The sequence below is a fragment of the Trachypithecus francoisi genome, unplaced genomic scaffold (genome assembly GCF_009764315.1).
Source record: "Trachypithecus francoisi isolate TF-2019V2 unplaced genomic scaffold, Tfra_2.0 Lachesis_group20, whole genome shotgun sequence".
Classification (NCBI taxonomy): Eukaryota; Metazoa; Chordata; class Mammalia; order Primates; family Cercopithecidae; genus Trachypithecus; species Trachypithecus francoisi.
The window spans coordinates 23,897,818-24,041,027 of record NW_022681466.1 but is presented as its reverse complement, the minus strand read 5'-3'; the positions used below and the strand labels follow the sequence as shown (position 1 = coordinate 24,041,027).

The 143,210-nt window shown below is 44.6% G+C and overlaps 2 protein-coding genes, 1 long non-coding RNA gene and 1 other non-coding gene across 8 annotated transcripts; 3 read left to right on the top strand and 1 right to left on the bottom strand.

Annotated features, from left to right (window-relative positions):
- The first annotated feature begins 6,312 nt into the window (after nucleotides 1–6,312).
- PHB (prohibitin) lies at nucleotides 6,313–17,674 on the top strand. Of its 2 annotated transcripts, none has more exons than XM_033183399.1 (7): nucleotides 6,313–6,391; nucleotides 7,928–8,042; nucleotides 9,701–9,862; nucleotides 12,278–12,420; nucleotides 12,592–12,708; nucleotides 14,894–14,989; nucleotides 16,509–17,674. In XM_033183399.1, exons 2-7 carry the CDS (start codon nucleotides 7,955–7,957, stop codon nucleotides 16,719–16,721), a joined length of 819 nt encoding a protein of 272 aa, XP_033039290.1. In that variant the 5' UTR covers nucleotides 6,313–6,391; nucleotides 7,928–7,954; the 3' UTR covers nucleotides 16,722–17,674. The 2 variants fall into 2 exon arrangements, with proteins under 2 accessions (XP_033039290.1, XP_033039291.1); XM_033183400.1 differs by having other exon boundaries at nucleotides 6,368–6,486.
- Nucleotides 17,675–24,571: 6,897 nt separating this feature from the next.
- On the bottom strand, nucleotides 24,572–32,169 carry LOC117067190. Its single transcript, XR_004430650.1, has 3 exons — nucleotides 31,298–32,169; nucleotides 29,503–29,611; nucleotides 24,572–24,895 (listed from the first exon to the last, which is right to left on the bottom strand). It is a non-coding gene; the product is annotated as an uncharacterized LOC117067190 (long non-coding RNA).
- A 31,560-nt stretch (nucleotides 32,170–63,729) lies between these two features.
- Nucleotides 63,730–134,480, top strand: ZNF652 (zinc finger protein 652). 4 transcript variants are annotated; one of them, XM_033183394.1, is made up of 6 exons: nucleotides 63,730–63,931; nucleotides 107,583–108,741; nucleotides 113,072–113,219; nucleotides 113,874–113,989; nucleotides 114,458–114,602; nucleotides 127,914–134,480. In XM_033183394.1, exons 2-6 carry the CDS (start codon nucleotides 107,842–107,844, stop codon nucleotides 128,423–128,425), a joined length of 1,821 nt encoding a protein of 606 aa, XP_033039285.1. In that variant the 5' UTR covers nucleotides 63,730–63,931; nucleotides 107,583–107,841; the 3' UTR covers nucleotides 128,426–134,480. The 4 variants fall into 4 exon arrangements, with proteins under 4 accessions (XP_033039285.1, XP_033039288.1, XP_033039286.1 ...); XM_033183395.1 differs by lacking the exon at nucleotides 63,730–63,931 and adding an exon at nucleotides 66,671–67,135 and having other exon boundaries at nucleotides 127,914–130,849; XM_033183396.1 differs by lacking the exon at nucleotides 63,730–63,931 and adding an exon at nucleotides 106,401–106,419 and having other exon boundaries at nucleotides 127,914–130,849.
- On the top strand, nucleotides 98,650–98,712 carry LOC117068068. The gene has a single exon (XR_004430937.1). It is a non-coding gene; the product is annotated as a U7 small nuclear RNA (small nuclear RNA).
- Nucleotides 134,481–143,210: the final 8,730 nt, after the last annotated feature.

The following is a 143,210-nucleotide window of genomic DNA, read 5'->3' as shown; positions in this document are numbered from 1 at the left end:
GTCTCTACTAAAAATACAAAAAAAACTAGCCGGGCGAGGTGGCGGGTGCCTGTAGTCCCAGCTACTCGGGAGGCTGAGGCAGGAGAATGGCGTGAACCTGGGAGGCGGAGCTTGCAGTGAGCTGAGATCCGGCCACTGCACTCCAGCCTGGGTGACAGAGCGAGACTCCGTCTCAAAAAAAAAAAATAAATAAAAAATAAAGGAGAAATAAAGTCTTTCCCAGACAAGCAAAAGCTGGGAGAATTAATTACCTCTAGACAGGTCCTACAATAAATTCTTAATGGAGTCCCACATCTGGAAGCAAAAAGACAATATCTACCATCATCAAAATACACGCAACTATAAAACTTGCTAGTAGAGTAGGTACCTGAATGAGAAAGAGAAAGGATTCATACATTACCACTGCAGAAAACCACCAACCTGCAATGATAAACAATAAGAGAGAAAGAAAAGAACAACAGATATACGAAACAACCAGAAAGCAACTAACAAAAATGACAGGAATAAATCCTCACCTATCAATAATAACCTTGAATGTAAACAGACTAAATTCCCCACTTAAAAGACATAATATGACTAAATGGATTTTGTTTTTTGTTTGTTTGTTTGTTTGTTTGTTTTTGAGATGGAGTCTTGCTCTGTCACCCACGCTGGAGCGCAGTGGCCTGATCTCGGCTCACTGCAAGCTCCGCCTCCTGGGTTCACACCATTCTCCTGCCTCAGCCTCCAGAGTAACTGGGATTACAGGTGCATGCCACCCCACCTAGCTAATTTTGTATTTTTAGTAGAGACGAGGTTTCTCCATGTTGAACAGGCTGGCCTTGAACTCCTGACCTCAGGTGATCTGCCTGCCTTGGTCTCCCAAAGTGCTGGAATTACAGGTGTGAGCCACCATGTCTGGCCTGGATTTTTTTTTTTTTAATGATGCAACTATATGCTGCCTACAAAAATACTCACTTCAGCTGTAAAGACATATTTAGAGTGAAAGTAAAGGGATGAGAAAAGATATTCCATGCAAATGGAAAACAAAAGCAAGCAGAAATAGCTATAACTATATCACATAAAACAGGCTTTAAGTCAGAAACACTGAAAAAAAGAAGACAAAGAAGGTCATTATATAACCATTAAAGGATCAACTCAGGAAAAGGATATAACAATTCTAAATATATATGCAACCAACATTGGAGCATCCAGATATATAAAGCAAATATGATTTGATCCAAAAGAAGAGATAGGCCAGGCACAGTGGCACATGCCTGTAATCCCAGCACTTTGGGAGGCCGAGGTGGGAGGATCACTTGAGCCCAGGAGTTCAAGACCAGCCTGGGTGACATGGCAAGACCCCATCTCTGCAAAAGTACAAAAAATTAGCCAGGCGTGATGGCATGTGCCTATAGTTTCAGCTACTGGGGAGGCTGAGGTGGGAGGATTGCTTGAGTCTGAGAAGTCAAGGCTGCAGTGAGCTGAGATCGTGCCACTGCACTCCAGCCTGGGTGACAGAGTGAGACCCTGTCTCCTAAATAAATAAAGAGATAGACTCCAACATAGTAATAGTTGGGGACTTCAACACCTCACTCTCAGCAATGGGTAGATCATCTAGACAGAAACCAACAAAGAAAGATTGGACTTAAACTATACTCCAGACCAAATGGACCTAACATTTACCCAACATTTCATCTAACAGCTGCAGAATATATAATCTTCTTATCAGCACATGGGACATTCTCTAGGATAGACCATATGTTAGGACACAAAACAAGTCTTAGAAATTTTTTAAAAATCAAAATCATGTCAAGTATCTTCTCAATAAAAGGAGAAACTTTGGAAACTGTAAAAACACATGGAAATTAAACAACATACTTTTTTTTTTTTTTTTGAGACAGAGTTTCCTTCTTGTTGCTCAGGCTGGAGTGCAATGGCGTGATCTCAGCTCACCGCAACCTCTGCCTCCCGGGTTCAAGCCATTCTCCTGCCTCACCCTTCCGAGTAGCTGAAATTACAAGCATGCGCCACCATGCCTGGTTAATTTTGTGTTTTTAGTAAAGACGGGGTTTCTCCCTGTTGGTTAGGCTGGCCTCGAACTCCCAACCTCAGGTGATCCGCCAGCCTTGGCCTCCCAAAGTGCTGGGATTACAGGCATGAACCACCATGCCTGGCCCATTTTTCATTTTATTTATTTATTTATTTATTTATTTTTTTTTATTTATTATTATTATTTTTTTTTTAATTTTATTTTTTGACAGAGTCTCGCTCTGTTGCCCAAGCTGGAATAGTGGTACAATCTCAGCTCACTGCAATCTCCACCTCCTGGATTCAAGTGATTCTCCTGCCTCAGCCTCCCAAGTAGCTGGGATCGATCACACATGTGCACCACCACAACTGGCTAATTTTTGTATTTTTAATAGAGTAGGGTTTCACCACATTGGCCAGGCTGTTCTTGAACTCCTGGCCTCAAGTGATACACCCATGTCAGCCTCCCAAACTGCTGGGATTATAGGCATGAGCCATCGCGCCTGGCCAACAATATACTCTTAAATGACCACTGGGTCAATGAACAAAATTAAGAAGCATATCAAAAAATTTCTTGAAACAAATGAAAATGGAAACACAGTCCGGGCGCTGTGGCTCATGCCTGTAATCTCAGCACTTTGGGAGGCTGAAGTAGGCGGATCACCTGAGATCAGGAGTTTGAGACCAGCCTGACCAACATGGAGAAATCCTGTCTCTACTAAAAATACAAAATTAGCCAGGCGTGGTGGCGCATGCCTGTAATCCCAGCTACTCGGGAGGCTGAGGCAGGAGAATTGCTCGAACCCGGGAGGCAGAGGTTGCGGTGAGCCAAGATCATGCCATTGTACTCCAGCCTGGGCAACAAGAGCGAAACTCCATCTCAAAAAAAAAAAAAAGAAAATGGAAACACAACATACCAAAATATATAGGATACAACAGAAGCAGTGCTAAGAGAGAAGTTAATAGCAATAAGCACCTACATCAAAAAACTAGAACGTTTTCAAATAAACAAGCTGACAGTGCTCCCCAAGGAACTAGAAAAGCAAGAACAAACCAAACCCAAAATTAGGAGAAGGAAAATAATAATAATGATTACAGCACGGCAAAACAAAACAGAGTGAAAAAAATTTAATCAATGAAATTAGACATTGTTTGTTTCAATGGATAAACAACAAACTGCTAGCTAGACTCACCAAGAAGAAAAGAGAGGAGACCCAAATAAATAAAATCAGAAATAAAAAATGAAACATTACAACTGTTTTGAGAGATATACAACAATTCATCAGAGACTACTATGAACAACTATACACAAATAAATTGGAAAACCTAGAGAAAATGGATAACTGGACACATACCAATATTGAACCAGGAAGAAACAGAAAACTTGAAGAGACCCATAACGAGAAATGAAATTGAATTAGTGATAAAAAGTCTCCCAAAACAGAAAAGCCCAGGACCAGATGGCTTCACTGCTGAATTCTACCAAACTTATAAAGAAGAAATAATCAAACTATTCCAAAACAACTGAAGAGGAAGAAATTCTTCCTAACTCATTCTGTAAAGCCAGAATTACCCTGACACCCAAATCAGACAAAAACACAACAAAAAAAGAAAACAGCAGGCCAATATCCTGGATGAACATCAATGCAAAAATCCTCAACTAAATACTAGTAAACAAAATCCAACAGCACATCGAAAGGATAATACACCATGATCAAGTGAGATTTATTCCAGAAATGCAAAGACGGTTCAACATACATAAATCAATAACCGTGGATGCATCACATCAGCAGAATGAAGGACAAAAACCATATGATCATCTCAATAGATACAGAAAAAGCATTTGATAAAATTCAACATCCTTCATGATAAATATTCTCAACAAATTAGGCATAGAAGAAACATAGCTCAACATAATAAACTCCATAAATGACAAACCTACAGCAATCATCATATTGAATGGGGTAATAGAGGAATGCCTTTCCTCTAAGAACTGGAAGAAGGCAAAGATGCCCACTTGCATTACTTTTTTATTTATTTATTTATTTGTTTATTTTTGAGATGGAGTTGTGCTCTGGTTGCCCAGGCTGGAATGCAGTGGCGCAGTCTCGGCCCATCGCAACATCGGCCTCCCAGATTTAAGTGTTTCTCCTATCTCAGTCTCCCAAGTAGATGGGATTACAGGCATGTGCCACCATATCGGGCTAATTTTTTTTGTATTTTTAGTAGAAACGGGGTTTCTCCATGTTGCTCAGGCTGGTCTTGAACTCCTGACCTCAGGAGATCCGCCCACCTTGGCCTCCCAAAGTGCTGGGATTTCAGGCGTGAGCCACTGTGCCCCCCACACTGTCATCACTCTTAATCCACATAGTACTGAAGTCTTAGCCAGAGCAATCAGGCAAGAGAAAGAAATAAAAGGCATCCAAATTGGAAAAAAGGAAGTCAGACCAGTGTGAAGGCAGTGAGTTATCTCAATCTCACAGTAAGTTTCAGATTGAACTCCTTGTTCTACTCTTTCCCCACTTCTCACTACTGCACTTGAGTAGTCTTAAAAAAAAAAAAAGAAAAAAAAGGCAAATTGTCCCCTTTTGAAGATGACATGATACTTCACATATAGAAAAATCTAAAGATTTCACCAAAAATCTCTTAGAACTGATAAATTCAGTAAAGTTGCGGAATATGAAATCAATATACAAAAACGGAGGAAAAAGACCTCTACAATAAAAACTACAAAACACTGATGAAAGAAACTGGAGAGGACATAAACAAATGCAAAGACATCTCGTGTTCATAGATTGGTGGATTGAATAATTAATATTGTTAAAATGACCATACTTTTTTTTTTTTTTTTGAGACAAAGTCTCGGTCTGTCACCCAGGCTGCAGTGCAGTGGCACAGTCACAGCTCACTGCAGCCTTGACCTCCCAGGCTCAAGCAATCCTACCACCTTGGCTCCCGAATAGGTGGAACTACAAGTACATGCCACCACATCCAGCTACTTTTATTTTTATTTTTTTGTAGAGATAGGGTCTCACTTTGTTGCCCAGGCTAGTCTCAAACTCCTAGGCTAAAGCAATCCTCTGGCTTTGGCCTCCCGAAGTGCTGGGATTACAGGCGTGACCACCACGCCCAGCCCTCACGTTCTTATTCCTATGTGGGGGCTAAAAGAGTTGATCTTATGGAGGTAAAAACTAGAATGAGAGCTGAGCGCGGTGGCTCATGCCTGTAATCCCACCACTTTGGGAGGCCGAGGCGGGTGGATCACCTAGGTTGGGAGTTCGAGACCAGCCTGACCAATATGGAGAAACCTCGTCTGTACTAAAAATACAAGAATTAGCCGGGCGTGGTGGCGCATGCCTGTAATCCCAGCTACTCGGGAGGGTGAGGCAGGAGAATTGCTTGAACCCAGGAGGCGGAGGTTGCCTGAGCCGAGGTCGCGCCACTGCACTCCAGCCTGGGCAACAAGAGCGAAACTCCATCTCAAAAACAAACAAAAAAGCAAAACAAAACAAAAACAAGAAAATAAACACGCACACGGAGGTGGGGCGGCGGAGCAGCGGCCGGGAGGAGGAGCGGAGAGGTAAGAAACAAATGATAAAACAAATGAAGCACATTGTTAACAATAGGTGAATCTGAGCCAAAGTTAAACGTGCGTTCTTTCGCACTATTCTTGCAACTTTTCCAAATAAAACGTTTCTTTAAAATCATGTTCAGGGGACCTGGATTCCAAGCCGAGCCCCTTTTCTCACTCGGTGCATGACCCTGAATGAATTCCTTCCTCTCGGTTGGTCTCAGTGTTTCAGCACAGATGGTTCTCTTTGTGTCTGGTAATCAATGTCTCACAACTCTGAGGACGTTTGCAGACAGGGCTTTGGAAGGAAGACGGCCCTTCGTTTCTCCCAAAGGGTCTCGGCCCGCCGGTGATTTCACCACGACTTCCCCCAGAGTTCCACCTGTCCTTTTTCATCAGTGATAAACTTGCCCCTACTCATTTTTTGCCACCAACTGGACGCCCACCTCCTCTTTCCCGGAGCCCTAAGGCTCACCTTCCCTCAGTCTTAGCCGCTGTACAGGATAGGCACGTGCATTTAGCCCCAGGAAACTACAGCTCCCAAAAGGCATTGCGGCAACATAGTCGCGGTGATCACCAAAGAGAAAACGCTTTTCTTCGCGGGCCCGCCGCTGCATAGCCTTTTGGGAGTTGTAGTTCATCTGCTAAGAGCCGTGGAACCAGGGTGAGGTTCTAAGCCACCCTTCCCAGAACTCACAGCTCTCTTCCCCACCAATAGGAAGCGTGGATCTTGGAAAGAGGGCGGGGCAGAGGAGCGCATGCGCAGTATGCGTGGTTGGGGAATTCATGTGGAGGTCAGAGTGGAAGCAGGTGAGAATGGAGGGGGCGGCAAAGGCCAGTCTGTGGGCGTCTCTGCAATCCTCCTGTGCCCCATGATGTGCACTTTGGGCGAGGAGAGTGCGTGCGTGAGTCCGGCTTTGTGAGGGAGGGGAGAAGGGGCTGAGCCCGGGACGAGCCAGGGGGTACTCAGAGTAAGGGAGGTGTCCATGGGGGCAGGGTGAGGAATAATCCAGAAGCCATTAGAAATGGAAAGAGCCAGGTGTCCCAGCCTCGGAGAAGGAAGATTTAAATGCACTGGACGAGATAAAGGTAGTCTCAGGAGTTGAGGTCTGGGAAGTAGGGAGGGAGGATTTGAGGCTGGAGCGGGCAACGACGGTGGGGCGGAGGGTTAGAAAGTTAGATGCTAGAGTGATTTCTAGTTAGGTCAACTGTGCTTATGCCCACCCCGCCTCAGCCCCACCCTCCCAGTTATTCCAGAACTCTTTATCCCTGTGCGACTAGTTAGAGCCTTTCTCCCAAATGGGTTCTTAAGTTATCTTGGCCACAGGATGTCATCCAGCTCCTGCTTCCGTAAGAAGCAGGTCGTTCCTAATACACAATGTTGAGAAGCAGTATGGTGAGGAGGAAAGCTGTGTCTGCTAGCATTAGACTTTTGGGTTCTAATTCTGATTCTACCACTTAATTGCAATCTCGGCTTCTCATGTAACCTCTCTGTGTGCCTCTGTTTCCTTTGGAGTAATATGCTTCATAGGGTAATTGTGAGAAGTAAATAAATTGCTTTTATTAGGCTACCTGATATAAGTGTTAGCTGTAATGGTTACTTTTTTTGTTGACATCAACATGTAGCACATTTTTCGAGTTATTTTTTCAAACCATAATTGCAGCAATCCAACCACACAGCCTCTTTTTGGGGGCCTACTTGTCCAGGAAATGAGAGGGTGGTTTAGTATGGTGCTAAGTTCTCTATGGATTTCAAGCCCATGCATTGTTTTCATTATTGAACCAAGTGTCCCAGACACCTTACTTTAAATGGTTGAGAAAAAAAAGAGAAATCAGCCAGGCGTGGTGGCTCATGCCTGTAATCCCAACACTTGGGAGGCCGAGGCAAGGGGGACACTTGAGCTCAGGAGTTCAAGACCACCTGGGGCAACGTAGCGAGACCCCATCTCTGCAAAAAAAATGAACAAAATTAGCTGGGCGTGGTGGCTAGCTAATTTAACACTTCTGTGGACCCTGCTACTTGGGAGGCTGAGGTGAGAAGATTGAGCCTGGGAGGTCGAGGCTTCAGTGAGCTGAGATTGTGCCACTGCACTCCAGCCTGAGTGACAGAGCAAGACCCTGTCTGAAGAAAAAAGAAAGAAAAGAAACTGGAAAATAAAGCAGAAGAATTGATAGTACACTTTACAAGCTACAAAGCATTATTAGGTATCCTTCAATGGATGATTTAGCACTTTCAGGAATGGGGAAATAAATAGCCCGGTTGAAAAGTGACTGTTGTGTGTCAGAGAGGGCCTTCTCTGAGGATTTGGCATCAAATTTGATTGTATTTTGTTTTTATCCCCTTAGGTGTGAGAGGGTCCAGCAGAAGAAAACATGGCTGCCAAAGTGTTTGAGTCCATTGGCAAGTTTGGCCTGGCCTTAGCTGTTGCAGGAGGCGTGGTGAACTCTGCCTTATATAATGGTGAGGCATGGAGGGACAGTGGGTCACTGCACTTTCCTGGGAGATTTCTGTTGGTCTGCATAGCCCATGTGACACTCTTGATGGTAGCTGCTGTCAGTGAATATGTTTGTGGCCAAGAGGGCTCATCTCTTGCCATTTCATACCCTAGGACTGCATTGTTATCAGAGCCCCTGAACTTTCAGTCATAGGTTCTCTCAGAGCCTTTATTCAAAAAGAGCCTCCCAGCCCACTTCCTAGTTGGGTGTGTCCAGTGGCTCCTGTCAAGGTGAAGTGAAGCTGCACCACCCAAATGCTGCCGCACAGGGTCTGGATTGCCCTGGCTATCTGAAATGGGGATCTCATTTGTTCTCCTCTTCTTGCATGTGGAATAACAGCAAAGGCTGCAGATCTGTTTGGGCGACCTTGTCCCGAACAGGAGCTTTTGCTCTGCTGAATTTGGATAGTTTCAGAAGAAATATCTTTGAGATGCATTGCCCAGCTTTTAACAGTGTAGGAGGGGCTGGGCGCGGTGGCTCAAGCCTGTAATCCCAGCACTTTGGGAGGCCGAGACGGGCGGATCACGAGGTTAGGAGATCGAGACCATCCTGGCTAACACGGTGAAACCCCGTCTCTACTAAAAAAAATACAAAAAACTAGCCGGGCGAGGTGGCGGGCACCTGTAGTCCCAGCTACTCGGGAGGCTGAGGCAGGAGAATGGCGTAAATATGGGAGGCAGAGCTTGCAGTGAGCTGAGATCCGGCGATTGCACTCCAGCCTGGGTGACAGAGCGAGACTCCGTCTCAAAAAAAAAAAAAAAAAAAAAAAAAAAAACTGTAGGAGGGGGGTTAAGCTGGGTTTTCTTTCACTTTACTGTGGAAGCTTCCTCATTGGTCAAGCAATGGATTTGACCTGACTGTATCTGTAGGACCCCCTTTAACTCTGACATTCTAACACTTTCACATGCTGCAAAGCAGCAGTAGATTGACCCATCTGATGTGTGGCTGGCTGACAAGAGGAGCTTTACTTTCAGAGTGAAGATTTGGACCAATGATAAAGTTCAGAGAGGCAGCTGATTAGAAAAGCCTGCTTGGCTTATATGACACATCTTAGCAGTTCTGTGATCCTTTTGGCCACACCTGCCACTAGACAGTAATTGCCGTCATAAATTTCTCTCTGTGCCAAGACAGCTCTATAACCCCTTAAAACTTTAGAGAAACAGAGCTATTAGGAAGAAAGAGTGGGACCTTCTAAATGTAGGATTCCCGTAATGAGGGTGCTGCTTCTGGGAGCACTAGGTTAAATTGGAGCCCCTTGGATAGGTGGTAACTGGGAAGACCTCAGTGAGTTTTAGAAGTTTTGGTAGGTGATTCCTGGAAATATGTTGGTGGGAGTTCAGGGATAGAATGGTCATTGAGAAAATCAACAGCCAGTTCCCTCAAGGAGAAAGGATGCTAAGGAACAGATCCTATTACCAGTCCTTGGGGACATGTGGAACAGGAAGTGATTGCTTAGTTTTGTAGCTATTTAGAAGTCTCTAGAGACCAGGAGTTGGGGAAGGCAGAGAGAAGAGGGGAGACTTACTAAGTGAACAGAAGGCACCAGGGCTCTTTCAAAGACATGATCCTTTTGTTTAAAGGATGGGAAGATTTTTATGACATGTCATTATCCTTTCTTCCTAGTGGATGCTGGGCACAGAGCTGTCATCTTTGACCGGTTCCGTGGAGTACAGGACATTGTGGTAGGGGAAGGGACTCACTTTCTCATCCCATGGGTACAGAAACCAATTATCTTTGACTGCCGTTCTCGACCACGTAATGTGCCGGTCATCACTGGTAGCAAAGGTGAGTCTTGCCTGTGGTTCAGGTAAAGTAGGGAGTGTGGAAGAGGTGCTCTGCTCTTTTGTGTCGCTGGAGCATCTGTGGGATACCAGGATCCAAAAGAGTTTGGACTGTACATCACAGGAATGACTAGACTACTTGCCCTGGAGAGTTCGATATGGAATCTTAGAAATATCCACTTATGGCCGGGTGCAGTGGCTCATGCCTGTAATCCCAGCACTTTGGGAGGCCGAGGCAGGTGGAGCACCTGAGGTCAGGAGTTTGAGACCAGCCTGGCCAATGTGTTGAAATGCTGTCTCGCCTAAAAATACAAAAATTAGCTGGTGGTGGGGGGTGCCTGTAATCCCAGCTGCTCAGGAGGCTGAGGCAGGAGAATCGCTTGAACCTGGGGAACGAAGGTTGCAGTGAACTGAGATCATGCCACCTTACTGCAGCCTGGGCAACAGAGTGAGATTCTGTCTCAAAAAAAAAAGCCTGCTTCTAAACTTCCCACCTCTTTGGGATTTCTTTTTTTTTTTTTTTTTTTTTTGAGACGGAGTCTCGCTCTGTCACCCAGGCTGGAGTGCAGTGGCCGGATCTCAGCTCACTGCAAGCTCCGCCTCCCGGGTTCACGCCATTCTCCTGCCTCAGCCTCCCGAGTAGCTGGGACTACAGGCGCCGCCACCTCGCCCGGCTAGTTTTTTGTATTTTTAGTAGAGACGGGGTTTCACCGTGTTAGCCAGGATGGTCTCGAAATCCTGACCTTGTGATCCGCCCGTCTCGGCCTCCCAAAGTGCTGGGATTACAGGCTTGAGCCACCGCACCCGGCCTGGGATTTCTTTCTGTACTGTTTTGCAGTTGTTTTCAGGATACATTACGTACCTATTTCTAAAACTATTGATAGGAGCTTCCAGAGATCAGGGAGTTGTCGGTATTAATACATTGCCCACCTCTCTTGGTGCGCAGTTCAGGGCTCTGTCTCATGGGCGCTTGGTCCATATTGTTGACGTCTGTAAGCAAGCCATGACAGTGCTTTGGCTCCTTGCAGGCCTGAATTGTCCAGGGGAAGGTATAATTCTCTCCCTGGATCCTTTAATTGGCCCAAGTAATGAGAAGCAGAACATAGATGGGTCTATTAACCCCTTATATGTGTTACACATTTGACAGAGTGCTTTTATGACTGTTTTTTCCTTCAGTTTTCCCCGACATTTCCTCAAGGCCCAGAAAGCAAATGAACTAGTCTAACATGGTTTCCACCAGACCCAAACTAACCTCTCCAGGGCTGACTCCTGACTTGGCCACAATCACCAGAGCTTGGAAAGGCCTCACCCTACAATTCTTAGCATTGGCTTGTCTATTGTCTTAAAATGTTCAGTGTTGCAGACGTTACATGGCACCTGGTAGACATATAATCTGAATTACGTGTATCTGAGGGCATTCAGGGGATACCAAAAAGCTGCTATCACTGAATGTTCTAAGAAATTATAAACTCTTTGTGATGCTCTGTTGGGTTCTCTGCCAAAGAAACCAGGCATACCTATTCCTTGCCCTCTAGGATCTTATAATCAGCAGATTTGCTTATAAATTGTAGCCAATTTGGAGCCAGGCACAGTGGTGCATGTCAGCTACTCAAGAGGCTGAGGCAGGAGAAATGCTTAAGCCCAGGAACTTGAGTCTAGCCTGGGCCACATAGCAAGACCTTGTCTCTAAAAAGAAAAAATAAAAATTACCAGGCGTAATGGCTCACACCTGTAATTCTAGCATTGTGGGAGGCTGAGGCAGGTGGATCACTTGAGCCCAGGAGTTTGAGACCAACCTGGGAAACATGGCGAAACTCCAGCTCTACAAAAAGTACAAAGATTACTGGGTGTGGTGGTATGTGCCTGTGTAGTCCCAACTACTTGGAAGGTATAGGTGGGAGGATCAGTTGATCCCAGGAGGTCAAGGCTGCTACAGTGAGCCTTGATCTTGCCACTGCACTTCAACCTAGGCAACATGTGACCCTGTCTCAAAATACATAAATAAAAATTGTAGCAAATTGGAGTAGGAGAGGTCATATAAAAGACCATTTGTGGCTAGGCGCGGTAGCTCACATCTGTAATCCCAGCACTTTGAGAGGCTGAGGCAGGTGGATCACCGGTGGTCAGGAGTTTGAGACCAGCCTAACGTGGTGACACCCCATCTCTACTAAAAATACAAAATTAGTTGGGCATGGTGGTGTTTGCCTGTAGTCGCAGCTACTGGGGAGGCTGAGGCAGGAGAATCGCTTGAACCTGAGGTGGAGGTTCCTGTGAGCCAAGATCGTCCCATTGTACTCCGGCCTGGGCAGCAAGAGCAAAACTCCGTCTCAAAAAAAAGGAAAAAGGGAAAAAAAAAAAAGCACTTGTTTTCCTACAGTGGTTTTTATTTTTAACTCTAGTGTTTGTCCCCTACCCTAAGATTTACAGAATGTCAACATCACACTACGCATCCTTTTCCGGCCCGTCGCTAGCCAGCTTCCTCGCATCTTCACCAGCATCGGAGAGGACTATGATGAGCGTGTGCTGCCGTCCATCACGACCGAGATCCTCAAGTCGGTGGTGGTGAGTGAACAGGGGCCCTTAGCCTCAAGCCCAGAGCACCTCCCCAGAAGGGTGCCAGGTGGCAGGAAGCACTTGGCAGTGGGTTGGTTGGGATGTGGCTGCAGTTTCCTGGTTCCTTTTCTGCTTCCTCATAAACCTGACCTGCCCTTCTGCTCCTCCCTTTGAAACCAGGCTCGCTTTGATGCTGGAGAACTAATCACCCAGAGAGAGCTGGTCTCCAGGCAGGTGAGCGACGATCTTACAGAGCGAGCAGCCACCTTTGGGCTCATCCTGGATGACGTGTCCTTGGTAAGATCCTTCGGGAGACTGAGGGGAAGGGGCTGCAGTTCTCGTTAGGTGCCTGGCTCCATTTCTGGGCAGACGCTATTAGGTCCCTGCTTCTGCTTTGCTAGATGTGAGACTTGAAAACACAAACATGTTGAGGCGAGGGAGTCTCCGTGAGTTTTTCAGTTGAGGGTTCTTTTACCTTCCCCCTGCCACACACATTTTTCTTATGACCTCTGGTTGTATCCAGATAATCCCTAACCACTAAATGTTTTACGTTCTCCAAACTGTGTTACCCAGAAAGTGATGCCTTGTTAACCCTGTTTGACACAGGCAGAAACTGTCTGGTAGAGACCAGAGAACAGCTCGGGTAGTCTTTATCCCTAGCACAGACCTCCCAGCCTGACCCCTGGGAGTTTTTTAACACTTACGGTCCGAAGCTCAGTGATGTACGTTCTGGGAACCCTAGTGAAAGGTGATAGAGTGTAAACGAATGATTCGATTCCCCCAGGCCTGGTATAGGGGGCAAGGGACATCTCTGAGGCGTAAGCTATCCTCTTGAGACACTATAGCTTGTGTGTTTATATGACATTGGATGTCATAACTCAGACAGAAAGCAATACAGGCAGGATAGCGTTTCAGGTTGAGGAGGGTGAGGGGAAGGGTCGTGTTTCTAGATTCTCTGGGAAAAATCATTTGGAGTGATTTGTTCGGGCAGTGAGGTAAAGTGCTTCCTGTTCAGTTCTCCCGTGCATCGCTAGGGAAAGGCACCGCTTCCCCCAGCATCTGTGCAGCTGTTTAAACAGCCACTGGACAACACCCAGTGCTAACCCCGGGGCACTGCTCCACCTTGCTCTGCCTGCTGGAACCCCCGGGGGCTCGGGGCTCCCTCTGCTGGCAAGAGGCCAGGCTGCAGCCGTTCTGCAGGCCCTCCCCTGGTAATTACCGTGAACCTGAACACCTTGGCTGTGAGAAAACGCTGTGTAAAAACCTAAGGGAAAAGTTGGCATTTTACTAGACTTTAACCACATACTCCATTCTGGGGAGATGTGGGCTGACCACAGGAAACCCTGTCTAAGAGGTGTGAGAAGAAAATTAGGTTTCATGGGGAATTCGCTGCCCTCAGCTGGCCCTTTTAGAAATAAATTTGATTCCATAATTATACATTTCATTTTTCATTTCTCACGATCAGATTTTCTTACCCAAACTTTGACTAAGAGACTAGAAATGGATCAGGCGAAGTACAACAGCTGCAGTTAGAGTTAGGAGCTTAAACATTCTGGGAGAGAATGAGACCAGGATTTACTTGTCAGGAGCAGTTCAGGGCTGCTTTTTTAAAAGCAGAGGCTGGGAGAGCGGAGGAAGTGAAACAACTAGAATCTGATGGCAAAACCAATGCTCTCTTGATTCTTTTTCCTTAAAAAGTAGGATGAATAAGTAAATTGCTCTAGGCTGGGCATTAGGAATTCTGAGGTCCCTTCCCATTGTTTGTGCTATCGTTAGGGATGGTCACGTCAGACCTGACATGATTAGGGAAGGTCTATGGATCATCAGACTTCTAAACCCTCAGGCCGACCAATGACTTTACCTGCTTTCTCTTCCTTTTAAACCCTTTAACAGAACCATTCACATTGGGAATAGCATGATTTGCGTTCTACCACCCCTCGTCCTCTTCCTGTTCAGTAATGGAGCTGCTGTGGGAAGAAGTGGACTGGTTAATCCATAAGCAGAGAGCATCAGGCTCTTGGATCCCTGGGAACCAGCAGCCTCCCTCACTCTCAGGGGCCCCGTTTTGCATCTGGCCTTCCTTGGGCTTTGAACAAGGCATCAAAGGCCCTTGGAAGAGCACTAGTCAGTGGCGAGGGTCTTAGAACCCACAGTTCTCCTCTGGGGAGGTGGTTGATTGAATAGATACCTTCTGGTGCCTGTGGGCCCCATCAAAAGCCCCAGGTGCCATTTGCTACATGAAGTCGCTCACTGCACTGAGAGTGACAGAGTAATGTACAGGAGCAGTTTGGGCAGCCAGAGATTCTGGGTATAAACTCCGTTTGGATACAGATACAGAGGTGGAAGAGTGTTCTGGCCTCACAGATGCCTCCAGCTGCTAGAGCCATTGCTGGCCTCTTCCTTCCAGCGGCCGTGGAGGCGTCCCAGCAGTGCTGTCTAAGCAATCACACTGCCTCATCTTGTGCTCACTCTCTCCCCTTAGACACATCTGACCTTCGGGAAGGAGTTCACAGAAGCAGTGGAAGCCAAACAGGTGGCTCAGCAGGAAGCAGAGAGGGCCAGATTTGTGGTGGAAAAGGTGAGCATTCAACCAGATGGCAGGAGCCTCTCTCTCCCCTTTCTCCTGCACTCAGCTTCCCCATTTGCTGGGTGGCCTGGAAATTCATCATCTGTCATCCCTTCTTCCGGGATAATCGGAAGGGGCTTGAAGGAATTGTACTTCTGCAATTGGTTCCAGAGTCTTCGGGGGCTAGTCAAGGCTATGTGGAGTTATGTTCCTAAATCACTGAAGGGTAATTTTTCTTCCACTTCTCTGAGATCAAAAACACTCTCTTACAAATAAAAATGTTTCTCCTGGAGTATTTTCAGCTTCACCGAGAAGTCATTTTTAACCATAGTTACATAGTGAAAGCTGACAGCAAAAAAGATCAAACGTTGCACCAGATGTGCTTTCGTCACTAGATTTTTTTCTAGTGCTAAATCCATCCAGATGTGTCAAAAGAATGTGATGGGACACGGTGTATTTGCGTAGCAGCCTGGTCTTTCTGGTATTTGCAAAGACATGTTTATTCTTGTCCCCCTCTTCCCACCACCAGTATCCCTAATTGATGGGGAGATGGGGACAGCAAGAAATAAAATGGGAAAAGAGGAATAGATTGAATTTTGGAGAATGAAAACACTGTGTGGGCAGGGACTTGCGTTGCTTTGTATCTTCCATAACTTCAGAGATTATAACAAGTCTAGTATAGTGTCTGGCGATAGTAGGTATACAGTAAATGTTTGTTAAGCAAATAGACGCAGGGCCCAGCCATTTCAAAATTGTATGTAATTTCAGGGAGGCTTAATACTGTCCTCTTCCTCACACTCCTGAAGGTCACACATTCCAGAGAACTGTCTTCCTCTTAATATTGGTAGGGCAGGCCTAGGAGGTCTCACTGTGGGTGCCTGGATTCTGGTCAGGAACCAGCCTAGCCCACAGGCAGCTCTAGGAACAGTCAGAAGTGCGTGCTGCTCTTCCTTAACCATCCTGAGGTTTTTTGTGTGTGACAGCGTCTCCCTCTGGCCCAGGCTGGAATGCAATGGCATGATCATAGCTCACTGCAGCCTTGACCTCCTGGCTCAAGTGATCCTCCTGCCTCCGCCTCCCAAAGTGCTGGGATTACAGACATGAGCCACCACACCTGGCCCTGTCCTGGCTTTGATGAAGTCCTTTAGACTTGGGGCTGGAAGGAAAGATGAGCCTTGAGGGTTGATTCCATTTTTCTTTTGCTTCTGTTTTCCTTGGCCTTGGATCCTCCTGGCTCAGAGTAGAGTTGTTAAGCTAGATTGCAATTAATATTAACGAGGACTTTGAAATAAGACAAATATTCATGCAGCCAACAGAAATGTATCTCTCCCGTGACAAGTGAGCATGAAAGGGAAGGGGAGGACTGGTGGGCTGTGTGCTCTGCTTCCCCCCGCCATCAGGAGGAGGTAAACTCCCCAAGTTCCTCCAGGAGCCTGGGAAGGTGGCTTTCTGGTGGAGGGCCTTTGGTTGTAGCCTGACATGCGGTGCCCTGAGGTTTGATCTTAGTCTGTCTCTACCTCCATTCTTTTAGGCTGAGCAGCAAAAAAAGGCAGCCATCATCTCTGCTGAGGGTGATTCCAAGGCGGCTGAGCTGATTGCCAACTCACTGGCCACTGCAGGGGACGGCCTGATCGAGCTGCGCAAGCTGGAAGCCGCGGAGGACATCGCATACCAGCTCTCACGTTCTCGGAACATCACCTATCTGCCGGCGGGGCAGTCTGTGCTCCTCCAGCTGCCCCAGTGAGGGCCCACCCTGCCTGCACCTCCGCAGGCTGACTGGGCCACAGCCCAGATGATTCTTAACACCGCCTTCCTTCTGCCCCCACCCCAGAAATCACTGTGAAATTTCATGATTGGCTTAAAGTGAAGGAAATAAAGGTAAAATCACTTCAGATCTCTAATTAGTCTATCAAATGAAACTTTCATTCTTCTCACATCCATCTACTTTTTTATCCACCTCCCTACCAAAAATTGCCAAGTGCCTATGCAAACCAGCTTTAGGTCCCAATTCGGGGCCTGCTGGAGCTCCAGCCTGGGCACCAGCATTTGGCAGCACACAGGCGGGGCAGTGTGTGATGGACTGGGGAGCACAGGTGTCTGCCTGGGTCCATGTGTGGCCTCGATCCTGTTGCTGATGGAAGATTTGCGGATGAGGGCACATGTGGCTGAACTGAGAAGGCAGGCCTCCGTCTTCCCAGCGGTTCCTGTGCAGATGCCGCCGAAGAGGTGCCGGGGAGGGGGAGAGAGGAAGTGGTCTGTCTGTTACCATAAGGCTGATTCTCTTTAACTGTGCGACCAGCGGAAACAGGTGTGTGTGAACTGGGCACAGATTGAAGAATCTGCCCCTGTTGAGGTGGGTGGGCCTGATTATTGCCCCCCAGGGTCCTAAAACTTGGATGGACTTGGATAGTGAGAGAGGAGGCCTGGACCGAGATGTGAGTCCTGTCGAAGACTTCCTCTCTACCCCCCACCTTGGTCCCTCTCAAATACCCAATGGAATTCCAGCTTGAAGGATTGCATCCTGCTGGGGCTGAACATGCCTGCCAAAGATGTGTCCGACCTACGTTCCTGGCTCCCTCGTTCAGAGACTGCCCTTCTCCGGGGTTCTATGCCTGTGCTGGGAAGGAAGCAACCATGGGAAGGAAACAAATGTGTATAAACTGCTGTCAATAAATGACACCCAGACCTTCCGGCTCAGCCATGAGTTGGTTTTTTTGTTTGTGGGAGCTGTGGGATCAGAACAGTGTTCTAGCAGTTTTTGTGTGCACATGTTTGCATTGCCAGCTGGGACAGCGTCTCCAGTAAGGCAGAAAATGCTTTGTTTTCAGAAAACACTTTGTGCTGTGTTCCAGATCCATCCCCAACCTGAAGGGAATCTCTGTGGTAGCAGGTGAGGTTTGTCATGGGATGGGCTAGTAGGCGGTGAAGGTGGGTGGAGGGCAGTTAACTTGTTCTGTGTGTTTTGGTGCCGCTGCTCACTGGGAGTTACAGGCCTGCCCACCAAGTGCCAGCAACACCTTCCCCCAATGCTAGGGAAGTGGTTGACGTAAAATAATGTGTCCAGTAGTCCTCAGTTAGATGGCTTGGGGTGCTCTGCGGTAGGTTTTTTTTTTTTTTTTTTCTTGTTTTCTTTTTTTCTTTCTTTTTTTTGTTTTTTTTTGAGGCAAGGTCCCACTTTGTTGCCCAGGCTAGAGTGCAGTGGCATGAACATGTCTCACTGCAGCCTTGACCTCCTGGGCTCAAGCAATCCTCCTGCCCTAGCTCCCTGAGTATCTGAGACTACATGTGTGCACCACCATGCCCAGTTAATTTTGTATGTTTTATGGAGACCAGGTCTCACCATGTTACCCAGGCTGGTTTTGAACTCCTGGGCTCAAGTGATCCTGCCTTGGCCTCCCAAAGTGCTAGGATTACAGGCCTGAGCCACCGTGCCCAGCCAGTGGGTTTGTACTGCTTACTGTGCTTTGCTTTGATGATAGGGATATTGGAAATGCCTTGGCATTTGAGGGGAGCTGAGTGTGCATTTTGGATGGTGGGGAGGGAAAGCCAGCCTCAGGTTGAGAAATGAACTGTGTCAATCACCCACCCCAGATCCTTCTAGGAACAAAGTGGAAACAGCATGCAGTGAGTGGACTGACTGTGCTTTAAATCTGCTCTTCATTTAATCCCCGGACTCACCACCTGGCCACAGAGAGGGGTCTTTAAGAAGACTCCACAGGCTGCTCTCTGACCTGGAGTCCATGTTTCCTCCCCCAGAGTGATCGGTCCACCACCTGTCAGCTGGGGAAGAGGGAGACCTGATGCACAGATTTGGGGTGGAGCCAGGGATTGAGTTCTCCCAATCCCTGCATCCTGCACCCCTCCCAGGGCCTCCCAGCAGCCATCCTGGGAGCAGACAATAGTGTGTGATGGGCTCCTGACCCTCTGCTGAACCTCAAACCTTTCTCCCGTGAGCCTCCCCCCATCCAGCCCATCTCCCTGCCACCTCCCCAGCATCATTTATCTCAGGCCTCAGGATATCTCTTCCCACTTTGGCTTTTGCCATAAGAATAGTGAGGCTTTCGAATGATGAGGTGCCTGAACTCAAAGCGTGTTAAAGATTGGAGCAGAAAGAGCCTAATTCCTAAATAAGTTCCAGACCGGCTTCCACTCTGCGCCCTTCCTCCTCTTCCTGCTGTTTATTGCTTTGGACACCCTTTTGGGGGTGGGAGGGTGGGAGGCTCCTCTGTCTTTCCCAGGCTCTTTTTAAAAGAGCAGTTGTGTTTCCTGCATTTGGCGGGAGATTGGGTTTCAACCTCCAGGTGTCTGTAGGGGAGCCCTGAGCTGCAAAGCTGCCCTGCATTGCTTTGAGGTTGCTGGTGCTTTCAGGTCAGCCCTTTCAGTGGCAGGCAGGCCAGGTTTCCTGCTGGCTTTGCCATTAGCCTCCCTGCCAGGGATGGCAAAGGCACATCTCAGTGGCAGCCCAGGGGCCTCATTTTGCCTTGACTTCCGCCAAGTAATTCTTTTCACAAATGTTCAAGGGCTGTTAACCAGCTTCTTAGCCCCTGATGGCCTCTGGGTTTCTCTAGAAGCTGCCACAATGGGCCTTTATCAGCTCGGGATTCTCTGGGCCTTAGATCAAAAACCATGTCCTGTCCTGGCCAGAGAAAGGAGAGCAGGAAGTGTCTTCCTCCCTCTCCCCTTTGGTGGGGCTGAATAGTTCCCTTGTTCGGGCTGTGAAGGGCAAAGAAGGCAGTGCACCCTGGGCAGGGAGAGGAGAGAAAAACCCTCAAAGGGTTGCCGTTTTCCTGACTTCTGCTAGTTTTACACAACTTCCGCCAGTGTGGACTGATAGGGAGGAGGAGCACTGTGTTTATCTTGATGGGTTTGTTTGAAATACAGGGAAAGACAGTGGAAGATTAGTCAAATCCCACCTTAGCAAATAATCTAGTTACATTCCAGCAGTCAGCCCGGGGATGTGCAGTTAGGACCTCCCCTTGACCTCTGCCATCCACCAATAATTGTGCCAAAGCAGCCCACCCAGATTGAAAATTACCTGGGTGAGAAGCCCGCAGGAAGCTGCAACTGATTGGTCTGCTTTTCGTGGATCTTCCATTCACTCTGTACAGTGCTCCAAAGTTCATTTTTCTTTTCTTTTCTCTTTTTCTTTTTTCTTTTTTTTGTTTTTTTGACAAAGTCTTGCTCTGTCACCCAGGCTGGAATGCAGTAGCGCAATCTCGGCTCACTGCAGCCTCTGCCTCTCTGGTTGAAGCGATTCTCCTGCCTCAGTCTTCTGAGTATTACAGGCATGCACTACTACACCCAGCTAATTTTTGAATTTTTAGTAGAGGTGGGGTTTTACCATGTTGGCCAGACTGGTCTTGAACTCCTGACCTCAAGTAATCTACCCACCTCAGCCTCCCAAAGTGCTGGGATTATAGGCGTGAGCCAACACGCCTGGCCCAAAGTTCATTTTTCTAAAGCAGATCTCGTCCCCTCCACAATGAAGAACCTTCAATCTAGTGCAATGTCTTGTCCTGACATTCAAGGTTCTCCATGTACTGGCTACCCCTTTCTAGCCTAACAATATGTTACCGCTTATGTTACAAACCTACCTAGTGGTTCTCACAGGGTGAGGAGTGCCGTTTCAAAATAGGAGTGGGCTGGACGCAGTGGCTCACGCCTGTAATCCCAGCACTTTGGGAGGCTGAGGCAGGTGGATCACCTGAGGTTAGGAGTTCAAGACCATCGTGGGCAACATGACGAAACCCGTCTCCACTAAAAATACAAAATATTAGCTGGGCGTGGTGGCGGGTGCCTATAATCCCAGCTACTTGGGAGGCTGAGGCAAGAGAATCGCTTGAACCCAGGAGGCGGAGGTTGTAGTGAGCTGAGATCGTACCACTGCACTCCAGACTGGCCACAGAGTAAGACTCCGTCTCAAAAAAAAAAGAAAAAGAAAACATGGAGTTGTTCCTTTGGCCACATACATGCAAGTCTACAAGAAAGGTGATATTGTAGACATCAAGGGAATGGGTGCTGTTCAAAAAGGAATTCCCCACAAACCTTTCCATGGCAAAACTCAAAGTCTACAGTGTTACCCAGCAAGCTGTTGGCATTGTTGGAAACAAGCACAAGATTCTTGTCAAGAGAATTAATGTCCTTATTGAGCACATTAAGCACTCTGAGAGCTGCAATCGCTTCCTGAAGCATATGAAAGTAAATGATCAGAAAAAAGACGCCAAAGAGAAAAGTATCTGGGTTCAGCTGAAGCGCCAGCCTGCTCTGCCCAGAGAAGAACGCTTTGTGAAAACCAAGGGAAAGGCGTCTGAACTGCTGGACCTGTTCCCTATGAATTCATGGCATAATAGGCGCAAAATAAATAAATAAAAGACTTCTGGACCATTTAAAAAAAAAAAACAGAGCTGGAGGTTGAGACTCTGAGTTCTCCTCTCATGCCATGGGTCAAGTGATCTCCAGCTGCTCCAAATCAGGGTTTTCAGGGTCTAACTGGTCAACCCAACCACCAAGCCACCTCCCTCCCCAAGACCAATTCCTCAGAATGATATATATCTTGCTTCCTATGGGCGTCCACGTGCAGACTCTCCCCTCCCTGCCGCCTACTCACAGCCCACTCTCTCCTGCTTCTGTCTGGAACACCATGCTTCTCTCTTCCCTCCTCTAATTCCTGCCCCTGTCCCTGGGAAGCTCAGCTTAAAATCCCCCTGCTCCAGGAATTCACCTCTGGCTGACCTCTTCCAAACCTTCCTTGTATATAAGATCTCCCTTAATAAAAGAGGCATTGGCTCTGGAGTTCTGGTAACACCAGGGTAGAGAATTTAACAAAATAGAGCGATAAGGCCTGCCTGGCCAGTAGGGACTGAGGTGCCTCGGTAAGGCCCAGATGCACATAGTCGACAGAGAGAATGGGTAGAAATGTACTGGGGAAACCAGTTTATAGCTAGGGGCAGGGGAAGGAGGGGCGGCTCTCTAGCACCCTCTAATCAAGCCACTTCAGAAGAGAAAATAAAGGTGAAAGGGTAAGGCTACTTTGAGGGAACTTAAAGTTGTTGCCATCCTTGGAGACTGGGACAACCCACTTGGATTAGCCAGAAAAGCTATAATCAAAGGCTTGGACCATCTAAGTTTGGCTGAAAGAGGTGCAAACACTTTGGTCAGGTATTGGCAAACTATAACCTGTGGGCCAAATACAGCCTTTCACTTGTTTCTGTATAGCTCATGAACTAAGAATGATGTTTACACTTTTTTTCCTTTCTGACGTTTAACTTGAATTTTTACACTTTTAAGTGCTTAGAAAAAAGTCAAAAGAAGAAGAATATTTTGTGACACATGAAGGCCAGGCATGGTCACTCGCGCCTGTAATTCCAACACTTTGGGAGGCTGAGATGGGAGGATTGCTTCAGGCCAAGAGTCTGAGACAAGCCTGGGCAACATAGTGAGACCCCCATCTCTTAAAAAAAAAAAATCAAAAGATAAAAAATCAGGCATAGGGGTGCGTGCCTGTAGTCCTAGCTACTCAGGAGGCTGAGGCAGGAGAATCACTTGAATCTAGGAGTTTAAGGTTTTACTGAGCTATGATCAAGACACTGCACTCCAGTCTGGATGACAGAGGAGACCCTGTCTCTAAAAAAATAATAGGGGCTAGTACAGTGGCTCACGCCTGTAATCCTAACACTTTGGGAGGCAGAGGCAGGTGAATCACCTGAGTCCAGGAGTTCAAGACCAGCCTGGACATAGCGAAGTCTCATCTCATTTTAAAAAATAAATATAAATATTGTATAACATATGACAATGTGAAATTCTTACTTCAGTCCATAAGTAAAATTTTTTTGGAACATCGCTATGCTTCTCAGCACTACAACAGCAGAGCTGAATAGTTGCAACAGAAACCATATGGCTTGTATAGCCTAAAATATTTGCTACCTGTCCCTTTATGGAAGAAGTTTGCTGACCCGTGGCTGGGCATGGTGGCTCATGTGTGTAATCCCAGCACTTTGGGAGGCCGAAGCAGATGGATCACCTGAGGTTAGGAGTTCGAGACCAGCCTAGCCAACATAGTGAGACTCCATCTCTACTAAAAATACAAAAACAAAAAAACAAAAAAAAATTAGCTGGACATGGTGGCAGGTGCCTGTAATCCCAGCTACTTGGGAGGCTGACGCGGGAAGCAGAAGTTTTAGTGAGCCAAGATCACGCCACTGCTCTCCAGCCTGGGCTACAGAGTGAGACTCTGTCTCAAAAAAAAAAAAGAAGAAGTTTGCTGACCCCTAACGTAGGGGATTTGATAGCCTTGGAGAAGAGAGGGAAGAACCCTGGAATTTGTAAGTCTCAGGCACCAGGAGGGGCTGAGGGATTTAAGTCAGATACCAATGTAATTGTCACCAGTTTTTGATTGTGTCCAAAGCTATGGTGATCTGAGAAGCAAAGTCACACTGGGGCCCTGGCACACAGATTTATAACACCTGCTGTTCTCTGTGGCTTACACGTGTTTCTGAAATGGCAGTAGATGAGAACGAGGGTAGCAAACAGGTAGGAATTAGGAAGGAAGGTCTCCTGGCGGTCTGAAGTTGAAAACCACTTCTTTTCCACTCCTCTGCTCTCCAGGGAGTGTTTGCTGCTGGACTGTCTTTCCAAAGCAAGAAGAGGCCACCGCTGAGGGGAGCCCAGTGCAGAGATGAATCCCAGACACTGGGGCCTCTGGAAGCTTTAGCCTCTGGGTGGAGGAGTGTCTTGACCAAGCCCATGTTGGTCCTGGACAACTAGAGACCCCAAAAGAACCTACAGGTACTCTTTATTGTGAACTGTGCCAGAACTAGTCTTTAAGAGGCATTCAAGAATGAGCTTTCTGTCTCTTGCAAGCAATCGCTTCTTTGCTTTGTTGCCTCTGCCAAGCTCTTATGTGCAGTGCCACTTCCCTCTTCCATGTCCTACCTTTCCGCTGCTCAAGGTTCTCTTCAACACTTACTTTCTTTAGGATTCCTCTCCTGTCTAGCTCCACCCCCATTGAAACCAAAACAGCACAGAATTGAAGAGGAGGCTTTCAGATCATCAGGAGCACCCCTGCCTTTGGACAAGAAGGGTGAGGAGGTTTGCACGACGTCCCATGGGGTATAAGTAGCAAAGCCAGGGTTGGAATGTAGGTCCCCAAACTCTCCATTGAGTGCTGTTCCTATCCCATCTCTCAGCTTCAAATGCTCCAATATTTGGGGCACCCTGGCATATAAATCCTTCCTTTGCATCCACAGATGGGAGGCAGCATGTGTCCTGTCCATTCCCTTCATACACACAGTTTCATCCCCATCTAGACTGGAAAAGTGGGGAGACGGAGACAATGTCTTCTCTTTTGAAAGTCCCTTCGTGGGCTGGGCGCAGTGGCTCATGCCTGTAATCCCAGCACTTTGGGAGGTTGAGGCGGGCAAATCACCTGAGGTCAGGTGTTTGAGACCAGCCTAACATGTTGAAACTCCATTTCTACTAAAAATACAAAAAATTAGCCAGGTGTGATGGTGCATGCCTGTAATACCAGCTAGTCGAGAGGCTAAGGCAGGAGAATCGCTTGAGCCAGGGAGGTGGAGGCTACAGTGAGCCCAGAGCGTACCATTGTACTCCAGTTTGGGCAACAAGACTGAAACTCTGTCTCAAAAAAAAAAAAAAAAAAATCCCTTCATCTTCATGCCAGCAAACTACAGCAATGCTTGCTGACACTGTGAAACTGTGCTGGGCTGAACTTCCCAGGGTTCTCACTCCAGAAGGCAGTTTAGTGGAATTAGTGCAGGTTCCAGAACTAGAAAGATGTGCGTTTGGGCCAGGCGCGATGTCTCATGCCTGCAATCTCAACATCTTGGGAGGCCAAAGCAGTAGGATCATTTGAAGTCAAGAGTTTGAGACCAGCCTGGGCAGCACAGCAAGACCTCATCTCTACAAAAAAAATTAAAAAATAAAAAATTAGCCAGGTGTGGTCATGCATACCTGTAGTCCCAGCTACTTGAAAGATTGAGGTGGGAGGATTGCTTGAGCACAGGATTTCGAGTCTACAGTGAGCTATGATTGCAACAGTGCACTCCAGTCTGGGCAATAGTATTAAATCCTGTCAAAAAAAAAAAAAAAAAAGCCGGGCTTGGTGGCTTATTCCTGTAATATCAGCAGTTTGGGAAGGTGAGGCAGGTGTATCACCTGAGCCCACGAGTTCAGGACCAGCCTGGGCAACATAGTGAGACCCTGTCTCTACAAAATAATTTTAAAAATAGCCAGGCATGGTGGCACACACCTGGGTCCCAGCTACTCAGGAGGTTGAGGTGGCAGGATTGCTTGAGCCTGGGAGGTCAAGGCTGCAGTGAGCTGTGATTGCACCACTGCATTCCAGCCTGGGTGACAGAGAGACAGCCTGTGTCAAAAAAAAAAAAAGGCCGGGCGTGGTGGCTCAAGTCTGTAATCCCAGCACTTTGGGAGGCCGAAATGGGCGGATCATGAGGTCAGGAGATCGAGACCATCGTGGCTAACACGGTGAAACCCCGTCTCTACTAAAAAAATACAAAAAACTAGCTGGGCGAGGTGGCGGACACCTGTAGTCCCAGCTACTCAGGAGGCTGAGGCAGGAGAATGGCGTAAACCCGGGAGGCGGAGCTTGCAGTGAGCTGAGATCCGGCCACTGCACTCCAGCCTGGGCGACAGATCGAGACTCTGTCTCAAAAAAAAAAAAAAAAGTCTGGGTTTGTATTCTGACTCTGCCACTGAATGGCTTGGGAAACCTTGGGTAAATTACTTAAATACTTTAAACAGCCTTATTTTTTTCCTCAAGAAACTAAAGATATGAATATTCACATGGTAGTGTTATTGAAGAGTATATGAGGTGATTGATGTGAAGATGCTTTCAGCCAGAGCCATGATGCATTTATCAGTTTTACACGAGGACCTTAGGCACTGCTGTTGTTAGAAGGAAGGGTTCCGCCAGGCGTGGTGGCTCACACCTGTAATCCAAGCACTTCGGGAGGCCGAGGCAGGTGTATCACCTGAGGTCAGGAGTTCAAGACCGGCCTGACCAATATGGTGAAACCCGGTCTCTACCAAAAATACAAAAGTTAGCCAGGCGTGGTGGCATGCACCTATAGTCCCAGCTACTTGGGAGGCTGAGACAGGGAAATTGCTTGAACCTGGGAGGCGGAGGTTGCAGTGAGCCGTGATCTCACTACTGCACTCCAGCCTGGTCAACAGAGCGAGACTCCGTCTAAAAAAAAAAACAAGATGAAGAAGAAGAAGAAGAAAGAAGAAAGAAGAAGAAGAAAGGGTTCCATGGCCAGGCGCTATGGTTCATGCATGTAATCCCAGCACTTTGGGAGGCCGAGGCAGGTAAATCACTTGAGGTCAGGAGTTCAAGACCAGCCTGGCCAACATGGCGAAACCCTGTCCCTAAAAAAATAAATGCATAAAATAAAAAAAATTTTTTTTTGAGACGGAGTCTCGCTCTGTTGCCCAGGCTGGAGTGCAGTGGCCGGATCTCAGCTCACTGCAAGCTCCACCTCCTGGGTTCACGCCATTCTCCTGCCCCAGCCTCCCGAGTAGCTGGGACTACAGGCTCCCACCACCTCGCCCCGCTAGTTTTTTGTATTTTTTTTAGTAGAGGCGGGGTTTCACCGTGTTAGCCAGGATGGTCTCGATCTCCTGACCTCGTGATCCGCCCGTCTCGGCCTCCCAAAGTGCTGGGATTACAGGCTTGAGCCACCGCGCCTGGCCCAATAAATTTTAAAAGAAGGAAGGGTTCCATGGCTGTGGAAGTTTGAAATCCACTCTCCTAGACGCGTTCCTCAAAGATTCTTTTCATCTCTTAAGTCTCAGACTGAGCCAGGCAAGGCTGTGGCCCCTCTTCTCCACCAGATGGCAGCAACCTGCCTGCTACTAGCCGTGCCAGGCTGTGTCAACCAGCACAAGATGTTCAGAAAAATATCCCAGGGAAAGACTAGGAAAATGTTAGCGCCAGTACTGAAGACAAGTAAACAGGTCGAAGTGACCCTCTGCAGATGACTTCCTGATACAGAACCCCCTGGGCATCTGTGGCTGTAAATAGACCAACTGTCCTGCTCCAGCCACCAGCCAAACTGGTGCTACCCATCTCTCTGCCAGGTGGGAGACCTGGCAGACCACCCAGTTTTGCTTTAACTCCTTCTTAAACCAAGAAGGCTCTCAGTGTGCTGGATACACAGCCTTCAGTAGCCTAAGGTGAGTTTGGGCAGCTTACCCAGTTGTTAATGAATTAATATGGCACAGAGTGGGGCCTGGCGCAGTGGCTCAGGCCTGTAATCACTTTGGGAGGCCGAGGTGGGCGGATCACTTGAGGTCTGGAGTTCGAGACCAGCCTGGCCAAAATGGTGAAACCTTGTCTCTTCTAGAGATACAAAAATTAGCCAGGCGTGGTGGTGGGCGCCTGTAATCCCAACTATGCAGGAGGCTGAAGCAGAAGAATCACTTGATTCGCCTAGGAGGCGGAGGTTGCAGTGAGCTGAGATTGTGCCACCGAACTCCAACCTGGGTGACGGAGCGAAACGACATCTCAAAAAAAAAAAGACACAGAGGGGACATCAGATTCTCTTTCAGAGACCCCAGGAGTTGCCTTCCAATTTCCCAAAACACTCATGAGGAAGGGCAACATTAAATCTGATAGGCTAAGTACTTGGGGAGGCTTGACCTTCTATCTTGTGGGTGCTTTTATCAAAGAACAGACCTGAAAAAGGACAAGTGCTGTGTACACAGTTGCTCCATTCACTCATCCAACAGGTATTATTGAGTACCTACTGTGTGCAGTCCTAGGCTACATGCTTCAGGGGATTCAAAGGTGAATTTGATTCAGGTCTTTCTTAAAGAGGTTAATATAATTTAGTCCAAATGACAGGTGATTGGGTCATGGTTATTGAAGTGTTGTATATGGAGTTTTTGTTTCTTCTTTTTCTTCCTCCAGATTTCTGTTCCTTATTGTTTGGCTCAGGCCAAAAATTAAATGATGAGCCCATGAAATGGGGAAGAAAGAGGGAAAGGAAGTGGTTGGAAGGAAGCCAGAGAAGGCTCAAACGTTTGCCACAGGACTCCAAGAAGTTGGCGGAGGACAAGCGAGCCCGGAAGGCTGAGCCCAGGAGCGTTCTTGGCTTTGCCCAGGAAATAACTCAAGGGTGAGCTGGTGGTGTTAGGCAGCAACTTTTATTGAAGTGACAGTGTCCAGCAGCAGCAAAGGTACCACTGTTTGCAGAACAGGACTTTCCCATAGGCAGTGTGTCCAGAGTAGCAGCTCAGAGTCAGGGCTACAGTCATAGTCATACCCACTCTTAATTATATGCAAGTTAAGGGGCAGATTCTGTAGACATTGTTAGAAAAGGGGTAGTTTTCCAGGTTATCGGGTCATTGCCATGGGAAGGGGCGGTAACTTCCAGGTGTTGCCACGGCATCAGTAAATTGACATGGCATGCTAGTGGGCATGTCTTATGGGGAGGTGTTTTCACCCTGTCCCTTTTTTAGCTAGTCCTCAATTAGGCCCGGTGTCTGAGCTCCACCTCTGGAGTCAAGTCCTACCACCTGAGCTGAGTCCTGCCTCCTACCTCAAAGTGAGGTGTAGAATCAGGGACACTGTTATTGGTGTGTACAGATCTTAAAGCAAAGCATTTCTTCCATCATCTCCCATTGATTTTCCTGGAGAATTAGTGATCCTAGCTCTGACCTGTGTGATCTTACAAATACAGACTGCCCGATTCTTTAACTTGTCTTAAAAATAATACTTATTGGTTTAATACATATTGTTTTAAAAGATACAGACCCGGCCGGGTGCTGTGGCTCACACCTGTAATCCCAGCACTTTGGGAGGCCAAGGCAGGTGGATCACCTGAGGTCAGGAGTTCGAGACCAGCCTGACCAACATGGTAAAACCCCGTCTCTACTAAAAGTACAAAAAATTAGCCAGGTGTGGTGATAGGCGCCTGTAATCCCAGCTATTCGAGAGGCTGGGGCAGGAGAATCGCTTGAACCTAGGAGGCAGAGGTTGCAGTGAGCTGAAATTGCGCTCCAGCCTGGGTGACAAGAGTGAGACTCTGTCTCAAAAAAAGAAAAAAAAAAAAGATACAGACCATGGCTGGGCGTGGTGGCTCACACCTTGTAATCCCAGCACTTTGGGAAGCCGAGGCAGGTGGATCACGAGATCAAGAGATGGAGACCATCCTGGCCAACATGGTGAAACCCTGTCTCTATTAAAAATATAAAAATTAGCCGGGCACGGTGGCACGCACCTGCAGTCCCAGCTACTTGGGAGGCTGAGGCAGGAGAATCACTTGAACCTGGGAGATGGAGGTTGCAGTGAGCCAGGATCGTGCCACTGCACTCCAGCCTGGTGACAGAGTGAGACTCCATCTCAAAAAAAAAAAAAAAAAAAAAAAGCCAGGTGCGGTGGTTCACACCTGTAATCCCAGCACTTTGGGAGGCCATCTTAAATAGATAGATAGATAGATAGATAGATAGATAGATAGATAAATAAATAAATAAAAGATACAGACCTTGAGGTCTCCCCTCTCGACTTTGGAGACCCCGTCCCTCTGTCTCTGTACAGGGGAGCTTCTTCCTTCTTTCTTCTCCCTTCTTTCTTGCCTATTAAACTCTCCAATCCTTAAAAATAAATAAATAAATAAATAAAAGAAAAGAAAAAGAGAAAAAGATACAGACCTTGCCAGGTGCAGTGACTCATGCTTATAAATCCCAGCACTTTGGGAGGCTGAGATGGGCAGATCACCTGAGGTCAGGAGATTGAGACCAGCCTGGCCAAGATGGTAAAACTCCATCTCTACTAAAAATACAAAAATTAGCTGGGTGTGGAGGCGGGCCCTTGTAATCCCAGTTATTCTGAAGGCTGAGGCACGAGAATTGCTTGAACCCAGGAGGCAGAAGTTGTGGTGAGCTGAGATCACACCACTGTACTCCAGCCTGGGTGACAGAGTGAAACACCATCTCAAAAAACAAACAAAAAAAAGATACAGACCTAGGCTGGGCACAATGGCTTACATCTGTAATCCCAGCACTTTGGGAGGCCAAGGCAGGCAGATCATCTGAGGTCAGGGGTTTGAGACCAGCCTGGCCAACATGGTGAAACCCCATCTCTACTGAAAATACAAAAATCAGGGCTGGGCGTGGTCACTCACGCCTGTAATTCCAGCACTTTGGGAGGCCGAGGTGGGCAGATCACAAGGTCGAGAGATCAAGACCATCCTGGCTAACACGGTGAAAACCCGTCTCTACTAAAAATACAAAAAATTAGCTGGGCATGGTGGCAGGCACCTGTAGTCCCAGCTACTCAGGAGGCTGAGGCAAGAGAATCGCTTGAACCCAGGAGACAGAGGTTGCAGTGAGCCTAAATTACACCACTGCACTCTAGCCTGGGCAGTAGAGTAAGACTCTGTCTCAGAAAAAAAAAAAAAAAAAAGATACAGACCAGTCTGGGCAACATAGTGAGGCCTTCATCTCTACACAAAAATTAAAAATTAGCTGGTCATGGTGGCACACGCCTGTAGTACCAGCTGCTTGGGAGGCTGAGGTGGGAGGATCGCTTGAACCCAGCAGGTTGAGGCTGCAGTAGACCAGGATCATGCCACTGCACTCTAGCCTGGGGGACAGAGCAAGACCCTGTCGCAAAAAAAAATACGAAGTGTAAAGAATAAAACAGAATGAACCATAATTTCATTGTCCACAGGTAATATTTTCTAAATATATATACCTCACTATGCACTGTGAGAAAGATAAATAATGAAAAGAGAAAGCCCTCCCACCCCTTTTCTCTCAAAATATTTCTAAAATAACCAGTTAGGTTGTTTAAATTTCCTTCCAGAAAAAAAAAAAAAAAAGTCATGCATTCAGCAGCACATATATCTCTAAGCCTGTATATACTTATCCTCTGCTATTGTAATTATTTGCACAAAAGATCACACTGTACGTACTGTTCTGCACCTTGTTTTCATTTATGGAAGTATCTTGGACATCTTGCCCTGTAGCACAGACTAATCCACCTCATTCTTTTAAATGGCTACATTGTTTTCCCTCCTGTGGCTCTGTGATATTGTGTTGTCACCAGTCAGCTTTTGCTGTTTCTAACAAAACTGCAATGCATGCTGCCTGGTTCTTAAAAGGCCCAGCTATTTCTGCACACGATTTTCCCACAGGCCCTACAGTTGTGCCCAGGGTCCTAGGAAATAACGTTTGGGGTGAGGCGGAAGGCAACGCTTGGGCCCCTGGAGCTGCCCAGTGGCTTCATATTACGAACATGTGGCTTTGACCTCTTTGGGGAAGTTGTCACTCCCCTACCTCCTGTTTGTGACAATCTGGCATGGCTGTTAGCAGGCTGGCCCTCAGGACCATGGGCTGCCCTGGGATGGAGTCCTTGCATCTCCCAGCTGGGTGAGGGCTTGCTGGGTCAGCAGATGGGCTCCCTGGGGCTCTTGGCTCAGGCTGGGGTTGCTCTGCTTGGTTGGTATTCACGGCTGCACGGTGCTGCTCTGAGAGTCATAAATAAACAGGAAGCCAGTCCACTTCCTCCTTGCTGGGGTTGGTCCCCAGTCCTTATCAGCCAGTTAGCCCAGAGGGGAAGGAGCAGCCCAGGATTCAGAAGGCTACTTCCTGGTAGAGGTGCTGGGGAATTCTGGCCTCTCTGCCAGGATAGGCTCCCCATCTCCGTGCACCTATCTACCCAGCACAATAGCCTTACTGACAATCACAGTTAGGCTCGAATTCTCCCCTTTGGGAAGATTTTTCTGATAAACCCTGCACTCTTACTTCTTTTGTTCTGAGGTCAAGTTCTTTTGAACTTGTAGGAAGCAGCCCTCTAGGTGTGTGTGTGTGTTTTCTCTCTGAAGGCAGCACTGACACATTTTCTTCTGCTTCTTCCCAGTCCCCGCCCAGCATGACTCTATTCATGGGGGATGCTCCACAGAGGTTTGAAGACTGAATGACCAATTATAAAAGCGGTGCCAGACAGGGCTGCAGCCTCATCTCACCATGGGGCTGGAAAGCATTGCTTCTTGGGACCATGGGGCAGCTGAACAGGAGGGAGTGGTGAGGACAGTTACCAGAGTGTGAAGCTGAGGTGTGGCTGGGTGAGGCTGGCGATGAGAGCTGCAGATATTCTGTCTAGTCAACAAGTCCTGAAAGCCACTAGACCACATGGAAAATCAGTTCCCTAATTAAAGAGTCACTATATACATTATACTGGGGGTGCCCATTTTAAAGGAATTAGAATTTTTAAAAATACAGTCAAATATAAACACAATGCGGAACATATTTAATCTTTTGCAGTGAGACTCAAAGCCTCAAAGCACACATCGGGATACCACTGTGCCTCAGGCAATCATTATGACTATCAATTACTTTACAGAACATTAGACTTAGGCCTGCCAGCCTGGAGCGAGTGAGTCACTGTCAGTTGCTTTTTTTTTTTTTTTTTTTTTTTTTGAGATGGAGTCTTGCTCTATTGCCAGGCTGGAAAACAGTAGCATGATCTTGGCTCACTGCAACCTCTGCCTTCCAAGCTCAAGCGATTCTCCTGCCTCAGCCTCCCAAGTAGCTGGGATTACAGGTATGCGCCACCATGCCCAGCTAATTTTTGTATTTTTAGTAGAGATGGGGTTTCACCATGCTGGCCAGCCTGGTCTCGAACTCCTGACCTCAAGTGAGCCACCCACCTCGGCCTCCCAAAGTTCTGGGATTACAGGCATGAGCCACTGCACCCGGCTTGTCAGTTGCTTTTTAAAAAAATCTCTGCTATCACCCTGTTCAGTGGCCACCGTTTTCTGTTTTTAAGAAAGCTGGTGCAGAAACCAAACTAAAAAACACCACAACCAAACCCTAAATGCCCAATTATCCCCACTTTGCAGCTGTACAGACTTCAAATAAAAGTCTCTGTATTAAGCACCTGGAGTGCAGAGAAGCGTGAGATACATGAGGGTTGGAGACCCGCAGGGGAGGATGGAGTGGAGAGTGATGGGTGGGCCTGGCTGGGGGCTTCGGTAGGAGGACATTGCAGCAGAGACCTTCAGGAATGTGCAAGAGGGGCCAGGGAGTGAGGGCAGAGCCCTCTGAGCTGCATCTCAAGTCTGATGCCGACTGAAAGAGAAGCTCTGGAGGCCCCTAATCCCTCAGAAAGGCATCCATGTTTATAATGTGGATCACGAAAGTGGATTGAGGGATGATCCTGGTGGCTGTTCCAGGGACGTGTGAAATTCAAGGGTTTTTTTGTTGTTTTGTTTTGAGACAAGGTCTTCTCTGTCACCCAGACTGAAATGCAGTGGCTCAAGCATGCCAGCTTTTTTTTTTTTTTTTTTTTTTTTTGTAGAGATGGGTGTCTCACTATGTTGCCCAGGCTGTTCTCCAACTCCTGGGCTCAAGCGATCCTACTACCTCAGCCTCCCAAGTGCTGGAATTACAGGTTGAGCCACTGCACCTGGCCTCAAAGTGCTTCTTCATCTTCACCTAGCGGCAGTATCCTGGGAGTAGGAGTGCGCATAGGGGTGGTGGTAGGGGTGGAGAGGAGGGTGGGAAGTTCAGCTCCTTCCATGCCCTGCACAGTTTCCAAAGTTTCAATCCAGGGCCAGTTTAGGGTTATACTCCAGAAATAGAGGAGGGGGAGCTCCATAGCTCCACAAAGATGGATAGAGTCAGCACAAACACTGGGCCTAGAGTGACGGATGCAGACTGTAGCCTCTGAGGCTGGCAAAACACTCCTGGCCCTTCCAGCACACTGGCACCCCTGCCCAGCCCAGTCCCAATCAGACGAGAAGAGATAAGTGGAAACCTCAGGTTAAAAATACCCAGTCTTGTAAAGAGATATAAGAACAGGAAGGGGCCGGGCGCGGTGGCTCAAGCCTGTAATCCCAGCACTTTGGGAGGCCGAGACGGGCGGATCACGAGGTCAGGAGATCGAGACCATCCTGGCTAACATGGTGAAACCCCGTCTCTACTAAAAATACAAAAAACTAGCCGGGCGAGGTGGCGGGCGCCTGTAGTCCCAGCTACTCGGGAGGCTGAGGCAGGAGAATGGCGTGAACCCGGGAGGCGGAGCTTGCAGTGAGCCGAGATTGCGCCACTGCACTCCAGTCTGGGCGACAGAGCGAGACTCTGCCTCAAAAAAAAAAAAAAAAAAAAAAAAAAAAAAAAAAAAAGAACAGGAAGGAAGTGTGGGGAGGCAAGGCGGAATAGAGAAAAGGCCCCAGAGAAGGAGAAGATGTTCTGAGTGGCCAGAAGCTGATCAGGTGAAGCAGGTGTGGACACCCTCCAGGTGCCTGCCTGGTTGGTAGGCATAGCATGGGGTCGAGATGGGCTTTGCCTTCCTGGGCATAGTTCAGGCAGATCCTCCCAGAGAAATGGTTTTGACTCACTAATACCAGGATTCGGATCCCTTCAAACAGTCTCAGACCAGGAGATGAGTGGATGAGCAGAGGGCCTCCTCCGAGGATGGCGGGCCATTCGTGACAGGAGGGGAGCCTGTCATATCTGTCACTGTCTCTGAGGGGGAAGGGGCCAGCTAAGCCAACAGACCCTCAGCATTGCACAGGGTGGAAAGAGCGTTTAGCTGGCCTTCGGAACAGTAGCCACTCTTTCTTGTCAGAGGAAGTGGGGACAGTGAGAAGGCTGAGTGAGGCGGCACAGCGTTGTCTGTATGCCACAGAGGCTAATACTAGGGCTCTGGATCTAGGATGGCTATGTTCGACTCCTGAGACTGTCACCTACTGGCGGTATGACCTGGGACTAACATGTAATCTTGCTGTGTTTCAGTTTCCTCATCTGTAAAATGGGACTAACAATAGGTGACCTCATGGCACTGTAGTGAGGGTAAGTGAGCTAATACACCCCCAGCTGCTAGAACAGTATCTGGGCCCTAGTAATTGCTTTTTAAGCATTAGCTATTGGGGTTGGGGTAGAGGGCAGTGCAGCAGTGGATAGAAAAGACATACCTAACACCTCATACCAGTGGAACAGTCCTTCACAGAGAGGCTGACTCCACAGCAGGCCAGGAGAAGGCTGGGGACAGGAGGCTGTAGAGCTCAATAGAATACAGGCCCAAGTGCTCAGGAACCAATATCTTATGGAGGATACAAACAACTAAGCAACCACATTTGAGCATAACACAAGAGAGTTTCATACAAGTGCCAGGGTGCCGAGACACAAAGCAACTTTGTCTGCCTTTAGTGTTTGGAAGAGGCCAGGCAAGCTGGTCTTGGAGGTTAAGCAGGCTGAGAAGAAGGGACATGAAAAGATAGTTTAAGAAACAGGGAACACAGTGTACAAGGCGGCAGCTCCTGGGTGGTTGGCTGGGGCTTGGAAGTGAGTGGTGTGGCTAGGGGTGACCAGTTCAGAGTGGCCAGCAGGGACTGGTCTTGCAACGCTCTGCCAAAAGTTTGCACTTTACCCTGTGGCAGGAGGCAAACGGAGAGACTAGGAAGTGGGGAAATCAATCAGATTTGTGTACTTGAAAGATTTCCTGGCCAGGCATGATGGCTTATGCCTGTAATTCCAGCACTTTGGGAGGCCAAGGTGGGTGGATTGCTTGAGGTCAGGAGTTTGAGACCAGCCTGACCAGGATGGCAAAACCCCCGTCTCTACTAAAAATACAAAAATTAGATGGATGTGGTGGCGGGTGCCTGCAATCCCAGCTACTTGGGAGGCTGAGGCAGGAGAATCACTTGAACCCAGGAGGCGGAGGTTGCAGTGAGCTGAGAGCATGCCACTGCACTCCAGCCTTGGTGACAGAGTGAGACTCCATCTCAAAAAAAAAAAAAGAGAGAGAGAGAGGGAAAGATTTATGTAGCAGAAGCGTGGAGGGTAAATAAGAGGGGAAGAGAGCAGTGGCAGGGAGGTCCACTGGTTAAATGGTCCCAGTAGTGGTCAGGACAAGAGACAATGAGGGAGGGGTCTTAGAGAACAGAGGGGAGGACTCTTAGAAAACGGACTTATCTGGAAGTATGACAAAGAGCAAGGGGTGGAGATCGGCAACTGGACATTTAGTGATGTCCTTAATGGAGATCGGGAATACAGAGAGGGGAGTGGGGGTCTCACTCCCATCACTCAGACTGGAATTCTGTGGCACAATCTTGGCTCACTTCAGCCTCAACTTCTTGAGCTCAGGTGATCCTCTCACCTCAGCCTTCTGAGAAGCTGGGACTACAGGCACAGACCACCACACCCACCTAATTTTTGTATGTTTAATAGAGACAGGGTTTTGCCATGTTGCCCAGGCGGGTCTCAAACTCCTGGGCTCAAGCGATCCACCCACCTCAGTCTCCCAAAGTGCTGGGATTACAGGCACAAGCCACCGTTTCTGGCCTACAAAGGAGGTTTTAGAAAGGTAAGCTTGAGGTGGCTGAGACACCAGGAGGGCACAGAAGAGGACAGAAATGGTGGCTGCCACCGTGAGAAGGAGGTCCAGCAGGAGATGCCCTTCACACTGCGTAGGGCAAGCTTTACCATGATGCAAATATATGGATGGACACTGAGTCGTGGGCAGAGTGTAGCATATGGGGTCTCCCGCAGGAGGTGTGGGAAGTGTATTGCAGTGGCTGAGAGGACTCTCTCGCTCCAGTTCATGGCCAGAAAATCGCAAAGGATCACAGCTTACATTGCCTGGTTAAATTACATAATGGAGTATATGATCTAACATGAACTAAATTAACCTTTACAGAATGAACAAGGGGTTTTAAAAGATTCCAGCAAAAACCCTGCAGATTAAAGATCATCCTAATTTAGCAAGCACAGGCACACAAGAAAATGGAAAAGCTGGCCCTGCTCCTCATAGGAACTCTGCCAGCCGTGTTATGAGGCTAAAAACAGTGACTGTCTAATCAGGGCTAACAGGAAGATGGCCAAAAGATTTTTTAATTTTTTAAATTTTTATGGGTATATAATAGTTGTACATATGTATGGGGTATGTGTGATATTGTAACACAAGCATACAATATGTAATGATCAAATCTGGGTAACTGGGATAGCCAGCACCTCAAACATTGATCATTTCTTTGTGTTGGGAACATTCCAAATATTCTCTTCTAGCTATTTTGAAATATACAATAAATGATTGTTAACTATAGTTGCCCTATTGTGTTATCCAACACTAGAACTTATTTCTTCTTTTTTGTAATTTGTAATTATCAAGGTGACTATTTGAAATGTGGACTTTCACATCTACCATTGTTAAAAAACAAACTTCACCCCAAATATATATTGTATCTTGAGGTCCTAATGAGAGTAGGTTGTGTGTACAATGTGTACATAATTTAACATATATTAAGGGTGCATGCTCAAATGTTATGACTATGAGATGTAACACCTCAGTTTGGGGGTTTTCATCTCACACAGAACTTGATTTGGGCAAAAATTCTTAAGTCATGGGTTTTGGGTCCTGAGGAATGAACTGGTTTCCTGCTTATCAGTTCCCCACATCTGAAATCCTATGTATTGCACTTACCTCTAAGAACAAAGGATGCTTGTATTCCAGAGCGTGGCTGCAATGGCTCATTTGTCCTTCATTACCTTGGTCCTCTCTTCCTTCTGGAGATGAGGGAAAGATTAGCTGAGCTCCCTAGAGAAAAGCCTTATGTAAACACAAAGTGTTGCTGAAGTTATTGTTATGATTTTCAACAACACTAAGAGGCAGCAATGGAGTATGGTGCTCCAAGGAGTTCTAATCAGGATCCAGGAGTGCAGCGGTTCTAACCTCTTAACAGCATGTGAATCCAGGGGTCCTTCTGGCATATGAGTCCTATGGGGCCTGGAGGTTGCTGGGGCTTAGAAAAAATGACCCATGTGCAACACTTGCAGGGAATTAAAATAAAATAAAATAAAAAATAGAAAAGATGAAGCCCCCAAACGGTGAGATTATCATTCTCTAAGAAGGGAAGAGCCCACCTCCTACTAGACAGAGTCTGAGATGGAACTGGACCAGTTACTGGTCAAGGAAAGGGTTCTTAGTGTCAGCCCAGGAGCCAAAGCCAGAGAGCTGATGTCTTCATGGAGACTTGGGTACCTGCATTCTACCTACAGAGGAGGCCGGGGTGGGGGTAAGGGGCCTTCCTGGTCTTTGTACTCTATTTCTCTCTCAAGGCAATAATACACACTCATAAAATGTTATATTAAATAAACATTTTGGAGCTAGGGAGATAGGGTCTCGCTCTGTCACCCAGGCTGGAGTGCAGTGGTATGATCTTGGCTCACTACAACCTTTGCCTCCCCAGCTCAGTTGATCCTCCCACCTCAGCCTCCTGAGTAGCTGGGACAACAGGCATGTGCAACCATGCCCAGCTAATTTTATTTTTTGTAGAGATAGAATCCCACTATGTTGCCCAAGCTGGTCTGAAACTCCTGGGCTCAAGCAATCCTCCTGCCTCCGCCTCCCAAAATGCTGAGATTACAGGTGTGAGCCATCACACCTGGCCTAAAATAATTATTTTTATTTTTTGAAGCACAATTGTGGGACGATTTAATAGAGTGGAGATGATGATTCCCCACAATGTAAGTCCAGAACTTATGTATTGATCCCATGCCCTGTGTGCAAGGTGCTGTACTATCCACCATGGAGATACAGAGATGAACGAAACATCAGGATGCTGATGATTAAGATACGCACACGCCCACAGCACAATGTGAGTACTGGGGCTTGAAATGGTCTGAGGAAAAGGAAGCCAGGTTCCAAGGTGGATGAGGGTCAGGCATAATCATGGAGGAGATGACCTTTGGCCTGGGCGCTGAAGGCTAGGAGGGTCTTGCCGGGTAGAGGTAGAGGTGGAAGGAATGACATTCCCAAAGAAGGAGCAAAATCCCCAAATGGAAAAGCATGGGATGTGCATGACCAATGGTGAGTACTTCCTTCCAGCTGGCATCTCAAAGGTAAAGGAGAAGAGTGAATTTGGAAAGGTGTCTTAGAACCAGATTTCAAATGGCCACGTGCTAGACCACTAGATCCAGAGTTTATCTTCACTGAGCCATGGGGATCCTTGAAAAGCTTTTGGGCAGGAGAGGCAGTGAACCCAAAAAAGTTAAAAAATGAAACCAAACCTATCCAGGGACCTATGGTGAATTAGTTTAAGGCCCAGACTGGACTTGAATCCAGATTTGGATTGACACAAGCAAGGCGCCTGGCCCTCACATTGACCAGACACAGATGGGTCTATGGGAAAGTGCTCCAGGCCAGGGGTGGGCAGACTGCTTCTCCCAGAAGCCCTGGATCACGAGTTCCCAAGTAGCTGGGTGTCTTACCCTGCTGCTGGCTTAGGTCTTGGAGCTGAATCTTCCCATGGAACCTGGGTGGTGGACGAGCCGGTGGCTGGACTGCAGTTCTTGGGAACCCAGATGGGTTGGGCTGGGAATGGCAGAGTGTAGGATCACTGCAATAAAATAAAGGGAGAGGAGTCCTTGCGATGTCCTGGGGTGTGAGGCACACAGGGTGTGGGGCCTTGCATTCCTGGATGGTTGAGACGCCGCAGCTGATTATTATCATTATTATTCCTGTTTTGGCTTCTCGGAGCTTTCATCCTGCAGGACCCTGCCTTGTTAGGCCAGCATCACCAACTAGCAAGAGGCGGGGCGGGACAAGCGTCTCCTGGCTGCAAGAGAACACAGCATGACTATGGGTTTCTCTCCCAGGGCTGAGCTCCTTCCTAACCCTGGAATAATTTCTTGAGGGGAAACTGAGGCACAGAGGCAGGGAATGATTTGACCACGTTTCTGTAGCAGAGATTTCTTCTCTGCCCCGTCACCTCCCACTCACTAGGCCATCCCTGTCCTCCCTCCATTGGGGCAGATCTCACTGGCCTGGAGGGGAGCCAAAGAAGGTGTGGATTCTAGAAGAGAGAACTGGGCTGCAGCCAGGACAGCAGAACTGGTACCCTCTGTGCCAGACGCTGCGGGCACCGTGAGGTCAGGCTCCTGGTTTCGCGTCTCTCTGGAAGGTTCTGCCATGTGGGTGGATCTTCCCCAATCCCCTGAGGGAAGGCAACACTGCAGACGTGCAAAATGCCCAGCTCCCTCCCGTCAGGGGCCAGATTCAGCATCCTGGGATAGGAAAAGCCTGGATCTCTGGATCTCATAAAGAGGGGCCAGGCCCAGGGGCAGAGGGCCAGACAATGGCTCAGAGACAGGGAAAGGTGTGTATGTGTGTGCTGTGTGCACATTTGCTAATGCCAGGCTTCCAGTGGTGGCATGTCCTTGCCTGCTGAGATGAGATGAAAGGGAAAGAGACTAGAAGGGAATGTGAGTGACACTCTGAGGAGTAGGTGCAAGTAAGTGGAATATTCTACAAAACCCTGGGTCCTGCCAGACAGTGGGTACCCCGAGGAGGATGGAGTTACAAGCTGCAGGTGGAGACCCAGTTTCCTTCCTCAGTACCTGCTGTCCATGTGGACAGTAGCAACCTTTGGGGACATCTTCTGGCTTCAAGGAGAGGTGGGACAACACAGAAGGGTAGACTGAGGAAGCTGGAGGAGAAAGGACGATAAACACTGCTTCAGTGGCCTCCCCAAGCTCTGGCATCATCCATGCCTCCCAGAGCCAGCCAGGCAGCCAAGCATTCGTGTGTCAATTTATTAAGCAGCTGCTCTGTGCAAGGAGCTCTGCTTGGAGCTGTGGGTGTAGATGAATAAGACATGTCCTCTGCCTTTAGGAGGCTCTCTCTGAAGAAAGACAGACCTTACTTTGACTTCACTTCTACTCTCCACACCATCCAACACCAGACTCCTGGGCTGAGCCCCAAGGCATCTTCTTCCTCCCTGGCCATTTTTGGCCATGACTGCACTGACCCCTGCCTCTGCCATCAGATTGCCTATCAGCTCTCTGAGATCACACGGGAACAGTGCTCACCAGAATTCTTGCTGGGTTTCTTGTTTGTTTGTTTTTTTTGTTTGTTTTTTGAGACAGGGTCTCACTCTCTCACCCAGGCTGGAGTGCAACAGCATGATCACAGCTCACTGAAGCCTCAACCTCCAGACTCAAGTGATCCTCCCCACCTCAGCCTCTGGAGGAGCTAGAAGCACAGGCACATGCCCCCACACTTGGCTAATTTTATTATGTTTTTATTTTTGTAGAGACAGGGTTTCCTTATGCTGCCCAGGCTGGTCTCAAACTCCTGGGCTTAAGGGATCCTCTGTCTCGGCCTCCCTAAGTGTTGGGATTACAGGCGTGAGCCACCACGCCTGGCCTCTTGCTGGTTTCTTGACACCCACCCAGCTGAAACATTCAGCTCTCAGCCATAAAATTGTCTCTTGAGCTTGCCACTGTGATCAGGCTACTCCAAGACTCACTGTTTGTGATCCTACTGTCTTCCAGATCAAATACACCTTTCAGCCTGTAAAGCCACCACCCGCTTGCCTACTGGTGACCTGAAGAACCTGCAGTGGCCGGGCGCGGTGGCTCAAGCCTGTAATCCCAGCACTTTGGGAGGCCGAGATGGGCGGATCACGAGGTCAGGAGATCGAGACCATCCTGGCGAACACGGTGAAGCCTTGTCTCTACTAAAAAAATACAAAAAACTAGCCAGGCGAGGTGGCGGGCGCCTGTAGTCCCAGCTACTCGGGAGGCTGAGGCAGGAGAATGGTGTAAACCCAGGAGGCGGAGCTTGTAGTGAGCTGAGATCCGGCCACTGCACTCCAGCCTGGGTGACAGAGCGAGACTCCGTCTCAAAAAAAAAAAAAAAAAAAAAAAAAAAAAAAGAACCTGCAGTGGCTCCCTCTTGCTTATTAGATACAATTTGAATTTTTTGGGCTATTTTCCAGGGCCCTCCCACATGTTTCAAGCACTTATTATTACCTAACAGTGTCCCTTCCTGTCCCCAGCACACAGTGTTTGTAATGTAACTCTACATCTGAACAAGAATGAAGACCTTTTTAAGGGAATCATTTTGATGTTTATGGTTGATTTATTCAACAAACATTTACTGAATAACTACTATGTGCCAGGCACCGTGACAGGTACTAAGACAGTTTTGATGGTGACCAGGGCAAACATGCCTGCTCTGGGAGAGCCCATGAGCTAGCAGGAAGGACAGGCACTAATGATGAAAATAGAATGTGCTGGCCGGGTGCAGTGGCTCATGCCTGTAATCCCAGCACTTTGGGAGGCCGAGGATGGAGGGTTGGTCACCTGAAGTCAGAAGTTTGAGACCAGCCTGCGCAACATGGCCAAATCCCATCTCTACTAAAAATAACAAAAATTAGCTGGGTGTGGTGGCGCATGCCTGTAGTCCCAGTTACTCAGGAGGCTGAGGCAAGAGAAATGCTTGAATCTGGGAGGTGGAGGGTGTGGCGAGGCTACATCACGCCACTGCACTCCAGCCTGGGCGACACAGTGAGACTCCATCTCAAAATAAATAAATAACAAAGTAACAAAATAGAATGTGATGAGTTGTCAGATGGGACAATTTTGGAGTCCCTGACAGTCCTGCTGAGCTGCATTTCCACTGTGGCCTCATAGATTTTTTTTTCCTGCCTGGGTTCTTCACAGAGCAGAGTGTGCCCTGCTGGGAGAGAATGGAGACTGTTCCAGGAGGATGTTCACATGGCAAGCCTAAAAGGGTGCCAACCCCGATCTGTTCTTCCCACCATTGGTGAAGTCTCCCTCTTCCCAAATTCAGTGTCCTCTGGAAGTGACACGGGAAGCAGGGCCAGAATTAAATGTCTAGAATTCCAAAAGCAAACCCTTTGGATGATGAAATTATGAAGGGCTGCAAAAAGCACTTCACAATTTCACCGTTAGGAAATATTAGCTCCTGCCCTCTCCAGAAAGCAGCTTTTTCTATCTTGTTGGGTGTGATCTATTCTCTTCTGTTCTGACTAAATTGCCCATGACAGGTAGTGCTCCCATGTTTTTGAGACTTGTCCACGAATGAAAGCTCTGACCCCTCATACAGTTGTTTGATGCTGAGTCAGTATTTAACCACTATAATTGGCAGAAAAGTCTTCCAACTGTCTCACCAAGATGAGATGCTGCAAGTTCCACCCTCTTGCTTGTCTGCTACCCTCTGAAGAATGGAGAAAACAAGGAAAAGTTACAAAGTATTCTCCACTCTGAATGCTCCATAAAAACTCCTACAAAACTAATATAAGTAAAAAGCCATTGGATTTGATGACCCTCACTATAACTGTCAACATCCCCTATGGACAATTTTTAGAGGATGCGATAGGGAAAAGAAGAAGACACAGGGTTTGGGCATGCTTGGGTGCTCTCCGAGGGCCCTCTCCTGAGTGGGTGTTCTCCCCACTTGGTGCCTTTGTCACCAACGCACATTGGGCTGAGGGTAACATTCCTGGTCATGGAACTGGAATGGATCCCAAGAAGGCTGGGGCAGAGGGAGGATGTACATACGCAGCACAGCGGTAAAGCATTCCTTTTTAGGTGTGCCTGGGAAAAGTGAAAGTGACTTGATTACTGAAGGGAGAAAGGCATTGGAGAAAGAATTTTTTTTTCTTTTTTTTTTTTTTTTTGAGATGGAGTCTTGCTCTGTCACCCAGGCTGGAGTGCAGCAGTGCAATCTCAGCTCACTGCAACCTCTGCCTCCCGGGTTCGAGCTATTCTCCTGCCTCAGCCTCCCAAGTAGCTGGGACTACAGGCTCATGCCACGATACCCAGCTAATTTTTTTGTACTTAGTAGAGATGGGGTTTCACCATGTTGGTCAGGCTGGTCTTGAACTCCTGACCTCATGTGATCTGCCCCCCTTGGCCTCCCAAAGTGCTGGGATTACAGGCGTGAGCCATGGCGGCCAGCTGAGAAATAAAATTTTCAAAGGCTGCTGCACAAAGTTTGTGGAAGTTTCCTAAATCAAAGGGCAAATCCTTTCCTCTCTCCCTTCCTTCCTTTTTTCTTTCCTCCCTCCCTCTCTTCTTTTCCTCTCACTTTCTTGCTTTCCCTCAGAGTCTAAAACAGTGAGTCCCCGCAGGAGAATGTCTTTGTACTTGCTGGAGTCCATAGCCTGGAACACCCTTCCCCTTTTATCTTCCAGACGCAATCTTACCATCCTTTCAGCTAAAGTCTAAAGTCCTTTATGCCCCCTTCCCCATCCAGATAAGCTCTGGCTGAACTCTCATTTCTCCCAATTCCCATTTAATTTCACTAAACGACGTGGCTTGATATGTTACATAATGTCTCATGTTCTCTGGCTGTGTAACGCAGTACATGAGTCTTGTCTCCCCAACCAGGTTGTAAATGTCTGGAGGGCAGAGCCCAGGTCTTCCATCTGCGAGTCCCTCAGAACACTGAGCACAGGGATGGGTGTGTAACAGGCCTTTATTGAGAACTTCACTTGCCTTTCGCTTCTCATTAAACATCAGAGAATTCATACTGGAGAAAACATTTAAGTGTAATAAGTGTGCATAAGCTTTTATTTGAGTGGAGTAATCATATTCTACAACATCAGAGAATTCCTACTGGAAAGGAACCTTGTGTCTGGCTATGTCGTGGGAGAGCCCTCGGGGAATTCGGAGGCTTAGAAGGCACGCTTTACTCAATACCATGGAACTCAGTTACTTGAATGTAGTGACTGTGAGGAAACCTTCATTCAAGATGATATCCAACATCAGTAAGCATCTTAGAGAGATGAAACTATGAACCTAAAGATTGTGAGATGTCCGGGCACAGTGGCGCATGCCTGTAATCCCAATGCTTTGGGAGGCCAAAGTGGGCGGATTACTTGAGCTCCCAGGAGTTCAAAACCAGCCTGGGCAACATAGTGGGACCCCATCTCTATAAAGAATTAAAAAAAAAAAAAAAGCTGTGCATTGTGGTGTGCGTCTGTGGTCCCAGCTAGTTGGGAGGCTGAGGTGGGAGGATCACTTGAGCCCAGGAGGTCAAGGGTCAAGGTTGCAGTGAGCCATGATCGCACCACTGCACTCCAGCCTGGGCAACACAGCAAGACCCTGTCTCAAAAAGAATGCGAGAAAGCCTCCTCTAAGATCTTTACCAACTAACACCAGAGAATCCACCTGAGAGCAAAGAACAGTGCTAGATGCTGGGGATACAATGGGGTACAAAGCAGGCACAATTCCTGTCTTCATGAAGCTTGTCTCTAGATCCATTTTCCAAAGGGATTGATACTTGGAGAGGAAACATTATAGGGAAGGAGGGAGAGGGAAGGGAAGGGAATATTACAAAACTTTGGCCAGGCATGGTGGCTCACACCTGTAATCCCAGCACTTTGGGAGGCTGAGGTGGGCAGACTACTTGAGGTCAGGAGCTCAAGACCAGCCTCACCAACATGGTGAAACGCTGTCTCTACTAAAAATACAAAACTTAGCCAGGCATGGTATTTCGGGTGGCTGAGGCACAAGAATCGCTTGAACCTGGGAGGGAGGGGTTGCAATGAGCTGAAATTGTGCCACTGCGCTCCAGCCAGGGCAACAGAGGGAGACCCTGTCTCAAAAATTTTCTTTTGAGAAAATAAAAGATTACAAAACTTTGATAAGCACCTTTTTCTTTTTTGAACCCGAAGCAGTTCCATTTCTGATTTCCTTTGTCCCTATCTCTTACTAGAGAAGAGAAGGGATGGCTGACCTCATGCATGTTACTGATGGAGAGGTGGAGATGGAGGGGTTGCATATTCCAGTCCAGGGCATCCTGGTAGGCAGGGTAAGAACTCTTGTCCCTGGGGACCTTTATTTGATGAGCTGAGGACCATGCCAGGCGCTAAGGGAGATCAAAGGTGAAAAGGGAGGTCCTATTCCCTCACGTAGCTTACAATCCAGTGAGCAAATGAATAGCTCCTTAAAGTACAGGAGCTGCTTTAAATGGAGTGGACGTAAAACACAGCGGAGGCACAGGAAAAGGAGGCCTAAGTCCCTTTGGGGGAAATAGGAAAGGCCTCACAGAGGAGGTACTGTTTGAGCCGAGATGTAAAGGATGATAAACAAATAAGGAGAGGGTGTTCCAGGTGGAAGAAACAGCACAGGCAAGGGCATCGATGTAAGAAACAGCATGGCCTATTAAGGATGCTAGAGAAGTTCCATATGCAAACCCCAGGGGAGTGAGTGGAGAGACCAGGCTGGCCAGGCGGGTAGGCAAGGGCCAGATAGCATGAGGCCCTCGAGTGCCTTGCAAAGCAGTTCAGACTTCCCTGTAAACAATGGGGAACCAAATTTATTTCCTACAGCTGCTATAATAAACTACTATAAATGTAGTGGCTTAAAACAACCCAAATCCATTGCCTTACAGTTCTGGACTTAAGTCAACCTGTCAGCAGGGTTGTGTTCCTTCTAGGGCTGCTCGCATTTCTTGACTCCTGTCCTTCTCCCACTTTCAAAGTCAGCAGTCACATCACTCTAATCTCTGCTTCCATAGTCACACACTCTGAAGCTCCTGCCTCCCTCTTCTAAGGACTCTTGTGGTTACACTGGTCCCATCAGATAATCCAGGATAATTTCTGCATCTCAAGATCTTTAATCACATCTGCAAAGTCCCTTTTGTCATGTAAAGTAACATATTCACAGGTTCCAGAGATTAGGATATGGACATCCTTGGGGGGCCTTTGTTCTGCTCACAGTGGTAATCCCAGCACTTTGGGAAGCGGGTGGATCACCTGAGGTCAGGAGTTTGAGACCACCCTGACCAACATGGTGAAAATACAAAAAATTAGCTGGGCGTGGTGGTGGGCACCTGTAATCCCAGCTACTTGGGAGGCTGAGACAGGAGAATTGCTTGAACCTGGGAGGTGGAGGTTGCAGTGAGCTGAGATCGCACCATTGCACTCCAGCCTAGGCAACAAGAGCGAAACTGTCTCAAAAAAAAAAAAAAAAAAAAAAAACTGTCTCAAGAAAAAAAACAAAGAGCCCTCAGAAATAATACACACATCTACAGCCATCTGATCTTTGACAAACCTGACAAAAACAAGAAATTGGGAAAGGATTCCCTATTTAATAAATGGTGCCGGGAAAACTGGCTAGCCATAAGTAGAAAGCTGAAACTGGATCCTTTCCTTACTCCTTATACGAAAATTAATTCAAGATGGATTAGAGACTTAAATGTTAGACCTAATACCATAAAAACCCTAGAAGAAAATCTAGGTAGTACCATTCAGGACATAGGCATGGGCAAGGACTTCGTGTCTCAAACACCAAAAGCAACGACAACAAAAGCCAAAATTGACAAATGGGATCTCATTAAACTAAAGAGCTTCTGCACAGCAAAAGAAACTACCATCAGAGTGAACAGGCAACCTACAGAATGGGAGAACATTTTTGCAATCTACTCATCTGACAAAGGGCTAATATCCAGAACCTACAAAGAACTCAGACAAATTTACAAGAAAAAAACAAACAACCCCATCAAAAAGTGGGCAAAGGATATGAACAGACACTTATCAAAAGAAGACATTTATACAGCCAACAGACACATGAAAAAATGCTTATCATCACTGGCCATCAGAAAAATGCAAATCAAAACCACAATGAGATACCATCTCACACCAGTTAGAATGGCAATCATTAAAAAGTCAGGAAACAACAGGTGCTGGAGAGGATGTGGAGAAATAGGAACACTTTTACACTGTTGGTGGGACTGTAAACTAGTTCAACCATTGTGGTAAACAGTGTGGTAATTCCTCAAGGATCTAGAACTAGAAATACCATTTGACCCAGCCATCCCATTACTGGATATATACCCAAAGGACTATAAATCATGTTGCTATAAAGACACATGCACACGTACTTTTTTTTTTTTTTTTTTTTTTGAGACGGAGTCTCGCTCTGTCACCCAGGCTGGAGTGCTGTGGCCGGATCTCAGCTCACTGCAAGCTCTGCCTCCTGGGTTCACGCCATTCTCCTGCCTCAGCCTCCCGGGTAGCTGGGACTACAGGCGCCGCCACCTCGCCCAGCTAGTTTTTTTTGTATTTTTTAGTAGAGACGGGGTTTCACCGTGTTAGCCAGGATGGTCTCGATCTCCTGACTTCGTGATCTGCCCGTCTCGGCCTCCCAAAGTGCTGGGATTACAGGCTTGAGCCACCGCGCCCGGCCGCACACGTATGTTTATTGTGGTGCTATTCACAATAGCAAAGACTTGGAATCAACCCAAATGTCCATCAGTGACAGACTGGATTAAGAAAATGTGGCACATATACACCATGGAATACTATGCAGCCATAAAAAAGGATGAGTTCGTGTCCTTTGTAGGGACATGGATGCAGCTGGAAACCATCATTCTCAGCAAACTATCGCAAGAATAGAAAACCAAACACTGCATGTTCTCACTCATAGGTGGGAATTGAACAATGAGATCAGTTGGACACAGGAAGGGGATCATCACACATCGGGGCCTATTGTGGGGATGGAGGAGTGGGGAGGGATAGCATTAGGAGATACACCTAATGTAAATGATGAGTTAATGGGTGCAGCACACCAACATGGCACATGTATACATATGTAACAAACCTGCACATTGTGCACATGTACCCTAGAACTTAAAGTATAATTAAAAAAAAAAAAGATGGAGTCTCACTTTGTCACCCATGCTAGAGTGCAGTGGTGTGATCACAGCTCACTATAGCCTCCATCTCCCAGGCTCAGGTGATCTTCCCACCTCACCCTCCTGACTAGCTGGTACTACAGGTGTGTACTACCATGCTGGCCTTTTTTTTTTTTTTTTTTGTAGGGATGGGGTCTTGCTATGTTGCCCAGGCTGTTCTCAAACTCCTGGACTCAAGCAATCTTCCTGCCTCAGCCTTCCAAAGTGGTAGGATTACAGGCATGAGCACTGTGCTCAGACCCTGCTTCCTCTCTGTTGGCATAGAGAAATGAGGTCTAGAAGCTGCCCATCTGTTCTCACTTTATGGTGGGATTCTGTCTAGGTGTTGGATAACATTAAAGAGTAGATGATATTTTGTTTTAGGCTTTCTTTTCTGAGGTCTCTAAAAGAACTGTTTAATTTGACATGGAGGCCAGTCAAAGACTTTGCAACATCTTTTTTCTTTTCTTTCCTTTTTTTTTTTTTTTTTTTTTTTGAGACAGAGTCTTGCTCTGTTGCCCCCAGGCTGGAGTGCAGTGGTGCAATCTCGGCTCACTGCAAGCTCCGCCTCCTGGGTTCATGCCATTCTCCTGCCTTAGCCTCCCAAGTAGCTGGGACTCCAGGCGCCCGCCACCACACCCAGCTAATTTTTGTATTTTTAGTAGAGAAGGGGTTTCACCGTGTTAGCCAGGATGGTTTCCATCTCCTGACCTCGTGATCTGCCCGCCTCGGCCTCCCAAAGTGCTGGGATTACAGGCGTGAGCCACTGCGCCCGGCCAGACTTTGCAACATCTTACCCGTGCACCCAGTGCTTCTCAGAGTCAGTGGGCACCTGGTGCTGGATCCCTTGCTTCCCTAATACATTATACCTCCTGTCTCTCCATTTCCTAGTACTAATGAATCTGAAGCTAGCAGAATATCTTTCTCCTTCCTGTTGATTATTTCCTCTGGAGAACTCCCAAGGAGTAGATCTGGTTCTCCTAGCAATGGACCTGCAAGAAAATGTAGTAGGGTGTTCTTTTTTATTTTTTTCTTCTTATTTTATTATTATTATTTTTTGAGACAGAGTCTCTCTGTTACCCAGGCTGGAGGACACTGCCATGATCTCGGTTCACTGCAATCTCCACCTTCTGGGTTCAAGCGATTCTCGGCCCTCAACCTTCCAAGTAGCTGGGATTACAGGCAGGCGTATGCCACCATACCTGGCTAAATTTTTTGTATATATTTTTGTATTTAGAGACAGGGTTTCACCATGTTGACCAGGCTGGTCTTGAACTCCTGACCTCAGGTGATCCACCCACCTCAGCCTCCCAGAGTGCTGGGATTATAGGCATGAGTCACCGTGCTGGGCCATAGGCTGGGCCATTCTTTCTATTTTTTTTTGGTTTGGTTTGGTTTTGAGACAGAGTCTCATTCTGTCATCCAGGCTGGAGTACAGTGGCACAGTCTTGGCTCACTGCAACCTCCACCTCCCAGGCTCAAGGGATCCTTCCACCTCAGCCTCCCAAGTAGCTTAGACTACAGGTGCATGCCACCAGGTCTGGCTAATTTTTTTTTTTTTTATTTTTTATTTTTTAGAGATGGGGTCTTGTCATGTTGCCCAGACTGGTCTTGAACTTCTGGGCTCAAGCAATCCATTTGCCTCAGCCTCCCAAAGTGCTGGGATTGCAGGCATAAGCCACTGTGCCCAGACATTAGGCTGTTCTTACATTGCTATAAAGAAATACCCGAGACTGGATAACGTATAAAGAAAAGAGTTTAATTGGTTCACAGTTCTGCAGGCTGTACAGGAAGCAAGGCAACAGCATCTTCTCCTCTTCTAGGGAGGCCTCAGGGAGCTTTTACTCATTGTAGAAGGTGAAGTGAGAGCAGGCTTGTCACATGGCAAAAGTAAGAGCAAGACAGCGAGTGATGGGGGTAGGGGTTGGGGGGGGCGGTGCCACATACTTTGAAACAACCGGATCGGGAGAACTCACTATGGTGAAGACAGCACCAAGCCATGAGGGATCTGCTCCCATGACCCCAATACCTCCCATCAGGCTCCACTTCCAATACTGGGGATTATAGCTGAACATGAGATTTGGAGAGGACGTCTAAACTATATCAGTAAGGTTTGCAGACAAAATACAGAACACCTTGTTAAATCTGAATTTCAGATAAACAGCAAATAATTTTAGTACAGGCTGAGTATCCCTTATCCAAATGGTTGGAACCAGAAGTGTTTTGGATTTCAGATTATTTTGTTAGGGATATTCAACCTATATAAGTATATCCCAAATATTACTAAATGTTGAGCGCTACTTTGTTAACCAGATTATTTGATTAACGAGAACACTCCACTCCCTAACTTCACCAAATAATACTTTACTGTATGTTCTCTGATGCAACCTATAAGGCAGATTGTTATTCAAGCCCTGAAAGTTCCAGTACCTTCTTACAGATGACTTTGTAGTAATACAGGTAAGAGAAGAAAGGCTATGATTCTAAAGGAATAGGGGAGGGGCCTAAGGTCAGAAGAGTGGAGACCGGTCCCTCCTATTTCGTAACATAGATTCTTCTGCTGCCCAGCTCTGAGATTCAGATAGGCTTAGCTCCTGCTCTAGATCTCACCTGCCCTTTCATTAATGGACAGCATCATGCCCCTGCCCCATGACCTAAGGACCACCAGGAGACCCATTCTGTTTAAGTACATTAAGGTTTTGTTTTCATTGTTGTTTAAAAAAGGTGTTGCCCAGGTGCAGGGTCTCATGCCTGTAATCCCAACACTTTGGGAAGCCAAGGTGGGAGAACTGCTTGAGCCCAGGAGTTCAAGACCAGCCTGGGGAACATAGTGAGACCGCCATTCCTACAGAAAATTTAAAAATTCACTTGAGGTCAGGAGTTCAAGACTAACCTGGCCAACATGGTGAAACCCCAACTCTACTAAAAAAAAAAAAAAAAAAAAAAAAAACGAAATTTAGCTGGTCGCCATGGTGAATGCCTGTAGTCCCAGCTACTCGGCAGGCTGAGGCAGGAGAACTGCTTGAATCTGGGAGACGGAGGTTGCAGTGAGCCGAGATCACGACACTGTACTCCAGCCTGGGTGACAGAGCAAGTCTCTGTCTCAGAAAGAAAAAAGAAAGAGACAGAAAAACAGAGAGAGAGAGAGAAAAGAAAATTTAAAAATTACCCGGACATGGTGGCACAAGCCTGTAGTCCCAGCTACTCAGGAGGCTACAGCAGGAGGATCACTTGAGCCTGGGAGGTCGAGGCTGCAGTGAACCATGATTGCGCCACTGTACTCCAGCCTGAGTGACAGAGCAAGACTCTGTCTAAAATAAAATAAAAAATAAATAAAGGTACTATACAACGCATAGTGTATATTGCTGCCTTTGATATTTGACTGGAATAATGATGATGACTTTCCCATCTACCAGATGTGAATACAAAGTCTGTCTTTGGATTGGCACATATATAATAATTTGTAGTAATCGCTACTATGTTTAACTCTGCAAGGCCAGCCACTATTGGCACTAAGGTTTGCTCAAGGCTTTTGGAGCAACCTCTATCCCATGTGATTCCCCTAATCTAAGAAAACTCATTTTTTTACTCCCCTCAAGCCTTTGCTCTAAATTTCCCTTCTTGGTCCGCCGGGGCAGATGCCTGAAGTCTTGCTCCACCTCTAGCGGAGGCGCAGCCAATGAGGGCCTCTCCATGCAGTATCCGGGGCATTTCCAGGCCATTCTTCACAGCAGCATATTGTTCAGGCTGGTGCTCTCAGGTGGGGCTTGAGTTGAGTTTCCTTCCTTCCTTCCTTCTTTTTTCTTTTCTTTTCTTTTCTTTCTTTTTTTCTTTTTTTGACAGAGACTCGCTCTGTCACCCAGGCTAGAGTGCAGTGGCGCGATCTCGGCTCACTGCAATCTCCACCTTCCAGATTCAAGCGATTCTCGATTCTCATGCCTCAGCCTCTCGAGTAGCTGGGACTACAGGCATGAACCACCACACCTGGCTAATTTTTGTATTTTTAGTAGAGACAGGGTTTCATCATGTTGACCAGGCTGATCTCGAACTCCTGGCCTCAAGTGATCCATCCGCCTTGGCTTCCCAAAGTGCTGAGATTATAGGGATGAGCTACCACTCCTAGCCGAGTTTTCAACATCAAAGTTGTGTAGGTATCTACACAACTTGTGTAGGTGGTGATTTCTGCACTCATTTCATTTAAGCATCGTTTCAGAGACTTTAGATAATGCAAAAAATTAAAACAGTTTATGATGCCCTAATGGAACTCCAGATGTTACTCCTGTGTAAATGAACTAACCCAGCCAGCCAAGGGCAGCAGGCCTAGTGGACTGGCCACATGACACCAGTTCAGTCCTCAGGTGCGCAAGGATTGTCTGTGTCTGCTTGTATCATTTACTTTTTAGGAAAAGGTGGCCCTCAGGGGCCAGAGGAATTAATGAGTTAATGCCTACAATCTCTAGGAACAACTTTCTCCAGATAAGGTCTCATTATCGTTAATTGTTATTATTATTGTTATTAACCCAACTCCTAGGAAAAGCTGCCACAGCTTTGTTAACGACCTCACATAAGGGGTTTAATTAACACTTCCTCTGAGTGCTGAGGCCTCAGGCACCATGTTACCGCCCCCACACCCAGGCTCCACCTCCTCTGAGCTCCGCCCATAAGTCTCTCCACCCCCGGATCCTGCCATTCCCTACCTGAGCTGCTATATCGTTCTCACACCTGCCAACCCCTTCCCCTCCCATTCCAGCCCCATGGCTTCCCCTCCCCCAAAATCTCACCTGCCCCACACATACTTCCATTTGAATTTCCCATCCCCTTTCCTCAGTTACCTACTCCCCCCAGACAGTTCTCACGAGCTAAGTCTTTGGGGGATCATGAAAGTTAAGAGTGGGTCCCTTGAGCCCCGCCGTTCCCCCTTGCAAGCCCCTCTTACCTGCACTGTTTCCCAGCACTTCCATCCCATCTCATCTCCATGAGAGCTGCAGGGATTGTTCCTCAGGTGGTGAGGCCAGTTGGGTTGGTTGGCTGGTTTAGGGTTACAGAGCTTGGCACTAACTACCAGGCCCGTGCAGCTGCCTTCTTTAATTAATTAATTCCAATTTTTTTAAAAAACCATCTCAATTGAACCTCAGTGCGTGCCTCTGGGGCATATGTCACATCAATTATAGACAACAATTAAGCTTGCTGCATAAAAGGATTTGTGAGTCTCTTTAAAGACTCAAACACCATTCGGGCCTCGCTGCCTTAGATCCTTAGATCACTCTACTGGAGACACAGCCTGAGGCAGAACCCCCAAAGAATGAATTGAGGGCTGCAACAGTCTGCTCTGAGATAGGAGGACAGAGAATTCTCTGGCTGCTGGTCTTTGCCCACAATACCTAACCCCAGGGTTCCCTTCTACCTTTGCTTAGGGATCCAGGAAGCGAAGCTATTGCAGGTGGGTGGTGGCCTCACTTCTCTAGGATAAGACGAATTTCTCTAAAATTCAGAAGTCCACCTCTTCATTGTCCTACCTGACTGTCCTGCATGGATAAGGATGAATCTCAGGCCCTCTAAAAATAGGATGGGTATTGAGTTGACGTGTCCTTTTTTCCAGCAGTAGAGATGGTATATACAGAATATACATTTTCATCCCAGTGGTTTGAATTAGGCAAATGGTTAAAGATGTTGCTCGAGGGCACAGATGATTTTTTTTTTTTTTTTAGATGGAGTTTCGCTTTTGTTTCCAAGGCTGGAGTGCAATAGCGTAATCTCAGCTCACTGCAACCTCTGCCTCCTGGGTTCAAGTGATTCCTCTGCCTCAGCCTCCTGAGGAGCTGGGACTACAGGTGCATGCCACCACACCCAGCTAGTTTTTTGCTTTGTTTTGTTTTGTTTTTTGTATTTTTTGTAGAGACGGGGGTTTCACCATGTTGACCAGGGCCTCGAACTTCCGAGCTCAGGTGATCCACCCATCTTGGCCTCCCAAAGTGCTGGAATTATAGGCATGAGCCACCGCGCACGGCACAGAGATGATTTCTTAATGGTCCTTCATTCCCACTTTGTGTTACACTTGGTAGCTGCTCAGGGAAAGTTTACAGATTGTTGAAGACGAGGAGGGGAAAGAGTTTGCATGCAGTTACAAATATTTTTCCAGGTGCAAAGCAAGTAGGCAGAAATGGGACTGGCCCAAAACCTTAGTCTTATTAACATTGCTCTCTACTCAACTGGAATTTAAAAAATATCAGTTGACCAGGTAAACATGCCTTTCCTTATCTATTTAACTCAGTTATTTATTGCATATGTGAGTTGACACTAAATCACTTTGTCCTTTTATGTTTGCCAGAATCGTGGCTGTCCATTTGAGTCCAAACTTTCAGAGGGCAGAGACCGCATCTGCTCAGTTTGCTTTGTATGGTATCCAGCAAAGGGCTGCAGTAGGGTGTCATAGAGAAGTGTTGGACTTGGACCTTGGAGACCCATGTTTTAGTTCTTGCTGCGTGGCCCTTAAAATCCAGACTGCATTTTTATTTGCTGTTAAAAACAAAACAAAACACAGCAAGGGGCCAGGTACAGTGGCTCACTCCTGCCTGTAATCCTAGCACTTTGGGAGGCTGAGGCAGGCAGATCCCTTGAGCCCAGGAATTTGAGACCAGCTTGGGCAACATGGCAAAACTCTGTCTCTACTAAAATACAAAAAAAAAAATTGAAGTGGGAGGATCACCTGAGCCTGGGGAGGTCGAGGCTGCAGTGAGCTGTGATCGTGTCACAGGACTCCAGTCTGGGCAACAGAATGAGATCCCATCTCATTAAAAAATAAAACAAAACAGGGGCCAGATCTCCCAGCACTTTGGGAGGCTGAGGCAGGAGGATAGCTTCAGCTCAGGAGTTGGAGACCAGCCTGGTCACATAGTGAGACCTCTATTTTAGACCTATACTAAAAATAAAAAGAATTAGCCAGACATGGTGGTATGTGGTCCCGTAGTCCCAGCTACTTGGGAGGCTGAGGTGGGATCACCTGAGCCCAAGAGGTCAAGGCTACAGTGAGCTACGATCATGCCACTGCATTCCAGCTTGAGTGACAGAGCAAGACCCTGTCTCAAAGAAAAAAAAAAGAAAGGAAACAAACCAAAACCAAACAGTGGAAAACAGTGGGAACAACATTTTCTGTCCTTCTTCCTTCTCAGGATTGAGAGAAGGATTAAATGAAGCAATGCAGAAGAAAGATGTGTAGAAATTGCCACATAAATATGTTTTTTTAACACTATAAAATGCATTTTTTGTGGGCTTTTTGTTTGTTTGTTGTTTTGAGATGGAGTCTCACTCTCTCGCCCAGGATGGAGTGCAGTGGCGCAATCTCAGCTCACTGCAACCTCCACCTCCCAGGTTCAATTGATTCTCCTGCCAAAGCCTCCTGAGTAGCTGGGACTACAGGCGCCTGCCACCATGCTGGCTAATTTTTTGTATTTTTTTTTTTTTTTTGAGACGGAGTCTTGCTCTGTCGCCCAGGCTGGAGCGCAGTGGTCAGATCTCAGCTCACTGCAAGCTCCGCCTCCCGTGTTTACGCCATTCTCCTGCCTCAGCCTCCTGAGTAGCTGGGACTACAGGCGCCCGCCACCTCGCCCGGCTAGTTTTTTGTATTTTTTAGTAGAGACGGGGTTTCACCATGTTAGCCAGGATGGTCTCGATCTCCTGACCTCGTGATCCACCCGTCTTGACCTCCCAAAGTGCTGGGATTACAGGCTTGAGCCACTACGCCCAGCCAATTTTTTGTATTTTTAGTAGAGACAGGGTTTTACCGCATGGGCCAGAATGGTCTTGATCTCCTGAACTCGTGATCTGCCTGCCTTGGCCTCCCAAAGCGCTGGATTACAGGTGTGAGCCACCACGCCTGGCCCATAAAATGCATTTTGATGTTAACACCAGAGTAGTCAAAATTCAAATTCTGACGAGACGGGCGGATCACGAGGTCAGGAGATCGAGACCATCCTGGCTAACATGGTGAAACCCTGTCTCTACTAAAAATACAAAAAACTAGCCGGGCGACGTGGCGGGCACCTGTAGTCCCAGCTACTCGGGAGGCTGAGGCAGGAGAATGGCGTGAACCCGGGAGGCGGAGCTTGCAGTGAGCTGAGATCCGGCCACTGCACTCCAGCCTGGGTGGCAGAGCGAAACTCCGTCTCAAAAAAAAAAAAAAAAAAAAAAAAAAAAAAAAATTCAAATTCTGAGATGTTTCAAATGGAGAAGCTGATGTACAGAGACCAGAGCTTCTGGCTGTAGTCCAGGATTGCTGCAATGCTCGCTTTCAGGACATGGGGGCGGTATTAGGGTAGAAGAAAACTCTAGCTAAAACCAAACTTTAGAACTATGTGACACTGGCTATCCCAATGGCCTCCTTATTATCACTACAACTGCACTTACATATCTAGCCTCTTAGTATATACTCTTTTGTTCTTCCAGGCATCCTGACATTTATTTTATTATTTTATTTTATTTTATTTTATTTATTTTTTATTGAGGCGGAGTTTCACTCTTGTTGCCCAGGCTGGAGTACAGTGGCATAATCTCAGCTCACTGCAAAGGCCTCCCAGTTTCAAGCAATTCTCCTGTCTCAGCCTCCTGAAGTAGCTAAGATTACAGGTGCCCGCCACCAGGCCTGGCTAATTTTTTTGTATTTTTAGTAGAGATGGGGTTTCTTTCTTTCTTTCTTTCTTTTTATTTATTTATTTATTTATTTGAGATGGAGTCTTGCTGTGTCGCCCAGGCTGGAGTGCAGTGGTGCAATCTTGGCTCACTGCAACATTGTCTCTCGGGTTCAAGCGATTCTCCTGCCTCAGCCACCCAAGTAGCTGGGATTACAGGTGTGTGCCACCACATCCGGCTAATTTTTGTATTTTTAGTAGAGATGGGGTTTGCCATGTTGGCCAGGCTGGTCTCGAACTCCTGACCTCAGGTGATCCACCCACCTTGGCCTCCCAAAGTGCTGAGATTACAGGCGTGAGCCACTGTGCCTGGTCCTGGCATTTATTTTACTATTTACTAAAATTCAGGTAGGGCTGGTGGGAGGTGGGGGGCCACAGAGTGAAGGTGCCCATGACCCCTATCCGTTTAAGAATGAACATATACATACACTTGTGTATGCATGCGTATATACACACAAGCCCTATGACAAAAAACCAAAACTCCAGCTTTCTGAGCCGTCTCCGGATACTGTCACTTAGAGATATGAGAAAAAGTGAGGAAAAAACAGGAATCTAGGACAACTTTATTCATTCTGTAAAAGGGGTAGTTTCTTGTAGGAAGGGCTTAGGCATGATCTTTGGATAGTAATTCTTAGGAAAGGAATGAAATTGCAATGTATTAATGAACATAATCAAGTCTTTGGGTTACAATCCTGGGTATCAGATCTGGAGGACCCTAATAGCCATCATTCATTCATTTAAGATGGAGTTTCACTGTGTCACCCAGGCTGGAGTGCAGTGGCATGATCTCAGCTCACTGCAACCTCCGCCTCCCAGGTTCAAGTGATTCTCCTGCCTCAGCTACCTCAGAGTAGCTGGGACTACAGGCGCACGCCACCACACCTGGCTAATTTTTGTATTTTTAGTAGAGACAGGGTTTCACCATGTTGGCCAGGCTGGTCTCAAACTCCTGACCTCAGGTCATTCACCCCCCTCGGCCTCCCAAAGTGCTGGGATTACAGGCATGAGCCTCCGCGCCCGAACAGTCTCCCCTTTTTATAAAGCCTAAATGGTGAAATGATTGAGTAAAGGTCAAGTATGAGAACCTAGGAGGCCATGACCAGGGCTCTGGCACTAAGTCTGGTGCTGTAGGATGTGATATTAGTTAATGGGCAAGCAAGGAGCCATGGCCACTGACCCTGTATATGTACAGGTGGTAAAAACTATTATTCACTGGAGGTATATCCCTAGGAATTTAGGAACTGAGGAAATGTAGTGAGCAGGGAGCTTGTATCACAACATCTTGTTCACTTTACCAGGAACCAGATATCTCTGCTGCTGTTTAAATTAAATGCATGAAGGTTTTAAGAATTCTCAAAATGGGCCGGGCGTGGTCGCTCAAGCCTGTAATCCCAGCACTTTGGGAGGCCGAGGGGAGTGGATCACGAGGTCAGGAGATCGAGACCCTCCTGGCTAACACAGTGAAACCCCGTTTCTACTAAAAATACAAAAAACTAGCCGGGCGCGGTGGCGGGCGCCTGTAGTCCCAGCTACTCGGAGGCTGAGGCGGGAGAATAGCGGGAACCCGGGAGGCGGAGCTTGCAGTGAGCCGAGATCGCACCACTGCACTCCAGCCTGGGCGACACAGCGAGACTCCGTCTCAAAAAAAAAAAAAAAAAAAAAAGGATTCTCAAAATGTACAGAACTTTTAAATAAGAATTTTAAATTAAAAAACAGGTTCTGGGCTGGGCGTGGTGGCTCATGTCTGTAATCCCAGCACTTGGGGAGGCCGAAGCGGGCGGATCACCTGAGGTTGGGAGTTCGAGACCAGCCTGACCTACATGGTGAAACCCCGTCTCTACTAAAAATACAAAATTAGCCGGGCATGGTGGCGCATGTCTGTAATCCCAGCTGGTTGGGAGGCTGAGGCAGGAGAATCACTTGAACCCAGGAGGCAGAGGTTGCAGTGAGCTGAGATCATGCCATTGCACTCCAGCCTGGGCAGCAAGAGCAAAACTCCGCCTCAAAACAAAACAAAAACAAAACAAAAAGGCCGGGCGCGGTGGCTCAAGCCTGTAATCCCAGCACTTTGGGAGGCCGAGACGGGCGGATCACAAGGTCAGGAGATCGAGACCATCCTGGCTAATATGGTGAAACCCCGTCTCTACTAAAAATACAAAAACTAGCCGGGCGAGGTGGCGGGCGCCTGTAGTCCCAGATACTTGGGAGGCTGAGGCAGGAGAATGGTGTGAACCCGGGAGGCGGAGCTTGCAGTGAGCTGAGATCCGGCCACCGCACTCCAGCCTGGGCGACAGAGCCAGACTCCGTCTCAAAAAAAAAAAAAAAAAAAAAAACAAAAAAACAGGTTCTGGCCAGGCTCAGTGGCTCACACCTATAATCCCAGCACTTTGGGAGGCTGAGGCCAGTGGATTGGATTGCTTGAGTTCTGGAGTTCAAAACCAGCATGGGCAACATGGCAAAACCCCATCTCTACGAAAAAATACAAAAATTAGTTACGTGCAGTGGCAAGCACCTGTGGTCCCCAGCTACTCAGGAGGCTGAGGTGGGAAGATTGCTTGAGCCCAGGAGGTCGAGGCTGTAGTGAGTTATGACGGTGCCTCTGCACTCCAGCATGGGTGACAGAGGCAGACCCTATCTCAAAAAACAAAACAAAACAAAAAAACCCAAAAAAGAAAAAACAGGGTTCTGCTGCTTTCTGCCCACTGCCTTAAAAGTTAGTGAAGAACTATCCAAGGCCAGGAAACCAGGATGACAGAAGCCTGATCTTCCAATCAGGTCAGATGTGGGAGTTAAATGTTGCCTTCAATGACTGCCAAGCTGCAGTGTCAGCAGCTGAACAAGCGAGGCACTGGAACTAGCCCTCTTGTGGTCTGTCAAGTGGTAACATTGGTTGGCAGCCCTCACCCTCTATCTGGGACAGATGTGTGAGGAGAAAGAGGTAAAGGAGGGCGGGCAGAGGAACTGAAATCTCCAGAAAAGGACCTTGCTAGCCCTGAGGCCCAAGGCCCTCCAAAGCACCAGATCACAGAGGCAAGTCCCAGGTTTCTGGGGAGAGAAAGAAAGAAGAAGAAGGAAAAAACATTGAATAAAGGAGATGGAGAAGGAGAACTGAATGTTAGAATTATTCTCCATCACATGCTAAGGGCACCTGTTTTCACTCCATGGGAATAAATGGCAGATTCTCAGAGTGGGCCTGTCAAAGCCTCTGAAAGACCAGCAGGCTGGGAGTCAGGGAAGCTGGGGCCTGCTTTGGCTCTGCTCCACTGTTTACTGAGCTGGATGACTTTGCTTGAGCCATTAAACATTCCTTGGCCTGAATTTCCTTCATTGGGAATAATACCTGTCCTGTCTGCCTTGCAGGGTTGTTGGAAGGTCTGATAAGATAATGGACATAGGTCCGGACGTGGTGGCTCATGCCTGTAACCCCAGCACTTTGGGAGGCTGATGTGGGTGGATTGCCTGAGGTCAGGAGTTCAAGACCAGCCTGGCCAACATGGTGAAACCCCGTCTGTGCTAAAAATACAAAAATTAGCTCGGCATGGTGGTGCACATCTGTAATCTCAGCTACTCAGGCGCCTGAGGCAGGAGAATCGCTTGAACCCAGGAGGCAGAGGTTTCAGTGAGCTGAGATAGCGCCACTCTAGCCTGGACAACAAGAACAAGACTTCATCAAAAAAAAAAAAAAAGAAAGAAAGAAAAAGAAAAAGAGATAATGGACATAACCTCCCTGCAAAAACCATACCTAGTTACTAGGAACCCTTCAGAGAGTTGAGGAGTCACAAACACTGGGAAAGTCACCTTATTCATTAGCCATCACTCTGCACACCCCTCTTCCAAGCTGGATAGCTCTGACTAGCAGAGGGTGGGGAATGGATCAAATGTCTAAGAAGGCAAAGCGAGACATCGATCTCACTGAGATGTCCCAGGTTCACCAGCCCCTAGGGATACCATATTCTTTCTCACATTGAATCTATCTCTCATTTTATTACTTCTGCTTATTTCCTCCTGTTCGACCTGAAGATTTTCTCTCTACCTGCTGAAATATGGTATTGTTTTTAGTGTTTATTCACTGAAAAAAACTCATTATTGAAAAACATGACCCAAAGTTGCCAAAATTATCCCTGGAGTCCAGAGACCAAATGTAATAAAAGTCAAGCATCTGTTCTGGGAAGGGGTCAAGGACAGAGTCAGCTCTTGGACCCCTTTGCTTAGAAAGTTTCAATCTTTTCCCTAACCTTGTCCCAGACTCAGGTCATCTTACTCCCTGCAGGATTTTGGGTCACGGGAGTGGGGTGCTTGTTGGAGTCTACTTTGTGTTGCTGTAACAGAATACCACAGACTGGGTAATTTAAAAAGAATAGAAATTTATTTCTTACAGTTCTGGAGGCTGGGAAATCCAATATCAAGGTACCCTCATCTGGTGTGGGTCTTCTTGACGCATCATCCCCTAGCAGAAGGCAGGAAGGCAAAAGAGTGCATGAGAAAGCAACAGAGCAAAGGGGTCCAAACTTGATTTTATAACAGGCCCACTTTTGAGATAACTAACCCACTGTTTATTTTTTAAATTAATTAATTAATTATTATTTTTTGAGACAGACCCTCACTCTGTCACCCAGGCTGGAGTGCAATGGTGCGATCTCAGCTCACTGCAACCTCCACCTTCCAGGTTCAAGCGATTCTCATGCCTCAGCCTCCTGAGTAGCTAGAATAACAGGTGCATGCCACCACGCCCAGCTAATTTTTTTTTTGTATTTTTAGTAGAGATGGGTTTCACCATGTTGGCCTGGCTGATCCACCTGCCTTGGCCTCCCAAATGCTGGGATTACAGGCATGAGCCACTGCGCCCGGCCTGGAGATAACTAACCCACTGTTTATGATATTAATCCATTCATGAGGGCAGAGCCCTCATGACCTAATAACCTCTTATTAGGCCCCAGCTTCCAACACTTTTGCATTGGGATTATTAAGTTTCCAACATGTCAACTTTGGGGGACACATTCAAATCACAGCAGTGCTATTTTAGGGAAAAGTAGCTGCATGTGTATTGAAAATGTCAGCTAGGTATGGTGGCTCACACCTGTAATCCCATTACTTTGGGAGGCTGGCGTGGGAGGATTGCTTGAGCCCAAGAGTTTGAGACCAACCTGGGGAACATAGGGAGACCTTGTCTCTACAAAAATTTAAAAATTATCCAGGTGAGGCAGCACACTTCTGTAGTCCCAGCTACTCCAGAGGCTGAGATGGGAGGCTCATGTGAGCGTGGGAGGAGGAGGCTGCAGTGAGCCGTGATCATGCTACTGCGCTCCAGTCTCGGTGACAGAGTGAGACCCTGTCTCAAATAAGAAAGAAAAAAAAAAAGAAAAAGAAAATGTTTATGTGCTATTGGGGTCAGTCTTAGTGCAAGAACATTACTTAAGTGTGCTTTTAATAATGGAAGGAGTTCCAATTAAGATAGGGTTTGGACAAGTTCAGGGAAGTTTGGTTTACGGTGGGAAAGGGAACTCTGACCTCAGAGTTGCTGTCTTGGGTCTTTTCCATCACAGACCTTCACCTTGCCAGGTACATTTCCTCTCCCTGTACCCTAAACACTTTCAATTACGGACACTCTCTCTTGGCGCTGAACTCGGATAAATGCTACCTTGTTAGCTAATAGTACCATTTAGTATATTAATGATTAATAGCTAATTAGTCATAATACTGTAATACAACGGAGGCTTCCTTTACCGCAGCAGCTGTAGGTCTCAAGCACACACATCCCCTTCCCTATTCCCGGCCACAGGACAGGCGAGGCTCTAAATCCGTTTTTCTGAGCACCCTGGCAATCTCGAAAGTGTTCCAGTTTTTAGCAGTACCATTCATATGGCGAATGATCACTACTGCTTGCATGCTGCCGAGCTGATTTCTGTCCCGTCACTCCCACTGCCCTCCAGGAACAAGGCGGTCAGCAGTCGTCAAATTTTTATTCAAAGTCTCTTTTACTTCCAAATCTCACATCGACCCACTTTTCTACTTTGGCCCCTTTCTTCACTTTACCTTCCCCCATCCTAACCCGCGCCTATTTTGTGGAATCCCACAGTAGCCACCGCTACAACCCCCCGAAACTGTTCGCTTTGGCTTCCTTTCAGCAACCACGCCCCCCGACCCACGGAGAGCGCCGCGCATGCGCACCTCTCGCCTTTACCTGCGCGCCGGGAGTGGGCGGAGTGGGAAAGGGCGGGGGTGGCGCGGGGAGCCGGCGGTTATCTGGGCGGCGGAGCGCTCACAATGTGGCAGGAGGCAGAAAAGGTGCGCCCGGGCCGGCCCGAGGGCTGCGCATGCGCGCCGCCGCTCCCAGAGGCCGGGATGCCGAGGGGGCGGGCGGAGGGAGGTGTCGGGATCCCTGTTGGGCGGGGGGGCCGGCGAGGGAAGGGGCCGCGGGCGCGCGCGCGCGCGCGCGCCCTCGCAGCCGCTCGCCTCCCTCCCTGCCCCCTCCGGCACACACATCCACACACGCACACCCCCTCCCCTACCGCCCGCCCCGTGCTGCCCGCCCCGCCGGCCCCGCTCGCCCTCGCGCGCTGGGAAGGGAGTCGCGAGACGTCGGAGCGGCGGCCACGTAGCGCTGCGGCGGCGGCGGCAGCGGCAGCGGCCGAGGCCGGGTCTTGAGGAGCGGCCCTGAGGACAGACGTTGGGCAGGGGGGAGGGGCCGGCCCAGCCGGCGGTTGTGACTCGAGCGCCGCGGCTGCAGGCCCCCGCCGCAAGGATGGACCGCCGAGGCGGCGGCCGGGGCGGCGGAGGCGGAGGCGGCCGGCCCGGGTGAGTAAGGGCCCCTTCCCCCACGCACTCGCCACCCTCGCAGCGGCGCCCCCGGCAGCTCTTCCTCTCCGCCGCCCGCCGGGCCGCCCCGGGCTTCGGGGGCCGGCGTAACCCTTCGCCGAGGCAGCTGCGTGCGCTAGGCCGGAGCAGCCTCCATCCGGCTGGGAGGCCCCGGGCGCTGAGGTCCTCGGGCACCCAGCTTGGGCTGGGGGTGCCCTGCTCCTGCCCTTTCGCCCCCTCCCTCCTGGACCCGGGCTTGGCTGCAGTTTTGCAGCTGGTCCGCTCGCTCCGAGGCCTGAGGGGAGGCTGGGGCGGCACGGGTTAGCGGGCCGAGGGGAGATTTGCACCGGTCCTCCTGCGAGCGTTCTCCTACCCTGCAGCTGGTGGTTTGCACCCACTACCTCCCCCGCCCTGCGGTTGCACCCAAACCTCCAACCCCCAGGAGTATTATGCCGCTAGCAGATAAAATGCGTCTGATGTACACCCGCCACCGGCCGCCCCACGCTCACACCAGTGGGTAATGCAGACCTTTCTCCACCCCCACCTCCTCCTCCCCTCCAATCAGACTCTGCTGAAGATTCTTAGATCGGAGACACCAAAGGTAGTGACACCCCCGTTACATCTCCACGTAACATGTTCATTGTCGAGGGATGTCTCCAGTAGAAATGATAAATGCTCCTCCCTCACCTCGAAGTCTGTCTTCAGGATTCGAGACCTTCTCTGAAAAGGTCCAGCTTTGATCACAACTAGAGCATCCCTCCCCCACAACACACAGACACACTCATACACTCACTTCCTGATTGCTGAGCAGCCCCTGTCACCGGGATCCATTGTCAGAAATGGCTTGTGCCAATCAAAGGAATGTGCTTGTGCCTTTGGAGAAGGGTGCTTTCCACATCCACGTTCTCGGGGTGTTCCTGCGTGAGTCTGCCTTTGCCCCCAGATTGTCCCCGTGTTCAAGCATCATTATCATAATGTTTCCCTTAACGTGCATCTCCCGTGGACCCTCAGGAACACCTGAGTGATGCTTTTTTCCCAGTTAATTAGATATGGTGTGTGCAAGTTTCTCCTATTCTGTTGTAATGTTTGGGATCTATGATGAAGGCATAGTGTATTAGTAGGGTAGTATTCAAGAAAGAATGGGATTTTTTTTTTTTTTTTCCAGAGGATGGCCAGGCCCGTATTATTCTGGGAATGGCAACTAGCACATGCTTTGTTGACAACATGTGTGTGCTTAGGGATTGAGGAGCTGCTGTTGCTGGGATGTGTGGTGTCTAAGCTGAATACAGGTGATGTTGCCGAGTGAGGCTGTTTTGTGGGTGGGGCTTGACATTGATTATCAGTGGTGGCAGGCAGCTTGGTTGTTTATATCAGGACGGTGCACAGTATTCAGATAGATAATATCTTTAGTATAATTTTGTTTAAACTGTTCACTAAGTTTTAGTGATCCTGGAACTGTCTTCAGTGGTTAGTAATCTTTGGGGTCATGGAAGTCTTTAGAACCGTCTTCTCTATTAAATAGACACATTTTGTGTGCCACTACAGTCAAATTGAAGCTGGTCCTGGGACTTCAGGTTAAGATCTATGTTACGCAAAAGTGAAAGGACTTGGGTTGTGTGTTTTGTTTAGTTGGTTAGTTGGTTTTCTTTTTTCTTTTAAGGATTAGAGTTACATTGTCTGGCCCTGAGCAGTGAACAACAAAGTAGCTTATGCATGTAACCTTGTGTTTTGTTCTTTGATTAGGATAAGTTAGGTACTTGTAAATTATCATTTCCTTGTCTTACTGTAAAAAGGAAATGTATGTGAGAGTCTTTCAGAAATAGTTAAAGCTAGAGTCCAAATAATTTGCTTAGACTTGACCAATTGGTGATGTATGTTCCTGGCACCAGATTCTAAATGTAGCACATTTCAACAGCAAAGTCCAAGGTCTGTTTTATAATGCCTATACTGAATCTTTATGTGTTGGCTGAAGTTGATCTGATCTCTTAAAAGAAGGCTGTATCATTCTCATAGCGGTGTACCTGCTCCATAAAGAGGATTTTTTTTTTCAACTTTGTTAACTGTGATTTCATGTCTTAATGGTGATGGTGCCATCAGAATCATTCATCTGGAAATTTTGTTTTAATGGAAGGATTTTAATTGCGGTTACGGAATTCAGCCTCCATATTTAGAATCTGGAACCTAGGATGAACTTTGCACAGCTATCAATAAGCAGGTGATAAATATCAGCTATTTTTGTTTAAATTACTCTGCACCCAGCTTTTGCCTTTTGGTCGTATTGCAATCAAGAGAGATTTATTCCAGCTTGTGATAGTGTTGGAATGGGTAGTAACTTTAAGCACAGTACCGGTTCTCTAGGAGCTTACGATTCTGACATTTTTCACTTAAAGAATCCTTTGAGACCTTCATATTTTTTGCATTTGGCGGGGGGCGGGGTTCTGAGAAGCTAAGAAGTTTATGATATTAACTGGCACTTTGGTAGGCAAGGAAGCCTTGGAATCTTGCCTATAGAACCTGTTCCATACACCTGAAGAATAGCATTTATTCTAATAATTATGCAGCGTATCCAAAAGTTTGAAAGCATGCTGAAGTTGCAAATATTGCCGCTTTTATTATCTCATAAACATGCTGCCAGTGCCTTATATTACAAGTTATATTTTTTGTTCATGTCATGCCTGAAGTTTTACTGTCTGAAATCATTTGGCTATTCTAAACCCAAACCATTTCAGAGTGCAAATAGGTTACTCTTCTTTGTATATGCTTTGTAGTATACTGACCATTAAAATCTCAGGGGAGAGTGTGCTTCCTTGATTTAGTATTGCAGAACCTCTTCTAAACCAGTCACTTACCTAGTTAAACACCCACACATCATAGAGCAGCTGATCATATAACACATACAGTTGTGAGAACAGCATTCTCTCCCTGCCAAATTCGGAACTTGGAAGCTGGAAAACAATTGCATAGCAGTGAAACACTTAAGGAGTAGTGGTGCCAGCAGTTCACTCTCATTAATGCAAACAGCTTGCTTTAGTTTCTCCAACACTCTTCTTCAGACACCCTTCCCTTAGGAGGTTTCAGATCAGCAGCTCCTACTCAAGGGAAAACAGCACCTACTTTCTGCAACTGTGGTCTCAAGATCTGATTTGTGACACCCAGAGCTGTTTCCATTTCTGTTCTAAGTATGGGAAGTAATCTCGTAGTGTGGTAAGAAAATACTTTTCAAGTCTGTAGAAGAAAAAAGTTGATTAGTAATGCTACTGATGTGATTTTGAGTGTCTGAAGCCTAACGAAGAGGTAAACTAGAATGTGAACTTTTGAAGTCACCCTTTTCTCAGGGGTTTTAGATAATTTTACTAAAAAAAATGTGAATATACTCTTGAGTTTCATTTCCCTTGTTATAAAAAGTCAGTTGATAGACAACAGAAAAAAAAAGTGCATTGTCTTGTATTTTGAACCATAGCCTTTAAAACTAGTTATTCTAAAGGACATAACTGCACCTCCTTGTTGTGAAGTCTTGGGTCTTGTGCTACCATTTTAGGTGTGATATTTTTCTCAGGTGTTGTCATCATTTCAGACAATCAGCACTTGAATTTACCTCAATAGAGGTGAACTGGTGTGGTTGGTTAGTGACGTTAGCTGAAGAAGGCTCATGGAGATGATGCTTTGGAGCCAGGCATGACTAGATTTAAAACCCCAGCTCCACCATTTACTGGTCTTATGATATTGAACAAGGCACTTTGACCTCTCTGGCCTCAGTTTCCTCATCAGCAGAATGGGATTTGTTATGAGGATTAGAGATAATGTATGCAAACTCCTAGCAGTTCGTGGCATATGATCATAATAGAGACTCAATACATGGTAGGATATGGAGCATGTTGGAGTAAAACTACAGATCATTTTGTCTTATGAGAAGATTTAGAAGTCTGGCACTGCGATCTGCATTTTTTCATTTGTGCAGATTTGGGATGAAAAAATTGCAAATATTTGACTTGGAGTATACCTAAGTCTTGCAGGTGCAATGTGCTTATGGGAACTTTGATTTGTTGCTCTATGGCTGGCTGAACTTGGTGGGGACGGTAAAATCTAGCTCCAAATTCTACAGTGCTACCCACAGGCTGTGCTTGTTTTAAGCCTATTCAGAGCTTATGTAGTGAAAGGGGTGTTTTAGGACATTAACGTATCTCAATGGGTTCTGTGTCCAGAGTTGAATCACGTGCAAAGCCTTGTATAAATTTTCATGGTTAATGCAAGCCATGAAGTGCTTTGTAGAATCAGTGGCAATATCAGTTGTTTATTTTAATCTGTTTATATAGTAGTTATGTTTGATTTTTAAAAATACTTATGAACATTTTATCTAATACAATTTCCATTGCTCTTCTGAGATTTTGATTATAAACTGCTATTGGGGCTATAGATTTGAGTGCTTTATGAATTTTTACTTTGGCAAGGGAAGCAAAGAAAAGTAAGGTCTCTTTACCTATCAGATTTTATGAACTCTGCTTTAGGCCTGTAGATTATATGTGTAGTTCCTTGTCTTTTTTTTTTTTTTTTTTTTTTTTTTGAGATGGAGTCTCACTCTGTCCCCCAGGCTAGAGTGCAGTGGTGCGAGCTCGGCTGACTGCAAGCTCTGCCTTCCCGGTTCACGCCATTCTCCTGCCTCAGCCTCCCGAGTAGCTGGGACTACAGGTGCCCGCCACCTCGCCCTCCTGATTTTTGTATTTTTAGTAGAGACGGGGTTTCACCATGTTAGCCAGGATGGCTACGATCTCCTGACCTCGTGATCCGCCCGCCTCAGCCTCCCAAAGTGCTGGAATTACAGGCGTGAGCCACCGCGCCCGGCCATCCTTCTCTTGTTTTTTTTTTTTTTTTTTAGCAAAAAGGCAGCTTTATGGTAAAGATGACATTATCTTTTTTTTTTTTTTTTGAGACGGAGTCTTGCTCTGTCGCCCAGGCTGGAGTGCAGTGACATGATCTCGGCTCACTGCAACCTCCTTCTCCCGGGTTCAAGCAATTCTCCTGCCTCAGCCTCCCAAGTAGCTGGGATTACAGGCACGCACCAGCGTGTCTGGCTAATTTTTTTGTATTTTTAGTAGAGACAAGGTTTCACCATATTGATCAGGCTGGCCTCGAACTCCTGACCTTGTGATCTGCCCACCTCAGCCTCCCAAAGTGCTGGGATCGCAGGCGTGAGTCACTGCACCTAGCCTCTTTTTTTTTTTTTTTGAGACGGAGTCTCGCTCTGTCGCCCAGGCTGGAGTACAGTGGCCGGATTTCAGCTCACTGCAAGCTCTGCCTCCTGGGTTCCCGCCATTCTCCTGCCTCAGCCTCCTGAGTAGCTGGGACTACAGGCGCCCACCACCACGCCCGGCTAGTTTTTTGTATTTTTTTTAGTAGAGACAGGGTTTCACCGTATTAGCCAGGATGGTCTCGATCTCCTGACCTCGTGATCCGCCTATCTCAGCCTCCCAAAGTGCTGGGATTACAGGCTTGAGCCACCGCGCCCGGCCTTTTCTTTTTTTTTTTAAACATAGTTCAAGTGATTGATTACCTTGAAAAGTAAATTCAATTAAGGCCGTGTATACAGTTTTATTACCTGCATACAGCTTTAAAAATAGGATTTCTTAGGTTACTATAGAATTAAATTATTCTGTAATTTTTTGCAGGATAGCATTGTGATAAGTCCGTGAGCCCATAAGAGTTACCTAGAGACTTTTCAGATAAGGTAGACACATCAGTAATACAGTAGGATTTACCTCAGGAGAATCTGCTAATCCTTATTTTCTTTTATTATTGAGCCACCTGCAGGCTTGCCCATCAGTGGAGTCAGTCACTAGTATTGAATTGCTGATAAAGAGGCATTGGCATATGGTGGTCTTGGACTCACCTTAGATTTTGCAGTATACTGAAAACAACTTAATTTGACCAGAATGTATAATAACAGCCCTAATGCTGTGTGAGCCCAGAATGACTAAACAAACAAAATTTAGGTGAATGATTTACTATCATACATTTTGCTAAGTAAACTTTTTGTGAGGAGGGGTGGTTTGTTTGTTTGTTTGTTTGTTTTTTGGAGGCAGAGTCTTGCTCTGTCCTCCAGGCTGAAGTGCAGTAGTGTGATCTCGGCTCATTGCAGCCTCTGCCTCCCAGGTTCAAGCGATTCTCATGCCTCAGCCTCCTCCAAGTAGCTGGGATTATAGGCATGTGCCACCACACCTGACTAATTTTTGTATTTTTAGTAGAGACGGGGTTTCGCCACGTTGACCAGGCTGGTCTCAAACTCCTGACCTCAGATGATCTGCCTGCCTTGGCCTCCCAAAGTACTGGGATTACAGGCGTGAGCCACTACCCCCGGGCCTGTGTTTTGTTTTTTACTGTTATTTTTTCCCGGTTCACTGAAGTCAAATGGCCTAGCAGATAGTTGGTTTCTTCTGTTAGTTCCTTGATAAACCAGTGAGTGTGTGGTGAGATGGGATTTTTGGGAGAGAACAAAAACGGGAAAGAATGGCTACACAGCCTGATTTCTTGGTCTTTACTGTGCATATGGCATCAGAGGGTTATGACTCTTAGCTGGGTTAAATAAAGATACACAGTGTTGGGTTATTCATTTTGTCTTTTAATGCTAGTGCAGAATATAGTCTTTAATACATTTATACTTTTCAGCTTTGGAATTTTGATTCTGTTTTTGGGGACTCAAGGAAACCTAACTTCTTCCAGAAAAGTAGAGAAACCATAGGTGTACAGTTTGATGAATTTTCTCTGTAATCAGTACCAAGAATAAGGAATTAAGATTAATGTCCTGGTAGCCTCTCATGCCCTTTCCCAATTACTTCTCTCCCAAAGGTTTTCACCATCCTGAGTTCTGCAATCATAGAGTAATTTTGCCTGTTTTTTTGAACTTTATATAGGTGGAATACATATAAACTTGTTTGTGCCTGGCTTCCTTAGCTTAAAATTGTGTTTATGAGATTTGTCCATATTGTTGTACGTAACAATAATTTGTCCTCATATAAGCCACAATTATAATATATATTTTATATGTATATATTATAATTTATTTGTCCGTTGTATCATTGATGGAAATTTAGGTTGTTTCTGGCTTTTGGCTCTCATGAATAATGTTACTGTAGTCTCTATATATTCTTTTATACTTAAAATTTTGATGTATGTGAATGTATACCTATTAATTTTTTTAATTTAAAATATACCCCCCACTGATCCATAGGAAGATTGTAATATCCTATTTTTTTCTTTTTTTTTTTCCAAGGCAGAGTTTCGCTCTGTTGCCCAGGATGGAGCGTAGTGGCAGGATCTCAGCTCACTGCATCCTCCACCTCCTGGGTTCAGGCAGTTCTCCTGCCTCAGCCTCCCTAGTAGCTGGGACTACAGGCCTCTGCCACTGTGCCTGGCTTATTTTTGTATTTTTTAGTAGAGACGAGATTTTGCCATGTTAGCCAGGCTGGTCTTGAACTCCTGTCCTTATGATCCGCCTGCCTCAGCCTCCCAAAGTGCTGGGATTACAGGTGTGAGCCACTGCGCCCAGCCCTGTAATATCGTATTTTAAACAAAATAATGAAGTATTTAGTGAGGGAAAATAATTTCAAACCACTTTTTAATATATTCTCAAAGACCTAGCTTGGATTTTCACAATATTAAGAGAATTCCCAGTCAACCTAAGAGCAAACCCTGTATTCCTTTATCCTTAAATAAAGAGGGGCTAAAATGATGGAAAATGGCTTTGAAATGATTATTACACTTGAGAGATTCGTTGTGTAGATACTGTTTTTTTGTTTGTTTTTTGAGTTGGAGTCTTGCTCTGTTGCCCAGGCTTCAGTACAATGGCGTGGTCTCAGCTCACTGCAACCTCTGCCTCCCGGGTTCAAGCAATTCTCCTGCCTTAGCCTCCTGAGTAGCTGGGATTACAGGTGCCCACCACCACGACCCGCTAATTTTTGTATTTTTTTTGTTGTTGTTGTTGTTTTTGAGACGGAGTCTTGCTCTGTCGCCCGGGCTGGAGTGCAGTGGCCAGATCTCAGCTCACTGCAAGCTCCGCCTCCTGGGTTTACGCCATTCTCCTGCCTCAGCCTCCCGAGTAGCTGGGACTACAGGCACCCGCCACCTCGCCCGGCTAGTTTTTTTGTATTTTTAGTAGAGACGGGGTTTCACAGTGTTAGCCAGGATGGTCTTGATCTCCTGACCTCGTGATCCGCCCGTCTCGGCCTCCCAAAGTGCTGGGATTACAGGCTTGAGCCACCGCGCCCCGCCTAATTTTTGTATTTTTAATAGAGACGGGGTTTCACCATATTGGCCAGGCTGGTCTCTTGGCCAGGCTGATCTCGAACTCCTGACCTCGTGATCTGCCTGCCTCAGCCTCCCAAAGTGCTGGGATTACAGGCTTGAGCCACCACGCCCAGACACTACTAATTATTTTTATTTTTTATTTTTTATTTTGAGACAGGGTCTCCCTGTCACCCAGGCTGGAGTACAGTGGTGCCATCTTGGCTCACTGCAACTTTCACCTCCCAGACTCAAGAGATCATCTCACCTCAGCCTCCTGAGCAGCTAGGACTACAGGTGTGCACCACCATGCCTGGCTTATTTTTGTATTTTTTGCCTCACTCTGTTGCCTTGGCTGATCTCAAACTCCTGCTGGGCTCAAGTGATTCTCTCGCCTCGGCCTCCCAAGGTGCTGGGAAGATAGGCATGAGCCACCATGCCCAGGCAAATTTTTTCTTTTGCTGTCTCATTTCATAATATTGAAATCACAGTCCCTCATGAATTAATTATTAAAACTTTTTTATTTAATGTAACTTTTACATTTGCACCACTGCATTCCAGCCTGGGTGACAGTTGAAACTCCATCTCAAAAAAATAAATAAATAAATAAAGCAAGCCAGGTAACTTTCGGAATAATAATGGTGTTTTAGATATGAAGATTTTAGAATAAGTTTTAGTGGAGAGGTTTTTTTTTTTTTTTGGAGATGGAGTATTGCTTCCATGCCCAGGTTGAGGTGCAGTGGCGTGATCTCGGCTCACTGCAACCTCCACCTCAGGTTCAAGTGATTCTCCTGCCTTGGCCTCCCGAGTAGCTGGGACTACAGGCGTGAATCTTTTTAAAAATAAATTATTTATAGTCTGCTGGTGGCTAAAGCCAAATTATCTTGGAATACAGCTTTTATCTGAAAGGTTATTCACAAAGGGAAAAAGCCTTTTTATATATTACACAGCAGAGACTTAGCAGTATAATTTTCTTAAAAGCAGATACATTTACCTTTTTTCCCTCTTTTTTATAATTTTTATTTTTGTGATATTAATGTGTGTCTTACCTTGCTCTAATAGAATATAATTTGGTTATTTGAGATATATTTAAAGCTTGTATGATATAATAAGTTAAGAAACCGTTGCTAAGTGAGAAAATGTTTAAACTAAAATTTGGAAATGATATGCATAGTAGAAATTACAGAATTTCATATGACTAATTTCTTCTTGTTGGATTATGGTAAACAAATAAACACTTCTGCGTCTATTCTAATTTGTCAGGTATTATTATAATTAATATCCAAAATGTAGTTTGTTCTGCCTTCCAGTCTCCTCAATCCTTTCATCACCTCGTATGGAAAGTTAGATTTTTTTTTAAGATATTTTTTATTTCTTTAAAGATGATTTATGTCTCTAAGGCCCGGTGGTGCACTGTGTACTAAATACATGTCCACAGAAGCCAACTCTTGCAGGGCTGGACTGTTCTAAATCTAGAACTGTTGTTTATTTAATTCCCTCTAGCAGTATTTCTCAAACTTTTTGACTGTGATCCACAGTAAGAAGCAGTGCATGCGTGCCCACACATATTCACATTCATACCTGCACCCACAACTGAAACAAAAACTTGGAGACAGTACTTACTTTTACTAACTGTGAGGCAATCTGTTAGAATTTTTATTCTGTTTTATTTCATTTAGAAAAATTGGGTTGGTACGGGCACTTTGAAAAAACCACTGCCCTGTATAGTGCTTAACAAAATATATTTTCCCAGGAGGTGGAGGTTGTAGTAAGCCAAAATCACATCACTGCACTCCAGTCCAGGTGACAGAGCAAGACTCTGTCTCAAAAAAAAAAAAAAACCAAAAAATTAATTTAAAGAATTTGGCTGGGTACAGTGTCTCACACCTGTAATCCCATCACTTTGGGAAGCTGAGGCGGAAGGATCACTTGAGGGTAGGAGCTTGAGACTAGCGCGGGCAACATAGTAAGACCTGTCTCTACAAAAAAATTAGAAAATTAGCCAGGTGTGGTGTAGTCCCAGCTACTCAGGAGGCTGAGATGGGAGGATCACCTGAGCCCAGGATGTGAAGGCTGCAGTGAGCCAGAATCATGCCACTGCTTGCCAGCCTGGTGACAGGGTGAGACCGTGCCTGCCCTCTGCAAAAAAAGAATTTGAAATTTATAGGTATTTCTGGCTTTTAGAAACTGGAGACTGAGTAAATAATTTAATTTTTAAATTAATATACAGTAAAATTGACATTTTGATATTCATACAGTTCTGGGAATATCAGTTTGTGTAACCACCACCACCACCACCACCACCACCACAGCCAGGACACAGAACAGTTCCATCACTCCAGATAAATCCCTCCCACTGTCCCATTGCACTCATACCCTCCCCTCACCCTGGGCAGCTATCGATCTGTTGTCACTATAGTTTTGTCTTTTGCAGGATGTGACATGGGCTCATAGAGTATGTAACCTTTAGAGACTGGCTTCTTTTACTCATAGTAATGCCGCTGAGATTTGTCCAAGTGTTTGGGTTTATCAACAGTTTGTTCCTTTTTATTGCCAGGTAATATTCCTTTGTGTGGATATACCACAGATCACTTACATACTTAACCATTTGAGGGACATTTGGCTTCCAAATTCGGGTGATTATGAACAGAGCCACTGTAAATGTTCATGGCAGGTTTTGGGGTGAATATAAGTTTTCATTTCTCGTGGGTAAATACCTAGGAGTGGGACTGCTAGGTCATATGGTGTGTATCTTTAGCTTACAAGAAATTACCAAGCTGTTTCTCCATCCCTACTGGAAAGACATGAAAAATCCTACTTGTTCCACATTTTTGTCAGCAACTGATATTATTAATATTTTTATGTAGGAATACTTCATTTTGAGCCTTATGAGAAAAATCTGGGTATTAGGCTCAGCTCTGCCATCAGCTAGCTGCTGACTTTAGAGGAGCCATTTAACTTTTCTGAACCTCTTGTTTCCTCATCTCTCACATAATAGGTTTATCTTGGATACATTATAAGTTCTCTCAGCTCCCAAATTCATTGATTTGGAAAGGTTAGTCCTTGGCAAGAAGAACAGAGATTTGTCTGCTTGCGCAAAAAAAAAAAAAAAAAAACTATTGGCTGATCTTCTCAACTAAAGTACAAACACTATTAGTAGTATATATATTTACAAATGGAATTTATATGAAATAACTTGATATTTTAGATTAGTTTGTCCATTGGCATTAAACAGTATTGTGGTGGTGTATGTTATATCCGTAAGCTAAAATTATGTAGCTAATGTTGCAGTTAACATTGACAACCTGTGAACTTAGGGTCTTTTGGCTGTTGGCTTTTTGTTCATTTTTTGGTTTTGAGACAGTCTTGCACTGTCACCCAGGCTAGAGTGGTGTGATCGCAGTGGTGTGATCCTAACTTATTGCAGCCTTGAACTCCTGGGCTCAAGTGATCCTCCCGCCTCAGCCTTCTGAATAGCTGGGCTTACAGACCTGTGCCATGGCACCTGGCTATTTTTTGTACTTTTTCCTGTATAGGTGGGGTCTCACTATGTTGCCCAGGCTGGCCTCAAACTCCTGAGCTCGAGCAATCCTCCCACCTCAGCCTCCCAAAGTGCTGGGATGACAGGCGTGAGTCACTACATCAGACTACGTGCTTATGTTAAAACTAAGGATTCTAGAAAAATATGAAGAAAAAAAAGTATGGCCTTCTCTGCCTGTACTTCTATCCTGAGACATCTCTCAATATGAGTGCGCATATATATATGTATGTCCATGGTTTTAAGTAGTGAAATTGCATGACGTCATCCTCACATGTTCTTTAATCTTTTTATATAGATGTATTTCTATGTTATTATAAATCTGCATCATAATTCCAATGACTATGCAGTATGTCTGTGTCTGTATGTGCCATTATTTATGTTATAATAAATAATGCTATAATGAATGCTCTTGTATACACTCTTTTTATACTTACCATCTTCTGGTGGTGAATTCTTCAATGGCTACATCCAAAAATATGCACCTTTCACAGTTAGGAAAATAGTGCTGAATTCCCATAGTGTTATGATCTGTGAGCAGCTATGCCAGTTAATGTCAGAAGTCAGTCAGGTTTTCTTGGCATTAGCCAGTTTGGCATTTGTGCCATAAAGAATACTTACACGTGTTTGTACATGGATTCTGGTGAAAAAACCAAGTCCATTTGCTAATTGGTCTTTACCAAAGAATCCTAATAATGTCTTAAAACATCAAAGTTTTTAAAAAATATATTTTTATATGTAAATATATATGTGTGTGTATATATATATTTTTAGACACAGTCTTGCTCTGTCACCCGGACTGGAATGCAGTGGTGTGATCTTGGCTCACTGCAACCTCTGCCTCCTGGGTTCAAGCAATTCTCCTGCCCCAGCCTCCTGAGTAGCTGGGATTATAGGAGCCTGCCAACATGCCTAGCTAATTTTTGTATTTTTAGTAGAGGCAGGGTTTCACCATGTTGACCATGCTGGTCTTGAAACTCCTGACCTCAGGTGATCCGCCTGCCTTGGCCTCCCAAAGTGCTGTGAGCCACTGCACCCAGCCATTTTTTAAAAGTCTCACTTTTGAGAAAAGTAAGGTGATAAAGCAGCCTGCCTTTTTAAATCAAAGAAAATCTGTTAATTGAAGTGATTATAACTCACTTTATGCTGTTGCAATAAGTTCTCTTTACAATTTTTTTTTTTTTTTTTTTTAGACGGAGTCTTTCATCTCTGTCACCTGGGCTGGAGTGCAGTGGCGGGATCTCAGCTCACTGCCACCTCTGCCTCCCGGGTTCAAGCGATTCTCCTGTCTCAGCCTCCTGAGTAGCTGGGATTACAGGCATGCACCACCACACCTGGGTGATTTTTGTATTTTTAGTAGAGACAGCGTTTCACCATGTTGGCCAGGCTGATCTCGAACTCCTGATCTCAGGTGATCCACCCACCTTGGCCTCCCAGAGTGCTGAGATTACAGGCATGAGCTACCATGTCCAGCTTACAAATAATTTTTTTCTAATTTTTGGAATAATCTTAAATTTACAGAAAAGTTACAAGTAGAGTGCAACTCTGTACCCGTAAACTCCTCATGGTTTCTTTTGTTAAAGTCATAACCATGGTGTGTTTCTCAAAACTAAGAAACTGACATTGGTATATTACTATTAACTACACTTTATATTTAATTCAGATTTTATTTGATTTTCAACTAATATCCTTTTCTATTTGGAAACATCTTAAGCTTTTAAACTCTGTTCTGAAGCCTGAATATCTGTTCATGGATTCGCTTTGGTTATAACATAGATTGTACATATATATGTACTATATATAATGTAGCTGGATCTCTGTATTTGTTAAACAAATGTAAGTTATCTTTGACATTAATATCTTTAGGAGTTATCTTTTGACATTCACAGATAGTTCTGCCCAAGGCCGTTTTAAGGTAGGGCAGTATTTTCCCCACCCTTCTTGTATTCCATGCAGAAACATGATTTATCCCTTCTGTGAGTATAGTTCTTGCACAATAGTGCCCTTTTCAGTATAGTTATAAGCCCCTAAGTCCATTAGCATATGGAAAATAGCCAACTTTTGTTTACTAGGAAATTAACTGAGAGTAGTAGTCAGGAGTCTTCGTGCAGGATGGTTTCACGTCTTGCTCTGAGAAAATTTAAGTATTTAGTGATTTTTGAAGGAGAAAAAGCTACTGATCTTGAGGCGGAATACCATTGTAGATAGGGTAGTACTTAGGTATCTTTCACTCTACACTTACTAATGCAGAGAATCCCTGCCGTGGCAAACCATGGCATCCAAACTCACTGCATTGCATTTTTTTTTTCTTTTTTGAGATGGAGTTTTGCACTATTTCCCTGGCTGGCGTGCAGTGGTGTGATCTCGACTCACTGCAGCGTCTGCCTCCCGGATTCAAGCAATTCTGCTGTCTCAGCCTCCCGAATAGCTGGCCTAGCAAATTTTTGTATTTTTAGCAGAGGCAAAGTTTCACCATATTGGCCAGCGTCGTCTCGAACTCGTGACCTCAGGTGATCCACCTGCCTCGGCCTCCCAAAGTGCTGGGATTACAGGTGTAAGCCACCGCACCTGACCACTGCATTAAATTGAATAATTCCTTGAAACAGTTTAGTTTATGGCAGAGGAGGAAGGAATTGGCAATATAGGTAGATACGGATTTTTAAAAAATCACTTTTTCTCACAGCTTAAGAACTCTTAAGTATTCCTTCCATTAGCAAATCACTTTTTAAATTCTTACTTTGTTTTGTTTTGTTTTTCATTCAGCAGTTTCATTCAGAAGCATACCACTTTTTAGAAAAAAAGAAAAACTCCCTTTAAGCATTCTAGGAAACAAAAATGCATAGAGATAACTTGGCAGTTCCATAAGAAAAAACACACTAGGATGAGTACAGTGTGCATACCTGTAATCTCAGAACTTTGGGAGGCTGTGGCAGGAGGATTGCTACACTCACTACACTTCCCTACCTGCCCCCTCTCATTTTAAAGAAGCTCCAGACAACATATCATATTATTTATAAAAACTTCCTGAGCATCATTAAGTATTCAGTCAGTGTGTATATGTCCCAGTTGACTCATAATTGTTTTTTCAGTTTGCTTGAATTAGTGTCCCAAGAAGTGATTGGGTAGGTTTGTTTTCTTTCTCTCCCCTCCCGCTTTGCCTCTCCATTCCTCTCCTTGCAGGGTTTTTTTGTTTGTTTGTTTGTTTGTTTGTTTGTTTTTGGGCAGGGTCTTGCTCTGAGCCTGAGGCTCAGTCTTGGCTCACTGTAACCTTAATCTCCCGGGCTCAAGTGATCATCTCGCTTCAGCCTCCCAAGTAGCTGGGACCACAGGCACACACACACCACCATGTCCAGCTACATATTTTGTAGAGATGGCGGTGGGGGGTCTCACTATGTTTCCCAGGCTGGTCTGGAACTCTTGATTTCTAGAGATTTTCTCAGCTTGCCCTCCCAAAGTGCTGGGGTTAGACATGAGCCACCATGAGCAGGCTCCTTGCAGTTTTTTGTTGAGGAATCCAAGTCATTTGTTGTATAGTTTTCTATAGTCTGAATTTCGCTAATTATATCCATATGGTGTCATTTGATATGTTCCTCAATCCCTTTTATTTCCAGTAAATTGGTTTTTAGATCTATAGGCTTGATAAGATTAAGGTTTGGTAGGGTGCGGTGGCTCACGCCTGTAATCCTAGCACTTTGGGAGGCCGAGGCAGGTGGATTGTTTGAGCCCAGGAGTTTGAGAACAGCCTGGGTGACATAGTGAGATCCCCATCTCTACAAAAAATACAAAAATTATCTGTGTGTGGTGGCGCACACCTATAGTCCCAGCTATTCGGGAAGCTGAGGTGGGAGGAGTGATTGAGCCTAGGAGGTGAAGGCTCTGGTAAGCTGTGATCATGCCACTGCATTTCCAGCCTCAGTGACAGAGTGTGTCTCAAAACAAAACAAAACAAAAACTGAGGTTCAATTTTTCTTGCAGGCATGGGGCAAGATTACTTAATAGGTAGTGGTGTATAATTCTAGGAGATATAAAAGCTGGTTGCTTCTTTTTGGATATTGTTATGAGTCATTGATGATCTTTTTGCCTATATCCATTCATTAGGGGTTGCAAAATTTTATATGTATTTAAAGACAGAGTCTGGCTTTGTCACCCAGGCTGGAGTGCAGAGGCATGATCACGGCTCACTGCAGCCTCTACCTCCCAGGCTCCAGCGGTCCTCCCACCTCAGCTTCTGGAGTAGCTGGGACCACAGGCACGTGCCACCATGCCCAGCTACTTTTTGTATTTTTGGTAGAGACCAGGTTTCATCATGTTGCCCAGGCTGGTCTCAAATTCCTGAATTCAAGCAATCCATACATCTTGGCCTTCCAAAGTGCCAGGATTACAGGCATGAGCCACCACGCCTGACCGCAAAATAATATTTAATTCTATAATTTGTTTTTCAGTTATTAGCTGGAATACTTATATAAAATTTTCCCTCAACTGTTTAGTTTTCTTAGGGTAGAGATCTGATAGGAATGTTTTTGCCCTTCATTTACCTGTTTTCAAAAGAATTAGTTGGCTGTCTTAGCATCCTCTAAAGGTGACCAGTGGATTTAAGCATATTTGGTGTGTTTCAATCCACAACTCTTATTAATCCTTTGATACTCAATTGTCCTATCTTTGCCAGATAGGCATTTATCAGGCTGGTTCCTCACTCTTTTTGACACAATCCTGATAGTTTTTGATAGCTTCCTTTCTTTCCCTTATGACAAGATATTCCAAACTCGTACATTTCCTGCCCTGTTTCCTTTTAGAGGGAAATATCTAGAAACCATAATATGTTCTCAGTACTAAGATAGGCACAAGCTGGAATGCTAAAGTAGTATTTTAAAAAGAGCTACCTGCCCCCAAGGGACTTGGTCTTTGACATTTTGAATTTTTAAATTCATTTGATTTACTTTGTATACATTTTGATGTGATAAAATCAGAGTTGATTTCCTCTTTTTAAACTGAAGCAAATATTTGCTTTCATTATGTAACACGTACATATCAAAATAAGAATGTCTAAAATAAGTTTGAAGCTAAAGATTAAAATCTTAATATATATTTTATAAACATGTGGCCCTATAGGTATAGTAATTTTTTTTTCTTGTTTGAGACGGAGTTTCCCTCTTGTCACCCAGGCTGGAGTGCAGTGGTGTGATCTCAGCTCAGTGCAACCTCTGCCTCTCAGGTTCAAGCAATTCTTCTGCCTCAGCCTCCCAAGTAGCTGGGATTACACGTGCACACCACCATGCCCAGCTAATTTTTTGTATTTTTAGTAGAGACAGCGTTTCACCATGTTGACCAGGTTGGTCTCGAGCTCCTGACCGCAGGTGATCTGCCCGCCTCAGCCTCCCAAAGTGCTGGAATTACAGGCGTTAGCCACTGAGCCTGACCTGTTTGTTTTTTTATAAATAAAGTAACCATGTCACTTGTCCAGACTGGGAGACCTGTGAGGGGGCATCATTAGCATTATTCTAGGAGAAAACAATGATAAACTAGGACTTTTCCCAGTAAACTAGGACAAATGCTTACAATCTATTTATAAATGAATTGTGAGACTGTAAGCCTCCTGAGACCAGGAATCCTGTCTGTTGTACTACACTTGTAGTTGTGGCTGCGGCACTTGGCACATAGTAGGTGCTCAATAAATATTTTGTGAATTTAATAAGAGAATGATATTTTCACGCTTGATGTTGATTTTAACTGTTTCTTATGCTTACATTATGTTTGTGCTTTTTTCAACATCCTTTTGTTAACACTTGGCATCTAAATGATCTTAGGCATTGCATTTAAATGGGTTTGATTACTTCATTTCTTTTTATAGTTTAGGATTAGTTGTTTTGTTTGTTAAAGAAATAATGTGGCCAGGCGCGGTGGCTCATGCCTGTAATCCAGCACTTTGGGAGGCCGAGGTGGGTGGATCACTTTAGGTCAGGATTTCACAACTAGCCTGGCCAACATGGTGAAACCCCGTTTCTACTAAAAATACAAAAATTAGCTGGGCTGGTGGGACATGCCTATAATCCCAGCTACTCGTGAGGCTGAGGCAGGGGAATTGCTTGAACCCGGGAGGAGGAGGTTACTGTGAGCCGAGATTGCACCACTGGCCCTCCAGCCTGGGTGACAGAGCAACACTCTGTCTCAAAAAAAGAAAAAAAGAAAAATCTAGATAACTTCCTTACTACCCACCCCTCACTGCCCCTTCCAAAAAGTCACAAATCATCTGAATGGATTTTATCTTAAGGGAGAAGAGAGCATAGCAGTCATAAATTTGGCTAATTCTTACTCTCAGGGCCACTCTGACTCATCTTTTAGCCAGTGGGCCTTAGTTTCCTGCATTTATAAAAGAGACTAATAATTATTTGACAAGAACTTTTTTTTTTTTTTTTGAGACGGAGTCTCGCTTGGTTGCCCAGGCTGGAGTGCAGTGGCTGGATCTCAGCTCACTGCAAGCTCCGCCTCCTGGGTTTACGCCATTCTCCTGGCTCAGCCTCCCAAGTAGCTGGGACTACAGGCGCCCGCCACCTCGCCCCGCTGGTTTTTTGTATTTTTTTTAGTAGAGACGGGGTTTCACCATGTTAGCCAGGATGGTCTCGATCTCCTGACCTCATGATTCACCCGTCTCGGCCTCCCAAAGTGCTGGGACTCCAGGCTTGAGCCACTGCGCCCGGCCAACAAGAACTTTTTGATTCTTAGATATATGTGCTTTTTTTGAGGGGGGATTAGGTGGGAGTTGGGGAAGGAGGGAATGCTAACTTGAACAATGTTTCTGTGATCAAAACTGTCTTTGATTGCCCTAGCCACATTCTTTGAAGGTGTTAGCAAAAGTAGTGATAGAAAATTTGCTTTGATGGGCCAGGCACGGTGGCTCAAGCCTGTAATCCTAGCACTTTGGGAAGCGGAAGCTGGCAGATTGCCTGAGCTCAGGAGTTCGCGACCAGCCTGGGCAATACAGTGAAACCCCGTCTCTACTAAAATACAAAACATTATCCAGGCATGGTGGCGTGCGCCTGTAGTCCCAGCTACTTGGGAGGCTGAGGCAGGAGAATCGCTTGAACCCGGGAGGCAGAGGTTGCAGTGAGCCGAGATCACGCCACTGCATTCCAGCCTGGGTGACAGAGGGAGACTCTGTCACAAAAAATAAAATTAAAAAATAAAAATTTGCCTTGATGTGAGCTAATGTGAAAATTTTTTGATTTTGGTAAGGGAAGTATATTTGAAGAATATTACATATATTAAAAAACATTGTTAATTGAAATCTTTTCTTCAGCATAAATCAATGAAGGAGAATACATTTTTTTTCTTGTCTTTTGAGACAGAGTCTCACTCTGTTGCCCAGGCTAGAGTGCAGTGGTGCAATCACAGCTCGTTGCAACTTTGTATTCCTGGGCTCCAGTGATCCTCGTGCCTCAGCTTCTCAAGTAGCTAGGACTGTAGGCGTGCATCACCATACCTAGCTGATTTTTAAGTTTTTTGTAGAGATTGAGTTTCACCGTGTTGCCAGGCTGGTCTTGAACTCTGGGCCTCAAGTAGTCCTCGCACTTTGGCCTCCCAAAATGTTGGGATTGCAGGCATGAGCCAGTGTGCCCAGGTGGGAATTAAACTTAGTTATGTGTACCCACGGCTCTGGGCAACCTGCTTGGTTACATCCATTGGTTTGGTTATCTTGACCACACATTGGATTTGGGTTATTTAAAAAAAAAAAAAGTTATTTTTTTTAAAGGCAAGCAAGCAAAAACAAAACGTTTATTAAGGTTTTCGACTGATGACATCTATTTATAGCACATACATTGTGAAGAGCTGTGGTTTCCTTTAGATTAAGAAAGATACTGTGTAAAAATCATCTCCCCACATAAATGTTTCCACCACCTACTCATTTGTCTGCAAGCCAGGAGTCTGTTCACTTCCTCTTGGGCTCTGTCACTTTGGTGTTCATAGGCTAATTTTTAGACATTCCAGTGCAGTTAGAATGTAAATGTCTATGGTGTGTAATGTTACTAATGGATTTATCTTATATCCTAAAAGTAACTTCTCGAGTGTATAAGGAGATGGTGTCTTGAACAGGTTGTTCATTCAGAAATGTGGATGTTTGGGACTTTTGTCTTTCTGAAATATGTAGTCAGTCATTTGTTGTACATTATAGAGAACAGTATTTTGGGAAAAGATAGTTAAGAATTACATGTGGCCTGGATGCAGTGGCCCATGCCTGTAATCCCAGCACTTTGGGAGGCTGAGGTGGGTGGATCTCGAGGTCAGGAGCTTGAGACCAACGTGGCCAACATAGTGAAATCCCATCTCTACTAAAAATACAAAAATTAGCCGACTGTGGTGGTGTGCACCTGTAATCCCAGCTACTTGGGAGGCTGAGGCAGGAGAATCACTCAAACCTGATAGGCGGAGGTTGCAGTGAGCTGAGATCGTGCCAGTGCACTCCAGCCTGGGTGACAGAATGAGACTCCACCAAAAAAAAAAAAACTATGTGGAAAAAACCTTCGTATATTTGAACATATTCCATCAGCTTTCCCAACTCGTGTTATTACTGACTAGTTGTTGTGCCAGTGAGCAAATAGCTAAGAATTTTATGTGATACTGAGGGGGGTTCTCTCCTCACAAGCAGATCATTAAATTGTCACATGTTTTATAGTTCAGCCTTGAGTTGAAATCTTCCTGTGGTCACCAGTAACTGAGGTTTGTCAATATGATACACTTGTGTGTTCCTAAGGACTATGCTTTGCTTCTTTTAAACTGAAGAGTTAAGATATGTTGTAGCATTAAAATGTATTGATTTCCCCCCCCACTCCTTTATCTGTTATCTGGCATTTAATGAAAAAAAATCTTGCTCGAAAGTTGCAGATCCCTTGAGGGCAACAAACACTAGACTCAAAATGAAACTAGGTTACCGTTTCTACAGCATGCAGTGGTTTGTGTCAAAAGCTGTTCTGGTCTTAACTTCAACACCATCCCGTTTTCTTTGAAGTGGTCATGTTTTAATTTGGAGTGGTTTTACATTTTAGAATTTCCTGAATTTAACATAAAAAATTTTAAGTATTTCTTATGTGGTTCTTGTACACATAAGTTTATAGAAAGCTTATCTCAAGACAACATACATCTTCAATAAGACCAAAGCGAAAAAATACTTTAGATTTGAGAATTTTTTTTTTTTTTTTTTTTTGGAGACCGAGTCTTGCTCTTGTCATCCAGGCTGGAGTGCAGTGGCACAATCTTGGCTCACTGCAACTTCCGCCTCCCGGGTTAAAGCAATTCTCCTGCCTCGGACTCCTGAGTAGCTGGAATTACAGGTGCCTGCCACCATGCCCAGCTACTTTTTGTACTTTTGCCATAATAGAGATGAGGTTTTATTGGTCAGGCTGGTCTTGAGCTCCTGATCTCAGGTGATCTGCCTGCCTCGGCCTCCCAAAGTGCTGGTATTACAGGCGTGAGCCACCGCGCCTGGCCAGATTTGAGAAAGTTTTGAAGACTGAAAGTGTTTTAAGGGGATATTCCAAATGGTTTCATGTAGTTGTATTATAGATTTTCTTAGCTCTTAAAGTACCTGGGCTTTTGTGGTTTAGTACTTTGAGTTTGTGTTTTAATTATGGAATGATCTTTGAAATATAACCAAGAGAAAATTAGACACTTTTCCTTTACTATTTTCTTTTACTACTTTTTAAAAAGGTATGCTTTTTCTTTTTTTCTTTTTTGAGACAGTCTCGGACAGCCTCATTGTTGCCCAGGCTGGAGTGTAGTGGTGTGGTCACAGCTCACTGCAGCCTTGACCGCCGTTGCTCAAGCGATCCTCCCGCCTCAGTCTACTGAGTAGCTGGGAATATTGGCATGCACCACCACACCTGACTAATTTTTTTTTTTTTTTTTTTTTTTTTTTAGAGATGAGATCGTACTATGTTGCCTAGGCTGGTCTCAAACTCCTAGGCTCAAGTGATCTTTCCACCTCCATCTTCCACAGTGCTGGGATTACAGCCATGAGCCTCCTTGCCCAGCCATCCGTCTTTTTTCTTTTCCTTGCCAGGCCATCCATCTTTTTTTCTTTTTAGTCGATGTGCTCTGAAATGAAGCAGAGTTTAAGATTGTGACTTTGTCATAGTTTTTCTTTTCTTTTCTTTTTGAGACAGTCTCGCTCTGTCACCCAGTCTGCAGTGCAGTGGCCTGATATCGGCTCTCAGCTCACTGCAGCCTCCACCTCCTGGGTTCAAACGATTCTGCTTCAGCTTCCCGAGTAGCTGGGATTACAAATGCCTGCCACCATACCCAGCTAATTTTTTATATTTTTAGTAGGGTTTCACCATGTTGGTCAGACTAGCTCGAACTCCTGGCTTCAAGTGATCTGCCCACCTCAGCTTCTCAAAGTGCTGGGATTACAGGTGTGAGCCACTGCACCTGGCATACTTTTTGTTCTATATATAATTTTGTTGTTGTTGAGACAGGGTCTCACTCTGTGGCCCAGGCCCCAAGAGTTCCATTCCACTGCAGCCCCAGCCTCCTGGGCTCAAGCTATCCTCCTGCCTCAGCTTTCCGAGTAGCTGAGACTACAGGTACACTACCCTACCTGGCTAATTTTTTGTATTTCTTGTAGAGATGGGGTTTTGCCATGCTTCTCAGGCTGAACTCCTCAGCTCAACCTATCCGCCCGCTTCAGCTTCCCAAAGTGTTGGGAGTATAGGTGTGAGGCACCGTGCCAACCAATTTTTGAAAGCTTAATGAACTAACCTCCTATAATAAATTCCAAAATGTCTGTCTGTCTGTCTGTCTTTCTTTTCTTTTCTTTCTTTTCTTTCCTTCCTTCCTTCCTTCCTTTTTCTTTTCTTTTCTTTTTTTTTTTTTTGAGACAAAGTCATGCTCTGTCACCCAGGCTAGAGTGCAGTAGCATGATCTCGGTTCACTGCAACCTCTGCCTCCCAATTTCAAGAGATTCTTCTCTCTCAGCCTCTGGAGTAGCTGGGATTACAGGCACGTGCTACCAAGCCCGGCTAATTTTTGTATTTTAGTAGAGACAGGGTTTCGCCATGTTGGCCAGGCTGGTCTCGAACTCCTGACCTCTGGTGATCCACCCACCTGGGCCTCCCAAAGTGCTGGGATTACAGGTGTGAGCCACCGCGCCCAGCTGGGATTAATTTTTCTATCTTTGGTAGAGATAGGGCTTTGCCATGTTGGCTAGGCTGGTCTCAAAATCCTGGCCTCGAGTAATCCGCCCGCCTTGGCCTCCTAAAGTATTGGGATTACAGACATGAGCCACTGCACACAGCCCCAAAATGTTATTTCTGTAATAGAGTTTTGTAATCAGAGGTGATCTTCCCCTTCAGCAGTTAAACATGCTATTTCTCCCATCTTTAAAAGTCCAGACTCAAGGTTGGGCCTTGAGTGAGTGAGACTCCGTCTCAAAAAAAAAAAAAAAAAAATCGCAAATTCAGACCTTTTATTTGTTTTGAGTTCTACTCCAGCTCTGTTCCTCAGCTTCCATTCCCTCCTGATCACACTTTTAACTAGTGTGACCGGTTAAGTATCACCCACAGCTAGTGAGTGATAGCTCCAGAAGTCAGCCCAAGTCTGAGCCCTTAACCATTATGCTAATGAAGTCTGGTGTTTTTTCAGAGAGGAGGAGGCTGGTGGAAGGACAAGGGGACCTTCATGTTAAGGAATTATTGAGTCACTAAATTCGGTGGTGATTTTTCTTTGTCTTTTTTAACCTCTTGGCTTCTGTGCACTGCACTTTAGTGTTTTTGTTTTACCTCACTGTTAATTTCTTCTTTCTTCAGTGTTATCCTTTTCTTTTTTGTCCTTGGGGTGCCCTAAGGCTTGGTGCTTAGCCCCTTCTTTTCTGTTTATCCTGTGTCCTCAGCCCCCAAATGTAAATTCTTTCTGTTTGCTGATACCTCCTAAATATATAGCTACAGTGTTGACTTTTCCTTTGATCAGGTGCTTCTATCCAGTTGGCTATTGGACAACTCTACTTAGTTCTCTAATTTGCATCTCAAACATGACTGTGTACATTATTAGGATGCTGTAGACTTCAAGTAATAGAAAATTCTATTCAAAATAATTCACAAATAAGGAAAATATATCCTTACAAGTAACAAGATGCCTCAGTCTAGGGTTGGTTTAAATCTGTGGTTTAGTGACATCAGTCAAGACCCCTATTCTTTTCACCCTTCTGCTCTGCCAGCTTGAACATGTCTGCCTTGTCTTTTGGCCAGCACACATTATAGATGCAAGATGGGTACCACAGTTCCATGCATCACATCCAGGCAAGGTGACATCTAGCAGAAGGTGTTGATTCTCATTCTTATGCTTTTTAAGAGTTCAGAAACTGGTGGAGTGCAGTGGCTCATGCTGTAATCCCAGGACTTTGGGAGGCTGAGGCAGGAGGATCGCTTGAGGCAAGGAGTTTAAGACCAACCTGGGCAGACCAACACAGTAAGACCCCGTCTCTACTGAAAAAAAAAAAAAAAGCCAGGCATGGTGGCGTGTGCCAGCTACTCAGGAGGATGAGGTGGGAGGATTACTTGAACCTGGGAGATCGAGGCTGAAGTGAGCCATGATCGTGCCACTATGCTCCAGCCTGAATGATGGAGCGAGACCCTGTCTCAAAAATAAAAAATTGTTGTATTTGGCAATCATGACTTATTTTTTGTGCATAGGTCTTGCTTCTCAACCTAACTTTAAGCTTGTGAATGTGAGGGTCAATACAATGATTATTTTAAAGAATAAATATTTTCTCTTTATATTAGCCTCTTGGTACTTTGCATGTAGATAATAGTCAAAGCTTGTGAATGCGTGAATAGAATGTAGGAATTGGACAGACAGTGCTTAGTGTGTAAACCCATGAGACCTATAAACTTCACATTTTAACTAGAAAAGAAAAAGGAATTTCTGCGTTCAGGGAAAAAAGGAGACATGGGCTCCTTGTTTTTTATTTACCTCTAGATAAAAAATAAATCCCTTGTTTGAGTAGCAGCAGTTTTAGTAACACAGAGTCCCATTACTTCTAAGAGTGATATACTGGATGTCTCGGGAAGATTCATAAAGCATAACTCAGTATATTTAGGGTAACAACTCAAACCCCAGTAATCAGTCTCTTCTCTGTGTTCAGCTGTACCTCCCAAAAGGGAGGAAGGATCCATTGGATCAGTTTGCCAACCTCCAGTGTAGAAAACCTCTATTGAGTTAAATTTTGTTCTAAGTAAGCTACCTACAGAGTTGCTGGGCATTTTTGCCTTTAATTTTTTTTTTTTTTTTTTTTTTTTTTTTTAAGAGAGAGGGTATTGGTCTGTTGCCTGTGCTGGAGGCAGCAGCATGATCGTAGCTCACTATAGCCTGGAGCTCTTGGGCTCTAGTGATCCTCCCACCTCAGCCTCTTGAATAACTAAGATTGTAGGCATGCACCACCACACCTGGCTAAGTTTAAAAATTTTTTTGTAGAGATGGGGTCTCGCCATGTTGCCCAGGCTGATCTCAAACTCCCAACCTCAAGTGATCCTCCCACCTCAGCTCCCAGTGCTGGGATTACAGGCATGAGCCACCAAGCCTGGTCACCTTTAATTTTAACAAGTTATGTTAAAATGTAACAGTTGTGGCATTGTTACCAGATTTTATTTCATGCAACCTGTGACTTATGTACTTTAAAAAAAAAAAAAAACCATTAAGTAGACTGGGGCTGGGCGTGGTGGCTCACGCCTATAATCCCAGCATTTTGGGAGCCTGAGGTGGGCTGGTCTCATACTCCTGACCTCGTGATCCATCCAACATGGTGAAACTCCATCTCTACTAAAAAAAATACAAAAACTAGCTGGGTGTGGTAGCGTGCGCCTGTAATCCCAGCAACTCAGGAGGCTGAGGCAGGAGAATCCCTTGAACTTGGGAGGCAGAGGTTGCAGAGAGCCGAGATTGCACCATCGTACTCCAGCCTGGGTGACAGAGTGAGACTCTGTCTCAAAAAAAAAAAAAAAAAAAATGGCCGGGCACCATGGCTCACACCTGTAATCTCAGCACTTTGGGAGGCTGAGGCAGGCAGATCATTTGAGGTCAGAGGTTCAAGACCATCCTGGCCAACGTGGTGAAACCCCGTCTCTACTAAAAATGCAAAAGTTAGCTGGGCATGGTGGTGCATGCCCGTAATCCCAGCTACTTGTGAGGCTGAGGCAGGAGAATCACTTGAACCTGGGAGGTAGAGGTTGTAGTGAGCTGAGATCATGCCATTGCATTCCAACCTGGACCCAGGTGACAGAGTGAGACTCTGTCTCCAAAAAAAAAAAAAAAAAAAGGCTGGGTGCAGTGGCTCATGCCTGTAATCCCAGCACTCTGGGAGGCTGAGGCAGATCATGAGGTCAGGGGTTCAAGACCAGCCTGGACAACGTGGTGAAACCTCGTCTCTACTAAAAATATAAAAATTAACTGGGCATGGTGGCGCGTGCCTGTAATCCCAGCTACTCAGAAGGTTGAGGCAGGAGAATTGCTTGAACCCAGGAGGTGGAGATTGCAGTGAGCCAGGACTGCGCTACTGCACTCTAGCCTGGGCGACAGAGGGAGACTCCGTATCAAAAAAAAAAAAAAAAAGTAAAGGAATCAATAGATATGACAGGTCTTAGGCTTCATGGATTTATTCTACATCCTTTTCTGCATATTGCCTTAAATGCTTTCTGACGAAGGCAGAGGATTGTGAATAGAATCATCCAAGGAATGGTGTTAAGTATGCTCATGTCTCTATCTACCCTAAGAAAGTATGGTGGACTCTGTGTTGTGTTTAGAAAAACCTACCTATTCCATGGTTAAGGTTGTGGGGTCATTTCCATCAAGCATCATGTTTATTTAAAGACTGTGGACTGTTTTCTTAACTCAAGAATCTCCAAACTGAGATTCATAAGCTAATTTTTATGTTCAAAGGGTCAAATTGAAATTGTGGTAACACTTTACATTGTAACCAAAGTATCATAACTGGCTGTTATATATATTTGATTAGTAACAAATAAAGTATGACCTCAATGCAAATTCTTAGACACAGTTTTTTTTTTTTTTTTTAAATAATAAGAGAGAACATGGTGGGGTAGGATGGGGTAAGGGGTGTGTGATAACTCTTAATATTGAAAGTTTGGGAATTACCTGTGTAGCAATAGGTGACCAGATGAATTAGGTAACAGAATAGACACAGATAATCAGCACAAACTTGTAGAACATTAAATGTCAGTTGTGGAAGGGAATCCCTTAAGTTCGTGGCTGAAAAAAACTGAGAGCTAGAAAGGTGGAATAACCTGCCCAGCAGTGTGGAAGAGTTCCAAATAGAACCCATCCAGATCTGTTGACTCTCCGCACTGTGGGTGTTATTTCCCACTCAGCCTCATTACATCACTGCTGTTAGGGCCCAGGTTGCAGTTTATGAGTTATCCAGTAAATCGATAATGTCATTTTATGCAAAATATTATAATTTATTTTCACATGATCTTATTACTTCACATTACCTTTGAACTATTTATATCCGAATAGCTTATTTGATTTTATTGAAATATACATTTACTATAAAATTTATCATTTTAAAGCATCAAAGTCTGCGGTTTTTAGTTTATTCACAAGATTGTGCAACCATCACCTATATCTAATTCCAGAACATTTTCATTACCCCCAAAAGAAACCTAGAGCCCATCAGCAGTCACTCCCCACTCCTCCCTACTCCCAGCTCCTGTTAATGATGATTTACTTTCTGTCTCTATTTGCTTATTCTGGCTGTTTCATATAAATAGAGTCATACAACTATGTAGCCTGTTATGTCTGGCTTCTTTCACTTAGCATAATGCTTTCGGGGTTTTTCCATCTTGTACCACATATCAGTACTACATACCTTTTTTTTTTTTTTTTTTTTTTTTTTTTTTTTTTTTTTTGAGATCAAAGCTTGCTCTGTCGCCCAGGCTGGAGTGCAGTGGCAAGATCTCAGTTCACTGCAACCTCTGCCTCTTGAGTTCAAGCAATTCTCCTGCTTCAGCCTCTCAAGTAGTTGGACCACAGGTGCATGCCAGCACTCCCAGCTAATTTTTTGTATTTTTGGTAGAGATGGGGTTTCACCATGTTGCCCACGCTGGTCTCGAACTCCTGAGCTCTAGCAATTTACCCGCCTTGGCCTCCTGTAGTTCTGGGATTACAGGCGTAAGTCACCATGCCCGGCCATTTCTTCTTTTTGAGACACGGTCTTGCTCTGTCGCCCACACTAGAGTGTGGTGGAACGATCATGACTCACTGCAGTCTCAACCTCCCAGGCTCAAGCAATATTCCCACCTTAGCCTCCTGAGTGGCTAGGACTACAAATGTGCACCGCCACGCCCAGCTAATTTTTGAAAAACTTTTTGTAGAGACAATTTCTTGCTATGTTGACCAAGCTGGATGCAAACTCCTGGGCTCAAGCGATCATCCCACCATAGCCTCCCAAAGTGCTGGGATTACAGGCATGAGCTACCACACCTGACTTCTTCATTCCTTTTTATAGCAGATAATATTCCATTGTATGATTATATATTTTGTTTATCCACTCATCAGTTGATGTATGTTTGGATTGTTTTCACCTTTTGGCTATTATAAATAATACTTCTGTGGACATTTGTTTACAAGTTTTCGTATGAACATATATTTTTGGTTCTCCTGTGTTTATGCCTAGAACTGGAATTGCTGAGTCATATGTTAACTCTAATTTTTTTAAGGAACTGCCAAACTGTTCTCCAGTGTACCATTTTATATTCCTACCAATAACATATGAGGCTTCCAATATCTTCACATCCTCACCAACACTTGCTGTGTTACAATTTTTTATTATAGCCATCCTAGTAGGTGTGGAGTGGTATCTCATTGAGATTTTGATTTGCATTTCACTCATGACTAATAATATTAAGCATCTTTTCCTTTACGCATTGGCCATTTGTATATCTTTTTTTCTTGTTTTTTGTTTTGTTTTGTTTTGTTGTTGTTGTTGTTGAGACAGAGTCTCGCTGTGTTGCCCAGGCTGGAGTGTAGTGGCACGATCTCGGCTCACTGCAGGCTCCACCTCCCGGGCTCATGCCATTCTCCTGCCTCAGCCTCCCGAGTAGCTGGGACTACAGGCGCCTGCCGCCACACCCGGCTAATTTTTAAAAAAATTTTTTTAGTAGAGACAGAGCTTTCACTGTGTTAGCCAGGATGGTCTCGATCTCCTGACCTTGTGATCCACCCGCCTTGCCCTCCCAAAGTGCTGTGATAACAGGTGTGAGCCACCGCACCTGGCCCTTTTGTGTATCTTCTTTAGAGGAATGTCTTCATATCCTTTCTGTTTTAATTTTTTAAATTATTTTATTTTGGCCAGGCACAGTGGCTCACACCTGTAATCCCAGCACTTAGGGAGGCTGAGGCAGGTGGATCATGAGGTCAGGAGATCGAGACCATCCTGGCTAACACGGTGAAACCCCATCTCTACTAAAAATACAAAATATTAGCCGGACTAGCCGGACGTGCTGACAGGTGCCTATAGTCCCAGCTGCTTGGGAGGCTGAGGCAGGAGAATGGCGTGAACCCGGGAGGTGGAGCTTGCAGTGAACCGAGATCGTGCCACTGCACTCCAGTCTGGGTGACAGAGTGAGACTCCGTCTCAAACAAACAAACAAACAAAAATTATTTTATTTTATTTTCAGACAGGGTCTTCTTGCTCTCTTGCCCAGGCCAGAGTGCAGTGGTGCAGTTATAACTCACTATAGCCTCAACCGTCTGGGTTCAAATGATCCTCCTGCCTTAGCCTCCCAAAGTGCTAAGACTATAGGCATGAGTCTTGTTAATTCGTTTCTGACCATAGATATGCTGGAGAAATTGGGAGAAAAGGGGGTAGGGAGAAGAAGGAAAGATGGTAGAGAAAAATTTAATTTACAAACTTTGTCTAAGTAAATATATGCTACAGGCTGGGTGCAGTGGCTCACACCTGTAATCTCAGCACTTTGGGAGTCCAAAGCAGGAGGATCACTTGAGGCCAGGAGTTTGAGACCAGCCTGGGCAACATAGCAAGACCTCTGTCTTCAAAAAAAGTTAAATATATATCACAAGGAAAGGTAAAATCTGCTCTGTGATGAGAGTTCTTAGCCTGGGGTTTTGGGATCCCTAGAGAATCCATGGATGGATTTCTGGAAATAGGCAGATCCCTTGAAATTATTTGTAAAATTGTGTGTGTTCCTTTTGGGAGGGAGAGGATTTGTATATTTCAAAAGAATCAGTGAGGAAATATACAGGCTTATGGGAAGGAAAAGGCAGAAGGTATGTTAGCAATTTGTCTTTTTCTATTGGCTATGTTTTGCATACGTTATGGTTTGGGTTAAAACTTCCTGCCTGGTTTCAAATATTTTTGTTTTAGACTGTTTATTTATATCTATTGATTTAACACTAGTTCAGTTAAGATGTTTTCAAAAATGTTATATTTATTTATTCATTTATTTATTTATTTTGAGGCAGTGTTCCCAGGCTGGAGTGCAATGGTGTAATCTCAGCTCACTGCAACCTCAGTCTCCTGTGTTCAAGCAATTCTCCTGCCTCAGCCTCCCAAGTAGCTAGGATTACAGGTGCCAACCACCACACCCAGCTGTTTTTGTATTTTAAGTAGAGACAGAGTTTTGCCACGTTGGCCACAGTGGTCTTGAACTCCTGACCTCAGGTAATCCACCCACTTTGGCCTCCCAAAATGCTGGGATTACAGGTATGAACCACCATGCCTGCCTTTTATTTTATTTTATTTTATTTTTTTATTTTTATTTTTTTTATTTTTTTTGAGGCGGAGTCTTGCTCTGTCGCCCAGGCTGGAGTGCAGTGGCCGGATCTCAGCTCACTGCAAGCTCCGCCTCCTGGGTTCCCGCCATTCTCCTGCCTCAGCCTCCCAAGTAACTGGGACTACAGGCGCCCGCCACTCGCCCGGCTAGTTTTTTGTATTTTTAGTAGAGACAGGGTTTCACTGTGTTCGCCAGGAGGGTCTCGATCTCCTGACCTTGTGATCCGCCCGTCTCGGCCTCCCAAAGTGCTGGGATTACAGGCTTGAGCCACCGCGCCTGGCCTATTTTATTTTATTTTTTGAGACGAAATCTCACTCTCACCCAGGATGGAGTACAGTGCTGCGATCTCAGCTCACTGCAATCTCCATGTCCCTGGTTAAACCGATTCTCCTGCCTCAGCCTCCCAAATAGCTGGGACTGCAGGCATGTATTACCATGCATGGCTAGTTTTTGTACAAAATGTTAATTTTTGAAGTGTCCAAGAGTTTTTGTTAATGAGAAAACAGTAACACTCCTTTGTCTTTTTGTAGGCCAAATGTATAAAATAAATTCCCAGCATTTTCTGATGTTATCCACAAATCTAAAATGTTTGTGATTTTTATTTTTATAAAATACAAGAATGTAATAAAGGCATTTCTGAGTTATTTTCATTTTCTAAATGAGTTTTGAATTCAGGTTCACAATGATCTAGTCAATTTGACACCTGTCTTAGTGGATTATAGGTAGCCACAATGTGAACATCTGTACCTATAGTTATACCTGATAGATATACCTCAGCTCTAATTTGGGGTGTTACCTTTAGAAGTTTAAGAAAAGGCACATTGGGCCGGGCACGGTGGCTCACACCTGTAATCCCAGCACTTTGGGAGGCTGAGGTGGGTGGATCACCTGAGATCAGGAGTTAATTAGTATTTGATTTCTTCTTTGACCCTGGGCGTGGTGGTTATTGGTGAAAGTTAAGATTGCTTCAGCTGACTTGTGTAATGACTAATGCACATTAGTTTGTATTATCTTATATGGAAATGTGGAAACTGTTGATGCTTGAAGGTAATTAGGTAGTACCTAGGAAGAGTGCGTCTCTCCTTTGTCCTCTTTTACTGGTTGCACTTGCACATTATTGAGGAAACACAATGGCAGTCTCGTTTAAATGTGTGTGTAAAAAACTACAGTTAAATTTTATTTTTATGAAAGCTTTGTCTAAAACTGAAGGTGACAAGCATTTCTCAGTTTCACTTCTTACAGAGAGTGGATTAGATGGACTACTTAAAAATTGTTTGACATAGTACATTTTTATTAGATGAGATTGTAGTTCTGTTTTTTGACCATATAAAATATAGGCATCTGAGAACAGCTTGTAATGCTTATCCAAAATAAGGCCCAATGATATATGATGTTTGAGGTTTTTGTTTGTTGTGAAGATGACTGTTACAAGTTGACGTTGGTAGCTTTTCGAGTGTATTTCAGGTCGATATTGTGAGCACCTTTGGAAATGAAGGACATTTATAAATATGCGTTGATACTGTGATAACAAAACCCTTTTCAATATAAATTTTGTTTCTATAACTTCTACTTTACATACAAAATTCAAAGTTGACAAATTTATTTAGGTTTTACCCATTTGAAAGCTTACCATTTTGTTGCAAGAAGATGAACTAAAAATATACTTTAAATTTTGAGTCTTTAGTTTGTTAAAAGTGGTTACTGTGAAACCCAGACTACAGGTGAATCAATTTGAAAATTAAAATGTATCCATATGAATTAACCTAACTTTCTGGACATTCTGAAGGAAGGTATGAGTTTCACTAGTTAAGGATAAAATTTACACCCTCAAACACGAGTCTGGAATTCTGTTATTTGCTTTGTATTGTAAAGGTATTTTGTTGTTCAAAAACCTAAGTACATCTTTTGAGACCGTTGTTTACCATTAACTCAATAGGAGACAGTATGGTAAACTCAGTAGGAGACAGTATGGTAAACTTCGACTAGGAGTTAGAAAAGCATAATTCAAACACTTGTCCCATCACTTACCAGCAATGACAACGGGAAAGTTGAGCCTCATCTGTAAAATGGGAGCAGCATTTGTGTTAGTCTGTTTGCACTGCTGTAAAGGAATACCTGAAGCTGGGTAATTTGTAAAGAAAAGAGGTTTACTTGGGCTCGTGGTTCTGCAGGCTGTAGAAGCCTGTCACCGACATCTGCTCGGCTTCTGTTAAGGGCCTCAGAAAGTGTACAATCATGGCAGAATGCAAAGAGGGACACAGGGGTATCACATACTGAAAGAGCAAGCAAGAGATTGGGGGGAAGTGCCACAGTCTTAACCAGATCTCATGTAAACTCAGAGCAAGAAATAACTCATTCCCTCGAGGACGGCACCGGGCCATTCATGAGGGATCTGCCCCCATGACCCAAACACCTCCCACCAGGCCTCACCTCCAACATCGGGGATTACATTTCACCATGAAATTTGGAGAGGACAAAACATCCAAACCATATCAGCATTCCAAGTCATTGTAGGGTAATCATGCATAAGTAGGTTAAAAAAAAAACCCACATGGTTTCATTACTGTCATTTTCCTGTGGTGTTGCTTGTGTGCAACATTCTTACCTTCCCCCTTCTCCATCTGACTTCTGCTTGTCCTTCAAGACCAGCCCCAGCTTTATCTCATCTCTGAAACTTCCCATGGCCTGTTCACCACCTCCCTTCACACACTGCCACTGTATGTTATGTGTATAGGTGAGTATATTTATTTAGCAAATACTTATAATAGTGCTTACTATTGCTAAGTATTCTCATAAGCATTTATACCGGTAATCCATGAGGTAGATACTACTACTATCTCCATTGTACATATACAGAAAATTAGACATAAAGAAGTTAAGCAACTTACTCAAGGTCATGACCCACCTATGAGGTTTTAGAGCCAGATTTCTAATGCAGGCAGTCTGGTTTCAGAGTTTGTGCTCTTAACAACTATACTGTGTTTTTACTTTTTCAAAAATTATGGGTGTGATGGCTCAAGCCTGTAATTCCAACTCTTTGGGAGGCTGAGGCAGGCAGATTACTTGAGGCCAGGAGTTCGAGACCAGCCTGGATAACATGGTGAAACCCTATCTCTACTTAAAAAAAAAAAAAAGAAAAAAAAAGTATATATTTAAAAGTAGACACAAAGTCTCGTTATGTTGCTCATGTTAGTCTTGAACTCCCTTGCTTCAAGTGATCCTCCTGCCTCAGCCTCCCAAAGTGCTGAGATTACAGGCGTGAGCCACTGTGCCTGCTCTGCTATGCTATATCTTCATGTCTGTCTCTCCAGGTACACCTTTGAGCACCTTGATGGTTCCAACTCCTACAATACCTAACACATAGTAGGCAATTCATAAACATTTAACAAATATATGATAAATATGCCTTATGTAGACCAGGCGCAATGGCTCATGCTTGTAATCCCAGCACTTTGGGAGTCTGAGGTGGCGGATCACGAGATCAGGAGTTCGAGACCAGCCTGGCCAACACAGTGAAAGCCCGTCTCTACTAAAAGTACAAAAATTAGCTGGGCGTAGTGGCAGGGGCCTGTAATCCCAGCTACTAGGGAGGCTGAGGCAGGAGAATCACTTGAAACCCTGGAGGCGGAGGTTGCAGTGAACTGAGATTGTGCCACTGCACTCCAACCTGGGCAACAGAGCTAGACTCTGTCTCGGGGGGAGGGGGAATATATATATATATTCAGCTCCAGGTGCTCTAACCACATCCACAGTTCTTTTCTTACCATACTTCTTTTTTCTTTTTTTTTTTAGAAAAAAAATGTTGCCCAGGCTAGTCTCCTGGACTCAAGTAATTCTCCCACAGTACTGAAATTACAGGCATGAGCCACTGCACCTGGCCCATACTTCTTATGTTTGCTACATAACTCTGCTTTATTAGTCCCATACTTCTTCCTTGATTTAATTTTGAATACAGATATTTCTGCTATACTGCCATATATGCTTTTCCAAAAAGTCCCCATTCTGCAAAATTGTGCACTAAAGTAAACAGGATTTACGGGAAAAATAGAGTTGAGGCAAGCCACTCTAAATCTGTGGAACACCGTAGTCCTTGCACTAATAAAAACAAAAATAAATGTTACAACTCTTTTAGAATTTGTCTAGCAGGTTTTTTGGTCTTCGTGGAAGAAACCCCAAAAATAAAAAAAATTAAAGAAAATAAAATTAACCATAATAAAAACATATTAAATCTCCACTGGCATATATTTCAGTGTTTACAGACTTAATTCCTTGGATGGTTGTTTCCTTCTCTGAGATTTTGGACTATGAGGACCTTTGCTTCCAATACAGACCAGTTTCATCAAAATAATTTTTTTGTTTGTTTTCTTTTGAGACGAGGTCTCACTCTGTCACCCAGGCTGGAGTGCAGTGGCACAATCTTGGCTCACTACAGCCTCTGCCTCCTGGGTTCAAGCAGTTCTCGTGCCTCAGCCTCCCAAGTAGCTGGGACCGCGGGTGTGCAGCACCATGCCTGGGTAATTTGTTTTTGTGTGTGTTTGTGTGTGTGTGTGTGTGTGTGTGTGTGTAGAGACAAGATTTCACCATGTTGCCCAGGCTGAAGGCCTACCTTGTTTTATTGCACTTTGCTAACAAATTGAAGGTTTGTTATAACCATCCTTCGAGCAAGTCTGTCAGTGTCATTTTTCCAACATGTGCTCACTTTGTGTCTCTGTGTCTCATTTTTGTAATTCTCCCAATATTGAAAACATTTTCTTTGCTATCTGTTAATGGTGATCTGTGATAAGTGATCTTTGATGTTACTGTTTTGGGGTGCTATAAACCATACTCATATAAGATGACACACTTCATTGATAAATATCATATGTGTTCCTTCTGTTCCACAGATCAGCTGTTACCCAATCTCTCTCCCTCTCCTCAAGCCTTCCTATTCCCTGAGACACAACAATATTGAAATTAGGCCAATTAATAACTCTACAGTGGCCTCTCAGTGTTCAAGTGAAAGGAAGAGTCACCCCTCTCTCATTTTAAATCAAAAGCTAGAGATGATAAAGCTTAGTGAGGAAGGCATGTCAAAAGCCAAGACAGGCCAAAACGTAGGCCTCTTGTGCCAGACTATCAAGTTGTGAATGCAAAGGAAAAGTTTTTGAAGGAAATTTAAAAGTGCTACCCCAATGGGCCGGGCACAGTGGCTCACACCTATAATCCCAGCACTTTGGGAGGCCAAGGTGGGCAGACCACCTGAGGTCAGGAGTTCGGGACCACCCTAGCCAACATATTAAAACCTAGTGTCTATTAAAAATACAAAAATTAGCTGGGTGTGGTGGTGCGTGCCTGTAATCCCAGCTACTCGGTAGGCTGAGGCAGGAGAAATGCTTGAACCTGGGAGGTGGAGGTTGCAGTGAGCTGAGGTCATACCACTGTATTCCAGCCTGGGTGACAAAAGTGAAACTCCATCTCAAAAAAAAAAAAAGAAAAGTACTACCCCAGTGAACACACGAATGATAAGAAAGTGAACCAGCTGGCTGGGTGTGGTAGCTTTCTCCTGTAATCCCAGCACTGTGGGAGTCCAAGGTGGGCGGATCACCTGAGGTCAGGAGTTCAAGACCAGCCTGGCCAACATAGTGAAACATCGTCTCTACTAAAAATACACAATTAGCCAGATGTGGTGTACACCTGTAATCCCAGCTACTTGGGAGGCTGAGGCAGGAGAATCGCTTGAACCCAGGAGGCGGAAGTTGCAGTAAGCTAAGATCATGCCACTGCACTCCAGCCTGGGTGACAGGTGAGACTGCGTCTCAAAAAAAAAAAAAAAAAGTGAAATAGCCCTATTGCTGAGATGGAGAAGGTTTTAGTGGTTTGCATAGAAGATCAAGCCAAACACAACATTCCTTTAAGCCAAAGCTAGAACAAGGTCCTAACTGTTCAATTCTTTGAAGGCTGAGAAGTGAGGAAGCTACAGAAGAAAAGTTGGAAGCCAGCAGAGAGGTTGGTTCATGAGGTTTAAGGAAATAAGCTATCTCCATAATGTAAAAGTGCAAGGTGAAGCAGCACGTGCTGATGTAGAAGCTCCAGCAAGTTATCCACATCTAGCTAAGATCATTTTCTGGTGTAGACAAAATAGCCTTATATTGAAAGAAGATGCCATCTAGGACTGTCATAGATAGAAGTGAATGCCTGACTTCAAAAGATAACCTGACTCTCTTGTTAGGGGCTAATGCAGCTGGTGACTTGAAGGTGAAGCCACCTTACTATTCTAAAAATCCAGAGGCCCTTATGAGTGATGCTAAATCTACTCAGCCTGTGTGTTAGAAATGAAACAATAAAGCCTGAATGACAGCACACCTGTTTACAGCATGGTTTACTGAATATTTTAAGCCCACTGTTGAGATCTACTGCTCAGAAAAAAAGATTCCCTTCAAAATATTATGGCTCATTGACAGTGCACCTAGTTACCCAAGAGCTCTGATGGAGATGTACAAGGAGATGAATGTTGAATGTTGTTTTCATGCATGATAATTTAACATTCATTCTGTAGCCCATGGATCAATGAGTAATTTTTACCTCCTAGCTTTATTATTTATAAAATTGATTTTGTACTATAGCTGCCATAGATAGTGATTCCTCTGATGGGTCTGGGCAAAGTAATTTGAAAACCTTCTAGAAAGGATTCACCACTCTAGATACCATTAAGAACATTTGTGATTCATGGAAAGAGGTCAAAATATCAACACAAACAGGAGTTTAGAGGAGTCGATTCCAAGCCTCATGGACAACTTTGAGGGTTTCAACGCTTCAGTGGAGGAAGTCACTGCAGATGTGGTGGAAATAGCAAGAGAACTAGAATTAGAAGTGGAGCCTGAAGTATGACTGAATTGCTGCCATCTTTTGATAAAACTCGAACAGATGGAATCTACTCCTGGTGAAGATGTTGTGAACGTTATTGGAATGATGAAGGATTTAGAATATTCCATAAACTAGTTGTTGAAGCAGTGGCTGGGTTTGAGAGGATTGACTCCAATTTTGAAAGAAGTTCTACTGTGGGCAAAGTGTTATCAAACAGCATCATATCCTACAGAGAAATCTTCTTTGAAAGGAAGAATAAGTCAGTGCAGCAAATTTCATTGTCTTATTTTCAGAAATTGCCACAGCCATCCCAGCCTTCAGCAACCACCACCCTGATCATGCAGCAGCCATCAACATTGAAGCAAGACCCTCCATTGGCAAAATGATTGATTCACTGAAGGATCAGATAATCGTTAACATTTTTTAACAATAAGTTATTATTTTATTCTTTTTTTTTTTTTTTTTGAGACAGAGTGTTGCTCTGTTGCACAGGTTGGAGTACAGTGGCACAATCTCGGCTCACTACAAGGTCCGCCTCCCGGGTTCACGCCATTCTCCTGCCTCAGCCTCCTGAGTAGCTGGGACTACAGGCGTCTGCCACCATGCCCAGCTAATTTTTTGTATTTTTAGTAGAGACGGGGTTTCACCGTGTTAGCCAGGGTGGTCTCGATCTCCTGACCTCGTGATCCGCCTGCCTCAGCCTCCCAAAGTGCTGGGATTACAGACATGAGCCACCGCACCCGGCCACAATAAATTATTTTTAAATTAAAGCATGTACGTTGTTTTTTAAGATACAAAGCTATTGCACATTTAATAGACTACAGTGTAATGTAAACATAACTTATATGCACAAGGAAACCAAAAAATTTGTGTGACTTGCTTTATTGAGGTATTTGCTTTATTGCGGCGGTCTGGAGCCAAACCGGCAATATCTCTGAGGTGTGACTGTTCTTTCAGCTTCATCAGGTATAAAGTGGAAAGAGTTTTATTCATGAAGTCACTGAATGAACCATTGCTTGCATTAAAGGAAGGTACAGAAGTAGAGTGTTTAGCTTTTTTCTTGAGGTCTTCGTGTATTGCTAAGGCTTGCTTTCTTTGTAATTTTGAGAAAGCTTGCTCCTGATCACTTCAGACATTTAACTTGGGAAAATCTTGTATAAACTAACATTGCTTCTGAGTTATTCTGCTATCATTTCCCTATTTACTAATAGCATTTGAATTAATTCACATTAGAGAAATATGCTTTGTAGCAGAACTCATCTTTAGTCTCTTTAAAAAAGCTATTTTATTGAGTACCATCTTAATCAGTGATTGTGAAAGCCAAATATTTGATTTGATCTTTGCCTCAAGACTGAATTCTATACAGGCTTTGTAGCTCAAAGATTTCAGTTTTACATTAAGCACTTGCCTCTTCTTAATCTGCAAATCCCTGACTTTCTGGATTTCTTTTATTCTTGATTATAAATTGATCATTATTTTCTGAATTCATCCTTTTCATGTGATAATTTGTTAAATACAACTAACAGTGTTACAATACAACACACTTGTAATAGTCCATTTTCCCACTAGAGCTGTTAGCTCTTGTGTTATATTATCTACCTTCTGGGATAGCTGATAGTTTCACTGATCATTTCACCACTGTATAATATAAGTTGCTGATCTTTTAGCCTCCAATAACTTTCCTTGCCTCCTTCCACCCAGCTCCTAAGGCTTTGTCATATATTTTAGGCTTTTTGGTAAGGCAGCACCCCACTTCTGGTGTCTACTCAGAGCAGCTTGGATAAGCCAAATTATGCTGTGGTAATAAACAATGCAAGATCTCAGTGGCTTTAAAAACACACTGCGTGGCTGGGCGCAGTGGCTCACGCCTGTAATTCTAGCACTTTGGGAGGCCGAGGTGGGTGAATCACCTGTGGTCAGGGGTTCAAGACCAGCCTGACCAACATGGTGAAACCCTGTCTCTACTAAAAATACAAAAAAACTGGGCGTAGTGGTGGGTGCCTGTAGTCCCAGCTATTCAGGAGTCTGAGACAGGAGAATCACTTGAACCCGGGAGGCAGAGGTTGCAGTGAGCCGAAATCATGCCACAGCACTCCAGCCTGGGTGACAGAGTGAGACTCTGTCTCAAAACAAAGCAAAACAAAAACACCAAGAAAATACACTATGTCTATCCAGTAGGTTGTCTTAGTTGTTACAGGACCAAGCTGAGAGCAACCATCACCTGAAAGATTGCTAGCCACTGTGCCAGAAGGAAAAGAGGTCTGAAGGATTTCATATTGGTTAGTAAATGCCCTGCCTCTCCCTGTCACATCTCATAATATGCTGACCAGAAGTAGTCACAGGACCCCATCCAACTACAGGGAATAGGAGTTGTGGGCGTGGTTTAAAAAGTGTAGCCTAGCCTGGGTGCAGTGGCTCACACATGTAATCCCAGCACTTTGGGAGGCTGAGGCAGGAGAATTGCTTGAACCCGGGAGGTGGAGTTTGCAGTGAGCTGAGATTGCACCACTGCACTCCAGCCTGGGCGACAGAGCGAGACTCCATCTCAAAAAAAAAAAAAAAAAAATGAGCTGGCCATGGTGGTGTGTATAGCCCCAGCTACTCCAGAGGCTGAGACAGGAGAATTGCTTGAACCCAGGAGGTGTGGTTGCAGTGAGCCGAGATTGCACCATGCACTCCAGCTTGGGCGACAGAGCAAGACTCCGTCTCCAAAAAAAAAAAAAAAAGTGTAGCCTACCATGTGCCCAGAAAGCTGAGAGTCGGAAATATTTGGAAAATGAATTGATGATTACTCTTTTTTTCTTTGTCTTTCTGGTTTTTGTTTAACTCCTAGCTTTTGCTAGCTAATTGAATTTTAAATCACTCCTCCCTTACTTAATTTGAGATAATTAATATGAGTTTATTTAAATGATACTCATAGTAGTTCACATTATATCCATGAGTGAGAAGTTTTGGCACATGTAGAATAAGGTTGCTAGGATTTTCCTACTTAAAATATGAGGCATGAAACTGGTACAAAAAGATAAGCAGTTAAAAGAATAGTTGAGTTTAAATTATTTCAAGGTGTCGCCGGGCGCGGTGGCTCAAGCCTGTAATCCCAGCACTTTGGGAGGCCGAGACGGGTGGATCACAAGGTCAGGAGATCGAGACCATCCTGGCTAACACGGTGAAACCCCGTCTCTACTAAAAATACAAAAAACTAGCCGGGCGAGGTGGCGGGCGCCTGTAGTCCCAGCTACTCCGGAGGCTGAGGCAGGAGAATGGCGTAAACCCGGGAGGCGGAGCTTGCAGTGAGCTGAGATCCGGCCACTGCACTCCAGCCCGGGCGACAGAGCAAGACTCCGTCTCAAAAAAAAAAAAAAAAAAAAAAAATTATTTCAAGGTGTCATTTGTCATAGTAGAAATAGACCATGAGCTTTGGAGTCAGGCAGGCCTGTAGTCAAATACTACGTCTGTCATTTGATAGACTTGTGATCTTAGACAAATTAGGTTGCCTCTCTGAGCCACAATTTTACCATTTATAAATACAAGAAAGTATGAATATATCTATTCAGATGTCAGGTAAAACATGGTAGCATTTATTACCACAAATTCCTGAAATTCCATTAAAGCAAAAGTAAAATAAGTTTTTTAAAAAAGAATAAATTCACAAGGAAAAAGAAAATGGAAGAGAAGACAAAGGACTAGTGTAGGAGTGATAGAAATAATTGTGAACTACTCATAGTCATAGTAGTCATAAATACTGATTTTTTTCAAAGTTGTGATATAACTATATTGGGAGCATGAGGGAAGACTTGGGAACAATAAGGTAACAAAACTAGAGAGCCAGGCGTGGTGGCTCACGCCTGTAATTCCAGCACTTTGGGAGACTGAGGTGGGCAGATCACAAGGTCAGGAGATCAAGACCATGCTGGCTAACACGGTGAAACCCCATGTCTACTAAAAATACAAAAAATTAGCTGGGCGTGGTGTCAGGCGCCTGTAGTCCCAGCTACTGGGGAGGCTGAGGCAGGAGAATGGCGTGAACCTGGGAGGCAGAGCTTGCAGTGAGCCGAGATCACGCCACTGCACTCCAGCCTGGGTGACAGAGCAAGACTCTGTCTCAAAAAAAAAACAAAAAAAAATAGAGACAAGGTAATATCTGAAATTGAAATAAAAAGTCCAGAAACAGAAATATAATCAAATTATGTAGAAATATGGAATTAAATGGAGAGGGGGCAGCTAAAACAGCATTATTGCCTCCAGGGAATGGGACTGAGATAAATTGGAGTATGGTCAATACATTTGAATTGTGAAACTATGAATTTTTAAAATGATTACTTTGATAAAAATTGAATTTAAAAACCAGTCCCACCAGCCTGGGTAACATAGGGAGACCCCATCTCTAAAAATTTTTTTAAAAATTAGCTGAGTGTGGTGGCGCATGCCTGTGGTCCTAGCTGTTCAGGAGGCTGAGGTGGGAGGATCACTTGAACCCAGAAGGTTGAGGCTGCAGTGAGCCATGATTGCACCACTGGACTCCAGCCTGGGCAACGGAGTGAGACCCTGTCTTCCCCCTCGCCCCGCGAGATGGAATCTAGCTCTGTTGCCAGGCTGGAGTGCAGTGGCGTGATCTCGGCTCACTAGAATCTCCACCTCCCAGGTTCAAGCGATTCTCCTGCCTCAGCCTCCTGAGTAGCTGGGATTACAGGCACGCGCCGCTATGCTCAGCTAATTTTTGGATTTTCAGTGGAAACGGGGTTTCACCATGTTGACCAGGATGGTCTTGATCTCCTGACCTCGTGATCCAACTACCTCGGCCTCCCAAAGTGCCGAGATTACAGGTGTGAGCCACAGCACCTGGCCCGAGACCCTGTATTAAAAAAGAAATCAACCCCACAGTTTTGTGGTGGGTATTAAATAATGAACAATAAAAACTATTATAGTGCCTGTGTCCATAGCAGGCATTTAATAAATACTAATTTCCTTCCTTTTGTCAATTATTGTTTACAGTAATATTCATACGACTCAGATGATAGGTGGCTTGGCTAAGCAGCAATGTGAGTATGTCACTAAGCAAATTATATGCCCTGCTAAGCTTTCTAAAAATTAATATTGGATGGTTTTATTTTTCTTGGAACCATATCAACCTGATGGGTATGGTTTCTTAGAATTTAGACTCCTGTGCAACTGACACACAAAAAAATCACCCACTTACTGAGTGGGTGTAGTGACCTATGCACAGAACAAATTTTAAAATATTTGGCAACTTTGAAATTACTCCAATAAACCTGAAAACAATTATATTTAAACCTAGATTATAAATTATTTAAGGCCAAGGACATTTTTCTTCTCTTCTATAGTTATGTCAATTAACTATTTTATTTCCAGGGACCACAGTGTTTACCCCCCTACCACCTTTGTTCTGCGAGCTCTCACTGTGGTGGACATGTGATTGATGTTGAAAGAAAGTCAGCCAATATAAAGCTGTTGTGTGTTTCATGCCCAACACTTTGTAAACTAGACTGTAAAGGTCTTGTGGATAGAGACCATATGTTTTGCCATATCAGCATATTCCATAGTATCTAGGAAAATGAATGCTGTGCAGTATTATTTTATTCATCAAATATATACTGTATGCTAGATTCTGTGCTAAGCTCTGAGGATATCTCAGTGAACTGGACAGATGCGGCTTTTGCTGTTGTAAAATTTATAGTCTAACAGAAAATGTTTATGAATTTCTATAATCAAAATAATGGCCCATACTGAAACATTTAAGCAGTTAAAAGCATTGTGTATGTAAAGAGTTTAATAATTTTGGCCGGGTGTGGTGGTTCATGCTTATAATCCCAGCACTTTGGGAGCCCGAGGTGGGTGGATCACGAGGTCAGGAGTTCAAGACCAGCCTGGCCAAGATGGCGAAACCCCGTCTGTACTAAAAATACAAAAATTAGCCCAGCGTGGTGGCAGCTGCCTGTAATCCCAGCTACTGAGGAGGCTAAGGCAGGGAAATCGCTTGAACCCGGGCAGCAGAGGTTGCAGTAAGCCAAGACTGCACTACTGCACTCCAGCCTGGGTGACAGAGTGAGACTCCATCTCTAAATAATAATAATATTTAATAATTATTATTATTTAAGCTATGTTTCTGGTGATTTAAATTCATGCTATAAAAAGGAAATAGTGGTATTATCTGATGTTTTTTCCTCTTTGCTTCTCTTTGTAGATAAGATGCTCCCAAGTCCCTTGCAGCTCTCTTCAGAAGAAAAATCACTAGTGCTCTGCTCTTGCCGTAATACCAAACCTTTTTGACTCATGCTTTGGTGCTGCAACACTGGAAGAATTGCACACAATTTCCAGGAATATCTTTTTTTCTTTTGAGTGATTCTTTGTGGATGAAAAAAGATTTGAGTCTTAATAATTACCTTGTTTTAAAGCTATTTTCTTTATAGTCTGAACTGCTTAATAAATTGGGCCACTTACCAATGAGCCACACAGCCAGTTCTTGTCAGGAACTGGTTGAAAACTGTGCTGTGCATGTAGCAGGAATGGCACAAGAAGATAGCCGTCGTGGTCAAGTGCCATCTTCCTTTTATCATGGTGCCAACCAAGAACTTGACCTGTCCACCAAAGTGTACAAAAGGGAGTCAGGAAGTCCTTATTCTGTGTTAGTGGACACCAAGATGAGCAAGCCACATCTCCATGAAACAGAAGAACAGCCATATTTCAGGGAGACAAGAGCAGTGTCTGACGTGCATGCTGTTAAGGAGGACCGGGAGAATTCTGATGACACAGAAGAGGAAGAGGAAGAAGTCTCTTACAAAAGGGAGCAGATCATAGTGGAGGTAAACCTTAATAATCAAACATTAAATGTATCTAAAGGGGAAAAGGGTGTCTCTTCTCAGTCCAAAGAGACTCCTGTTCTTAAGACAAGCAGTGAGGAGGAAGAGGAAGAGAGTGAGGAAGAGGCCACAGATGACAGCAATGACTATGGAGAGAATGAAAAGCAGAAGAAAAAGGAGAAGATAGTAGAGAAAGTCAGCGTTACACAAAGGAGAACCAGGAGAGCTGCCTCTGTTGCTGCAGCTACCACTTCCCCTACTCCCAGAACTACAAGAGGTCGTAGGAAGAGTGTAGAGCCACCTAAGCGTAAGAAGCGGGCCACAAAGGAGCCCAAAGCACCAGTCCAGAAAGCTAAGTGTGAAGAGAAAGAGACTCTGACCTGTGAGAAGTGCCCCAGGGTATTTAACACTCGCTGGTACCTGGAGAAGCACATGAACGTTACTCATAGGCGCATGCAGATTTGTGATAAATGTGGCAAGAAGTTTGTCCTGGAAAGTGAGCTGTCCCTTCACCAGCAAACAGACTGTGAAAAAAACATTCAGGTAGGTTTCATCACCGAGAGGGCAAACTTTTCAGGATAAAACCTGGCTGTTCAGATTCATCTGGTATCCGCCCAAGAGAATAAATACAATAGAGGCTGAAGGGACAGATTTCACCAATTTATCATTTGAAAAGCTCCTGCTTTGGTCTTTTCTAAACCAAGGCTTTTATTTCGAAAGCATTAAATTTGACGCTGGACTAGTGGGAACACAGGCACACTGGAAGGGGGATCTGTTATAGTTGATTGACCAGGAGGTTAAAATCAACACCAACTTTGCACTGAGATTCACTGTTGTAGGACATGTAATAAAATTCGTTCTGGCATCTTCTCTGTGGAGGTAGGAGTTACTGATTAAAGGTTAGGAGTAGAGAAAGGTCCCTTTCTAGGTTTATAATGATGCCAGATTCTAGTACAGCTGATGGGGACAAAAACCATCATGACTCAGACCGGTGGAAATGGAAGATCTTCAGCAGTGAGTTTGCTTTTACCATTGGAGAGATGACAACACTAAATTTGCCAAGAGGCTGAGCCCATGGGAATATGCAAACTTTAACCAGAGGCTGAGCTGGTTGAAAATGTTGCCCACCTGGCACTAGGTTTACACAATGCCACTGTACAGTATTGTTAAGGTAACAAAATAATGGTATTCAAACCAGGTTGGTGTCGTGAAAGGACTATACTGTGATAGGTTAAAGAGGTATACTAGTTATATTATGTCAAATGGATTGCAGTTATATTGGTTTGCACATGTGAATGCATATTAATGAATATAAGAGGTAAGTCTATTCATGTCTCCATAAGATATGTAACAGAAATATTTTGTACCATATTTAAGCTAAACTTATAAAGGATAAATTGTGTTGGTTTGTTTTGTTTTTTTGGTGTGCTTCTAATATTGGTAGTTATTTTTTAAATTTTACTTTTCTTCCGTTGCTTTTAATCAACAACTGAGATCATTGCTCTACTTTAAAGAGTTTTAAAAAATGGAAATTGCATTTGCTAAAAATTCACCGCTTTTGATTCATCAATTGTGACTTGATCTCCGACACGCTGGGTAAATAAAAGAAGACCGAGTCATGGAGCCCATATCCTCCGGTAACTGCCAGTGCCCTGGCTTGGGTAGGAGTTGTCTGCAACACTTCAGGCCAAAGGCAGTGTGGTGCCCTGCTGCACTCTAGGGAGTGTGGTGCACTGCTGCACTCTAGGGGTCAAACTTGGATTCTGTAATGATCCGTTAATGAAAGTGTTCTTGATCTTTATATATAGGTTTTGTGGGGTGTTTTTTTTTTTTTTTTTTTGACTTAAATCTGTTTAAGTTACAGAAGAGAAAACATTTAATAAATACTTTTTGTGTGTGACTTTCCTCACAATTCTTCATCATACTACTTTTAAATTTGTGTTTTAAGTTTTGTGGATTCTGCTAAATGAACTTCATTCAAATTCCCAAACAACACTGTACTTTGTTCTTATGTATAGATCCTAATAATCCTGATGACCTGGTAACAAGTGAAAACTAAAACCCCAGGCTGGGCGTGGTGGCTCACACCTGTAATCCTAGCACTTTGGGAGGCCAAGACGGGTAGATCACCTGAGGTCAGGAGTTCGAGACCAGCCTTACCAACATGGAGAAACCCCGTCTCTATTAAAAATACAAAATTAGCCAGGCGTGGGTGACGCATGCCTGTAATCCCAGCTACTCGGGAGGCTGAGGCAGGAGAATCGCTTGAACCTGGGAGGCAGAGGTTGCAGTGAGCCGAGATTGCACCACTGCATTCCAGCCTGGGTGACAGAGCGAGACTCTGTCTCAAAAAAAAAAAAAAAACTAAAACCCTGCCCTAAGGCCGGGTGCAGTGGCTCATGCCTGTAATCTCAGCACTTTGGGAGGGTTGCCTGAGCCCAGGAGATTGATCCTGCAGTAAGCCATGATAGCACCACTACATTCCAGCCTGAGCAGCAGAGTGAGACTGTCTAAACAACAACAACAAAAAACCTGCCCTACAAAAATGTCTGATAGTGGTAGTCTCCTTTTCTAGAGCATTTTCCAACCAGAGGTTTATATTTTAACTCTTAGAGTTGTTTCCTGAAGTGACAATGATGTTTAGAGAGATCTTTATTTACAGTGAATTATTTACATGTTCCCATAAGTATCCAAGGGTCTAATGATTACCAAGAGCTGGTATTGTTTTGCTTTAACCAGAAATACTCTGATACACATTATGCCTAATATTACAGGCTATTAATGATTCATGATACAAGGAGCTAGGCAGTGTAGCATGTGTTTTCTACAGATTCTTGCAAGAGAGCTCTGGAACTGGTCTGTAAGGGAAAAGGGATAGACTTTAGTTAATTAAAGTTTAGACCAAAAAAAAACTTTTTAAAAATTTTTTAAGAAATACCGGCCGGGCGGCGCGGTGGCTCAAGCCTGTAATCCCAGCACTTTGGGAGGCCGAGACCATCCTGGCTAACACGGTGAAACCCCCGTCTCTACTAAAAAATACAAAAAAATTAGCCGGGCGAGGTGGCGGGCGCCTGTAGTCCCAGCTACTCGGGAGGCTGAGGCAGGAGAATGGCGTGAACCTGGGAGGCGGAGCTTGCAGTGAGCTGAGATTCGGCCACAGCACTCCAGCCTGGGCGGCAGAGCGAGACTCCGTCTCAAAAAAAAAAAATACCATCCTGGCTAACACCGTGAAACCCCGTCTCTACTAAAAAATACAAAAAACTAGCCAGGCGAGGTGGCGGGCGCCTGTAGTCCCAGCTAGTCGGGAGGCTGAGGCAGGAGAATGGTGTAAACCCAGGAGGCGGAGCTTGCAGTGAGCTGAGATCCGGCTACTGCACTCCAGCCTGGGCGATAGAGCGAGACTCGATCTCAAAAAAAAAAAAAAAAAGAGAGAGGCTGGGTGCAATAGCTCACACCTGTAATCTCAGCACTTTAGGAGGCTGAGACAGGCAGATCACAAGGTCAGGAGTTTGAGACCAGCCTGGCCAACATAGTGAAACCTCGTCTCTACTAAAAATACAAAAATTAGCCAGGCATGGTGGCATTGTACCTGTAGTCCCAGCTACTCGGGAGGCTGAGGCAAGAGACTGCTTGAACCCGGGAGATGGAGGTTGTGGTGAGCCGAGATCGCGCCACTGCACTCCAACCTGGGTGACAGAGTGAGACTCCATCTCAAAATAATAATAATAATAATAGTAATAATTAGAGAGAGAGAGTGATACTAAGAGTTTAGAGGGTATATTCTGCCAGAGGGAAGTGTTTGAAAGTGTAAATTAGATTTGGGGAAATATAATAACATTTCAATTATTCATGTTAATAAATGCTCCAAATGCATTTTTTTTTTTTTTTTCTGAGACAGTCTCGCTCTGTTGCTCCGGCTGGAATACAGTGGCGCGATCTTGGCTCACCACAATCTCCGCCTCCCAGGTTCAAGCAATTCTCCTGCCTCAGCCTCACGAGTAGCTGGGATTACAGGCATGCGCCACCATGCCTGGCTAATTTTGTATTTTTAGTAGAGGTGGGGTTTCTCCATGTTGGCCAGGCTGGTCTCAAACTCCTGACCTCAGGTGATCTACCCGCCTTGACCTCCCAAAGTGCTGGGATTACAGGCATGAGCCACTGCACCTGGCTCCAAATGCATTTTCTAAGGCGTAAGAACGTTTTTATATTTCTACATACCTATAATACCTATACCACTAATACATATTTTGTTTCATCTTGTCTTTATTATACTAATTTAAAATTAGTATATATTCTCTGGTAAACCCTTACTAACTGATGTGGAGGAGGCAGCCACACTTGCTTAATACCTATATTTTTAAAACTTGAATCTCTTGCAACTTCTGTTTAAAAATAAAAAAGCTTAGCTGGGCGTGGTGACTCATGCCTATAATCCCAGTACTTTGGGAGGCTGAGGCAGATGGATCACGAGGTCAGAAGATCGATATCACCCTAGCAACATGGTGAAACCCCGTCTCTACTAAAAATACAAAAAAATTAGCCGGGCGTGGTGGCGCTCGCCTGTAATCCTGGCTACTTGGGAGGCTGAGGCAGGAGAATCACTTGAACATTGCTTGATGTTAGTGGAACTTTCCACTTTTTGTCTTAGTTTTTGCCATTGTTTTCATACTCCCAAAGAGTATCTAAAAGATGCATCTTAGAAAAAGAGAACATACAGATGTTGGTGTTGGAATCTGGGCTCTGTGGAAGAATAGCATTTATCTGGATTCTGGCCTTGTGCCGTGAACCTGAAGCACATCCGTTTCATCTGCCAGTAGGCTGGTATGGCATTCTGTAAGCCCCTATAAATATTATTTCTATTTATCCTGCTCAGTGTGTTTCCTGTAACAAATCGTTCAAGAAACTCTGGTCCCTTCATGAGCATATCAAGATCGTCCATGGATATGCAGAAAAGAAATTTTCCTGTGAAATTTGTGAGAAGAAATTCTATACTATGGCTCATGTGCGGAAACACATGGTTGGTAAGTTTTTCTGCTTTTCTCTCTTACCTATAATTTTCCCTTGCTCTTCTGTGTGCTTTATGCCCTGGGTTGGGCAGAATATGAGGAATTGCCCTAATCAGTTTTGACCTGTTGAAACTGAATACAATATGTCTTCAGTAAGTATCACCAAATTGGATGGTATAGTCTTCCACACCCAGATTTCTTTTCAACATTATTTTTCTCTTCAGATATTACTATTATAGCCTCACAAAGGCCAGGTGTGGTGGCTCGCGCCTGTAATCCCAGCAGTTTGGGAGGCTGAGGCAGGTGAATCACATGAAGTCAGGAGTTCGAAACCAGTCTAGCCAACATGGTGAAACCCTGTCTCTACTAAAAATACAAAAATTAGCTGGGTGTGGTGGCGCATGCCTGTAATCCCAGCTACTCGGGAGGCTGAGGCAGGATAATCACTTGAATCCCGGGGGCGGAGGTTGCAGCGAGCCAAGATCAAACCACTGCACTCCGGCCTGTGCGACAGAGCAAGACTCCATCTCAGAAAAAAAAAAAAAAAAAAAGAGGCTCACAAATCAGTGTAGAAAATTAGGAGGGCATAATTGCTTTACAGTAGGATACATTTTTAGTTTGAGCTTTTTGGTGGATTTGTTTTGACACTAAGTACATTCTGTGTTGCAGCACACACAAAAGACATGCCATTTACATGTGAAACCTGTGGAAAATCATTCAAACGCAGTATGTCACTCAAGGTGCACTCCTTGCAGCATTCTGGAGAGAAGCCCTTCAGATGCGAGGTAAGGAATGTGCTACCTACAGGCCCAGGCCTAGGGGTTAGTGTTTGCATAGATGATGGACCAGTGAGAGACTGGTATGCTGGAGCAGGAGGCACAAAGCTGCCTTCCACAGAACCTTCAGACATGTGTTCTGAGCTCGGTGTGTGCTGTCACTGCAAGGTAGAAAAATGTCACTTTTAACACACTGTTAACTCTTAGATTAGGTTAACTTGGAAATAACACACAATGACTTATTTTTCTTTTCTCAGTGATTCTGAGAAGTCGAGTATACTTCAATGATAATTTTGTGAGAAAATTTCCCTTTTATTAGTAACTCACCTGCAGAAATATGGCAAAGCCAAATAGCTGACACAAGCAGGTTCTATTTTGAGTATGAAAAATAAGCCTAATATCAGAGACTATGTTAGGGTGGGCTCAGGTAAAGCTACTATGCTTGGCATTCAAAAATCTCCACTGTGTCCAATGCAGAACTGTGACGAAAGGTTTCAGTACAAGTACCAGCTACGCTCCCACATGAGCATTCATATTGGGCACAAACAGTTCATGTGCCAGTGGTGTGGCAAGGATTTCAACATGAAGCAGTACTTCGACGAACACATGAAAACACACACTGGTAAGAATTTCTTGGGAAAGATACAGATAATGTCTCAAGCACTTGTTGATCATCTGTGGGTCTGTTTTTTAAAAAATCAAAACCACAAATTTGCATTTGAAGAAAAAATCTCACTTTAAATAAACCTAATATGTAAAAATGTAGATTAGTAATACTGAAAAATTTAGCTTTAATAACTCTGATTGTTTAAAAAAGAATTGTTTGTGAGTGCCTTTTAACTTTGAGCTCTTTTAAGACAATGAGGTCTTTGCGTGGGGTTCAGGAACTCCTGAAATTGTATGAAACTTGTTTTGTGTATGTGCATATGTTATTTTCCTAAGGAAAGGGTTCTGGAACTTACAAGGATGGAGGACACTGATTGCTTTAATAGAATACCCTTCTCTCTGTTTTTTTTTTAATTTTTTTTTTTTTTAAGACAGGGTCTCGCTTCCATTACTCAGGCTGGAGGGCAGTGGCGCAGTCTCAGCTCACTGCAGCCTCTACCTCCCAGGCTCAAGCCATCCTCCCACCTTAGCCAACCAAGTAGCTGGGACCACAGGTGCGCACCACCATGCCTGGCTAATTTTTGTATTTTTTGTAGAGAGAGGGTTTTACCATGCTGCCCAGGCTGGTCTCCATCTCCTGGGCTCAAGTGATCTGCCTGCCTCAGTCTCCCAAAGTGCTGGAATTGTAGGTGTGAGCCACCAAGACAGCCCCTCTCGGTGTTCTTAAAGTTTGATTTTATATGATTTATCAAAATTCACTACTTTTCAGGAACGCATCCATTCCATGAGGTTAATTAATATTTTAACCACTTTGTGGTTTTAGGAGCATATGTTCCATAGCATGGATTTGAGTCTTACAAGCATTTGATTATCCTGCTTCCAGGGAACTGGCTAAAATAATAGCTCCCCTATAAACACTATCATTGTATCTCAGTCTAAACTTGATGTTCTGGGATTAGTCATCTTTGCATAAATTGAACAGGATGAAACATTTTTCAGGTTTCTAAATAAAATATAATGACAGGATTTCAGGTTCCATTAGTCTACAGAATAGTGAAGCTGGAAAGAACAACAGAGATTATCTTGCTTAGCCTGCTATTCTTTTTGCTTAACTAGTGGTGAGGAAATTCTGCCCATGGCTGGATCTCTTTAGTTCGCAGTTCTCTGTTGAAGCCCAAAGAAAAACGCCTACCTAGTGGGCTTCTTTCTCATTCAGAACAGAGCACCCGCAGATTTTAAGGATTTTTAGTCTAGATGAAGAGTCATGAAAGCAGTTTAATTAGTTAAATTAGACCTGAAAAGAAAATGATAACTTTGCAGATATAGCCAAGTGGATGACAGGATACATCAGAATAGTTAACAGATTCTCCTTATAATTTGGTGGCTCTTGGATAGGCTCTTAGTTCTAATGTCATTTTTAGGGTTCAGGTTTTTTTGTGTGTGATACAGCAAGAAAACATGGAACTAAACAGAGCATAAGTTTTGGGGGGTTTTTTGGTTTTCTTTCTTTTTTTTCTAGATGGAGTCTCGCTCTGTCACCCAGACTGAGTGCAGTGGCACGATCTTGGCTCACTGCAACCTCCGCCTCCCAGGATTCAAGTGATTCTCCTGCCCCAGCCTCCCGAGTAGCTGAGATTACACACGTTCACCACCATGCCTGATTAATTTTTTTTTTTTTTTAGTAGAGACAGGGTTTCACCATATTGGTGAGGCCACTCTAGAACTCCTGACCTCAAATGATCCACCTGCCTCGGCTTCCCAAAGTGCTGGGATTACAGGCGTGAGCCACCACCCCTGGCCAGAACATAACTTTTTTGTGAAGGCGGAAGTTTTGTCATATTCACACACACTGCTTGGCACATAGATGCTTGGTAAATGTCACAGAATTGAAAGGAACCTCTAGCACTTAAGTCTCTGTCTCTGCATCCCCCTTATCTTCCCTGCCTGTTTCCCTGTGTGCTTTTCTCCCCATTCCTTCCTCACTCTTTCTCCTGTATATCTTTGTTTCTTCTCCTTTGTCATTTTTTTCTTTGGACCCTTAAATGTTCATAATGTGAAACTGAAGTGTTTCTTTCATGATTATTTTAGTTATTGAATAAATTTATGTTGAGTATTCGTCTTTGATCAGATAGGCAAACTGAATACTTCTTGTTTCTTCTAAAGCAATACAACTACCTAAATTCCCACCCCCTAAAAAATTATTATTATTATTATTATTATTATTATTATTCAGACAGAGTCTTGCTCTGTCACCCAGGCTGGAGTGCAGTGGTGTGACCTCCACTCACTGCAACCTCCACCTCCCAGGTTCAAGCAATTTTCCTGCCTCAGCCCCCTGAGTAGGTGGGACTACAGGTGCACACCACCATGCCTGGCTAATTTGTGTATTTTTAATAGAGATGGAGTTTCACCATGTTAGCCAGGCTAGTCTTGAACTCCTGACCTCAGGTGATCCACCTGCCTTGGCTTCCCAAAGTGCTAGGATTACAGGCATGAGCCACCATGCCCAGCCCCCCAAATTTTTATCTTTCTCATTAAAGGTGTAATTCATATACACCTGGACGTGGTGGCTCACGCCTGTAATGCCAGCACTTTGGGAGGCCAAGGCAGGTGAATCTCTTGAGCCCAGAGGTTCAAGACCAGTCTGGGCAACATGGCAAAACCCCAGCTCTGCAAAAATACAAAAGTTAGCCATGGGTGGTGACACACACTTGTAGTCCCAGCTACTTGGGAGGCTGAGGCGGGGAGGATGGTTTGAGCCCAGGAGATCGAGGCTGCAGTGAGCTGTGATTGTGTCACTTCACTCCAGCCTGGGCAACAGAGCCAGACCTGGTCTCAAAAATCAAAACAAACAAACCAGAAAAAGAGTAACACATACTTATTAAAATATATGAGAAACTATGAAAATTGCAAACAAAATAAAATCATGCCACCAAGAGATCACCATTCTTAACATTTTGGCATATACCCATGAAAAAAAATTCTTCAGTTTCTTAACACACATATAGACAGATACTTTGCATAAGTGTTTATGTGTTCATGTATATAGTAAAAACAAATGTTGGATATTTATACTCTTGTAACCTGCTTTTTCTTTTGCTGTATTATGTCAGCAATATAATTTTAATGGTTATATAATATTTATTCTTGTAAATTTGCTATAATAGTAGCTATAATTTATTATACACATGTATGTCTGGCATTATCTTAAGTGCTTTATCTCATTTAATTAATGTACCCTTTGCAACAGTCCTATAAAGTGAAGGATTTGTTTTGTTGTTGTTTGTTTTGAGATGGAGTTTTGCTCTGTCGCCCAGGCTGGAGTGCAGTGGCGCGATCTCGGCTCACTGCAACTTCCGCCTCCCATGTTCAAGCAATTCTCCTGCCTCAGCCTCCTGAGTAGCTGGGATTACAGGCTCATGCCGCCATGCACAGCTAATTTTTTTGTATTTTTAGTAGAGACGGGGGTTTCACTGTGTTGGCCAGGCTGGTCTCGAACTCCCAACCTCATGATCCGCTCGCCTTGGCCTCCCAAAGTACTGGGATTATAAGCACGAGCCACTGCGCCTGGCCTTTTTTTTTTTTTTTTTTTTTTTTGAGACGGAGTCTCACTCTGTCGCCCGGGCTGGAGTGCAGTGGCCGGATCTCAGCTCACTGCAAGCTCCGCCTCCCGGGTTCACGCCATTCTCCTGCCTCAGCCTCCCGAGTAGCTGGGACTACAGGCGCCCGCCACCTTGCCCAGCTAGTTTTTTTTTGTATTTTTTTAGTAGAGACGGGGTTTCATCGTGTTAGCCAGGATGGTCTCGATCTCCTGACCTCGTGATCCGCCCATCTCGGCCTCCCAAAGTGCTGGGATTACAGGCTTGAGCCACCGCGCCCGGCCTTTTTTTTTTTTTAAAGACAGAGTCTCAGGCCGGGCGCGGTGGCTCAAGCCTGTAATCCCAGCACTTTGGGAGGCCGAGATGGGCGGATCACGAGGTCAGGAGATCGAGACCATCCTGGCTAACACGATGAAACCCCGTCTCTACTAAAAAAACACAAAAAACTAGCCGGGCGAGGTGGCGGGCGCCTATAGTCCCAGCTACTTGGGAGGCTGAGGCAGGAGAATGGCGTAAACCCGGGAAGCGCAGCTTGCAGTGAGCTGAGATCCGGCCACTGCACTCCAGCCTGGGCGGCAGAGTGAGACTCCGTCTCAAAAAAAAATAAAATAAAATAAAGACAGAGTCTCACTCTGTTGCCCAGGCCTGGCCCGATCTCAGTTCACCGCAACCTATACCTCCCAGGTTCAAGTGATTCTCCTGCCTCAGCCCCCAAGTAGCTGGGATTACAGGCACATGCCACCACGCCTAGCTATTTTTTTTTATTTTTAGTAGAAATGGGGTTTCACCATGTTGGCCAGGCTGGTCTTGAACTCCTGACCTCAGGTGATCCACCCGCCTCAGCCTCCCAAACTGCTGGGATTACAGACATGAGCCCCACCCCTGAGCCTGGCCAGTGAAGGATATTTTCTCCACTTATTTAGCCAGGTCCCTGCTAGACATTTATGTTATTTCTGTTTCCAATTTTTCTACTGTTATACATAGCCACAGGCCAGGCACAGTGGCTTACACCTGTAATGTCAGCACTTTGGGAGGCCAAGGTGGGTGGATCACTTGAAGTCAGGAGTTCGAGACCAGCCTGGCCAACACAGCAAAGCCCTGTCTCTACTGAAAATACAAAAAATTAGCCGAGTGTGGTGGCACACACCTGTAATCCCAGCTACTCAAGAGGCTGAGGCAGGAGAATCACTTGGGCCCGGGACAGGGAGGTTGCAGTGAACTGAGATCACGCCACTTTATTCCAGCCTGGGGACAGAGCAAAACTCCATCTCAAAAAAATAAATAGCTACAATATTGTTTATCACAGTGTTATCACAGTCGTAATTATTTACTTAGGATAAATTTTTGGAAGTAGGATTATTATAGCAAAGAGATACACACATTTTTAAGACTTAGTGTCATGTATTACAAAATGCCCTCCACATATACTCCTGCCCGCTGTATGAAAATGAAAATACTCATTTGCGGCCAGGTGCACTGACTCACGCCTGTAATCCCAGCACTTTGGGAGGCTGAGGTGGGAGGATCACTTGAGCTCAGGAGTTCAAGACCAGCCTAGGCAATATAGTGAGTCCCCATCTCTATTAAAAAGAAAATTTTAAAAACCCAGAGGGAAAATACTTGTTTGCCCAGCCCTTTATAATTGTAAATAAAATCCTTGCTGATTTGATAGGTGAGAAATGATTTCTTATATTAATTTGCATTTATTTAATTACTAGGTAAGAGTGAACATTTTTATCTGCTTAATAGTTATCAATGTATTTTCTTTTCTGAATTGCTTGTGCCTTTTCTGTGTTCGTCGTTCCATTAGTGTTTGACTTTTTAAATTTCATTAATGTTGAAATACTTACCTCTGGTTTGTCATCTGCCTTTTAATATTATTCAGAGTGTCCAAACTGGAAAAGCAGCTAGATGGTAAAGTTGGACAAACCTGGCTCTGCCAATCACTAGCAGAATTGTGTAACCTCTCTAGGCCTCTGGTTTCTTGATATTAAATAAGAATGACAGTAGTACCTGAAGGGTACAGGAGAAATGTTGGTTTTAGAGAAGGATTAGCTTTAGAGAAGGAAGGGGATACAGATAGATCTCTAAGGCTTAATGAAACTACATTTAGAGACAGCAGTGTGTTTTGGTTGGGATTAAGGACATTGTATGAACTGACAGTATTGGACTGTTTCTTGCAGTTAAAGAGAAATGAGGCAGACCTTGTTTAGGAAGGCTGACCGGCCATCAGTCAGGGTTTACTAGGATGGTGTGGACATAGGGTGAGTTCAAAATAGAATACCTACTGATTCTCCTTATACCAGGCACAGTGCTGTGTGCCTAGAGACACAAGGATGAATTAAGACCTGGTTTCTGCTCTTAAGGAGCTTATAGTCTGCTGAATGGTAATGATGGTGTTGATGGTGATGATAATAGCAGGTAAAATGCGTTGAGTACTATGTGCCAGATACTGTTGTAAGCACTTTACCAGATACTGTTGTAAGCACTTTACTTGTGTTTTGTATCGTAATAATCTATTAAGGAGATTATTATCTTTATTTTATTTATTTATTTATTTTTGAAACAGAGTCTTGCTCTGTCACCCAGGCTGGAGTGCAGTGGCGTGATCTCAGCTCACTGCAACCTCCACCTCCTGGGTTCAAGCGATTCTCCATCTCAAAAAATAATAAGGTAAAATAAAATAAAATTTATGGTAATGGCAACTGATGAGATTAAAGTTATCACTTTAAAAGTGATACAAAGTAGAACTTGGTGAATTGACTGGATATCAGTACTATCAAAATAGTATTCAATCACCAAGTTTGAATGAACTTTTATTTATTTATTTGTTTGAATGAACTTGGGGGATTGATTGGATATCAGTAGTATCAAAGGGTAGCATAGAAGGGAAGAATCAAGGGTTAGTCTCAGATGTGGGGCATAAAACTATTTGTCAAGATAGAGAATAGTAGAGGGAAGAGCAGGTTTGATAGATAGGATAACGAATTTAATTTTGTACTTGTTTTGAGATATCTCTGGGGCATTCAAGTAAGCAGTCTGAAAAATGGGTTTAGACCGGGCGCAGTGACTCACACCTGTAATCCCAGTACTTTGGGAGGCTGAGGAGGGCAGATCACGAGGTCAGGAGATCGAGACCATTCTGGCTAACATGGTGAAACCCTGTCTCTACTAAAAATACAAAAACTTAGCTGGGCATGGTGGCGGGGCCTGTAGTCCCGGCTACTCGAGAGGCTAGGGCAGGAGAATGGCATGAACCCAGGATGGGGAGCTTGCAGTGAGCCAAGATTGCGCCATTACACCCCAGCCTGGGCAATAGAGCGAGACTCTGTCTCAAAAAAATAAAATTAAATTAAAAGAAAAATGGGTTTAAAATTCAAGAAAGAGGCCGGGCGCGGTGGCTCAAGCCTGTAATCCCAGCACTTTGGGAGGCCGAGACGGGCGGATCACGAGGTCAGGAGATCGAGACCATCCTGGCTAACACGGTGAAACCCCGTCTCTACTAAAAAATACAAAAAACTAGCCGGGCGACGTGGCGGGCTCCTGTAGTCCCAGCTACTTGGGAGGCTGAGGCAGGAGAATGGCGTAAACCCAGGAGGCGGGGCTTGCAGTGAGCTGAGATCCGGCCACTGCACTCCAGCCTGGGCAGCAGAGCGAGACTCCGTCTCAAAAAAAAATAAAATAAAATAAAATAAAATAAAATAAAATAAAATTCAAGAAAGATTTCGGTTAGATGTATATATGTATGTATGTGTGTGTATATATATGTATGTGTGTGTGTGTGTGTGTGTGAGGAGGGGGTGTGTGTATGTATATACATATTTATTCTGCCCAAAGATATTCACCCTAAGCAGACTGGAATGCTTGTGTTTATTGGACAGACCACATACAAAAGACAACTAGCCTAATTTTTGCTCTTTTCTATCTTCTCTGTAGGTTCTCTGTCTTCATTTATACTGTTTTTTCTTCAGACTCATTACATTGCTGTACAATTAGGTTAGCTTTATCTACATGTAAAAGTTCGGATATATCTTTAGATATATTAATATACATACTTTTCCAGTTACCTTGATGAATTTAGCTGTAATTATATCCTCTTGCCACCCATTTACCAGCTTTTCCTTAAAGTGGAACAGTGTACAGGTAGTTGATTTTAAATATTAGATTTGTATTTATCCTTGTTTCAACCTCATTGTAATCTTAACCTTGAAGTTTCAGAGAAACCTTAATATCAACCATTAAACACATTTAGGAGATGGGGCGTAATGAATAATGAGATTTAGAGGCAGATGGGATTGTGGGTTAATGTCAAGTGAAGGTCTGGAACAACAAATGTGGACATTAAGAAGTGAATAAAAGATTACTAAGCAGTAAAAAAGACCAATTTTAATTTGAATCTAGGCATTTGTAGTAGGCTAGTTCTAGTAGTTTTTGGTCTTTCTGCAGCAAATCACTTATAGTATAGAAGACTACAAATGAGGGCCAGGCATGGTGGCTCACACCTGTAATCCCAGCACTTTGAGAGGCTAAGGTGGGTGGATCAATTGAAGTCAGGAGTTTGAGACCAGCCTGGCCAATGTGGTGAAACCTGCCTCTACTGAAAATACAAAAACTAGCCAGGTGTGGTGGTGCATGCCTGTAGTCCCAGCTGCTTGGGAGGCTGAGGCAGGAGAATTGCTTGAACCCAGAGGCGGAGGTTGCAGTGAGTCAAGATCATACCACTGCACTCCAGCCTGGGTGACAGAGTGAGACCCTGTCTCAAAAAAAAAACCAAAAAAAGAGATAAGCATAAAGAATAAAACATCACCCATGATCCTATTACCTAGAGATAATCACTGGTAACATTTGTTGTATTTTTTTCTTTTAATAGAGTTGGGGGTCTCACTATGTTGGCCAGGCTGGTCTTGAACTCCTGGCTCAAGCAATCTGCCCTGCCTCAGCCTCCCAAAGTGCTGGGATTACAGGTGTGAGCCACTGTGGCTGGCCTGTTGTATTTCTTTCCGTGTATATATATTTTTAAAAGGTAGATAATACCATGCATGCTTTTCTTTTTTTTGAGATGGAGCCTTGCTCTGTCACCCAGGCTGGAGTGCAATGGCACAGTCTCACTCACTGCAACCTCTGCCTCCCGGGTTCAAGCAATTCTCCTGCCTCAGCCTCCCCAGCAGCTGGGACTACAGGTGTGTGCCACCACACCCGGCTAATTTTTGTATTTTTAGTAGAGATGGGGTTTTTCCATGTTGGCCGAGCCTGTCTCGAACTCCTGACCTCAAATGATCCGCCTGCCTCAGCCTCTTAAAGTGCTGGGATTACAGGCATGAGCCACCACACCCGTCCTCATGCATGCATTTTCATAACTTGCTTTTATTTAATAGACCATAGATAAACTTAATAGATTATACATTTTCATGTTAATAATTACATTTCTGGGCTGGGCGCAGTGGCTCACGCCTGTAATGCCAACACTTTGGGAGGCCGAGGCGGGTGGATCACAAGGTCAGGAGATCAAAGCCATCCTGGCTAACACGGTGAAACCCTGTCTCTGCTAAAAATACAAAAAATTAGCCGGGCACGGTGACAGGCGCCTGTAGTCCCAGCTACTCGGGAGGCTGTGGCGGCAGAATCACTTGAACCCAGGAGGCGGAGGTTGCAGTGAGCCGAGATTGCGCCACTGCACTCCAGCCTGGGTGACAGAGTGAGTCTCCACCACAAAAAGAAAAAAAGGAAAAAAGAAATACATTTCTGTACTTTATAACGTTGTTGTTCTAAGATAGCATCTCTCTGTGGCTCAGGCTTGAGTGCAGTGGTGCAATCTCAGCTTACTGCAACCTCTGCCTCCCAGGCTCAAGTCATTCTCCCACCTCAGCCTCTTCAGTAGCTGGGACTGCAGGTGCACACCACCACACTTGGCTAATTGTTTGTATTTTTTTGTAAAAACAGAGTCTTACCATGTTGAGGCTGGTCTCAAACTCCTGGGTTGAAGCAGTCCTCCTGCTTTAGCCTCCCAAAGTGCTGGGATTCCAGGTGTGAGCCACTTTACCTAGCCTGTAACATTGTTTTCAATGGTATTTTCCATCAAACAAATATACTATGATTCATTTGCTTAATTCCATTTAACACAGAAGTAGAAGGGCTTTTGTTTGTTTTTTAATATATAGACAGGGTGTCACTGTGTTGCCCAGGCTGGTCTCGAACTCCTAGCCTCAAGTGATCCTCCTGCCTTGGCCTCCCAAAGTGCTGGGATTACAGGCTTGAGACACCACACCCTGCCAGAAGTTGAAGTTTTTTAGACAGTTGGAGGAAATTGATTAAAAAGAAGGAAAACAAACTGGGCTCAGAATTCATCCAGAAAGGTGAAGATGAGTCACAGTAAGGAGCCTAGCTGTGGCAGTGATTGAAGAATGAAAAGTGTAAAGAGGGCCAGGCGTGGAGGCTCACACCTGTAATCCCAGCACTTTGGGAGGCTGAGGTGGGCAGATCACCTGAGGTCAGGAGTTTGAGACCAGCGTGGCCAATACGGTGAAACCTCATCTCTACTAAAAATACAAAAATTAGCTGGGTGTGATGGCATGTGCCTGTAATCCCAGCTACTCTGGGGGCTGAGGCAGGAGAATCACTTGAGCCCAGGAGACAGAGGCTGCAGTGAGCTGAGATCGTGCCACTCACTACACTTCAGCCTGGGCGACAGAGCAGGACTCCGTCTCAAAAAAAAAGTGTAAAGACAAGAGAAATGGCCGGGCGCGGTGGCTCAAGCCTGTAATCCCAGCACTTTGGGAGGCCGAGACGGGCGGATCACGAGGTCAGGAGATCGAGACCATCCTGGCTAACATGGTGAAACCCCGTCTCTACTAAAAATACAAAAAACTAGCCGGGCGAGGTGGCGGGCGCCTGTAGTCCCAGCTACTCGGGAGGCTGAGGCAGGAGAATGGCGTAAACCCAGGAGGCGGAGCTTGCAGTGAGCTGAGATCCGGCCACTGCACTCCAGCCTGGGCGGCAGAGCGAGACTCCGTCTCAAAAAAAAAAAAAAAAAAAAAAAAACAAGAGAAATATGATAGGTTTCAAATAATACTGATAGTTATGGAGAAAACTGACTCTTCAATCTCTCAGGAAAGTGAGGAAAATTCTGGCTTCCATGGAAGAGGCCATAGAGGATGTCAGTTTTCTATTACAATGAAAAGTTGGAGACAAGAAATTTGTACTATGAGTAAAGAGGTGTTTTCTCCTAGTAATATAAGAAGGGGCCCGGGGAGGGGTGGGAAAAAAAGGAGTCCCAAAGTAGATGAGAAAGTAAGAAAATACATCCCTTCATGTGTGCAGAAATGCAAATTGAGTGGTTTGTGAAATACTGTGGTTTATATGTCAAAAACATAAACTCTGGAACCAGGCTGCAGATTTTAAATCCTAACTCTCCATTAGCATATAAACTTGAGCAAGTTTATTAATTCCCTTATGAGTGAAATAAGGAGTAATAGTGTACCTGCCTCATACAGTCACTGTGAGGATCACCAAGGTTAATAAATGTAAAGCAGTTAGCAGTGCCTGGTATACAGTAAGACCCAATACACATGAGTAGAATAAACACACCTGTTGGGAGAAGAGGGAGCAGCAATGGAAGTGACAGCAACACTCTTATAGGAGTTAATGTAAAGAGACGAGCTATAGATATGGAGGACTGATGCAGGAATTGATCAATACAAGCGTATGGTTCACCAAAGTGCATGTACAGAAGTACTCCCCACCTCACCTCAGCATCCCATATAAAATGACTGATGGACATACAGAATCAAAAAGCATTTTATTTTCTACAGCCTGGGTAGAGAAGCAGGCAGACACAGAATGGAACTAAGCAGTAAGTTCAAAAGCAAGTTAGGGAAGCTTAAAAATTAAGCCCTCAGAACCCAAACCTAATTTCCTTTCTAAACGCCCTAAGAACTATGGGATTCTGTCTCCTTTTTTGACTCATTGGCCCAGTGGTCCTCAACTAGGAGCGGTAACCCCCAACACCCTCCCTACACCCACAGACATTTGGAAATGGCGTAGGGGCATTTTTTTATTGTTGAAATCTCTTGTGTGTATTCAGTAGGCTGGCATCAGGAATGCTGAATGCCAGATAGTCCCACATAATGAGGAATTGTCTGCAGAAATGCTGGTAGCATTCTCATTGAGAAACACTGTGGTGTGAAATTCATACTGTAGGTTTGTCAAGCCAGTATTTTCTAAGTTCAGTGCCAAAAAGCAAGCTGTTTGCTAAGGATTCTGTAAGAATAGACAGGAAGAGACTTCTTTGTCCCACAGGACATTTTCAGAAAATTCTTACTTTTGTTTGGAATATCAGAAATTGCTTACAGGACAGGGCCTTAGCTCATGCCTGTAATCTCAGCACTTTGGGAGTCTGAGGCGGGAGGATCACTTGAGCCCATGGGTTCGAGACCAGCCTGGGCAAAATTTGGAGACCCTGCCTCTACAGAAAAAAAAAGATAGCCAGATGTGGTAGCTGGCACCTGTAGAAGGCCCAGTTACTTGGGAGGCTGAGCTGGGAGGATTGCTTGAGCCCAGGAGGTTGAAACTGCAGTGAGCTGTGATCATACCACTGTACCCCAGCCTGGGTGACAGAGCAAGATCCTCTTTAAAAAAGAAATTGCAAGGCCGGGCACAGTGGCTCACGCCTATAATCCCTGCACTTTGGGAGGCCGAGGCGGGCAGATCACGAGGTCAGGAGATCAAGACCATCCTGGCTAACACGGTGAAACCCTGTGTCTACTAAAAATACAAAAAATTAGCCGGGCATGGTGGCGGGTGCCTGTAGTCCCAGCTATTTGGGAGGCTGAGGCAGGAGAATGGCATGAACCCAGGAGGCGCAGCTTGCAGTAAGCCAAGATCGCGCCACTGCAATCCAGCGTGGGTGACAGAGTGAGACTCCATCTCAAAAAAAAAAAAAAAAGAAAAAGGAAAAAGGAATTGCAGCCGGGCACAGTGGCTCACGCCTGTAATCCCAGCACTTTGAGAGGCCGAGGTGGGTGGATCACCTGAAGTCAGGAGTTTGAGACCAGCCTGGCCAACATGGTGAAACCCCGTTTCTACTAAAAATACAAAAATTAGCCAGCATGGTGGTGCACGCCTGTAGTCCCAGCTACTCGGGAGGCTGAGACAAGAGAATCATTTGAACCCAGGAGGTGGAGGTTGCAGTGAGCCGAGATCGCACCATCGCACTATAGCCTGTGTGACAAGAGCAAAACTCTGTCTCAAAAAACCAAAAAATAAATAAATAAATAGCTTACAGATTAACTTGCCTAAATTTAAAGGCAAAGAGTCATCTAGGATGTTTCCTTGAGCACAGAAAGCCATTTGAACTGTTCTTTATGTAGGATGTAGAGGATCACTAATGTAGATGCCTTCTCCCCCATCTTTATCTTCTTTTAGCTAAGCCCAGATGGTAGGGTGTATGTAAGTTTTAGTTGTCTCTACTCTGATCTGTTAAGTCCAAATTTGAGAGGATTTTTAAATGACTCTATAATACAGTCTCATAGGCCAGGTGCAGTGGCTCACACCTGTAATCCCAGCACTTTAGGAGGCCCAGATAGGAGGATCACTTGAGGCCAGGAGTTCGAGACCAGCCTGATCAACATAGTGAGACCCCATTTCTATTAAAAAAAAAAAGAAAAGAAGAAGCGTGAGCACACAATCACCACCTAATATGTTAATCATTTTTATGTCTGTGTTCATCTCAGGAGAGAAACCCTTTATCTGTGAAATCTGTGGCAAAAGCTTCACCAGCCGCCCCAACATGAAGAGACACCGCAGAACTCACACAGGCGAGAAGCCCTATCCGTGTGATGTGTGTGGCCAGCGGTTCCGCTTCTCGAATATGCTTAAGGCCCACAAGGAGAAGTGCTTTCGGGTGACCAGCCCCGTGAATGTGCCACCTGCTGTCCAGATCCCACTTACAACTTCCCCAGCCACCCCAGTTCCTTCTGTGGTGAACACACCCACAACCCCAACCCCTCCAATCAATATGAATCCTGTAAGCACTCTTCCCCCTCGGCCCATCCCCCACCCCTTCTCACACCTGCACATCCACCCACACCCTCACCACCCGCATCACCTTCCCATCCCTCCAGTCCCTCACCTCCCCCCACCTCCAGCTCTCTTTAAGAGTGAGCCTTTAAATCATAGAGGCCAGAGTGATGACAACTTTCTGCGGCACCTGGCAGAGAAGAACAGTTCAGCACAGCATCATTAACATCCGTCTCCTTAGTGTGTTCTCCAGGAGACACGTCCCCATGTGTGAGCGTGCACAGAGGGAGTCGGTGAGCATTTCCTTAGTTCTTAGACTCTCCTCCGCCTCTACCAAGAGCTTCGCCAGTGTCACTGAATCAACAGATCCAAGGGAATGAACAAGAAGACTACCTTGAGCTCACAGAGGGACTGTCATCTAAACCAAGGGAACCACTGAACTAAAGCCCAATTTGCTTGCATTTTCTGATGACTTTTATAAGTTTCAAATACTCAGACTTGTGGAATTTTATAATTTCATATCAGCTGATGAGGTATGCTTGCTTTTATATCCCGGACTTCTCCTCAAAGAGGGGATAGGCCTGGTTTCCTTTGTACTAATCGGGAAGGCTGTGAGATTAATCCAGAGCATTAATTGTATCACTGTGTATGGTAAGGAATTCTTTTCAGCTTTTGGTGCCAGCTACAGAGTTGAGCTGGCCATGATTCACAGTATATCAAGCATTATAGAGAAAGACAAATTTTCTTCGTGTAGCTCTCCTAACGCACTCTTTATTTTACTACAGAAATTATTTTAGAGTTTTTGTATAGACTTCTTTAGTAGTCTGTTTCTAAAATGAAATGTATTTCAATAAGCGGTGTAATTTTTTCAGTGTAGCTGAACCTATGTTGTAAAATAGAAAAAAAATTTTATAGTCATCAAAATGTGATTCTTAAAGATGCATATAACTTCTATAATTCAAAGTTATTCTTACATCCGTACAACTCAAAAGGTGCTTCAGAGACTAGATGTATCTGAGAGGGTCTCCACACCAGGTTACTGCAAAAACGAGGTTTTGCTTTCAGGATTTGGCATAAATACTTGGTAGTTTTGACATCTCTGTGTAACACTCAGAGAGGCTCCCTAATGTGCTCCTGTCCTCCATGTTCTACCTGACTTCGTTAGTGCATTACATGAAATGATTTGCAGGGGATGGGGCCTTTTCCAGGGAAGTCACCTAAAGCTTCCATGTTTTGAACATTTGAATAAGGCTGTTTGCTGACAGGAGGAGGAAGTAGTGGAGATCATTTAATCTCAGTCACGTCTGTTTCTCACTTCCCTTAGGAACTGTGTTCATGTTTAGCTTTTATGGGATGACAAGTTGAAATCTCTCATTTTGAGGTTGCTTTATTTTTCTAGAATTGTTATAAGAAGCTAAAATAGTAAACTTAAAATCATAAACATGATGTTGCTGATAGTGGCTGAGAAATTCAGATGAGAAGGTAAATTGGTTATGAATTTTGAAATATCGATTATATGTGAAATATGGATATGTTCACAACCTTGAGCTATTTTAACACGGTAAATAGTAAATAGGAAAACTCCTAAGTTTTACTGCCCTATCCTCTGCAAATTATGTAATACCAGCATTCTTAGGTGATAAAGAGAGCAGCACCCCTAATACCTTTAGGCAGATTACTTTTTCAAGTTTGGGGAACTTCAGAAGAACATAATCAACCGGGAGCTTATTATAGGAAAGGCTGAACAGAAGCGCTAGTGTATTGATTACACTTAACTGATCAAATTTATCCAGACTCATTATAGCTTAAAATTTTATATTTCTTTATCTCAGAGAACTGAGTTCCCAGGCTAAATCACTTACCTCCCACCCCCTCTCCAATTTTTTTTTTTTTTTTTTAAAGACAAGGTCTTGCTATGTTGCCCAGGCTAGAGTGCAGTGGCTATTCACAGGTGCAACTATAGCACACTACAGCCTCCAACTCTTGGGCTCAAGCAATCCTGCCTCAGCTAACCAAGTAGCTGGGACTACTGGCACACACTACCATGCCCAGTCCATTTTTGAATCTTGAAATTTCTTCATTTTTCTTTCTTCAGGTTCTTCAAATAATTGCCTGAATCAGAACGCTGGCTTTTGTTTTTTTTTTTTTTTTTTTTTTTTAATGTTAAATGTGCAGATATGCTTTGAGCACTTTTCTAGCTAATGAGTTCTGTGGTAGGAAAAAATGGAACTCTTTCAACTGAGATTAAGTCCGTATTTTTTAAACATCACACTCTCTATTAGCTTTTTGGTTTAATGTTTCTAAATTTTCTCCTTCTGATTTTGCCTGTCTTGTATAATGAGCATAGGAAACTTTTGGAATGAGGCAGAAAAATATCTCAAGATATACTTTTCTTCCTGGTTTTGGATGTAAGTTTTAAAAATGGTATTTTTAATATTTGTACACATTCTTTGAGCACCCAGGTATCCAAGCCAATGAGGAAAGTTAATTCCTTGCATTTGACGGTTATATCTTTAGTGGTTGTCTCCCCTCCCTCCACAGTCTCCTTGGCATTCCATGACAAGTTTGTCAACCTACACTTTTATATGGACATATCATTATTTCATGGTCAAGCCTGTAGTATTAAAATGATTTTTTTTAAAGATGTAAATTGTGCTTAGTTAATTGGTTATATTTTGTTCTTTTTTTTTTTTTTTTTGAGGCAGAGTCTTGCTCTCTTGCCCGGGCTGGAGTGGAGTGGTGCGATCTTGGCTCACTGCAACCCCCGCCTCCCGGGTTCAAGTGATTCTCCTGCCTCAGCCTCCCGAGTAGCTGGGATTACAGGCACGCGCCACCATGCCCGGCTAAGTTTTGTATTTTTAGTAGAGACGGGGTTTCACCATATTGGCCAGGCTGGTCTTGAATGCCTGACCTTGTGATCCGCCCACCTCAGCCTCCCAAAGTGCTGGGATTACAGGCGTGAGCCACCATGCCCGACCGCCTTATTTTGTTCTAAATAAATTTACAGTATTGGGCAGCAATTCTGAATTCTAGACTTGAGACCACAGAATCAACCATTTCATGAGGTTGTACTATAATTATACACTGGAATATTCAGGTAGTCATCTTTGATTTTTCATTCAAGTAAATATAGCCATAAGAAAATATCTGCTATACAGGAAAACCAGTATTAAGCAAATAATCACCACCATCCTTAACAGAAGCAAAAAAAAAAAAAAGATTATTTTTAAAAATTAGCATTGTCATACAGTACAGTTCTTAGTGAAATGTATTGTGGAACAATTTAGAAACTTCCTTTTTTTCCCCTAGATTAAGGATACTTTCCTTGACTTGAGATTTGTGGTCTTCAGGAAAACTGCTCCGAATATAATGACTCCTCATCAGTATCATATTGCATATGAATAATGAAATGCATTAAGAATATTCACAACATTAATGCTTCTGAATATAAGAACTGCAGGATTAAGCCTTAAACATGTATGTGCAACACGTTTAACATACTTAAGACTCAAACTCAGGGTTGAAAATTTGGTTGGGGTCGTCTTTGTAAGATAAAAGTTGCATTATGTGGTATGTTCTCTTCCATATATGCTACAGCACCCCATGAATTCTTCAAAACTTTTTACCTACTTGTTATCTGTTTATGAAAAAAATAATTATGGAGAAGTTTGAGTTCTCAGCCTTTATCTGTATATGTCTGTTAAAGACAACAAAGGCCACATTTAAGCATTATGTAGATAACAAATTGAGGCTGTCTCTCATTACTTAGTTTTACTGTCTTCAAAGGCTTGTATCATTGCTAGGGTTAAGACTTATTTGAGGATGAGTTGGCATTGTATTTTTTATGTGTGTGGGTTGGTTTGTTTGTGTGTGTTTCATTTTCATTTTTCTGCTTTCTCATAAGATTGATCAGTAAAATATAAACTCTTCCTTAGCCTTAATAAAGGCTGCTGCTTTCTCAAATTGAGTCAGGTAGGCTCATTCTGAGTTAGATTTTTAAATCTGAATGAAGAAAAGACAACAATTTAAAGACATGTGGCTTCATTTCCACATGTATTTGTGACTGGTTTCTTATTTTTAGCAAGCAGGGGAGATCTCCACAAAAAACTTTACTGTAGTTCAAAGAAGCCTGTGCAAATCAGTTACCTGTACTTTCATAGTCTACCATTTACATTAACTGTTCTAGATTAATGACTGAGCGTGGACATTACCATAATTATACCATTTTTTTAAAACCACATTGGTTCAAAGTATCCTTTTCTAGTGGTTAGAACTTTCCCTGTAATTTGATTGTCACTCATACGCTAACCGAAAGCAAAATGCTCTGATGAGATTCTTATAAACTATGGATTTTTTAATTCTTGAAATTTTTTTCAGTTTTTATGTTTGTTGAATAGATATGTATGTTTAGTTTCTTTATTACTTCACTGGAAGTTTTAAATTTTGAGAAGATGAAGCAGAGATAGAAATCCATTGCAGATATATGTGTATTTACACCATCTTGCAGATTTTGGCTAGTAAAACACACACTGATAGGTCAGTTTTAATGTTTAAAAAAAAAAAAGAAAACAAAAGTTAAAGAAACCTTTCTGTTTGAGCTACTGTATAGAAAAGACAACTTTTATTGCATTGCTGGTCCACATGATAAGTATTTCAATGCTGTTCTAGACTGTATGAGAAGTACTTAATGAAAAAAGGGATACATTACATTTAAGAATTGTATCAGCTAATTACTGTTTTTAAAAAATCAACTCATTTGGAATTCTTCAGACTATAAAATTGAGCAAGTAAAGTTTGGGTTTTAATTTTCCTTTGCCTGAACCAAGATAGGAAATTTCTCAAAAGATTTTTTTTTTTTTTTAGGAATGAAAGGTCATAAGCCATTAGAAATAGTGGCATTATTATGCAATAACAACACCCTAGCTAACCTGCTTTTGTCATCTGTAGCACTTACAATAAAGAATGATGACCTTCCAACCCTGGACACTACCTCGATAAAGCAAACCAGAGATCCTCTCTACACTTTCTATGGAAGCCATAAAAGTTGCCATCAATATATCCACTTTCATAGTTCTATACTTTTATACTTTCTAGACTTTTTTATAGACTTTATGATAAAATCTTTTTGTCTTAGAGGATAGGTTTTGCAAGATTCAAAGGAAAATCAAACTCTTGGTCGTTCCAGCTTTGAAGCTTTTGCTTCAGTAAATTTGTTTAAAGAACCAGATCACATACCATTTATGAAATTCTTTAAGTCAAAACTACTTTGCAGACATGCATATTTGGAAAACAAACTCTTTCTTGTTCTCTAGAGAGAATCTGTATTGTTGTAAGAAACTACTTATAAGGTGGCTTTCTTTCTGCTTTGTTACTCTATGTATTAATAATATATGTATGGTCACATGTTCCTGGAGTTGTTTTATTTCTTTATGACAGATACATGAGTATGCACCTCTCTCTAATCCTCTGATGTCACTGCAGCTTCAGTCTCTCTCACTCTGTTTTTGAGTGCCTTCAAAATGCCAGCATCCTGGAACATTCTTTTCCTGATCTAAATCCTACCTCTGACTATTTCATTATCCATGAATATTGGAATTCACCCATATTCCAGTGGGCTTAACTCTACAAACTAGCTAAAACCTCGGACAAGGATTTTGACTGAATTTCTGTTTTGTTCCTCCATGTCATTTTTAGGTTACATTTTTAACTTTTATTTATATGTTATTTCTTCACATATTACATCTCCCTGTTGAAAGATTTTATCCTCATTTGACTCTTCACCTTCTTTACTTTCACCGGAAATTCGACGTTCCTTTAAAATTAAAGGTCATTGAATATGTCTTTTGAACACCTTTTTCTCAACTGAAGTCTTCTTGAATGCCTCCCCATTCTGATGAAGGTATCCTGAGTGCTGCTCTTGCTCTGCCCTGTTCCCATGTGCCCACTCTCTTCCATACACATTTTGCGAGACTTTACTCTTTTAGTCAAATTTATTTAAAATTGCTCTCTGGGTTTCTGCTTTCTCATGGCCTTGTCCCTCAAAAACTTCTGTTTATTTTTTCTAGCTGTTTTCATCTAAATGGTTTAAAACATATGATGGATCCATAATATATGAAGGATGTAATGAAAAGGAGGTTGCGGTGTTTTCCATGTAATATGATCGAGCACCTCCGTGATCAAACATTTAGCAATTGGCTAGTCCTTCACAGCCAGAGCGGAAGTTTGTGCTGTGTACAGTTCTTTTTACTCCCTTCCAGTTCTCCTCCAAAACTGGAGAAAAAGAAAAAAAAAATGAACTCTTTCAAATGAGATTTGATTGCATTTTTTAGGTGAATGAAAGCTTGGAGTTGAGTGTTTGGGCCTTAGTCAGCATTTTTCCTTTCTAACTTAAAATCTCATGTCCTTTTCCTTAAAGTTATAGTACTCAGGTTTTTAAGACTAACTGATAACCACACAAGGTGGGTGTCTAAGAAGGCAGCTGTTAATACATTCTCCATCTTTCCTGTCTGGCAACAGACACTATATTATTGGTGAGATAGTGCAAAATTGTGAGAATTGGTTATGTTTGATGATGAATAAATTCAAGATTTTTGAAGGCTTCACTGCTATTTGGGATGGGAAGATGAGTTTACAAAATGAAAAAGGTTTTATGTTACAGAAATCAGTAACAAGGGTTTCTTACTGTGTTAAATACCTTTCACTTCATTCACCGTGATGTTTCTTCCTCATTATTGATCTAGAAGTTTGCCTCTTGGATAATAACTAGCTACTTACAGTATCTACTTTAAAATTTGTGGCTTTTCTCTTCAGAGTCCCAGGCCATAAAACAATGGAGAGCTGTACTTGCTTGTCATTTGGCGGAACCATGTCCTTGAGACAGCCTGCTGTCTTGTATGTTTCAGTAGGAAGCTTCTGACACACGCATCCAAGGGGGTTCCTGCCCCTGAGAGTGTTCCCATAGCTTTCCAGTCGCAGGTTACTTTCACACTACGTCAGCTTCTCTGGTGAGATCAGGGATGTTACATATTACTTGAAAATGATTTCATAGGAAGTGAGGATGGGGCAAGAAAGGGGGTGGAAGCTGAATTTTGCTTAACTTCAGAAGGAAATCTGATACTTGCCTTGGCTAGTTCTGATCAACTAAAGAGTCTGTGTCTGTACTGGATGTGCCAGAGAATCAAGTTTCTGGAATATCCAGCTCCTCTAAATGAACACAGCTTCCTCCCTACCTGTCTTTTACAGGTGAAAAGGGACCGTCTGATAAGCATGATAGACTTTAACTCACATCCTGTACAGGACTCAAGACTGTTTCATTGCATTTGAAAGTTGGTGGGAAGTATTTTATTCTGCTAGAACTTCTAACCCTCCTAGAAATATCTTTTCATACTCTATTAATTCATTAGGTTAAAAAGAAACTGTGTGACATAATTTTTGTGTTTACTTCTTAAGTTGTCTCCCCAAGGGCATATATGTAGCCTCTGAAAATAGGATGATTTCTTCTCAATCTTCCATAAATTTGAATATGTGTTTTATTCGTTTCTTGACATGGGCTGTGTGACTGTTTTCCATCAGCAGTTCTGGCTTTGTCCACAAGGGAGCAATAAAGTACTTTAGCTTTATTCTCAACCTTCTAAAGAAAGATCTCACTTTTAAATCTCTTCTGGAATAGCCTCTTGGCTCGAAGCTTATTCATATATTTTGATTATTTAAGAAGTGTTCCCTTATTACAAAGTCCAGTCGTCGTTCATCCCTCATGATGCAAGCAATGATTGACTTGTGGGTCTGGAGTCCTTGTGGGTCAGGCATCTTAGTTAATTTGACTTTTTACATATTGATGACCTCCAGATTGAAAGCCAGGACCTTCCCATGGGGGCGCCTTTGTGTGCTGAAGGCAGAGCAGGCAGACTTCCCCGCTCCTATCTCCTTCACAGGCCACCACCACCACATCTACAGAAGGAGGAACAAGAGCACTGGGGGAACTCTGGAGTATGAGTAAGGTCCAAAGGGGTATCTGTTACATCAGGGAACAAGTCCTCTAGGTCAGACCCTTCCTCCCGACCAGTGCAACAGGCACTCTAGGTTAGAAACTGTGCGCTCCCCCTCTGTCAGTTACTTTGTCTAAGGGCTTCTAACCATGATCATCAGCTCTCTGGCCATGGGTGCTTATTGCAGCAGCATCTTCACAACAAACAGGTCAGTAATCAACCTGGGAAGGGAAAAGACCAGACAGTAAATATTACCCCAGTAGAGCCGGTAGGCATTTACACCTGGAATGGCCTTCTTAACTGATTCTGCCTGGTTCCCTCACCCCCAGCCAAGTCTGAACCTGAGCAATATCAGGCACAGAGGGTGGTGTCTACTTGTAACTCCAACACTTGACAAAAAACAAAACTGAAGCTGTGATTGGTTTAGGCAGCAAGTGGCCAGGTGCAACTTGTTTGTTTTTATTTTTGTTTTCCCCAACAGTACTGAGATCACTTGCACTTTTCCTCATTTGTTAAGAAAAGAAAATCCAGTTTGCTTGCCATGACTTGTTTAGCGTTAGGTTTACAAAGCTTGTTGTTGAATGTTGAATATTTGTCCAAAGGAGTTTGACAAAATAGAAGCTGCTTGGTCCCTGTTCTGCCTGCTAGGTCATAAGGATGAAGGCCATGTGGCTGGGGTACTTATGTCAAGTCCAGAATGGGGCAGTGTCCCTCTCCTACCTCTCTGCGGAGATGCAATTGAAGGTCAAGTAGACTCAGTGTAGGGCAGGCAGCTGTCATGCTGCAAAGAAGTTTAGAGGAGTCTTTGGGTTGGGGAGGTGACAGGTAGGTAGGACAGGATCTCTTAAGATGGGAAAGATACTGGGGAGAGGAGGGCTGCTTGGCCCCATGGAACTGCAGTGAGATGGAACTGAGCTCCGCTCCTGAATCTCCAAACGAGCCCATGCTGCCCAGCTTCCCTGAGTCGTTTTTTCCAGCATCCTGTCAGATCCCTCAGTGTACTGATTTCCCCCTTGTGTTAGCTATATCAATATTATTTTTTTAGCAATTGAAATGCACTTTTTTATTTCAACTCAATCATGATTTTAAGTATAAAAAATTTATAGATTGTTAAAAACTACTTTTTTGTGTATTTTTAACCACTCAATGTAGCATTGTATATTTTTTTCTTGTGAGACTCTGGTACAGGTGTGCCGCCTAATGAATTTTCTGAGATGCTGGGCCTTTGGATGTGTACGGTAACCAACTTAATGCTAATGTTCAAAGTAAAAAAAAAAAAAAAAAAGCAGCCATATCCCCTTTGTGTCTTTCTTCATTTCTTCCATACCCTCAGGTGACAACATTTTGAGGTCCCCATTGCTAACAAATTGCCCTTTTTGAGAAAAATGAACAATCCTGCAGTCTTCTTCTGCTGTTACTTGTTTACTTGTTGTTTCTAGTGATGGTGGTAATAGGCTGACCTACCCCAAACCTGCCTGATCTCTTCATGAATAACATGTTTTCAAGGCTGTTAACCAAAGGCAGAGTGATTAGTTCTCTCTTTGCAGCGCTGTTTGTTTTCAGTAACACTAGTGTGTTCAGCCGAGCAATAATCTGAAAGTATCCTTGAGAACAGTGTTTGGACAAAGGATCAGGATTGGGTTCTGAACCAATTTGAAGAAAAATCAACACAGATTGAAACAGCTTACAAAGTATAGTCAGTGAAAAGCAATAATTATAAAATATGGTACTTGGGATGAGGCAGTTTTCCCTACCTCTACGCCCTTCATTCAGTCACTCATTCATTTATTCCACAAATGTTTATTAGATGCCTAATACGTGCTGGGCATTGATCTGGCCACGGGGGATTCAGCAATGAGCAAGACGGGCTCTACTCTCACAGACCCTGCTTTCCAGTGGAGAAACCCTGACAAGAAACAAATGATGATCTTATATAATGTCAGGTGGTGTGGGCCCTTGTACTGTGAAGCTTGGCCTCAGAGCTGTGACTGTAGCCAGCTGGAAGATCAACTAGCTTCTGTCATCATGAGCCTTCCCGGTCCATGAGCCACCGATTTTGTTCCTTCTAAGGATTCCATTGAGGGAGTTGAGTGTATAGGAAGGAAATCTTATTGTTCAAGTTTCCCTTTGAAACCTCTTAGAATGGAATAAAACTGCCCAAATCATAGAATTACTATTCTTTATCATCTTGTATCTCTAACTAGATGTAGATGTTAACACAGTTTCTTCACAGATATAGGGTAGGTAATCACTCCCACCTGAGTATATAAAAATAAGTGCTTTCAAACTTTCACCATGACACCATAGCAAGAAATATTTTTACCACTACTTTGCTACTCAATACACATATATAGATGAGCTTATTTATATAAGTGAATAAAAGGTTCAAGAAAAATATATGTGCTGTGCTTTGATTTTTTTTTTCTTTTCTTTTTTTTTTTTTTTTTTGAGATGGAGTCTCTCTCTCTGTTGCCCAAGCTGCAGGGTAGTGGTGTGATCTCAGCTCACTGCAACCTCCGTCTCCCAGGTTCAAGCGATTCTCCTGCCTCAGCCTCCCAAGTAGCTGGGACTACAGGCACGTACCATCACACCCAGCTAATTTTTGTATTTTTAGTAGAGATGGGGTTTCACCATGTTTGCCAGGATGGTCTCCATCTCAACCTCATGATCCACCCACCTTGGCCTCCCAAAGTGCTGGGATTACAGGCGTGAGCCACTGCGCCTGGCCTCTGCCTTTATTTTCCTTTCTTGAAACATGCCTGCCAAGTAAAAATCTCAGGCTAGACCACAGCAATGAGAGCTGTATCGAGACAGAGTTCTAGCTGTCCCTGCCCGGCTCCAGATGTGGGTGAGGACATCTTGGACCCACCAGCTCAGCTGACCTACAGGTAAATGCATGCTTAAAAGTCCAGGCGAGGCCAGGTGCGGTGGCTCACACCTGTAATTCCAACACTTTGGTAGGTTGAAGTGGGTGGATCACTTGAGGTCAGGAGTTCAAGACCAGCCTGGGCAACAGGGCGAAACCCCATCTCTACTAAAAATACAAAACTTAGCCAGGCCTGGTGGTGGGCGCCTGTAATCCCAGCTACTGAGGAGACTGGGGTAGGAGAATCACTTGAACCCAGGAGCCAAGGTTGCACCACTGCATTCCAGCCTGGGCAACAGAACGAGACTCCATTTCAAAACAAAAAGTTCAGGTGAGACCAGCAGAATAACCTCCCAGCCAAACCATAGGATCATGAGATATAAAATATTATTATAGTATTATTATAAATCACTAAGATTTGGGGTGGTTTGTTATACAGCAATAGATAACTTGAAATAGCCCCCAGATTTAGGTCTAAGAGTTACTGAAAGCTTGTATCTTTGTACAAGTTCCTTGTGCAAGAAGCTTGACTTTTTTGGCCATAACTGAGTACAGGTTGAGGATCCCTAATCCAAAATTTAAAATGCTTCAAAATCCAAAACTTTTTTTTTTTCTTTGAAATGGAGTTTCGCTCTTGTTGCCCAGGCTGGAGTGCAATGGTGTGATCTCGGCTCACTGCAACCTCCGCCTCCCAGGTTCAAGTGATTCTCCTGCCTCAGCCCCCTGAGTAGCTGGGATTACAATCATGTGCCACCACGCCTGGCTAATTTTGTATTTCTAGTAGAGATGAGGTTTCTCCATGTTGATCAGGCTGGTCTCGAACTCCCGACCTCAGGTGACCCACACACCTCGCCCTCTGAAAGTGCTGGGATTACAGGTGTGAGCCACTGCGCCTGACCAAAAATCCAAAACTTTTTGAGCACTGACATGACACTCCAAGGTCATGCTCAAAGAGAATATTCATTGGAGCACTTTAGATTTTGGATTAGGAATACTCACCCGGTAAGTATATCAGGCAAATACTCCAAAATGCAAAAAATTCCAAAATGCTCCTGGTTATAAGCATTTCGGACAAGGGATACGCAACCTGTAAGAGTTTTAGGTCATTTGTTTCTAGGTCCCTGCTACCTCTATTTCCAATTCATATTTAGCAACTGTGGAACTAGAAAGGAAGGTGTTCACATGTCCACAGCAGATTTCACCAGCAACACAACTGTTTTGGAATTCCTCTTCACTTTGTCTCCTGGCCTGCTTTTCCATGTTCCCAACCTTATTCCTGAACTTTGGGGCTAGTAAATGCCTGGCTAAATTTAGAGCCCTTTGACTGGTACATCTCCCCCTCAGTTCCCGCACCTACTGCAAAGTAGCACCCTATTTAGCTTCAGTATTCTGCAACACTTTGATCCCTCTCAGCTGTTATTGAGGGAGACAATATAGCAAAAGAGTTAAAAAACACACAGCCTTGTCCTCAAACCTAGGCTAAATCTTTTCTCTCCTACATAGTAATTTGTGTGGCTTATGAGCAAGGAGTTTAACCACGCTGAGCTTCTTTCCACATCTGCAGAGGGAGGTATTAATAACTACCTTAAGGTGGCTAGGTGCGGTGGCTCACGCCTGTAATCCCAGCACTCTGGGAGGCCGAGGCGGGCAGATCACAAGGTCAGGAGATCAAGACCATCCTGGCTAACACGGTGAAACCCTGTCTGTACTTAAAAAAAAAAAAAATTAGCTGGGCGTGGTGGCAGGCGCCTGTAGTCCCAGCTACTTGGGAGGCTGAGGCACGAGAATGGCATGAATTCAGGAGGCGGAGCTTGCAGTGAGCCAAGATCGCGCCACTGCACTCTAGCCTGGGGGACAGAGCGAGACTCCGTCTCAAAAAATAATAATAAAATTAAAAATAACTACCTTAAGGTTATTGTAAGTATTAAAGTAGAGCAGGTAAAATGCTCAGCTCAGTGTTCGGCGGGTAGTACTTGAGATGTGCAACTCTAAAATGTCCCCAGTGATCCCACTTCCTAGTATTCACGCCTTTGTGTAATTTCCGCCTCCCCTCCCCCCACCGCCCACTGGATTTGCACTGGACTCAGTGACTTTTTTTTCTTTTTTTCTTTTTTTTTTTTTTTTTTTGAGTTGGTGTCTTGTTCTGTCGCCCAGACTTGTGTGCAGTGGCACAATCTTGGCTCACTGCAACCTCTACCTCCCGGGGTTCAAGGGATTCTCCTGCCTCAGCCTCCCAAGTAGCTGGGACTACAGTTGCCTGCCACCATGCCCAGCTACTTTTTGTATTTTTAGTGATGGGGTTTCACCATCTTGGCCAGGCTGGTCTCGAACTCCTGACCTCGTGATTCACCTCGGCTTCCCAAAGTGCTGGGATTACAGGCGTGAGCCACTGCACCCAGCTAACTTTTTTTTTTTTTGAGACCAAATCCCCCTCTGTTGCCCAGGCTAGAGTGCAGTGGCACGATCTTGGCTCACTGCAACCTCTGCCTCCTGCATTGAAGCAATTCTCCTGCCTCAGCCTCCCAGGTAGCTGGGATTACAGGTGTGCACCACCATGCCTGGCTAATTTTTTTTTTTTTTTTTTTAGTAGAGATGGAGTTTCGCCATGTTGGCCAGGCTGGTCTTGAACTCCTGACCTCACGTGATCCACCCGCTTCAGCCTCCCAAAGTGCTGGGATTATAGATGTGAGCCACCCCACCTGGCCAACTCAGTGACTTCTAACAAATACAATATGGCAGAAATGATGTGATGGCACTTCCAAGATTAAGTTATTATACAAAGAGATTTGGTGTGGTCTCTTGCTCTCCATTCACCAGCTGCCATGTCACGAGGATGCTTAGGCAGCCTACGGAAGTCGTGTGGTGGATCGCAAGCCTGCCAGCACCCAGTGAGTGGGCTTGCAGTGGGTCTTCTGAGGCCTGCCGACAGTCACATGAGTGAACTTGGAAGTGGTTCCCTCCAGCCACAGCAGAGTCTTGAGGTGCTTCTAAGCCAGTAGCTTGATGACTGTCTCCTGAGAGCCCCTGAGCCAGACACCCAGACTCAGATTCATGACCAGCGGAAACTATGAGGTTACAAATATTTGTTGTTTTAAGCCACTAAGTTCAGGGGGTAATTTGCTATGCAATAGACAATTAATACAAAGTACAAATATTAACTATTGGGAGATGCAGAAAATAATCATGGCAGTGGATGCTGGGGGCTGTCACCCAGGTCCCCTCCCTTCAGGGACTGAGGCACTCATCCTCCTGGCTGTTTGTGCCAATAGCTTTCAGCTGTGTCCTCTCCTGGACTTGCGCTCAGCTGAGGAGAGCCACCTTCCCTCCCCGAGGCAGTTCACATACAATGGCTGGTTGATGAAGAGGCATAAAGACCCTTATCTGTGCCTTGGGTGGGACAATTCTCAAGAGCCACCCTCTCCCAAACTCCAGTGAGATCACCTGAGGCCCTTGTTGTGACTGCATGACAGTTCACTTCTGCGCCCTACATGGCCTCTGTCCAAAATCCTGCTTCCTTTAGTCCTCAGGTTTTGGTTCTCCGTCGTCGTGTCGGTTCCTGGGGAACCTGACCTAATAGTTGGCACCAGGAGTGGTGTGGGGAAGCCAACTCTAAAAAGGAGTTTGGGGACCAGGTGCGGTGGCTCACGCCTGTAATCCCAGCACTTTGGGAGGCTGAGGCAGGCGGATCACCTGAGGTCAGGAGTTCAAGACTACAAAAGGGTAAAACCCTGTCTCTACTAAAAATACAAAAATTAGAGGTGGTGGCACACACCAGTAATCCCAGCTACTTGGGAGGCTGAGGCAGGAGAATCGCTTGAACCCAGGAGGTGAATGTTGCAGTGAGCTGAAATCACGCCACGGCACTCCAGCCTGGGTGACAGAGCTAGACTCCATCTCAAAAATAAAATAAAACAAAATAATAGGGTTTTGGACCTGGATCACTTGCCAGCCATCACTAGTGGCAGGACGAACTGATATCCTGAGCGTGCTGAAGTGGTGGAATTGTTCAAACTTTCACTAGTGGTGAACCTGTGGAAGGGAATGCATGGTGGTTCATGCAGTATCATAGACTTTTCTTTTAGAGACCGAGTCTCACTTTGTTGCCCATGCTGGTCTTGAACTCCTGGCCTCAAATGATCCTCCCACTTCAGTCTCCCAAA

What these genes read in the sequence shown, in the direction of transcription:
- PHB (XM_033183399.1), top strand. Translation starts at nt 7,955, where the DNA reads ATGGCTGCCAAAGTGTTTGAGTCCATTGGCAAGTTTGGCCTGGCCTTA. An exon ending in GAACTCTGCCTTATATAATG is followed by an intron (nt 8,043 to 9,700) that starts GTGAGGCATGGA and finishes CTTTCTTCCTAG; the next exon opens with TGGATGCTGGGCACAGAGCT. An exon ending in TCCTGGATGACGTGTCCTTG is followed by an intron (nt 12,709 to 14,893) that starts GTAAGATCCTTC and finishes CTCTCCCCTTAG; the next exon opens with ACACATCTGACCTTCGGGAA.
- ZNF652 (XM_033183394.1), top strand. Translation starts at nt 107,842, where the DNA reads ATGAGCCACACAGCCAGTTCTTGTCAGGAACTGGTTGAAAACTGTGCT. An exon ending in AGAAGCCCTTCAGATGCGAG is followed by an intron (nt 113,990 to 114,457) that starts GTAAGGAATGTG and finishes TGTCCAATGCAG; the next exon opens with AACTGTGACGAAAGGTTTCA. An exon ending in ACACATGAAAACACACACTG is followed by an intron (nt 114,603 to 127,913) that starts GTAAGAATTTCT and finishes TGTTCATCTCAG; the next exon opens with GAGAGAAACCCTTTATCTGT.